Source organism: Pinus tabuliformis, chromosome 4_1, assembly GCF_031772625.1.
Source record: "Pinus tabuliformis cultivar Carrire ecotype Pingquan chromosome 4_1, CPIR1, whole genome shotgun sequence".
Classification (NCBI taxonomy): Eukaryota; Viridiplantae; Streptophyta; class Pinopsida; order Pinales; family Pinaceae; genus Pinus; species Pinus tabuliformis.
In genome coordinates this window covers 194,062,752-194,206,930 of record NC_142303.1, presented here as the reverse complement: position 1 = coordinate 194,206,930, position 144,179 = coordinate 194,062,752, and the positions used below count along the sequence as shown (strand labels likewise).

At 37.7% G+C, this 144,179-nt stretch overlaps 1 pseudogene; it reads right to left on the bottom strand.

Moving 5' to 3' along the window:
- Window positions 1-132,946: 132,946 nt before the first annotated feature.
- Window positions 132,947-133,798, bottom strand: LOC149174881 (antimicrobial ginkbilobin-2-like protein; annotated as a pseudogene).
- Window positions 133,799-144,179: the final 10,381 nt, after the last annotated feature.

Sequence of the window (144,179 nt, the reverse complement as noted above, 5' to 3'; positions counted from 1 at the left end):
ACTAAAATTCATGGTTAGACACATGATCAAGAACTTGATAGCCTCCAAGTTTGTCGCCCAAATTCATGCATCCATCTATAATTAACTTCTTCAACCATTTCATTGTCAATGTCAAAATTTCTATGCAACTGCACATTGTCCAATTCTTCCTGTGAACAAAGATCCTTTTTACAACTTCTATCTATAATGCCTCTTGGATGTCCTTATTGGTACTATTATTTCTTGTTGTAGTTGCAATTTAAGTCCAACATTAATGTGGAAATCTAACCTTCACTGAGAAGGCTAGGAAAAGAGGTCCAAGAGTTGAACCATCGAATGCTACTATTGTAATAGTAATACTAATTCATTCTACCATGCTTATGTATGTTGAATCCTTTATGCCTTGAACTAGTTAGTTGGTCAATTCAACTATTGTGCCCAAGTGTTAAGAATCCATTTCTTTAAGAATAGAATGATGGATTCCTTCTACACTTGAATGTATATATACATCATCATTGGATCAAGGCAAGGTCACCACCTTTGCCTTCAAACTTTCAAGTAACCTCCTACAACCCAATATTAAAACTTCTTCATTGAACTTCGCACATTTTCTTGGTGCACTTATGCTCCATTAAAAGGAAAATTCTAAGCATTCATACATATCTCAAAGTGTAGAAACCTTGACAAATCTGATTGATTCTTAGAATTCCAACCATAAAAACTTTGGCAATATTCTTGTAAAAATATTCAAATTTCCATGGATTTTATATATAGTTTTTAGATTTTTTTTGTGATTTTAGAGTAAGATACTTTTATCGTAGAAAATTTGAGTGAATAATTTTAATAAAAAATGGATCTTGATGATTTTTTTTTGAGAGAACCATTTCAAATTAGGCCATGGGTGAAATTTACCCATTTCTTATGATATTCATGTTCACACCAAAACTTCAACCACCTTCAAATTGAAAACTCATGATATCTATGTCATTCTAGCAATCATTCTCAAACTTCCCAATGAGCAATTTTTCTCGTCTAAGATCCCCATATATGAAGGTGGGTGAGAATATTCCTTTTCAACAAAGTTTTATTTTATGTCTAAACTATCCATGTTGAATGTATATATTTCCTAGTCAAGTCCTTCACTATCTTCATCCATCCACTTAGAATTGGACTACACTCCTCCAAGTAAATTTCCATTCTTTAGGAACTACAACTGCATAAAGAAAAGGTCTCCACCCCTTACTTAAATCTTTCAACTCAACAAATTTTCCAAGGAAACCATATAATAATGCTTTTCAAGGAACCCATATGCTAGTGCCTCCTTTCTCATTATTCTACTTCTTGGATAGCAAATTTCCTAAACTAGAACCAATGTGGAAAAGGGAATGACTTATTTTCATCATAATTTTCATCATTTTGACATAATGGTTCCTCTTATGTCGTCATTTCACTAAATTTGGAACATTTATAGGAACCATAGATTCTATTGCATACTTCTAGGTAGTGAGCCACATGTGGCTTTGATTAATGAACAAAATATGGTAGGTGGTTACTAAATCCACCTCTAACAACAACAAGAAATGCTTTTCCCAAGCTTAAATATGGGACATGCCTTAGAAAACTATTGTCCTTGACTTTTTATCCTCATATTATCTAAACCTATTGTTTAGGCACTCAAAACTTATAATTTTTTCTTTGAATTTTACTGTACCTAGGTTCCTCCCAATGTTACTATCTTTACCTTCAAAATTACTTGCACTTAGACTTCTCCCAAGTCTTCCAACTTATTCTTCAAAGGACAATCAATGAAAAATTGATTACGGTAATAGAGGAAATAAAATACTTCCTTAACTTTAGACTTAAATAATTTAAGTTCCTTCCTTGCTTTCACAAATTATTCTTTTGCACTACCGATGCTACACATGGGCATGGCTAAAGAATCCACTCTAAGTTTCAAAGATTCAATTATGTCTCGTTGCCTCAAGCTTGATTTTTTTCATCTAATCAAGATATCACTGAACCTCACTGCCCCATTCCAAGTCACAGTGAGGAGTGCCTAAGGTCTTCAATGTCTGTGTGGATATATTGTCTTGGTTTCTTGCTACACCAAGGCACTAAGTTTTTGTTTTCTAGTTTTCAATTCACTTTTGTTGCTACATGCTAGTTCATCTGAAATATTGAGAATGTTCATCAAATTTGATTTAATGTGATGAAGAGGGCTTTGAAATCACTTGCCATGTAGGTGATAGTGGTGAAGAATACAAAAAACATATTTTAATAAACTTTGGAACCACCTTTCCTATAGAAAGTGGTGAAGAGTATAGTTTGTTACCGCTAGTTATAGACTTATAGTTTGCTTGAATTTTTCCTTACAAAATTGAGGTTTTCAGAAGTTTTTTTTAGCACTTTAATATCTTACTTTGGCTTAAGTGTGTTTGGTCAAACCTACAACTATTATTACCAAATTATGCCTTATTTTTAAGGCCTTCCCACAACTTCACCTAAAGTGATGGGGCCAACCCACGTAATGCACCTCCAACGTATTTCAGTGCGGGAGTACAGTTGCAATTAATAAGGAACAATAGATTTTTATATACAAATCGATTCGCCAGCGTTTGAATTTAATGATAGGGGCTGTGATTGGTACACTTGTCTTTGGTCGTTTAACAACTGTCCCTCCTTGGGATTCCTCGAGCCTGCTTCGGTATGGGTGTTTTCAAACTTTCACCCAAGTCACTCACTGTTTCATTCTCCCGGTTCTGTGAGTTATGTGCTCTCGACGGTTCTTCGCGATTTTGATATGGAACTCTGTGGTTGCGTCCCCCTCGTTCGGGGCTTCGACCTGGAAATCTCTCCCGCTTGTCCAGCAAGGGTTATATCAACCTGGTAGGTTCAGTTCTTATCCAGTTTGTGCTAAGTCTTGACTGTTCGTTATGTGGTGGTAACTAGTTGTTGCGTCTCTGCGTTCCTTTTTCTTGGTATACAGTTATGGTGCCTGTGCCTCCCATAGTTGTAGCGGCCATTTGCTGGTTGGGCTACTTCTGGTGACAGATCTCTGGTTCCAAGTCGACCTTCCATGGGTCTGGCAGAATACAGTGTCAAACTTCTTCAGTTTCTCTGTCATTCACAGGGTAAGTCCACCTATTCCATGTTATCAATACCTATTCCTTTTCCCTCAGTTACCTAATGTTTCAGCTCCTCGTGAGCAGGAGAACCTGATGGAAGTGTTACGGCTGCGGCTTGCCTTCATCAGGTAAACAAAAAAACTGAGATTTATTTGCTTTGTTATTTTGCGGGTCCTCTTTTCTTTGTACTGTCGGCACTTATTTCTTTTGCTGTTTGTTGTTGCAGGTATGGCCGCTCGAGGGTTTCAGCGTCTGGCAATTTGGCTGCTCCAACTGGATACGAGTAGTGTTGTTCTTTGTTTTCTGGTTACTTCTGTTCGGCCTTAGGCTATGACTGTTAGGGTCTGTGTAATTATGATTTACTAGTCACTGTTTGTACACAGTTTCGTTGTAGATTGACACTGGGCTCCTTCTTTGTCTGGTTACCATAATGGGTCGAGGTTTCTAACCCCATGCTGTGTTCAAAATCCCCGCTTGGTCATAGGCATGGACAATGTATTTGTGGAATGGGTCCTCGTCTCTTTTGTTTCGAACAGGATATATATATATATATGTATAAATGAACCAGAATTCTAGTTTCTCGACTGTATTAAATTAAGTATGGAACTGTTATTGGTTATTCATTCGCATACCTGGCAATGTTGGAATTTAGTTGCTTGTTTGGGCTTGCTAGTTCCGCCTCTTTGATGTTCAATTGTGTATGTGGTCTTGAGGACTGTATGTTTGGCTCCCACTTCACGTTCCTTGGATTTGTTTGCAACCTGTGTGCTTACATTCAATTTCTAAATTCGTTATGACTCCAGTCGCGTCATAAGCCTGTGAGGAAAATCACCAACAAACTATACTGTATATAAACGAATGCAATTTCATACAACATAGACGGTCTTTGGGACGTTGGATAGGAAATGTGCCCAGAAATTATGATTCTTCTCTTCTTTTTCTTTATTTCTCTGACAACCGAACCTTACATTGTGTTCTGTTTCTCTCTTAAAAACACTGTTAGGAAACTGTTACTAACTGCTGTTAGTTATGTCCGATCAGTTACATCAGTTATTTTTTGTACAGAACTTTTCATTGTCATTCAACATTATTACAAAGGTGAAATTAACTGTTTAAAACATTGACTCTAACTAATCCTACTGTTCCTAATTACTGTTCACTAATTTAACTTCAACAACTTAATGAAATAAAAGTAAAAGATAAAAGATGCAAGCATGTTATCCATTCAGTAAGTTTACTCCCCCGACCCCTTCAGAGACCAAACCGCCTTCATTTTGTCTTTGTCCTGTCAGCCATATGCTCCTACATCAAGCTCCCGGGGTAAGAAAATATCTGGCTCCGTTCCATGAGCTCCTCCGCAAAATAACCAGCCTTCTGTATCTGTGCCACGTCGAGCCACGAACTGTTCTCAATTGGACGATTCTTCCACTTGATGAGGTATCGTAGATACTCCTTATTGCAAGTTTTCCTGGCTACCTGGGTATCAAGAATCCTCTCGATCTCATGGGGCTGAACCGAAGGCATGTGCCTCATCCAAGAACTGTCTCCAATTTGGGTGTCCCGTTCTGGCCATACCACACTGTCTTCCTCTGCGTTGGCAGTATATGGGAACAGGTCTGCCACATTGAAAATAGGTGATATGCCTATATCAGGTGGCAGCTGGATTTCATAAGCGTTGGCTGAGAACTTATGCAAAATCTTGCAGGGACCAATCTTTTTAAATTTTAGCTTATTATATGCGCCCTTAGGAAATCGTTCTTTGTGCAAGTGTGCAAGGACCTCGTCTCCAACATTAAATTGGACTTCTCTCCGCTTTGAATCTGCTTGCTGCTTATATTTCTGTACGCTGTCCTGCAACTTTAATTTTACCCATTCGTGTAGTTCACTCATCGCTTCAGCAAAATCTTCTCCGTCTGCACTTCTCCGCTCCAACTTTCCCAAATCTCGCAGTTCATGTATCCCCCGAGGATGCATGCCGTACAAGATTTGAAATGGACTATGTCCGATGCTGTGATTTGGCGAATCATTATAAGCGAATTCTGCCTGAGCGAGAGAACGATCCCATAATCGTGAATTTTCCCCAGTCAAACTCCGTAACAAATTTCCCAAACTCCTGTTCACCACTTACGTTGTCCATCAGTCTGCGGATGATATGCAGAACTGAAGTTCAACTGTGTGTCCAACTTTTTCCACAGGGTGCGCGAAAAGTGTCCTATGAATTTTATGTCCCTGTCAGAAACAATAGATCTGGGTAGGTCGTGTAATCTAACAATATCTGTGAAAAACAGGTGAGTTACATGAGTGGCATCACTAGTTTTTCGACAAGGGATAAAATGCGCCATTTTTGAAAATCGGTCCACCACCACCATCACTGAATCATATCCTCACTGCGTTCTAGGCAAACCCAAGACAAAGTCAATGCTAAATGAGTCCCATGGTCTGCTTGGAACAGGTAGTGGTGTGTAAAGTCCAGTATTTTGACTATGTCCCTTTGCTAGCTGGCATACTCTACACCTGTTCACATACCGTTGTACATCCATGCGCATTTTGGGCCAGTAATAAAAGTGTCTGAGCTGCTCCAAAGTTTTGTCTATGCTGAAATGACCGGCTAGTTTCTCCTGTATAATATTTTCCCTCATCGAACAGCCCGGGATACATAACTATCCACCTATGAATAATAGTCCTTCCTGCAAATTGTAGTCCAACCATGGACTTGTATTTCTCAGCATGGAATTTTGGCAAGATTCAAAGGCTTCCTTGAAGTCTGTGTCGGTCTGGTACAAATCCTTTAAGTGTTTGAATCCCATCACCTGTATTGTACTTTCCTGTAAGAGCAAAGTTCTTCTGGTCAATGTGTCTGCCACTTTATTGGCTTGCCCACTGATGTGTTTTAGCACGAAGGTGAAACTCTGCAGATACTCTACCCATTTGGCGTGCTTATGGTTCAATTTGTGTTGTTTCATTACATATTGTAGCATTGAATTATCAAAAAATAATACAAACTCGTTGCCCAACAGGTAGTGTCTCCAATGCTTTAAATCTTGGACCACGACATAAAATTCCTTGTCATACGAGGAATATTTCTGCCTGCTCTCGTTCAATTTCCCACTAAAGAATGCCATAGATCTATCTTCCTGACTTAGCACATCGCCAATAGCTATCCCTCTTGCATCGCATCGAACCTGGAAAATCTTGTTAAAATCTGGTAGCCTTAAAATCGGCCTCTCTGTAATCTTCCGCTTCAAAAGCTAAAAGCTATTCTCTGCTGCTCTGGTCCAACAAAAAGGTTGATTGGCCTTTTTGATGGTGTCTAGCATCAGCACGCAGATTTCACTGAAATTCCTGATAAACTTACGGTAAAAACTCGCCAACCCGTGAAAGCTATGTACCTCAAACAAGCTCTTTGGTGATGGCCAATTGATGATTGCTGCGATCTTTTCTGGATCCATCTTCAATTCATTTTCTGTGACTACAAAACCCAAATAAACTAGTTCCTTCTGCAAGAAAGTACATTTCTTCAAGTTTATCAGCAGTTTGTTCTGCTGTAACTTCTCTAGCACTCTTCGAACATGTTGAAGGTGCTCTTCTTTCGTTCTGCTGAAAATCAAAATATCATCAACATATAATATCACAAACTTACCGATAAATTCCTTTAACATCTCATTCATCAACCTCATAAAAGTACTAGGAGCGTTACTCAAACTGAACGACATGACTAGCCACTTGTACAGCCCTTCATTAGTTTTGAAGTTTGTCTTCCACTGGTCTCCTTCTCTGATCCTGATCTAATGATAACCACTCTTCAGATCAATCTTTGTAAAATAAGCTGCGCCATTGAGACAATCCATCATATTATCCATTCTGGGTAAGGGAAATCTGTATCGAATAGTGATTTTATTGATAGCTCACGAATCCGTACACATCCGCCATTCTCCACCCTTATTAGGCGTGAGTACTATTGGTACCGCACAAGGGCTCAAGCTTTCTCTGATCAGCCCCTTGTCCAGCAGCTCTTGCACCAGTTTGTGAATCTCTTCATTATCTTTCGGGCTCATTCGATACGCTACTTTATTTGGTAGGCTTGCTCTGGGTATGAAATCGATATGATGGCTGATGCTCCTCTTGGGAGGCAACTTGTCCGGTAAGTCATCAACTACAATGTCCTTAAATTCTTCTAACATCTCCTGAATCTCTGCAGGCAATTCAGACATTTCTGTGTTCAGCAACACAGTCTTAGTTCTCCTCACGACCGCATGTTGTGCCCTACAACAACCCCCCATTTCATAACATTTTTATCACAAACAATTAACATATGAAATGGGTCCCTTTTAAAAATTTTAATTGGCATTAATGAATTTGTTCGAAAAAGGTATGATAATCAAATGAATTTGTTAACAAAAGCCTTTTTGAACAAATAATAAGCAATTTTTGGTTAAGTCCGAAAAAGCAATCGCAAGACCATTTGCTACCTTGGTTCTTTCCGATGCGATATCGCTATCGGCCATCGGCGATAGCCAATGCACACACAGAAAAAGGCACACATCTTTTCCCCGATGCGATATCGCTATCGGTAGTCGGCAGAATCCCATACATCTTCATAAGACGTTCAGATCTTTTTCCCGATGCGATGTGATATCGCTATCGGTAGTCGGTAAATCAATTGATATGCATTTAGGGATTATGTCCGTGCGCTAATATGATACAATGTCGCAATCGGCATTCGCCAAGATCTCTCCCAAATGATAATGTCACTCACACTCCCGATGCGATGCGATGACGCTTAATGATGACCAGAACTCCAAAAAAAAGGGTGATTATTACAAAGCATTAAAGTTATATTTAAATCCGATTTGACAAAAGCACAAATTTCAAAATGCCGTTAAGTAAAGGGATAAGGTAATGCATGCGTATTTAAAGCTTTGCCCCTTCGAATTAACGAGCAATTACGATTAGACCTTTGAAGAAATCTATTGCACGCTTTAAGGGGTCATTCGGTTTAATAACTTAAGTAATGGTCATTTATGGAGCTGTAGGCCGTAAAATCACCATCATTGCATCTGCGGTGCCCTCTCAAATCATTAGATCCGTAGCCACTTTTAGAATTAATCTCACCACGCTTCAAGTTATATATCTATCCCGTTATGGATCGTCATTGTTATTTCTTTGTTACGATTTCTCTTGCATTTGTGTAGAATTCAACCGAGAGAAGTCTGAATATGATGGGAAAGAGGTTCAAAAAGGTGGCAGGTTCTACTCCGACACCTGTCTCAGGCCAAGCTGCTATGGTTTCAAAGAAAGGCTTAATCTCAGATACTACATGCACTGGTCTTACTGGTACTACATGGCAAGGTACATACAATTTGCTAGAAGCAGAACAACCAGAAAAGACAGTAACGGAGGCTAGTGTGGATGAACTAAGAAAGTCTGAGGCAACTCTTAAAGATTTGGCTGACTCCTTTCTGCACAGAATAGCAGCCAGAGAACAAGTCTTGCCTTATACTGATGTGGTACGTTGGGCAATTGAAGAAATTACTCTCACTGATAGAACCTTCCATACTAAGGATGGAAGGATTTTCGGTTCCTTCAAGCCTGATGACTTGAGACGGATGTATCATTTGCCTCAACCCGAGCTAGTCTATAATAGAGCCTTTTTGGAGAAATTCGCGAAGGAGAATGAATCGCCATCCGAACCTCTCCGAGAGTGGAGGCAGAATCCAACTAAACACAAGCATGATATGTCGGGTAAGTACTCCAATGCTTCTTTGGCTTCACCTTATTGCTACGCCGGGATTATGATGTGTAGATTGTGGGGATTTCATGACTCTGCAAATATTCATATTGATATGGTTCCTTTAATGGAAGCGGCCGTCAATAGTATAATCATGGATTGGGCCACTATTTTGTCTAATAAATTGGTCATAGCTATTCGTGAGTTTAGGGCCAAAACCAGAGTCACTGAGAGAAAAATCCCACCCTTCTATTACTCTGCTTACATTATGGATACCCTTTGTTATAATTCTGAGTTTCCTGTCCTTGGTTGGAGATGGACAACCCATGACCCAACACCCATTCACTTGTACCATCGGAAATTGTGGAAACCCTCCCACAAAGACCATCTGTATCAAATTTGCAATGGTTTTATGGTTCCCGTTCACTATTCTATTTTTGACAGACCTATCCCTAGAATTTCCTATGAAGCTTCTTTTGATCTCCCAGCTGTAGCCCATTGGTTCGGCGAAGAGCATTTTACCTATATTAGAGTTTTTGGAAGCAAGGCTAGGCCACATGTCCTCCCCCTGTACGTCCCAGATAAACTGTTAGCTCGGGAAATCTCCTACCAGATTATGTCTGAGAGTGTCACACAAACTCTCAAGGAGGAGAAGAAGAGAGGATGGCCCTCTTTTCCTTTAAGAATTGGAGTTTATACGCTGCTGAATTATAAACATGCAGAAAAGGAAGCAGCAAAACTCCAATTGATATCCCTGGCTTCTATTCCAAACAGACTTTATGATCCAAAAAAGACTGCTTTCATTGCCTTGGAACAGGCCAAGCTGTCAAAGGTTGTTCATCAAGAAGACCAGTTTGACGACCTGTTCATGAGTGCCGATTCAATAAGCCAAGTCAGACAACTCGCTTCACTAAGATATGAAGATGTAGAGTTAACTGAATTTAATAAACTTAGAAAGCAAAGGTTGCAAACTTTGCCTCTAGATTTATTATCTACAACCCCAACATCTTCCTCAAGCGAGTCTGGTCAGCAGCAAATACACCTATCTCCTGTTACAACTAAAGAATATGATAGACAACAAGAGGAAAGGCAGCAAAAAGCACAAATTGAACAAGAGCAAAGAAAGCAAAAGGAGTTAGAAGAACAGAGGAAAAGAGAAGAAGAAGAGAAAGCAAAGAAAGAACTGGAAGATAGGCAGAAAAGGGAATTGGAGGAACAGCAGCAAAGAGCACAGGAGGAGCAACAGCGGAAGGCATTGGAGGAACAGCAGAGGATTGAACGGGAGAAAGAACAAAGTAAAGCTCAAACAGAACAAAGTGAGCAAGTCTCTACTGATCCTGAATTAATTAAAGAATGGAACCAATTTGATTCCATCATAAGTGGTAAGGAAGCCTCCAAAGACTCAGACGTCTCTAAGACTCCCAATATTACTTCTTCTCCGGTTCTAGAGGGAACCAGCGGCTCACCCATGGTACAGAATGTAGAGGTAATCACTCAAGACCCATCCGATCAAATTGATCTTCAGGTGGAGGAAATTCCTCCTCTAGACATTTTCTACAGCCCAAAGCATAGAGCCGTTGTAAGGCGCTCGAGGAAAAGGCGAAGGCTTGATCAACCTTCTATTTTGCCTGAGCAAACAATCACGGGCAATGTGGTCTGGAAGGGAGAATTGGATCCCTCTGAAGATCTGACAAAGCTATCGCAATTTGCGGGAGCTTATTCAGCGGCAACTATTGACAAAGCATCCGAAGTAAGTCTTCTTTTGAAGACTAAAGAGCATGAGATATACGCATTACAAGCAGAAGTGATAGAGGCAAGGAATAAGGCAGCACAGGCAGAGGAACAATTGCTGGTCCAACAACAAGAGAATCATTTGTTAACCCAGCAAATTGAACAACTGAGGATAGACCAAAGTGACATTCAGAAAGCAAAAGAATTGTCAGAGGCATTATCCCAGTTGAAGGCATCGAATGAGCTGATGATACAAGCTAAAGACGAGCAAATAATTCAGCTATCAGCTCAACTTGAAGGTATTAAGGGCGCCAAGAGTATCAATGATTTCAGAGCAGAGGCAACTCGAATAAACAACGCACTGATATCTCAAATCCGGATCTTATGCCAACAACTTGTTGAAGCTGAATCACTGTGTGAAACATCTACAGCAGTGTGTGAACAAATCGAGAAAGCCAGAAGTAAGTTGGATCAGGCTGAAGACGATATAACAGAGTATATTGAATGGCAAGACACTCCAGAAGGGCAAGCCGCAAATTTCTCCCGAATCTGTGTAACATACAAGGACATACTCTTCATGGAATGGAACACACAGATGATGAAAGCAGAAAGAGCAGCCTCCAGATGCAAAATGATTGCCAGTAACATGATCAATCTAGTCAATGATACATTGTATCTGGCAAACATGATTTCACAATGCACACCTGGAAACATAACAACGGCAAATATGCTGGAGCTCAGGAATTACCCTGATCTGGAGAAACAAGGGCGGTTAATTACTGGAGTAAATACCTTGACCGCCGATGCATACTGGCTTTTCCTGATTAAACCACATTCTCAAAGGTCGGCTCTTAATTGTCTAACAGATGCTCTCCGATACCTGATTGCTGATATTCGAGATGCCACATATGATGCACAGCTGACTTCACGCCTCAATACTCCACCAAAAGTAGAGCCAATGCTGGCGATATGTCAGCAAAGGAGTAAAGGCAAAGAGACCTCTGACTGAAACATCGCCGCCAACTGCCGAATCCCCAAAATACAAAATGATATTTGTTAATGCTGATTTAGTTGTTTTTCAGTTTTAGATATTTAGATATTTTAGATTAGCATAGTATTTATAGACCCTTTCATTGTTTTGGAGAGGGTCGTAAAATTTTGTAAAAGACTTAAAGGCTGAAGTTTGCACTATTGTGCTTCAGTCTATATTCTTTTTGAAACTTGACCACTGGTTCTTAATTTTACTTGGAAGGCTGTTTTAAGTAAATTGTGCACTATTGTCGTTTGCTTGGAATGCTTTATGGTCTGAAGGAAGAACCGCGACATAGCGATTAATATATTGGATTGATCAAACAGCTTGCATGGTACTATTATCTGTATCTGTTCTCTTTTCTATTATATGAATTGCTGTGTTATTACTTTTGCTATTGTTGATTACATGTATGCAATATAACAGCAAGTCTGCATTTCATATCACTATTGAATGTTTTGTGATTTGTTATCTCTTTTAATCATGCGCGTAACAATGATATAAATGACTGAGTACAGTAATTCGCTATTATCGCTCTGCATAACTACTTATGCAGAGCAATCTTAAATGATTTAAACATTTATGCTTATTGTTAGTGTCATCTATATGCCTGCCAGTAAGCCTAAATTATCAAACGCTGTATTCAAATGAATCGATAAGTCCCGGGATTAGCTTATAGTTATTATATTTCTTTTGTAGTTTAGTTATTTATTTATTATCACCTTACATCGTAAATCATTCATCCATCCCGTTTACTTATAATCTTTGGGAAACTGGTCCCATTATCCCCAGTCGGAGCCACTATTCCAAACGGAAAAGGAGCTGCACTAAGTTCCGGACCGGGTGGTTTCCCCGATGTTGTTGCAACGAATTTCGGGGCATCAACACCGCATAATTCACTTCGTCTTCCTCAATCTGTTTAACAAACTGTTTTCCTCCTACCAATAATGCTTTTGTTCCACTTTCTTCTGCTATATCCTCTTCTTTGATGGGTACAAGCGTATGCTTGACTCCATCTTTCACAAATTTGTAACAATTCGTCTTCCCATCATGCATCACCTTCCAACCATACTGCCACGGTCTCCCCAGCAGTATATGGCACACATCCATTGGGATGATATCGCATACAACCTTGTCCTAGTACTTGCCAATGTGAAATTTAACCTCGCATTATTCATCAACTTATAGCTGGTGGCCTTTCTGCAGCCACGACACCTTGTAAGGTGTGGGATGCTTAAGTCGCTTCAATCCCAGCTTCTCCACCATCTTGGTGGCAACCAAATTGTTTGTACTCCGACTGTCTATGATCAATTTACAACACTTTCCATGTGATTTGAAAACTGTTCGGAACAGTGCCTTCCGTTGGGTCTGCTCAGTCGTCTCCTTGGCTGGCTTCAATAGTACTTTATTTAAAACCAAAGCCTCTCCTGTTTCTGCCACATTTTCCACCTCCTGGGGAGATGCCTCAACTTCCTCAGGCTGTGCAACAAATGTTCCCCTCTGGCCAACGTGCTCTGCTTCCTGGCATTCGAAGGATCTGTGCCCCCACTTGTGAAACCTGTAGCACTGGACATTAGCTCCCCTTCCTCGGCCATTCCCTCTTCCTCGCTGATATGGCCGACCTCCTCTCGTGCTATCTCCCTTCTTTGTTGTTCCTGAAACCTTGGAGCTGCTGCCCTCTTCGCTGTTAGTGGAAATTCTCCCTCTGCCATAGCATTGTACTCGTCCTCTGACATTTCCTCGTCCTCTCCTGTTATTATGTTTTCTATTAATCTTTTCCTCAGCCTTTACAGCACTCTGAAAGGCTTCTTCTATATTTCGCGGAGAGAGAATACTGATCTCATCCAATATTTCTACCCTCAAACCGTTCACATATCTCACTGTCTTCTTTGGGGTATCATCAATATAAGCAACCCTCAAGTTCACACGATAAAACTCTTCTGTGTATTCCTTTACAGTCATACCCTTCTGTCTTAAATTCTATACCCGTCGGTAAAGCTCAACCTGATAATCTTTAGGCAGGAATCTGCCTTTCAGCTTTGCCACCATCCTTGGCCACTTCATTATCGGTGGCTTGTTCATTCTCCTTCTATCTGCCTGGACACTGTCCCACCATAAGGTGGTGTGTCCCTTTAACTTGGTTGCAGCAAATATGACTCTTTTATCCTCACTGATCTCTTCATTTTCAAAATACTTATCTAACTCACTTATCCAGTCCAGCAGAACATCTGCGGACAGACTGCCATCATAGTTAGGAATCTCCAGTTTGGGTTTGATGCTGGCTAGCGATATCGATCTCAATAGTTTTAACTATGGGGATTCTTCATCTGATCCGTCTGTAGCTGTTACTGCCTCCTCCTCACTGTCATCCCCAAGTTCTGGGTCTCTTCTCCTTCCTGCCTCCACTGCTTCTAAGCGAGCAGTAAGGGCCCTTAATTCTTCCCTCAAGCCCTCATCTGCTCCTCTACGCACACCTCTTCCACGTCTTCGTCTTTGAACCTCCATATCCCGATTCCTTCAACTCCTTGCTTTGATACCACTTGATGGGGCCAACACACGTAATGCACCTCCAACGTATTTCGGTGTGGGAGTACAGTTGCAATTAATAAGGAACAATAGACTTTTATATACAAATCGATTTGCTGGCATTTGAATTTAATGATAGGGGCTGTGGTTGGTACACTTGTCTCTAGTCGTTTGACAACTATCCCTCCTTGGGATTCCTCGACCCTGCTTTGGTATGGGTGTTTTCAAACTCACGCCCAAGTCACTCACTCTTTCATTCTCCTAGTTCTGTGAGTTATGCGCTCTTGGTGGTTCTTCGCGGTTTCGATATGGAACTTTGTGGTTGCGTCCCCCTGGTTCAGGGCTTCAACCTGAAAATCTCTCCCGCTCGTCTGGCAAGTGTTGTATCAACCTGGTAGGTTCAGTTCTTATCTAGTTTGTGCTAAGTCTTGACTGTTCGTTATGTGGTGGTAACTAGCTGTTGCATCTTTGTGTACCTTTTTCTTGGTATACAGTTCTGGTGCCTGTGCCTCCCACAGTTGTAGTAGTCGTTTGCTGGTTGGGCTGCTTCTGGTGATAGACCTCTAGTTCCGAGTCGACCTTCCACGGGTCTGGCAGAATACAGTGTCAAAATTCTTCGATTTCTCTGTCACTCACAGGGTAGGTCCGCCTGTTCCATGTTATCAATACCTGTTCCTTTTCCCTCAATTACCTAATGTTTCAGCTCCTCATGAGCAGGAGAACCTAGTGGAACTGTTACGGTTGCGGCTTGCCTTCGTCAGGTAAAAAAAAACCGAGATTTATTTGCTTTGTTATGTTGCGGGTCCTCTTTTCTTTGAACTGTCGACACTTATTTCGTCTGCTGTTTGTTGTTGCAGGTATGGCTGCTCGAGGGTTTCAGCGTCTAGCAATTTGGCTGCTCCAACTGGACACGGGTAGTGTCGTTCTCTGTTTTCTGGTTGCTTCTGTTCAGCCTTAGGCTATGACTGTTAGGGTCTGTGTAATTATGATTTACTAGTCACTGTTTGTACACAGTTTCGTTGTAGATTGACACTGGGCTCCTTCTCTGTCTGGTTACCGTAATGGGTCGAGGGTTCTAACCCCGTGCCGTGTTCAAAATCCCCGCTTGGTCATAGGCATGGACAATGTATTTGTGGAATGGGTCCTCGTCTCTTTCGTTTCGAACAGGATATATATATATATATATATATATATATATATATATATATATATATATATATATATATATATATATATATATATATATATATATATATATATATATATATATATATCCTATCTTCGGCTTCGGCGGCTTCCTATCTTACCAGATCTGCGGCTTCGTCTCTTCAGATCTGCGGCTTGAGCTGCGTATATGAAAGGGTTTCCTTGCTCGAATCTGGCAGTGATTACAACCGCTTCTCTCAAGTTGCTATCAGGTTCTTATTGCTGCGGTTGAGTGGGACGTTCGTATCTCTTCAGATCTGCGGCTTGAGCTGCGTATCTCTTCAGATCTGCGGTTTGGCTTTCGTAAAATATGGCTCCGAGCTTCGCAAAAATAACTGGTGGCTCATCCGCCTCTGGAGGGCAATCTCCTGCCCATATCGTGAGTGAAGCCCCAGCTCCCACTATCCAAGTGGTCTAGGACTCACTCGATGAAGCTTCGAAGTTCTCCGAAAGTGCCCTAATTTGCCGGTTCAATGGTTTTTGGCCGCGGCTGATAGCACTCCACAATTGGATCTCGGAGGTATGGAAGCCTATCATTTCTGATGAAATTAATATCTACCCCTGTGCTAGAGGTTTCTTTATAGTAGACTTTGAAAATCCTGAAAGCAGACAATGTATTCTAGATTCCGGCCCTTGGTTTTGGGAAAAATCAGGCCTATTCATGAAGCCATGGAACCCATCATTCGATCCCTCTACAGCAGTGATAACCTCAGCACCAGTTTGGGTGAGATTGCCAAGCCTACCCTTGCATCTCTGGAATCTCTCCTCGCTAAAAGCCATCGGAAATGCAATTGGGAAATTTTACTGCAGGTGCCCAGAAACAGAGGAATATGCCAAAACCACCTATGCACGCATCTATGTGGAAATGGATTTCAGTGCCGGATTCCCAGCTGAAATAAACCTAACAAGTAAAGACTATGTGTGGAACCTCTTCAGATGTCGATCGTGCTTTGAGACGGGGCATCTAGCCAAAAATTGCCCAAAAGCCTCTGAGAAAAATTTTGCTAGAAAAAACCACCACAGATCTACATGGTGGGAAGGAGCACAAAAAGAACACTACACTGTCATCAAAGAAGAATATTCTAGAGAAAACTCTGAGTCACAAGAAATCAAGGAAGAAGGAAACAACTCTCAAAGCAAGCAAGGAGAAAGCCCGCCCCAACAAATCAACAGTTATGAGGATTTGAATACCGCAGAAAATAAATCTTCATTTAACAGCAAAGTAGATCTCCTAAACCAAACTTCTTCTCCGACTATAGATCGCGAAGCTAAGACACCAATGTCCCAAGAACTAGAAGAGATGAAGGAGATGCAAGACAAAGGAAGTTGGAAGACCGTAGAGAAAAGAAAGAAAGCTACAACACCAATCTCGCCAAGAAAGACGAGGAGCCAGACAAGTAAAAATTAAAAAAATTGTAGGTCCGATAGACCAATTTGGTCTCAGTGGACGTTAACCACCACCACCATCATCATCATCATCATCATATATATATATATATATATCTGTGTGTGTGTGTGTATAAATGAACCAGAATTCTAGTTTCTCGACTGTATTAAATTAAGTATGGAACTGTTATTGGTTATTCATTCGCATACCTGGCAATCTTGGAATTTAGTTGCTTGTTTGGGCTTGCTAGTTCCACCTCTTTGATGTTCAATTGTGTACGTGGTCTTGAGGACTGTATGATTGGCTCCCACTGCACGTTCCTTGGATTTGTTCGCAACCTGTGTGCTTACATTCAATTTCTAAATTCGTTATGACTCCAGTCGCGTCATAAGCCTGTGAGGAAAATCACCAACAAACTATACTGTATATAAACGAATGCAATTTCATACAACATAGACGGTCTTTGGGACGTTGGATAGGAAATGTGCCCAAAAAACATGATTCTTCTTTTCTTTTTCTTTATTTCTCTGACAACTAAACGTTACATTGTGTTTTGTTTCTCTCTTAAAAACACTGTTAGGAAACTGTTACTAACTACTATTAGTTATGTCTGATCAGTTACATCAGTTATTTTTTGTACAAAACTTTTCATTGTCGTTCAGCATTATTACAAAGGTGAAATTAACTGTTTAAAACATTGACTCTAACTAATCCTACTATTCCTAATTATTGTTCACTAATTTAACTTCAACAGCTTAATGAAATAAAAGTAAAAGATAAAAGATGCAAGCATGTTATCCATTCAGTAAGTTTACTCCTCCGTCCCCTTCAGAGACCAAACCGCCTTCATTTTGTCTTTGTCCTGTCAGCCAGATTCTCCTGCATCATAAAGTTACAAGTTGTTATACACAATTACAATCCTACTCAACTAAGTTTGATGAATAATAGGCACATGTGGACACATGTCGTATTGAAACCTTTAAAACATCCAAGTACTACTTTAACACTTAGCCAATAGTTTAATAATTATACAACATAAAGAAAAAAAATAAAAATAGAATCCAATACATAAAGAGTCTATAAGACACATGTATAGATTGCATCCAAGGAAAATGCCTTAATTTATTTATGAAGAATGTTAGAGATATACAAAAAGGGAGTAGAAGCCTCCAACTTTCAACTCTATTCCATATATTTAATGAGTATAAGGCAAGATTTCCTTTTACCTATTTCCAAACCCTATGTTTCAGCCTTTGTTATAGATTGGGAGAAACAATAGACAAAAACAAAGTTGTTGTTGTGAATGCCCGTAAAGGACAATATTATTCATCACATAGGAGATTGCAAGACATCCAAAAAAACATGGGCTCAAGGGTTTGTATGAAACAACAAATACAAACCGGATCTTACTTTTGAAGACTAAGCTTTATCTCTAAAAATGGAAGCAAATGAAAATATAAGCAATTTCATGGTTCGTGTGAAATATTTAAGCAATAAGTTAGGATATATTGGTGAAAAAGTGTCTAGTAATGACTTTATCACCATCACATTAAATAGCTTAGTGCAAGATTATCAAATTTTTGTTTCAATACTTTCAGCTAGAGAGGAGCCCCCTACATTTGATGAATTGACAGGAATTATTTTGCAAGAGGAATATAGGATGAAGAGCTTTAATTTAGGCTCTAATAGTTCAGATTTTGCGTTGATAGCCAAGGGTAAACATCCATATAGAGGCAAGTTGTGGGAAAAGAATGTAGGAGGCAATTTTAAAGCAAAACAAAAAGGTATGGCACAATCTAAATTTCCAACTCATGGTAAGAGAAATGATGATTGTTATTATTGTGGCAAACCTGGGCATCACTCTAAAGATTTCTATAAAAGAAAATATAATGATTCTAAACAAAGAAACATAAAGCATAATGGAAATTTTGTGGAAAAATACACCTCAACCAGTGATGGATTTAAACATCTTAAATTGTTTGTTTCTGATGTTGCAATCTCTGCAAAAACTGATGATGTGAATGCTCAATTCATTGATTCTGGTACATCACTCCATATGACTTGTAACAAGGATTGGTTTTATGAATAATATGAGAACACTGATGGAGAATATGTTTATATAGGAGATAACATATCACTTATAGTTCAAGGTTATGGAGTAATAAGTGTGTATTTGCCTAATGGGCAAGAAAGACAGATCCATAATGTGATGTATGTTCCTGGTATCAAAAAGAATTTAATTTATATTTCTACTATTGCTGACCAATATTTGAAGGTGAAATTTGTTGAAACACAGTGTGTTGTTAAAGACATCATTACAAGGTTATCACCATGGGCACCAGATTTGGAGGGTTGTATAAGTTGCATGTGACTAGGACAAGTCATTAAGTGTTGGCATCTACATGAGTTAACATAACGATCATGATTAAGGGGAAGTGTCAAAATAATTGAAATCTATTCATGTGACGGTGAAAACTGTTTTATAATTGACAATAAACTATTGGCCAGCGATGTAAGTAGGAAATAATGATAGTTAACCAGATTTAGTGTTGAATTTCCAACTCACTTTATGTATAAATTGCAGTGTGTGAAATGCAATCATCAAACAAGATAAAAAGAAACAAAGAACAATAATAAGATGAATGTTTAACCTTGGCTTTTTAAATCTAAAACGGAAGTAAATCTAAATATCTTTAGATTTACAGTTCAAATTTTGAAATTAAAATTAGTTCCTTTTAAATCTCTTTACTACCTATTAAAAACCCGATTTCAGAACGTTTTTTGCCTAAACACGATGACTGTCATGACCTACATATTTATTGTGTTGTAGCTGTGATGATTAATTATAGTCATATTTCTAGTGGCTGTGACGATTCATCATTTATTTTAAGATACATTCTAGAGTGCCATACAGTAGCTTTACGCTCAGAGCCCCGGTTTTGAAAACTGGATGGTTATGCATGACGTCGTCAATAACCAGTAATATGTACGAGATAATATCAACTATGTGCAATAATTTGAAATATGGCAGCCTTCAGTAGACTTCTCCCAGGTGTAAACTTTAGGCCTTCAGCAGAGTGTGGTCAAAGGGCAGTGGAATTATAGAAAGGATAAATCTCATAATGCACTATGCAGCTTTGACTCCAGTACTGAACTCGTGCATATTGAGGATAAGATGCCAATATTTTATTGGTCGAGAATGACACACATGTTGTGCAGTCATCGATAGATAGATCTTTGTTACACTGGCCAAACCGTAAATCGTCTGAGACAGTGAGTCTAGAGCTGTACCTAGAGCAGAACTTTTTGTATTACTTGCTGCTTCAGTTGACAATTTCTTTCAGGGATTCTCCAAAAACACAAAATATAAAACAAATAGATTATAGCCATCTTTATATTGATGGCAGACTCTAAAAATACCATTAAATCTAAAAATTAGAAAAAAAATCAAACAACTAATTTTTTTTTGTTAAATTGAGGCTTATGTGATCCATATCGTTTATGAGAGATTTTTCGGCGTAAATCACATGATATTTCATTTGACAACGCATTTTGAACCAACCAGTGTGGTTCATCGTCAGGACAAGTAAAATGATTTATTGCTTGACACACAAGTAAAAAGCATTAGGAGATAAAAATACCCTTTGTAATACGTCCTACTCATGAGCTGCAACAATATCGATCTATCTTCAAATCACTTAACATCAACTAAGAATACAAAAGTGCAATTTCGGTAGTAGATGTTAAACTCAAATAGAAAATAAATCTCGTTCCATTGATTTTATCAAAACCTCCTCAGTGGGGGGCAAAATGCACATTCTGAAGAATTTTTTTGATAAAACTTTGGACCCCTCTCTAAATGCATGAGAGGGGTTTAAATACTAATCTATGAAGAATAAATATTACAAAAATAGATAAGGAGGTTTAAACGACCTACCTCATTTTAAGCAAAAATAAACAAGAACAAAAATAAAATGTATCTATGACTAGTCCTGCATCTGATTCTTTAGATCGCAAATATCTAGCATTGGTTTTAAGAGTGTTGGTTGGCCGACTTCAGCTTTTAACTATCTTGCAAGTACGGTGTTAGTGAGAGATGGAACTATCTTCTCGAAAAAAGTCATTAGGCACTTCAGGTCATCCATTGGCTATGTGGTTTCACCAGGTACTCCCAGTATGCTTCCCAGTTTAATCTGTTTACCTATTTAATTGCCTCTGCCCTTTCTTCCGCTGCTTCTTTCCATGCCACTTGAAGCTGTTGTGCTTTTGGAAGAAAGCCAGGGGTAGTTTCTGCTACCAAATTAGTCTTGTGTAGATTTTCATTTACGCATTCGATGACATTGTTCGCTGCTGCCGCCGCATCTTCCATTGCCTATTTTGCTTCCTTAGCCGAGAATCCGACTTCGCAAATAAAATTTCTTTGTGCGATTTAGCAATTATAGCTATTGGAGGTTCTGCTTTGACTATTTAAGATGCAATCTAGATTTGATTTTTCAACTTGTCCTGACAATAAACCACACTGATTGGTTCGAAACGTGTCGACAAATGAAATGTCATATGATTTAAGCCAAAAAAATCTCTCATAAACTAACTTCTTTCCTTAAGAATCAAATTCTCAAATATTAACCAAATCTATAATTCACAAAAGCTCGGGACCGAGGATTTTTTCCAAGATTCATGTATTACGTATTGTGTATATTCACCTTATAGTGCACTTTTTCTTGCGAATCACAGCCGTCTTTCGCGACTTTGGTTCACTAATACGCTTCACTGTAGTATTGTGGGTTGTGTTGACCTTAGCTTTTGATTTCGACTTTGATTTTTTCCTATGATTGTGGGATGTCTATTCAAAGTATCCTTGTCGCCTGGCTTTTGACTTTGACTTTGATATTGTGGAGCTATGTGTCTCCTTGTGAGATGTATATGCACTTTATCCTTGTCTTTTTCTGTAAATCACAGCTAAAGTAAAACGCTCCACTATCCTTAAGTGCATATTTAGGAAAAAGATTTATACTTTCCACATGTGCAACAATTTGAAATGCAGAACAATGACCTTGTTAAATTATAATGGAGGTAATATTGGGTACCACGTATGAAAACAAGATTTTTTTTAAAATTGATTTATGAGAAGAAAATAAAATATTTTATCTTGATTTGCACTAATTTGTTATTAGGGAATCTCCAATTTTAAGTTTTTCAAAATTAAATATCAGAATTTAAAATATATCAAAATGCATTTAAACTTCCTTCTTAAATCTTGGTCTAATTAGTTTCACAAATGTGTGAATAAGTAGAAATTTTGATGTAAAAAAAAAAAAAACACAAAGACATGTTTGTGGAGACCAATCAAAGAGGATCATTTTAATGGACTCTTTGCCTTTGCTGGGTGAGTGACTTAGTTTACCGATAAGGTTGAGTTGATCTACTATTCTCTACAAACATTGATCTAGAGATTTTATGGATAATTGGATCTCATCCAACACCTGAAGAATACCCCCCTTAACTTCATTATGGTCCAACAAAACTTTTTCCACCAACGTCTTTGTCTAACAATAAAGGTCAAGTATTTGAATGTATTAATTATGTCTGCCATGGGTATGACTAGTTTTAGCGACCCCACTACTTCACCTGTAATGTTTGTATCTGATAAGAAACCTTGTTCTTCTCTAATACTTCTCCCCACCTTGACTATCTCAACATGAATCATAGGTAGCATTTGGGAATGACATAGGCTAGTCAATGCTTCTACCCACCAACTAACTTGCAGGCTTGTTCAAGCTTTGTAATATGCAACACCTCTATAATAGCTAGCCCTCTATCTTGGCATGATGAGCGCCCTGGGCCTCAAAATGGACTGCATAAACAATGAGGGGGTAGTAAGGGTGGCCAAGTCATGGTGAGAAAAGTTGGCTACAGTGTAACAAAGGGAGTGGAGAATGAAAATTGCACAATTATGGCTTTCGTCAACGACAGGATATTGTCTCAATAACTCTTGCAAATGTGGATGGGGAATAGGAGGAAAGGCACTAGCAAAGAGGAGTGGTTGCAAGTCCTCTAACAACATCAACAAGTTACCAAGGGAATAAATGAGAAAACAACCAGGCCAAATGGTAATCCAAGCAATCGAAATTAGGGGTCTCATTGTTGAGGAAGACCATTCAAACAACAAAACCATTACACAATAGAGAATTTGGAGTCAAAAAATCCAAGGAAAATCATGGAAATTGGTGAGGGAGGGGTTGGAGTTATACCATAGCATGATGATTACAATGATTGCACATGAGACAACTAACCTTCATAATGAAATACCTTGGTTGTTTCGTTGCCACTCAGTGTCATTAAACAGTTATGGGGAGGGGGGGAGGGGTTAGACAAGGGGGTTGTCTCACACGTCTTCACACATTAGTGTTAGGTGGTATGACCAACATGCCTCTCCCATGTGCCGTGTCTCCTCCCACCCCATATGAGGAATTGGCAATTCGGCTATCCACATACTTGAGTGATATGAGATTATTTCCAACTTCTACCACTATAACTCCAAGATGAAGTGCACCACTCATTACTTTATTTTATATTTTCATGAGTGTCAAGTGAACTCTTCCCACACACATATAAACAAACTCATTTACAAATGAAAATGTTTATAATTATGGTTTTATAAATTAAAATTGTATTTCATTTTATAAGATAGGTAATCTTAAAAGAAATGGTGTAAAATAAGCCTTTTAAAAACGAATGATATTCTTTTTCAATCTATTTTGTATCATAAATTTTTTTATTTATAAATCTGTAAAAAACGAAAACTAAAACCTACTACAAAAAAAATCTTCTTTTGAAATATTAAACATCTTCTTTTTAAATGTTAACCGTTTTATTGTGAAATATTGAACTTTTTCAAAATATTTAGGTGATTTATATTTTTTTAATCCAAAATATTTAAAATAATTAAAAGAAAATTCATTAAAGAATTATTTATATTATTATAAATAATATATTGAATCAAAATAAATATTTTACTTTTAAAAATTTAATAAAACAAAATAAATCTGCTTATAAAATTGTAAAATACTAAACTTTTCCAAAATATTTAGGTGAGTTATAATTTGTTAATCCAAAATGTTTAAAATACTAAAAAAAAAATCATTAAAGAATTATTTTACTATTATAAATAATATATTGAATCAAAATAATTAATTTATTTTAAAAAAATTAATAAAACAAAATAAATCTAATTATAAAATACATTAAATAATTATTATAAATAATATATCGAATCAAAATAGCTAATTTATTTTTAAAATTTAATAAAACAAAATAAATCTAATTATATGGGGTTATGGCAGATTATGTAAGGGATGGGTGGGCATGGCTTAAGTGAGCAAAACTTTGAGCATAGGGGGTAAGCCCGGAGCCAGCGAAAAAGATTGTCTTTGTAGCCACCCCTTATAATAATCGTATTTGGATGATGAAATAACTTTAAAATTGGAAAAAAATTCCACATTGGTATATGGATGATGACGTGGCTTTAAAATGGAAAAGAAATTGAAGAGCATAACATTTCTCTCATGGTTCAAAATAAGAGAAAATTTATATGATTGGAAAGTTATTGACGAGTAGAAGACGATAGTCGTATTGAAATTGTGATTTGAGGTGATAGAAGAATGAGTATTTTTAGATAACTTATCTTCATAATGTACTTTGAAAGTTGGGTCTAATACACCCCACAACACTAATATAGCATTAGGGGGTTGGGTGGGTCACAAAGTGGTATCAAGCTAAGGTTTACTACTTGGGATAAATGGGTTCAAGAGGAGTGGAATTTTTAGAAATAAAATTAGAGCTTAAAGTTTAGCATTTGGACTAAAAAAAGTTGAAGTAGAAAGAGCGTTGAATTTTGAATAATTTCTTTTACGAACCTTATGAATTTAATTCTTATTAATTTATTTAGTTCATATTTGAATATGTAAAATAGTAGTTCCAGACCATGATGATCTAATGATAGCATACCCCGAGATAACTTAGCGCGTTTGTTGTTATTTATGTTTAATTTAAACTAACAATTGTGTTTGTGCTTCCATCACATGTAAGAAGACACATTTCACATAGAAAATAAAAAGATTGTGCATCATAAAGGTTCAATAAAATATGGATGGTACTTCTTGTAATAGAGAAGAGGAGTCTGATGAGAGGAGGCAAGTAGAGACACTTCTTGACTAGATGGAAGCCCTCTAAATCATGAGGGTTGAACTCATGAGTTGTAAGGATGAAAATGAGAAGATTATTAGGGCCCAAGAGATGTAGGAAGAAGTAAGTGTTGTATTATTGTAAATGTTATGAAACCTACACTGTAAAAAATAACTTGAAATAAATTCCACTCATTTAGACTGGCATAGGTCCAAAGGAGTCCATAGTTCCCCCAAAATTTAGATCTATGGAACAACAACCAACATGGATGAAGGAAGCATCGAAAGAAGGAAGCATGGGTTTGCAATCAAGGATATAGCCAATGAAGATACCTCAATGGAAACTTCTAAAGGTGGAACTGAAAGTTCTAAGAAGCTATCCAACATATCAATTAAACCAAGGTTGCATAAGAAGAAAAGGGATGAGAAGAGTGTATTACATAAAGAAATTAAAAAGGAAAAACCTCTTACATTTGATTGACACGTTAAGAAGAGTGAAGAAGTTGAAGCATGGATTATAGGCCTACAATTCAAGGTGCATAATTATTGTATTAGCATGAAGGCACAAGTGACCATATTCAACCTAAGAGTGTAGGAAAATATATCATGGGAATACTTCAAGAATGTTAATAGCCTTCGAGAGAAAAATCTAACATGGAGCATGTTTGGGGGTACTTCAGAGAGAAATGCTTGTCTGAAACGTATTATGATGGTAATATCATGGAATTCCATGAACATAAGATGGGATAACTTATGATGGAAACTTATATCAACATATTTATACAACTATTGAAGTATGTGCCTTATATTAAAGATGAAAAATATAAATATCCAACCCTTCCTCAATCGGTTTCCACAGTCCTAATAGGACATAATAGAATTTGATGAACCTAAGATGTTGGAGGACACCATCCAAAAGGTGAAATACTCTTATGAATAGTCTAAGCATAAGGTTAGATGCTAGACGAAGTGGAAGGAGAAAGAAAAGACTAATTTCAGAAGAAAGGAAGTAGGATTCACACACTACAAGCAAACTAAGAAAATTGTTAACTTCAGTGTACTTACAAAAGTGAGTTCCAGTATAAATTTCCCATTCCAAGTGGGAATAAGTCAAAATTTCCAACAAAGGTAGAGGCCAAGGAATCAAGGAAGATACCATTAAAGTATTGGGGTTGCAGGGAAGAGAACTTGTTAAAGGATTGCCCACACCAATAGAAAGACAATATAAGGTTATACAATGTCCAAGAAGCTACTACAGTTAATGATGTGGCTCGAAGTGTACCCTGTATTTATGTAGCCATGGAAAACAAGCAAGCAGATCACTAAGCCTTAGTAGTGGAAATGGAAGGTGTACTTTCCAACCATCTTGCTTCAATTCTAATTAATCATTTTTCTAACCTCATTTATATTTCTACACAAGTCATGGAATCTTGTGTTTTACAAAGGAAACAACATCCTAAATCATGGTTGATTCAGTTAGCCACCAAAATAAAAAAGAAAGTGATTGATTATGTTGAATCATGCCAATTTGAAATGTGTTTTCTTCATACCAAATCCATTTTAAATATCCCCCCAGGGTTGTATGACCAATTGATCATCATAGATTGGCTAGCAACACACAGGGAAAAATTAAACTACTATGATAAGACATTGTAATGCATAGATGATGAAGGAGAACAAAGGTTGTTGCAAGGAGTCCAAAAGCCTATGTCTATAAGAATTTTTTTAGCTATGCAATTAAATAAATGTTGCAAGAAGGGATGTCCCTTATATTCCATACAAGTGACAAGTTCACCCCCCTTATATATATGATTTATTTTTATGTTACTAATGTGATTGAAATAATATATAAGAAGGGATGTCACTTATATTCCATACAAGTGACAAGTTCACCCCCCTTATATATATGATTTATTTTTATGTTACTAATGTGATTGAAATAATATATGCATTGAGGTGTTTCAATTAGATAAGATTGAATTTTATATGGATTACACACACCAACACCCCCGTCCCCCTACCCCTCCCCGCCTCTGCCTCACTCTTATAACCATATTTCCAACAATTGGTATACAAGTCGGTTCCTTCGTGATCAATTTTACAACTAGAGGGAAGATTGCAAGGGACCATGGTTGAAAATTTTGGATATGCACTAAATGAAGCACCATTATTGTGTGGATTAAATAATGAAATATGGAAGGTAAGAATGGTATATAATTTATTGGCCCTTGACTTTGATGTATGGAAATCTGTAGTAGATGGAAAGAAAAATAATAAGTATAATATAGAAGCCATGAAGGAAATCTTGAGTGCATTGTAAAAATCAAATTCTTATAAGGTAATTCATTGTAAAACCTTGAAAGAGACATGGGATGAGATATAGGACATATACACAAGAGGTAATAGTGAGGAAACAAAATATAAGGAGAAGAATAATATGAGGAAGAAAAAGAATAAGTCATATTAGAAAGAAGTACTCAAAAAATCAAAGAAGATCGATAATCATGATTGCCCAAGTGATGAACAAGATGATGAAGAAGAGTCTTTAGCTATTAAATCCCAAACTATTGATAATTAAAAGAATAAATTATCTTCAGAAATTGTAGCTAAAGTAGAAGAAGATGTAAAAGTGGCACAATCCATCTCAAAATTAGCAAACTAAATAAAACCAAATGGAAAAGTTGTATTCACAAGAAGGAATTGAAGATAAGTTAGATATTTAAGGTGAGTTCAATATGTTGGAAATAATGAGGGGGGGTGAATCAGTATTTCTTACTATTTATTTATATATTTTTTAATTGTTCTAGTGATTGCAAATAATATATATAGATATGTGTATGTATACACAAAACACAGAAATCAACAGCTGTAATTAATGCTTTTATTAAAACTCAAAACAGTGCAATGAAATAAATACAATATAAGTATAAATCTGATTGTGAATAGTTTCCAAGCTCCAACTTGGACTTCAGTGAGGCTCCAACCTCCAGAGCAGCAACTCTATTTTGCAGTGGTCTTGCACTTAGGAGCACCTACCCCAATGACTTCTGTCCAGTTCAGTTCTGAGGCTCCAACCTCTTGGGCTCCAACCCAACCTTGGTATAAACAGGTATGCTGCTGCACACTATTCAGCTGAGATTGTCTCACTCTTGCTCTCCTGCCTCTGCTGCTTCTACTGCCTCTACAACCTCTGCTGCTTCTACTACCTCACACTCTGGTTCTTCACCACACCAACAGCAACAACAGTTCTCTGTTTTTACTGTTTTATACATTCTCATACCTTTGTCCATTCATTTCCGCTTACTCAATGGCTCTTTGGCTTCCTCCTCGCTCGCTTGAGCTTCGGCTTCCTCAACACTCGCTCGACCTTCCGGCTTCCCTCCTCCATTTGCTTTATCTTCCTCATGATTACCTTCGATTGATGGTGTCACGAAAATATAATGTCATCGCGGAGGTGTTTCAGCAACGCGGAAATATAATGTCGTCGCGGAGGTGTTTCAGCAACGCCGAAACTGGTGTTTCAGCAATGCTGAAACTGGTGTGTCAACAACGCTGAAACTGGTGTATCGGCAAATTTTTGACAAGTGTCAGTGTTTCAGCAATGAAGAAATTGGTGTTTCAACAACTTTTCTCCAGGTGTTTCAACAGTGTTCAACAGCTACAGTAGCCTTCACCAGTGTTCACCAACAACTTAAGTGTTGGTGTTTCAGCAACGGAGAAATTGGTGTTTCAGCAAATTTTCTCCAAGTGTTTCAATAGTGTTCAACAGCTGCAGCAGCCTTCACCAGTGTTCACCAGCAACTTCATACAACACTTAACTACCTCTACTCCTCTTGGCTCCTCTTGGCTCCTCTTGGCTCTGTGTGCTCCTCTTCTTTGGCTCTGTCTCCTTCCTTGAATATTGCCATATTGACATCAATGACAATCTGTGTCCAACAATCTCCCCCTTTGTTATTGATGGCAATATTCTTCTGCTCTCTCTCTCCCCCTTTGACATCAATGGCAAAGGAATGCATACAGACTCCCCCTGTCAACCTGCTCCCCCTGTCCTACTACATCTTTATGAATGAACTTGAGTGATGATAAAGAAATAACCCCCATATTTTGATGCAGATGTTCGAATGCTTCTCGAGGAAGAGGTTTTGTGAAAACATCAGCTATCTGCTCCTTAGTAGTGATATATTCCAGGACAATGTTTTGTTCAGCTACTTGCTCACAGAGGAAATGATACTTGATTGGAATGTGTTTGGTTCTTGAGTGCATCACTGGATTTTTGTTGAGATTGATTGCACTTGTGTTGTCACAATAGACGGTAATTGGTTGATCTGTACATATGTCGAGATCTTTTAGAGCTTCCTTCATCCATAGTATCTGAGTACAACAGTCTGCTGCAACAATATACTCGGCTTCGGCTGTGGATAATGATATGGATGACTATTTTTTGCTGAGCCAGGATACCAAACAGTCTCCTAGGAAGAATGCATTTCCACTAGTACTTTTCCGATCATCTATACTTCCAGCCCAATCAGCATCTGTGTATGCAGTTACAGTCAGTGTTGAGTTCTTTGGGTACCAAAGACCGAAATCAGAAGTTCCCTTTAGATATCTGAGAATTCTTTTTACAGCTAATAAATGGGATTGTTTGGGAGCAGATTGAAATCTTCCCACCATTCCTACTGCTTGCATTATGTCTGGTCGTGTAGCTGTTAAGTAAAGAAGGGCTCCGATCATTGACCTGTAATGAGTTTCATCCACTAGAGGGGAGCCATCATCTTTGCTGAGTTTGCAGTTGGTGGTCATAGGTGTGCTCATGGGTGCACAGTCCTCCATCCCATAATTTTTTAGCATGTCTTTTAGATATTTGGTTTGAGATATACACAATCCTGCTCTGGTTTGAGATATTTGAAGTCCAAGGAAGTGGGATAGCTCTCCTATCATTGACATCTCAAACTCTTTTTACATGTTTTGAGAAAATTCATGGCTCATTTCATCATTATTACTAGCAAAAATCAGATCATCGACATAAACAAGAGCAGCTAGTAACTTACCTTGATCTGTCTTTATGTATAGATTACTTCCAGCCACTCCGTTTTTTAAGCCTTGTTGTTGTAGGTAGTGATCCAATCTTGCATACCAAGCTCTAGGAGCTTGTTTCAATCCATATAAAGCCTTTTTCAACTTATAGACTAGGTCCTTTCCTGCTGTCAAATCAAAACCTTCTGGCTACTCCATGTCGACTTCCTCTTTGAGTTCCCCATTTAGAAATGTTGATTTCACGTCCATTTGATAGATTTTGAATCCTTTTGAGCAAGGAAATGCTAAGAACATCCTGATAGCTTCCATACGGGCCACTGGTGCAAATGTCTCTTCAAAGTCAATTCCTTCAATTTGTGAATAGCCTTTGCAGACAAGTCTTGCCTTGTTTCTGATAACCTGTCCTTCCTCATTCATTTTATTTTTGAACACCCATTTGGTTCCTATTATGTTTTTTTCCTTTGGACGAGGTACTAGCTCCCATGTCTTTTTCTTCTCAATTTTGGACATTTCTTCTTCCATTGCTTTTACCCAATGAGGATCCTTAATTGCTTCTGCAAATGTTTCTGGTTCTATCATAGATAGGAGGGCAATGACTTTTATCTTGGGTGAGGTTGTTATCCTTCTTCGGGTTTGCACACCTTCATCTCTATCGCCAATGATCTGTTCTTCTGGATGGTATCTTTCAACATACTTCATCTTTGAAGGGGTATGAGGTGGTTCTCTTTTCTCTTCTTCTTCTTCATCATCTATCTCTTCTTCTTCTTCATCATCTATCTCTTCTTCTTTAGGTTCTTCTTCTTCAAGGAGAAAGTCATATTCATGTTCTTCAATTTACTTTACTGGAAGTTCTTCATCAACCTTTACATCAATGATTTCCATATTTTCTTCAGTCGATAATTGTAGCACTTGTAAGCCTTGCTCCGTTTAGAGTATCCAAGGAATATCCCTTCATCAACCCTAGAATCAAACTTTCCGAGTGAGCCATCATTTATTTTTATGAAACACTTGCTTCCAAATATCTTGAAGTACTTCACCGAAGTAGGTCTTCCTTTCCATAGCTCATAAGGAGTTTTATCACAATTTGGTCTTAATTGAGTTCGATTCAGTGTATAGACAGCTGTCCCTACTGCTTCTCTCTAGAATTTAGGTTGTAGGTCTGCTGCTAATAGCATGGTTCTTGCCATCTATTGGACTGTTCGGTTTCGTCTTTCAACTACCCCATTTTGCTGAGGTGTTCTGGCAATCGAGAATTCCCTTTTAATTCCATGAATATTACAGAACTCACTAAACTCGTTTGATGTGAATTCTCCTCCTCTGTCTGTTCTGGGGCACTTAATTTTTGAATCTTTTTCATTTTCTACAAGGGCTTTTAAATTCTTAAAACACTCAAAAGTTTCAGATTTATACTTTATGAAATATATCCACATCATTCTAGTATAATCATCAACAAATAACACAAAGTACCTTTCTCCTTGGAGTGCTTGATTTCTAGTTGGCCCACACACATCAGCATGGATGATCTCCAAGGGCTTCGATGTATAGTGTTCCTTTGTCTTGTGGCTGGTTCTGGTATGCTTTCCATGTTGACATGGACCACACACTGCTTGATTTGGTTTGAACAGCCTTGGGATGTCTTGTACAGCTTTGATCTTGCTGATATTGATCATATTTTCGAAACTTGTATGTCCAAGTCGCTTGTGCCACAGCTAACTCTCATCTGTCTGACTCAAGTAGCATTTATTTTCCTGAATCTTGTTCAGAATGTAAATGTTGTCTGGTGTTCTCACCCCTTTTGCCACAAGTTTCCCTGAGGTAGAGTTCCTTATTTCACAGTATTTTGTGCTGAAAACAACCTTATGTCCTTGATCACAGATTTGGCTGACACTCAGGAGGTTGTGTTTGAGTTCGTCAACCAGCAGAGCATCTTGAGATTTTCCTTTTCCATTTATCAGAGTAACTATTCCTTTTCCTGCAATTCTGCCAGATCCGCTTCCAAAAGACACATTCCCTTCCTTTTTTCTCAGTGAGACAAACTTCCCTCTATCTCCTGTCATGTGTCTGGAGCACCCACTATCTACAAACCACTGGTTTCCATTATTTTGAGCATATAGAGCTAGGCCGCATTTGTCCATGCTGTAATTCTTGCTACTTGTCTTTCTTCCTTTGAGTGGGCAATCTTGTTCATAGTGTCCAATGTTGTAGCATAAAGAGAAAATCATATCAAATTTGGTTAAGGGATCAAATGAATTGAAGGTTTTGATTTGTCCCTGCCTTTTGGGGGCGTATGAGTTGATTATTCGGTCCTTTAGCTCTCCCTTTTCATTTCTGAGAGCCATACAATGTCTGGCTTGATGACCGAAATTTTTACAGTGAAAGCAATGTCCAAGAAAGATGGTTTTATACTTGTTGAAGCAACCATGGTTTGAGTCGATTTCCTTCCTGGGAATTACTTCTCCCTCGTTCTTTGGATTTTTGATGGGCCCTTGGTGGAGTACAGGTTTGTATTTGTTGTAGTGTCCATGATTCGACTCCACATTCTTCTTTGGAGTAATTCTTTCTTCATTCTTGGAATATGGGATGCACTTTTGATAACATACTTTTTCATCTTTTGGATTGCAGGAAAGTGCATCGGCATAGATTTTCGCACTATTCTTAGTGCTTGAGGATTCTCCTTTGAAACCTATTCCAGACTTGTCATGTTGAGGTTTTTGATTTTTCAGAATAGTCTCAAGTATTTGGGAGCTTTTATAGCCCTTTTTAATTTGCTCCAACTCCTTTCTCAAAGATACTATTTCGGCCTCGCGTTCTTCACAAGTCTCTTCTTTTTCATTAAGCTTTGCTTCCAAGAGATCTTCTCTCCTTCTTATTTCTTCGTTTTCCACTTTGAGAGAAATGATTTTGTTCCGTAGTTTCTCATTTTCTTCAATGGCGCTTATTAACAGTTCATCTACATTTCCCTCTAGCCCTGAGTCATCATCATCTGTGAGTGCCATGAATAATGCTTCTTGGCTTTCATCATCATCACTTTCCTCATCTGATTTCTTTTTGATGACCATAAACTCATCCTCATCAGACCCATCTTGCTTGGAGAAGAAGTTTTCCTTATTGAACCCTTTCTTTTTATGTGCCATTCTTTTAGAATTTCCTTCATCATCATTGTCATGTTTATGAGGACATTTTGCTGCATAATGACCTATTTTACCACATTTAAAACAGATAAGAGGATACTTGCCTTTAAGCTTAGATCCTCTCTTAAGCTTTCGTACAAATTGAGCCAATTCGGATTCCACATCAGACTCATCACTACAGTCATTACTTTGTTTCCCCTTCTTTGACTTTGAGGCCTTGAATGATGCATCTTTGGAACTTGGGCCACCTTTCCTCATTTCATAGGCAGTGAGAATTCCATGGAGTTCATCCATTTTGAGGGTATCTAGATCCTTTTCTTCTTCTATAGCGCTTATTTTGGAGTCAAATCTGTCTGGAAGAGATCTTAATACCTTTTGAACAATGGTACTTTCTTCAACTTTTTCGTCCAATCCTTTCAGGGAATTTACCACTTTAGCTACTCAGAGGAGGTATGCTGCAATGTGTTCTTCATCTTCCATCCTCAAAATTTCAAATTGTCTTCGGTGAGTTTCAAGCTTTGCCTTTTTTACTTTTGAGTCTCCATCATACAAGCCAACTAGCTTCTCCCACATTTCTTTGGCAGATGTACAGTGCATGATTTTTGTAAACTCAGAATCAGTGATTCCACTAGTGATGGAGTTCATGGCCTTTGCATTTGCGATGTAGGCTTTCCTCTCGTCTTGGTCCGTTGGAAGAGTGGTAGTCGTTTTGTATTCATTTTGAACAAAATGCCATACTTCAGGTCCAAGGGACATTAAGTAGTAGGTCATTATTTTCTTCAAGAAACCAAATTTAGTGCCATCGAACAAAGGAGGTCTTCCTGATGCTTCGTAATTTCTCATCATGGCTGCAGATCCTTCTTCAAGATGTTAGGCTAGTATGAAGAAGCCTGCTTTGATACCAATTGTTGGAAATACTGAGAGGGGGGTGAATCAATATTTCTTACTATTTATTTATATATTTTTTAATTGTTCTAGTGATTGCCAATAATATATATAGATATGTGTATGTATATGCAGAACAACAGCTGTAATTAATACTTTTATTAAAACTCAAAACGGTGCAATGAAATAAATACAATATAAGTATAAATCTGATTGTGAATAGTTGCCAAGCTCCAACTTGGACTTCAGTGAGGCTCCAACCTCCAGAGCACCAACTCTGTTTTGCAGTGGTCTTGCACTTAGGAGCACGTACCCCTAATGACTTTTGTCCAGTTCAGTTCTGAGGCTCCAACCTCTTGGGCTCCAACCCAACCTTGGTATAAACAGGTATGCTGCTGCACACTATTCAGCTGAGATTGTCTCACTCTTGCTCTCCTGCCTCTTCTGCTTCTACTGCCTCTACAGCCTCTGTTGCTTCTACTACCTCACACTCTGGTTCTTCACCACACCAACAACAACAACAATTCTCTGTTTTTACTATTTTATACATTCTCATGCCTTTGTCCATTCGTTTCCGCTTACTCAATGGCTCTTTGGCTTCCTCCTCGCTCGCTTGAGCTTCGGCTTCCTCAACACTCGCTCGACCTTCCGGCTTCCCTCCATTTTCTTTATCTTCCTCATGATTACCTTCGATTGATGGTGTCACGAAAATATAATGTCGTCGTGGAGGTGTTTCAGCAACACGGAAATATAATGTCGAAACTGGTGTGTCAGCAACGCTAAAACTGGTGTATCGGAAAATTTTTGACAAGTGTCGGTGTTTCAGCAATGGAGAAATTGGTGTTTCAGCAACTTTTCTCCAGGTGTTTCAACAGTGTTCAACAGCTGCAGCAGCCTTCACCAGTGTTCACCAGCAACTTAAGTGTTGGTGTTTCAGCAATGGAGAAATTGGTGTTTCAACATCTTTTCTCCAAGTGTTTCAACAGTGTTCAACTGCTGCAGCAGCCTTCACCAGTGTTCACCAGCAACTTCGTACAACGCTTAACTATCTCTACTCCTCTTGGCTCCTCTTGACTCCTCTTGGCTCTGTGTGCTCCTCTTCTTTGGCTCTGTCTCCTTCCTTGAATATTGCCATATTGACATCAATGACAATCTGTGTCCAAGACATTATTTCCTAAAAGAAATAAAGAGACTCATAAAGTAGAAGGAACTATTGTAGGGACCTAAATAAAAATAACATGAAACAAATAAAATAGTCATCATCCCTAAAACTCAATTGGGAGAAACAAAAAAAATGACAGAAGTGATCACCAACTAATTGAAAGAAAGAGAAGGTCACTATGAGGATCTATATGCTAAGATTGTTTCTTTCCGAAATGAGCAAGAAGAAGCCAATGATGATTTGAAGAAGTATGAAATGAAAGTGCATGAGTTTAATAACTCATCAATAATTCTTCTAAAAACTAAATTAGAAGAAGCTAAGAGGATTGATGAAATACTTCTAGGATAATTGAAAGAAAGTCAAAGGAATTTTAAAACTAGAAGAGAAAATTGTTTCTACAAAGAAGCATTTAGAGGACGCAATAATAATTTGAAGCTGGATAAAGGAACTAAAATTATGGAAAAAATTCTCATGAAATAGAGATCTATCCTTATTAATACAAGAGTTGGATATAAGGAAGATCACAATACATCCAAAGGAGAATCAAGTTCAACAACTGGGAAGGAAAAAACTGGGAGTTATGTTAAAGTACTTAGTAAGCCAATCCAAGAAGGAAACTATATAAAAGAAAGTGAGAACCAAAAGGAAAATTATTAGATCAACCCCATAGGTAGACATAGAATAAGAATGTAGCAAAAATCTGAACCTCAAGGAAGCAGTCAGAGCAAGCTAGCTCCCTCAAAAGTATCAACTCCTCCAAGAAGATTCTCCACAACAAGGTACTCAAACTTATTTAATGGATATTATTTTATATTCCATAATTTTGGCCACAAATTAGTTGATTATAGATTCATGTAATAAATTAATATATAAGAAGAAAATCCTTCAAAGCTATCATGAACAACTATGTAAGAAGAAAACTTACAAGTATGTACGAAAGTGGCATTAGTAAAAGTAATTCTTTTGATCCCTTGTTGGATTGCATTGAATGTTACAAATGTAATAGCCTTGGGTGAAAATCTCAAGACTGTCGAATAGGTACATTGAGGCCTCTAATCCTAAGTATAAAAAAATTTGTTGTTAGAAATAGAAAAAATATAGCAAAGATGATATGGAAAAGGAAGAAAGAACAACAAGAGGAATGTAATCTAGCTTTATGTGTTCAAAATAAATATAATTATTGGTATATAGACAATCAATGTTCTCAACATATGATGGGAGATAAAAGAAAATTTTTGTCTCTAAAGGAGATCAAGGGTGACAATGTCACTATTGGAGATAATGCATCAACCAAAATAACGGGCCAAGGAATTGTTAACCTTGGTAATGAGAGAGTCAAAGTTGAAGATGTCTTGTTTGTTGAAGATTTGAAGCACAATATTCTAAGTGGAAGTCAAATGGTTGATAAATGACATGAAGAGTTGAAGATATCTTGTTTGTTGAAGATTTAAAGCACAATATTCTAAGTGTAAGTCAAATGGTTGATAAAGGACATCGAGTCACAAAACAAAGTTCTGAATTTAACAATAACTGTACCAAGTTCTCATTTTTTTAGAGGTTGCAAAAAATCATCCAATTTTGAAAAGTGTTGATGCAACATCAACCTTTTCTTGTTTGGAGCATATTTTTGACACTTTAAATTTTCTTATATATTAAGTATGGATGTTTTTTTTTAAATGTTAGTGATTTTCATGCTTATTTTGAAAAGTGTTGATGCGACATCAACTTATTTTTTTGGTGGGGCTTGTTGTCGACACTACAAATTTTCTTATGTATTTAGTATGGATATATATATTTTTTAAATGTTGGTTATTTAACAATTTTTAATGTATTCTTCTTCTTATTATTACCTTAGATGTTTTTCTTTGTAAGTGTTTTTCAAGTTTTTATTTTTTGTTTTTATTTTCAATTTTTTTGTAATGAAATCCTCGTTTTTTTCCTAGTTAAAAAAAAAGTTCAAGATATTTTAAAGCTGATATTTTCTATATATTTATTATCATTAATTAATATTTCAACGTACATCAAATAATTGTCACTAAAAAGTAATAATTTTAAACATTTGACAAAAAAAAACACATTTTGAATATAGATATAATAAGAAACATATTTTAGGGCCTTTTTGCTAAAAATGACAAGTCAAATAAATTATTTTTATGGGAAATTTTCAACAAGAAAAAAAATGTTTAAAAATAGCATTTTTTGTGAATTTTATATAAAAATAATATTTTTTTTTCAAAAAATAATAATTACATAATAATTACAGTTAAAATCGGATAATAAAATTATTAAACATATAACAATAGTAATTGAATAATTGAGTTTCATTTTCAAGCATAACTTAAATTTCACAGCAATATCATATAATCCATGTTCATCGTCTTCTAGAGCTCCATTATTGTCTTCTTTCATAGTATTTTGTGCTTCAGTTTCGCCATTTTCCTCTCTTGTTGGATCTTTTATGCCTGCAAATCTCATGAAATATCCCTTTCTAATATTTCCATATGACTGTGGCTAAGGTTCCTTTGCTTTTCTTGCCATATGTGAGATTAAATCCCCTTTCCCGAAATAAACTTCTAGCATTTAATTTGAAAGAACATTAATACATTAATTATTTATTGAATAAAACTGTGTTGTAGTGAGCCTTTTTCAATGGCTATGCAATTTCTTCCTTTTTGTTGACAACATGCTAGTTTTGTACCTAATCATCAAGTATAAAAGAAATAACCAAGTAAATTAATTTAAACACATAAAAAGAAAAAATAAAAGATTGAAGTTTTAAAAGAACATAAAAAATATTTGTATCAGGCATCAAATATATATCTCGTACCTTGCTAACTACTTCATAATTTCTACCATATCGAAGCTCAACACAATATAGAAATATTTATCCCCCTTTGTTGCTTCATCTACATTTAATATACCATGAACAGTCCATTTCATTTTCATTTGGTGCCATCTTCCATTCTCTAACATCCTTCACTGATTTTGAGGGGTTAGTTGTTTGACTTTTACCTTAGGGGTTAGTTTGGTTATGTTGAGTAGCATTCATTGAGGGTCCAATTGCAAATTTAGATGTTATAATTGTTTCCATTGACCCAGAAACATTCAAAGATACATTATTTAATCCTGTTTTCCTAAATTAAGAAAATATATATAAGTTTTTATTTTATTATCATTGGAAATTATACTCATATTATATAAAAAAAAAATACACTTGGAATTTAAGCAAAGTTATATATTTTAATATTTTTTTTTTTTGTAAATTGAAAATATCTATTAATTCTCGAAAATGTTACATTATTGGAATATTTTCAAAAATATACCATCAACCTTATTCCTACCGGACTTGTTGGTCGGGTGGTAAAGGAAAAAAACATTTAACCAAAAAATAAAAAACTCTTATTCTGCAAGTTGATTGTCCAACTTTCCCACAAGAGAACTCATATATGAATACAACCCACTAGCATGATAAACCTACATTGTTTCTTGGATACTATTCTAATGGATCATTTCCATGTTGCTGGTAGAATGTTATGTACACGAGCCTCTTTGTGTTCGACTCTCCCTTCGATATGATCTAGTCTCTTCTAGAGGCACTTCTATCCACGTCAAAGGGAGGCCATTTGATCTAGAATTTTCCATTGGTTGTGCTAGATATTATTCATGAACACTATTGTTTCATTATTGTCATCATGACGATCTTGAGCCAACTGTTCTACTAGAACTATCACTTGGTGAATGTGAGCTTCTAGTGAATCAAATGGTTGAGGCAATTCCAATCTTCTTGGAGATAACCCACGTTGTTGCTCAAATGCATCTCCAAGACCAATCTGTTCTCCATGTCCTACTCCTTAGCCTTAGGGTCCCACTCCCCTCCTTGGATGGCCCCTCTATCACTACATGGTTTTGAGGCTAGGAAACTTGATTGTATACTACCACAATTTCCTTGTAGGCATGCTATTCAAACTTGCCTAGTCACAATACTCCACATCCATAACCAAAGTTGTCGGGAATGTGGCATACCACTTGTATAGCTTTCCACTGCCAAAAAATAAGGTGTGGAATTTTTACCCTTCACTATTACTATTGTTCCACTTCTTTATAGATACAATGATGAGACATACACAATACCTATTGTCCCTGACACTCTGAAACTTCTTCCTCACCACCAAGTCATCAACTAAACCTCTTTGTAATGATAATTTGGACTCCACCAAACCCTCTTTGGAATTCTTGGTCGTGGACCATAAACCAAGAAATTGTTGAGTTGATCTCTTGAGCTAACTTGTCATCGCCATGAATGTATCTTTTGTAACATGTTTATGGCCCTTATTTCTTATTTAAAAATTGGTTGCGGTTTGTGCAAGCCATTTTACGCAGACCACGAGGAAAAAGGAGTCCGATGGAGGATTTTATAAGCTCGACCGAGATGGAGGAACTCAACCCAGTTTCCCAATGACACCACCAACAACCCAGAGGCTCAAGCCATGGTAGGGTTCCTATCTTTTTCGTCTCTTTTATTTATTTTTTCTTGAAAAATAAAATAAAATAATTTGAAATAAAAACCCACCATACAAAAACCACAAAAAATAACCATGAAAACCATAGAAAACCACTAATAAAAACTTTGAAAACCAAAAAAAACAACCTAGAAAACCACCAAGAAAACCCTTGAAAACCACAAAAAAACTATAATTTAGGTTTAATTTTTTAATTTTTTTTTCATTTCATTGTGTAATTTTTCTATAATGGTAACATGCTTATTATGGATTTTTTCTATCGTAAAAAATTATCTTTTAATTATTTTAGGTTTCAATTTTTGTTCTTAGGAGTTTAGTGAAAAAAATTAAAACAAAAATGAATTTTTTGTTATTTCAAATGCATTTTAAATTTCGAATAAATTTGACCATAAATATGCCCAAAAAAACTCCAAAACAGAAAACAACCAAACTATAACCAATAAATAAATTAGGAGCTTGATATTGACATAATGAATATGTTTGCTCATGGTTAACCTCTATTTGTCAAATATGAAAAATTATTTCATTTTTTATTTTAAATTTAAATTAATTTATATTTTTATATTTTTCATAATAAGTATAGTAATTTATTTCATTAATGTAATTTAGAGGGAGTTATTACTAACTTAATGATATGGCGAATCTTTTGAATTTGAGAGAAGGGGAGATTCTTGAAAAATCAAGCTATGGATTACCGAATTGAAGGCCCAAGTTTATTTCATGAGAGAAAAAAATCTATATTTATAAATTTATACAAATTTAATTGTATAAGATAATTTGTAACTAGAAAAACCATAAAATACATAAATACACACTCCATGATACAAGAAGGAAGTTATTCAACTAGTTGTTAAGTATGTAAATATGTGAAAGCCTACTATAGAAGATCAAATTAGTTGGAATTATTTTTCTTCATTAGAAGCACCATATCATTTAGCATTTTAAAACGTGTAACTAAAATTACCATAAAACAATAGTAAGAAGAACTTTCTTAAAGGAAGAACTTATCATAACTAAAAAAAATTCACAATTCCAAGCAGTAAGTGGAAGAAATGTGGGATGACAAGTAAGAGAAGACCAATGAAATTTTTTATAAGGAAACAAAATGAAATCAAGAGATATAGGTTTTAGTGGATTTAGAGAACAAGGAATATGCTTCAAGGTCTTATCAACAATGGATGTACATTGTTACCATTTGTGGTGAATAAGGGCACAAGTGATTTGAGAGTTTTTATTTCGTTGGAGAATATGCAGGGAAAATTTAGCACAAAAATCATGTAGGGCACAAGGAGGGGTTAGAGGATTTAAAAACAACATATTTCTATAAGGAACCTTTCTACGCATGTGCAAAGATGGATATCCAATGTATTTTACATTTTCAATTATTTTCATCAAATCTTGACAAAGTTTAAAGTAAGGTTCCTCTTTTTTACTTTTGAACCATACTTTGGAATGTATTTCATGATTACATGTTGAGAAACAACTAGATGGATTTAACTAACATTACATTTCCACAATCTAAGAATACTAACATTGTAAATATTTCTAGCATATCATCAATACGAGAATGCTAATTTATTTCTTTTGCATTTATTATTTATGAATTAATATTGATTAATCACATGAGCCTTCCATGGAGAATTATAGTGATATGAAATAATACACTCTTTTTTGTGCAAGCATGAATCTACACTACACTTTCTATGTCTTTAAAAACCATGCACTCTTTAAAAATTCTCATAACCTTCATGTGAGGATTGGAAGAAGAAACTTGTGGGGTTTTCAAAGGTAGGTATCATCATTAGGATTCAAAGAAACATTAAATGTTATATATGATGATGGATGTCACGAGTATTTAATGTTTCTATATGTTTAACAAAGAATACCTTCTCAACATGCAAAAATGGAAGGAGGGATACTCTTGCTCCTTCTAGATCTTGACACATTTTTTTTTTTTTTTAACTTGTGCAAGGATACCAAGCACCAATCAAACTATTATTTATAGGTTTTGAAGCACATATGCGACAACCATATTTTCCAATCCATCTTGTAAATAAATTTCTTGTGTAAATAATATATGGAAATGTAACAATTTTATTTGGTTAAATCACATCCTTAGTTTTTGTGGATTATCCTAAACCATTACAATTCAAAGGTGGTTCATAATTTGTTGAAAATGGCAACAAGAAATGCTAAAAATAGAAATGCTACAAATAGCATTGCTATAAATAGCATCTCAGGTACCAGTGTTGGATATAGCAACAAGGAATGAAAAACTAGAAATGCTAAAAATAACATTGCTATAAATAGTGTTTCGGGATAGATACCAATTTTAGTTAGTCCCTGAACTAAAATTGAGAAGTAAAATTTGAATTTGATCTTAGCAGCTGTTTGATTAATAATTAATTAATTCACCTTGAGCTAATTAGTTGGAGAAAATCAAACATGAAGTCTATGTGAGGACATGCAATAGTTATCCCATTGATTGAGGAATTTATCCCTTAGTTAAAGAGATAAGTATGAGTTGTAATTTGAGTTGTAATTAGTTAGCTCAGTTAACTGAGTTAAGTCTAGTTAGATTAGTTCAAATAGTTCGTTGAACCAATTGTGAGTTCAGTTAGTTAATGCATGCATGCATGTAACTGCTGCACTTCAGATAACTGAATATTCTCTCATAAATAACTCATGCATGTTAGTTCAGACAGAGACCCAGCTGAGATTAGATGATGGGACAGTGTACTATCAGTCGCAAGAATATTCCATGGAGGATATCTCTTGCATGCAGAAAGAATTCATTCCTTGGAGATTGCGCAGTTACTTTTGGGTTTAGTGAGTGTGTGATGAGGCCAATTCACACAGGTGGCAGTATTGGACCCCAAGGAAAACTGCGCAAGGAAATGGGAGGCTTGGAGGGCTAAGGGAAGACATATCTTGTGTCTATTTAGTCTATGAGCTGTATTGTTTGATTGTACAAAGAGCATGATAGCTTGTGAGTTGATTCTTTCTGTAACCAGAACATATTTCCACCTGTATGATAATACAGAGATTGGGGATTTAGGCTGAGGCTTTCCCCGGGTTATTCTTCTGTGTTCATGTGTGATTGATTTCTCTTCATCTGTTATATGTGTTCTATTTGATCTTGCTCATACTCGATTAAGCTTCCGAAGTTTGTTGTAGAAGTAGATCTTGTATTTTGATTTAGTATATTGCATAATCTGTTGATCTACATTGGAAATTTCTACATGGTATTAGAGCAAAGGTGACCAAAGCAAAGAACAATATACAAGAAGGGAGAAGTTCGAAGTTTGAGGTTCCTGAATATAGAAATCGAGTTCTTATCACATCTCAATTTCACCAATGGAATTCAGCAGTTTCAGACTCGAGTATGCCCTTGATGGCAACTCGAATTATATATCCTATAAGGATCGCATGGAAGAAGTATTAGAGGACAATGGTCTAAAGGACTTCATTGATCAAGAAGTCCCCAAGTTGGCAGCAGTTAATGCTACAAAATCGGTAGAATGGAAGAAATGTGTGGCTAGAGCAAGGACAATCCTCCTGGAGGGAGTTCGAGACCACATTGTCTCAAGCCTCCATGGGAAGGAGACACCATTTTTGATGTGGAAAACATTGAAAGATCTATATTAGAACAGCAATGATCAAAGGAAGTTGGCGCTGAAAAGGGTGACACGATCTCTACATATTTGAACAAGCTCACCACCTGTAGGGATGAGCTTGGAAGTGTAGGGATTACAACAACCGATGATGACATGGTGAGTCTTTCTCTCCTTGGTCTTCCTAAGAGCTGGCATAGATACCAAGACTCGATAAATGGAAGAGAGAAACTACCAAATTGGGAACGACTTTGGTTGGATCTGATGTAGGAGGAGATAAGAAGAAGCACCAGAGATGGTTCTTCATCCAAGGAGGATGAAGAAAACTGTGCCTTAGCGAGTAATGAAAAAAAAGGGAAGGAGAAGGATTCTCATCCCAAATCGAGTTCTTCCTATGATGGGAAGAAGTTTGAAAAATCGAAAGTACGATGCTTTCATTGTCATGAGGTGGGCCATTTTGCTACAAATTGTCCACTGAAGAAATCCAAGAAGGGATCCAAGGAAGGATCTGAAGGTGAGGCATTGGCCTCACAGTTTGAGTTGGATTTCACCCTGTTCATATGCATGGCTTCATCCATGGTGGGATGTGGTTGGTTTCATGACAGTGGAGCTTCATTCCACATGACTGGTGATAAGAGTTTGTTCAGCACCTTGGAGGAGAAATATCTCCAGATACTCATAGTGATGGGTAATGATGAAAAGTATAGTGTCTTAGGCGTAGGCACAGTTGTTTTTCAGAGGGAGAATGGAGCTCGCATTACCCTGACTGATGTAAAGTATGTACCGGGTCTGAAGAAGAATCTTGTGTTCGTCGCTATGCTAGAAGACAAAGGCTATCATGTAGTCTTCAGTAAGGGAAAGGTTTTCCTTAGACATGTCACCACGAGATAGGTGAAGCAGATTGGTTCATGAGTCAAGAACCTGTATGCTCTTGAGGTTCAAGATGCATGCAAAGCCTTGAAGAGCAAGACAACTGTTGTAGACTTGGTGGTTGAGAGGGAGAGTACATTACCTCTCAACATGCAGCACCAAAAGAAGTCTTAGAAAATTGTGGAGGAGCCACAATTGGTGAAGCAACTTCAAGAGGTTGTGGAGCAGCCACAATTGGAGAAGTTGAGAGAAGATTGAGTGGAGGCATCCACTCATGCAGAGACCTCCAGTAGGGGGAAATTTCAATCGAAGTGGGTAGAGGGATCACATGCATCCATACTTCCAGGTCGGAGGTGGGGAGATGTGGAGTGACAGTCCCAAGAAGGTTGGAATAGAGGTAGGATCATTGAGGTACCCAACCTCTTTGAATAGACCTTGCTATGGGAGCCCCGATAAGGAGTAGTAGGATTGGCTGAGTGGGTAGAGATAGATGCGGATGGAGCAGCCGAGAGAGCTATAGTGTAGGACAATACTAGCGGTGATCATTTGTATGACAAAAAGCTTAGAGTTCATATATCTTTTCCTCCGCTTGTTTTACCCCTGCTGGTTGCTTGCACATTGTAAATGATCCTTTTTTGAACTCCCCTTTCAAAAAAGTTTCCCCTTGATTACTCAAAAATGGTCGAATGAGCTTAATTATTTAGCTACAGCAGTTTCGTAGTGCGCTACGAAACTGCTGTGCATTATGCGTCACCTACAGCAGTTTCGTAGCGCGCTACGAAAGTACTGTGTAATCACAAAACAAAGTTTTAATACCAAAATCTGATCGTCTTGAGCCTCTTTTGTATTGGAATTTCCCTTTCAACTGCCTTGAAGCTATTCAAAACTGAGTGGAGATGCATCATTCTTCAAGAAAAACTGCAACAAGGTAAATCATCAAAATTTGGAATATAACCTTACTTGTTGTGTGATTTCCTTAAGGAAATATTTCCCGCTGGCTTAGCTGCATCTTCAAATCTTCAATTTGTCTCTTCATAACCCTGATCCCAACTCTGAGTTTCGTATTAACTCTTCTGATGAATTTTGCTTCTTTTATTGCGGGAACTGACCATGTGTAGTATTGAGCATGACAGTCGACCACCTCGGGTATTTGAATTGTTTTGTCTTCCCACAGAGCTTCCATTTTGTTGAAATGAGCTTCCTTGATTGCATGTTTCCTTGAGGCTTTCTTCAGTTTAGCAATTTCCAAGTTTGATAATTTCAACTTCTTTTTTAACTCTTCAACACTATATTCTTCTTGAGGGATAACTGCCTTACCTTTATCTTTTCCTTCATGATACTGTGCTATCTCCTCTATTTCACTTGCTTTGAGCAGTGTCTCTTATACCTGTCTTGAATGCCTCGTCACTGGTCTTCTTGGCTTAAAGACAAATTTAGCAACTGGATCATCGATCTTGATCTTTTTCGAGGCTTTGATCTTTTTGGCCTTGTCCTCTCCTGATTTTATCAAATCTGCTTGAACCAAAGGAGATTCTTCAATATCAATAGCTTGCAGTAAGTCATTAAGACTTCCCTTTGAAACTGGGCTTTCCTCAGTAACCACTGTCTTGCCTTTTTCCTTAGCTAACTGGCTCCTTGTCATTCTTCTCTGGACTACTTCACCTGTAGATGATTCATGTACACCCTCTCCGATCTGAGTTTTCTCTTTCTGGGATTGTTGGGGTGTGTCTTGGATTATCAGTGGTTTGGTAGGTTCCTTTACCTGCTTCCTAGCCTTCAATTTTACAAATCTCCTGGATCTTGTTTCTGCATGATGGCCAGTTGCTGTTGGAGAATCTTTTGCAGCTTGAGGACTGAGACCAGTCTCGTTCTTGAAACCGGACATGAACATGAATGTGGGCCAGCCCCTACCTACTTTCTGGAGCTCATGCAACACGATTAATTTAACTAAGTCGTGATGAAACAGTGAGGTCTCACAGGATTCCTTCTTTAGCTGAACCTTGTCACACATTTTGCCTAGGCTACGAAACAAGTAGAAAGGTAAATCAAGAGATATCTTTCCTGTGAAATGCAGCAGAAGCTTGAAGTGATATGAATACACTTTATGATACCTCCCCTCGCAGGTAGAGTACCTCTGTATGTAGGTAAGTAAATAGGCATATGTGTCCTTGACAAAATTCCTGGGCACGGAATTATTTAAATCTGAATTAATAAACTCCGACTTCAGAAATTCTTTGCATGGGGTCATATCAAATTTGAAATTTTTAAACCATCTTTCTTCTCCCCTTGGGATTTTAGTAACTGTGGATATGGCCTTTGGAGTGACTAGCAATTCAAGCACCCCAACTTTTGAATTCATTCTTGTGAAATTCAAAGAAAACTCCTTGGTGATTTGCATATGGCCTCCTTGAAGCTTTTCACAAAAATTCCAACAGCCAACCTGCTTGAATGCACGTTCAACTTCTTTGTTCTTTAAGATAATGTCTAAACCTTCAGGTTCGCTCCTCAAGCACCTGCCTGACCTGTGCTCCTTTCTTTCTGTATCCCTCTCCATGGGATTCCAACAGGGTGACAATTTGAAAGACTGGCACTGTTTCAATTTTCGATCGTTGCCTCTCTTGAGAGCTGCCTCGCTTGAAAGCTGGCTCGCCTGAAAGCTGGCTCGTCTGATTTCCAAGAAATTCAAATTGAATGCTTGACAATTTATTCCTTACGCATGAATCCAACCACAAATCATGACTGTGAGTGCTTGGCTTTTCTTGAAACTTGAAATCTGAGCGTACCAAGGTACCTAACGACTCTAATGATGAAGATAAGCGGTTGGACATGATAGGCGAAGTGTATAAACTGAAAATTGATGATGTAAACATAACGGATCTTGATAGATATGACAGTTGAGCAAGATTTGCTACGGATCCGCACGAATCCCCGATTTCGTAGCGCAGCCAGTGCAAAATCTGGGTTTTGCGGTATGAAAACACCTAAACTTCTTTGTAACACATAAAAACCTTAAAGCAAACTTGATACAAGGAATCTATGCAGGTTGTGGGACCAGTGATGAATGAGAATGGATTATTGACCTTTATTTAACCATACCACCAAGATTCCTAAGACCTAGACACTACATTGAACATGGAGAAACTGAACTTGGACTAACACCTAACCTTCACAATCAAACTAATGTGAACAATTTAGTAATCGCTTCTTAAGTGATAACATCACCAATGACTCATACATACATCAATCTCCCAACCAAGTGGGGATATACCAATTATTTATACATGACTGAAATATAGCAATTATTACATCATCCTTCCCATGCATAGTTGGGGTACAAATTACATCATATGACCAAAAGCACTCATTAAAAGACTACGACAGAGAGAGACATATTATTACATCATGGGGCTTTATATAAACTTTACATTGAATGATATACATGACATTTATAACAGAGACCAAAGATCTAAACAAGACCATGATAGTCATCAACAACTATCATACACCATATATGATCTGCACCATAAGCATATGTTAACAACATCGAGACCAACAACCTGTATATGTCCATCATTAGTTCCCAAGATATGACAATGTAATTATCATCAACTTGTGACAAAGTATGTTGCACATATATATCAACTCTTCCTCTTGATCTCATCAAGATCAACTTGCTCTGTTTCCTTAGTAGAAAGAGCCTTACATAACCTTCCATGAGTCAAATAAGCATATGTCATATCTCCAAGCACTAATACAAAATAATTCACATCATATCATATGTATGTGAAAATACCGTAGTAATCATCTATGATCATAGCATCATCATCAAGAATTGCATGATATTTCCACAAGAACCCTCAATATATCAACCATGTATCATCACTAGGAAACACCCCACATCTGATAAGCATCAACTACGATAATCAACATATGTGAGTATCAAACCTATAATCATAAAGTAAGAAGTCATCAAAGCCATGTCTCCAAATAGATATGTCTTCATGAAAACTACAATATCACCATTCTCTTGGCCAACCAACAATATTTACCAATATTCCACTTAAGTAATCATCATAATATGTATCCATCATAGAGATAGCAATATGTATCTAGCTTTTCACCAATGTGAAAAGAAAACCATGCGCTCACAATTATTTGTCAAATGTTCTTGATACCATTAAGAGAAATGATCGTCAACCAATATACCATGTGAGAGCCAAAAACTATGGGAATCCTCATCCATAACTACAGCATATGAATTTTATGCATGATGACAGTAGCATAAAAGAAATGAGTGACTCTTATCATCATGAAGTTGTGTACTCAAGCTTTGTTCTTCTCCTTGTCCTTATAAAGGTCACTATGTAAGAAACATACCATATGTACTATATGTATCATCAAAATAGTCATCCACAATCATCCATAATTCTGATATGAATAACAACTATGTAATATCATTTGAGACTTTATCATAGAAACTCATAACTACAACATAGCATGATGTATCATTTAAACAATTCAGCCACATAAGCATCATCACCATTGATAAGAATCATTAGGTACCAAAGACTTCTAAGCATAATACCAATAATGCACTATTGGAAGCATAGCATATTCTCCCCCTGAACCCATTCCACCTATTCACTGTCAGATCTGATCACTGCATATATCAGTAAGAATTATCAAGGCATCATCATCAATCAGATATACATCAAGTCATCAACAACTTATGAGGATCAAAATCACTTCCAAATAACACCCACAGACTATAGTCATCAATCATCAATACATAAAAGATCATTGATAATTGTCTGAACCATATTAGATCATTTTTCTGAGTTTGTCCCACTGCATCTTCATCAAACCACCATATACGTGACTGTGTAGCTTCGAACTCACGTATATACGCGACTTGTCTTCATGATAACTATGTAAGATAATTAGAACACTGAAATTGCATACTTTTAGTTCCTCCTAAGTCTGTTTTGTCTACATATTGAGCTGTGTCACATATTTCTGGTTGTACTTCTTCTTCCATACCTTGGAGTGCAATGATGTTTGCTCCTTTTGGTATGTTGGCTGAAATTTTCTCCTGCATTCTTTTGCTATATGCCCAAACTTGTTACAAGCATAACATCTTATATGTTTCATATTCCCTCTATAGCAGTTAATGGCTTTGTGACCAAACATATTGCAAGAAAAAAAATATCCCTTAAAGTACCTAGAAGTTGATGATATTTCTGTGTGACGATTATTAGCTTGAACCATTCTACTTCTACAGCTGGCTACAACATATACAAAATTATGACATACAAAACATTCAACATTATTCATCAGAGGAAGTAAGCGATTATCACTTCCATATTTAGGAGTAAATGATTTTCTATGAAGTGTTTCTTTCATTGGTTGTTGATGGGGTTGACCTCTTATCTCCTTGTTGAGCATTTCAGATTTTGCATTAGAGCGCCTTGCCTCATCTTGTGAGCTAGTTTCACATTCAACATTTTCATGAAAACCAAGACCAGATTTGATGATACTAGAGCTTTGACTACTAAGAATATCATCCAAAATCTTATTATTATCTTCAATTCTCAAAAGTTTATCCTCTTCTTCTAAATTACCTTTTAGGATATTTACCTGCACCTGATATTTCTCTCCCTTTTCAAGATAATGCTTCTTCATGATTTCTTCATCTTCTCTTCCTTCTACCACTTGTTGCCTTAATTTGAGAACTTCATTTTATTGTTCTTCAAATTCTTGGAGTAGTTCTTCATTCTGCTTATTTGAATTTTTGAGATCTTATTTTAGAGAAACGACCACAGCTTCAAGACCTTCATAGTAGCTAGTTCTTTCTATAAGTTCCTTGGTTGTTGTGTCCTTTTTATTCACTTCATTTCTCAATGATGTCACTTCATCCTGTAGCCTTTGACTTTGATCTTCATTTTCTTTGTATTTCTTCTTTATTTTTTTCCTTCCTCCAACTGGGCTTTTAACCTTGTTATAGACATTTTTGTGCCTTGCAGCACCAAGCATGAAATGTCCATAAACCAAGGGCTCCTAAGTCCCTAAAAGTGTTGTTCCAACCCCTAAAGGAACAAGGTCAACAAATTACAGCTTCTCCCAGAAGTTCTCCACCAGAAACTGCTCAAAATCAGTCAAATCAGGATCATTTCAGCTGCTCCACTGGCTAGCTGCGTTGCATAGCACCTAAATACACTAGCTAGGTGCGTTGCAACGCACCTAAATGCACTATCAGGGTGCGTTGAGCGGGAAATGACAAATGGCAGTGCCATTCTGCGAGGTGGAAAGACAATGGAAGCTTCCAGAATCTTCTCCAATGACACTTGCCTCACTGAATTCGACCGAGGATGAGTAAGAGGCTCTCAGTCTCCAAGTGGAAGCAAGAACTGACAGAGAGAAGACACTAGTCAAATCATAAGCTGAATCATCCTCCTTGCATACATCTATATATGGATCCCTCATCCCAGAGATCCAGAGGCTGGAATTTTGTACATTGCAAAGAATTGCTGTTGGTTTTGAGATAGATATCAGAATATTGGGTGATTTATGCTTTGTTGGAGGTGAAGAAGGGGCTTCTTTGCTGGATCAGGAATCATCGGTTGTAACTCCTCCTGGATCTTCTTGTTATATCAATAAAACTATTTGAGTTTCTCCTACATGCTTGTGTATCATTGATGCTTGTTACATTTGTATGTTTAGCTTAAATCTGATCCTAAGCTTTTTATGAATATAGATCCATGTCTTTGTGTAGTTTTCTTCTTCTGTGATCTTACAGGAACTTGGTGAAGCTGGGCAAGTAAGGGAGCAGGTAGCTGGAAGCTGTCAAAGAAGAGAGGGATTGGATCAAAGGACTAGCGCAAGACACAGGTCGGTTCTTTCTATCCCCTTCTATCTTTAATTCATAAAGGAAATACAAAAGTAGTTTTCTCTGTTTGTTTCTAAGGCAGCTGTCACACCTTAGTGGGATAGAGCAGTTCTAAATAGACACTTTTCCCGATAACAAAATGGCGACTCCGCTGGGGAAGATTGTCTAATTAGTTTGTTTGTGTATCTTTTGTTGTTTGTTTCATAAACTTATAAGTAGCATTCGAATTGCATTTGCCATAACAAATGCAAAGTAGACATCTGCTACTTCAATCCATTCACTGGATCTATTTATGATTTGAACAGCTGATTCACAAATGATCTAATTTCCCTTTGTGATAGCTCTTAGACCCTCCTTAGATCTACCCTCTGATTGTGCATTACTGATTTCTTTTACTCGGCCAAAAACCAAAGACTAAACTGCAAACCGTGACCCAGAACCCAGACAGAATTCTCGTTTCTACCCCAGCGCAGGTACTGTGAAGAGATCCTGCATTTCAACGCAGTTCCCGAAAGGGCAACCTGCGCTGCAATCCAGTTTCTTTATGTTACAGGTGCACTGATCAGAATAGCCTTGTGCAGCTGAGGTTCTTGTGCTTCATTCTTTCCAGTTTTGTCTCTGATTTTTGCAGCCTGTGATCAGTGTATGTGTCTGTTTAAAAACCCCTTTTCCTTGCTGTAATTCCGCCTCCTTTGTACAAAAGAACTGTAGATGTTTTTATGTGTTTGTTGAGTCATTTACAGTTTTCCATTGCAATAGTAGAATAGTCGTACTGTCGTCCTTTGATTTAGATCTGTTGCAAGTGTCGATTTCGATCAAAGGAGAAAGTTTGATTGCTGTTGATAGTTGACTATACTTTTACTTTTGCCTTTGGTTTGAATTTGTGATTTTCTAGTGTCAAAAACAAGTATTTATTTCAAAATCGTAAAGCGTCGTAATCGTCTTTATCTTTTGATTTTGAAAAGAAGCTTGTTTGTGTTTGTCGCTTGAAAGCAAATTCAGATTTGTACATCAACTTTCTTTTTAGCATCAATATTAAGAAAGTCGAAAACAAATACATGCACATGTGCATTTGCATATTGACAGTCTGTTTGGCTTGATTTAGGAAAGTGCATTTACAGTGTGCTCTTTGCTCTTTGTGAAAAGATTGTGTCTTTCTTTTCCCCTAGTAGCTAGGATTTTCATTGCTGAAAAGAGATAAAAGTTTGCTTATCATCTTTAGATTTCATTTTAGGAATTACATCTACATCTCGTGGTGAACCCAAAAGGCAAACTTCATAAGAAAGATCAACTTAAAATAAATTCAATGAATCTAACAACGCTTTGGAACTTAATGCACAACATTTAGAGGTCTAGGCTAGAGACGTATTCCGGCGTCGTAAAGCCTGGTAACTGTTGTCCTCACTGATGGTTGGGTGATTCCTCCACTTTGAGACGATAAGTGCCAGTACGGACTTGTGCTCCCACGTACCGTCGAGTATATATTGGGAGACCCCTATAGGCTTAAATCCTTTATCCATAGGAAGTCGTGTCTGCCGCCCCATCGATCGCAATGCACTGAACACAACATTCGAGAAGATTGACTGTCGTACCGTAAAAAGTATTCTGCAGTTTTGCGATTGGTTTGGTACTCCCTCTACCTAGATCTCTAGAGCAGTCCCTTTCGTTCCTTTTCAGACTCCTTAACGGAAAAGGTCCATCTGAGCACTTGTCACTTCAGGCTCATTAAAAATCGAAGGAGACTAGAGTCATCTTTTGTTTTTTCTCGACTCTTAAAAACTGAAAAAACAAGTTGTGTCAAAAGCGTCTAAAATTCATTTAATTTGGAAACACAATTCCCCTTTTTATTTTAGTTGATCGAGCAATCCGCAATCGTGGAAGAAAGTCAATTGAAACCCCGTCGTTCGCGGAGGCTTACGAGTCAACCGTCTTTGTCTCCGGAATCGAAACCAGTACGGACAAAGCGAACTCGTTTAACCAGTTCCAAATCTCCTATTAAAGTTAGAACAAGTGTTCCAACGACATCAGAGACTCTGGTTACTCCAAACATTTATGGAATCCCTGCCTCTACAGAAGAAGTTCAATAGCCACAGAGGGACAGTGATACTGATCCTAGTCTGAGAGTAAACACTTGTGTTACCAAACCAGTTCCATCTATAACCGGTTTGGAGAGTCTTGCTCTTCAAACATCTGTCGCTGTCGATTCCATACCTTCTTCGGCACCAGAAATATTTTACAGACCTGACGGTCTTCCCCTTCCACCTGGTCTGATTGCAATTGAAGAAATTGTAGAAGATCCTCAAACAAGTACTCCAACGCACTTTGGAGTCGGGATCACTCTATATCCTTCTTCATCACAAGTCAGTCTACCACCGGCGGAAGCTCCTGTAGAATCGCTAGGTAATCTTTTGGATAGACTACAAATGTCTGAGCAACCGTCAACATCTAGGACTGTGTCATCTGACACAGCGATGGCAGAACTCCCTGCTATCACTCCTGCAATGTTCGCCGGCATACCATCTGTCCCGACTAGCTCTCAGCCGCTAGAAGGAGCCCATTCAGGGGCTATTACGACAATATGGTCCTTTCCTGTTTGTTCATCTGGAATAATATCCGGAAACTCTTATGTTGAATCTCAACAAATTGATCCATTTGGAGGTCAATTTGGGCAGTCCGGTCCCCAAGGGCAAACAATTCCCTTGAGTTCCAGATTACCACCGTATGGGGGGCAGTATGCCTTTTCATTTTCCCTCCTGTAGAACAACCATATGGGAGTTTACAACAAAGTTCAGGTCAAAATGGAATTACATCCAGCGGTTGGGTGCCAATACTGCCTCAACAACCAAGGGTTGTATATTCAATGCAACCAGTCCACCCTGTGTCGAATATTCCCACTATACCTGTTATGGTGACTGCGTCGCAAGTACAAGCGCTACCTGTTCTATGTCAACCCCAAGTTTCTCAGGTTGCAATACAATAGCCTCTTGTCTCAACGACTCAATCACAACCTCAGGTCAGTGCCTCCTTATCTGGAGCGACTCAGGCTCAAACAAGTACTATGACTTCTCATCTTGGTCAATCATCCAGTATTGGGCAACAACAAATGGTCCAACAACCAGAGCTGGTTCAATCTCAACAACCGCAATTCCAGCAATCATATCGAGGACCTGAGCAACAAGTCTTTGTAAGTAATGGGCAAATGCATTTCCAAAGCGGTTATCAACAACCATACTATAATGGTTATGCCCATCAACCTTGTCAAGGTTGCCAGCATCAAATACATTATGCTGGTATGCAAAGACCCACTGCTCAGGCAATTCCATCTTATCCTGGGTATGCTTCGCCTAACCTGAATCAACAGTTGCCCTTTGTAGCAACTCTAGAATTACCAGATCTAAACCGGTTGACGAATGATCCAATTTCTTATTCCCCTTGGTGGCCAGCGATTCCGCATAAACTTCCATCAGATATTCCTAAATTTAATGGAAATCTGGGTGAAGATCCATCGAATCACGTGATGACCTTTCATCTATGGTGTTCATCAAACACCCTGAATGATGATTCGATAAGACTTCGCCTCTTTCAGAGGAAGTTAACGGGTCCGGCGGCAAAATGGTACATTGAATTTCCTAGAGCTTCGTTTGACAACTTCAGTACCTTAGCCACAACCTTTTTAACCCATTTTCAATTACCAATAAGGTACGAAACGGGAACAAAACTTCTTACCAACTTCAAATAGAAAACGGCCACTCACATATCTGATCATATACATGAGTGGCGACGTCGTCGTAGGATGGTAAAAACGTACGTCCTCGATCAGCTATTAGCTGAATGGTTTATCAAGTCATTACTACCTTCCATCACGGAAGATGTGGCAAAGGGGGGAGTCGTAACATAAGAGCAAGTTATCGCTCGTGCACAATATCTAGACTTGATTTACACTCAGTCCAGCACGCTCTATGACAAAATACCTGACGCTCCCAAACTAGAATTTTTCGTTCCTCCTCCTCCTCCTAAATCAAACAATGACTCTCATGCCGGCGATGGCGTGATTGGCGCAACAGACACGAAATCGACAAAGGCTACATCTAAAAAGGCCCATAAGATTTCCAGTCAAAATGCAAATGAGGAACTTCTTGCCTCGGAAGTAAATGCCGTGTCGACCGACAACGGCAAAAAACTAAAGCAACCAGGGGGCAAGAAGAAAAAGAAAGGGAGAAAAAAGAAGCAGGATGAGTCATCTCCTGAAAAACCTTCTACAAACCCTTCTGGGCAAAGGAAACCCCCTGCGGGGTGTCATATATGCGATGAGGATCATTGGACGAGAGATTTTCCACATAAAGCTGAAGTTAAGAAACTCTTTAAGAGTTCAAAAACCTCAGCAGTATTGACTGATCCGTTTCCAAACCCGGGAACCAAACTAGTTGCTAATCAAAATGCTTCCCGATCCCAAGTGCTTATGTTGTCTATCTCAGAGCAACAAAATGATGCTTTGACAAGGAATAAAGATTACGGGAATCCACATCTGTCGAATAACAAGGCTAATGAACAACCTAGTAGTTCGACAACAACTTTGACCGAAGTTGTGCCACACATCATTCCTGAGCCAATGATAAAGTCGCCAAAGGGAGTAGTACACAAATCGACATTTAATCCTCGTGCAAAAGTAGCACAGAATTATAATATAGTAGAGGACCTGGCCCAATCGCCGTCCGCTATGTCGACACTTGAGGTACTGCAAAATTACCCCTCCCAAAAGCAAGCTTTATTATCAGCAATAGGTGGGATTGACCCAATGGATTCCAATATTGTGGCCTTTGATCATAAAGGATATGACCCTCAATTACCGGCTCAACTAGCTTTCCTTATTCAAGTGAAAGCCCTCAACAAAACTGTTCATCGAACAATTATTGATGAGGGGGCATCTACATGTATTATGTCGATGAGTTGCTGGAAAAATTTAGGGTCACCGCCCTTGTCGAGATCATCAACGACATTAAAAGCATTTGATGGACGATCATACACTCCATACGGGATTTTAAGTAACTTGCAAGTTGAACTAGGGGGCAAAACAGTAGAAATTGATGTTGAAGTAATCGACGGAAACCTCGATTACAACATCCTACTGGGAAGGCCCTGGATATATTCCATGGCTACAGTTGTGTCGACCTACTTCAGGAAGATTGCATTTCCCTTTCAAGGAGGAATTACAATCGTCGAACAACAAACATTTCTCCCCAACAGTTCACAAGTTACGGGAAGCATTCCAAATATCCATGGAAGCAATCATTCGCTTCAAAATATTGGAGTAGGTCTCCTAAAAGACCCTGCCTTAATGGGTACTTTTGCCCTACCGCCTTCGAATAATCTGATGGAAGTGGCCACAATGGAAACCTGCAATATGAAATCTTCTATATCTAATGGGTTCGGAAGATTCCTAAACATTTTGTCAGCATGGATCATCACCATTTTAGAAATATTGTAGTAATCAATTTTCTTGGCTTGGGGGCAAACCCAAATCAACGCTCATCGAGTGTTTGGATAGATAGGTCTAAGGAATATGGTACCTCTTCGGATCCTTGGTCGCATGTACATTCTACAGACGAAGGAATCATTCAAACAATGATGATACGAGAGGCACCATCGGAAGATTACCACCATCGCTCCCATCTTCCAGATTACAACAAAGATCATTCCAATAACTTTAATCATCCTTCAGTTTTTGATTTTCTATCAAATACTGTAAACACGGTGGATTATGAGGATAGTTCTTTTACTGTGTCAACCTCATTAAAAAATGAAACAAATCCCCTTTCCAAATCTCAAAGGTAAACCTTCATTCCAACCACCGAGTTGAATGCAATGAAGCTTGGGGGGCATGCACCTCGATTTGCGTTATTATGATGGGGGCATGCAAACTTATCTCGAGCAGTGTTTACCGCGAGGTTCAAGCTCGTTAAAAAATAAACCCGGACCGAGCAAATGTTTCCACCCGCGTTTTAGCTCGTTAAAAAATAAACTATTCCCCGGTAAATAACCACCGTGAATGTAGTACTTCAGCCATTAAAGCCTTGGTCGTGTTTGCACCGTCACCTCCACTTTTCCATTGGCCGATCATTCACCTCCATTTGATTGTTTACCCATTTTGAGGAACAGCTGTGAAGAGTGATTTCACTAGCCATCCTTGTGACACTGCCGTGATTGGAAAATTCCAAACCTTACCTGGAATCAGCTGCTACCCATTTTATCACTCGTTCCTCAAAAGACGAGTCTCCTTTAAGCTCTTTTCAACTGACTCGTAAAATATGAAAATATTGCCGAGTCCTTGGCCTTCCAGCTCGTTAAAGGGACAGGAAGTGCTATCCCTCCTCTAGATTTTAATCTTTTTGGACCTGAGGGATTATTGCACAAAAAGATCGAGCGCTTGTTTTCTTCGGCTCGTTAAAACTATCGAAAATTCATCCCTTCTGTATTGTTTTATACTTTTTCGGACTTAAGGGATTAGATGACGAAAAAGGAATTTTGGAGTTACCTTTACGTACCTTTTCAGACTCTCTAAAAATGAAAAGAACCGAGTTATCTTTGTCGTTAAACTCGTTAAAAAGGTTAATAGCGACAAACTTGTATTTAGACGAGAACGAGTTTCACTATCGCTAGGCTCGTTAAAACATAGCGATGGGTTTGCCCGAAGGGAAAATTATAGAGCAAGCATATGTTATCCTCCTCAAGCTTGACAAAAATAAAGAGGTACTGGTCAGCAATGACTGGGGAAAAATTGGGAAGAAAACTCAAAGAATCTTTATTGGTAGCAAGTCGCTCTTGAACATGACACTTCCACTCCGTGTCCGAGTCGGGTTGGGTTGTTTCATTCACCGGTCACATCACCATGGTCACACCATACCATCCACATTTGGGGTAAATGCTACCAATCCATCACATAAGTGTCACCGACATGTTCAAGAGAAGTCATCCAGAGAAGTCACCTGTGTCCCATCCACTACCATACATTAAACTTCATTCTTTCATGACTGCCATCCTGAACCGTATATCATCAGATTGTTTTCACCTCCATCAAAATCATTTGCTTCGTTCCGTGTCATTGATGTGGGATTCATTAAGGCCCTCCTTTGACGGATCGCTTCTTGTCGACATCAGCTCATTATCCAAGAAGTTGATCTAGGAACACCCCATTCAGTACTTTGAAGCTTGCATGCCTTAATGGCAAGTTTCTCACTTCCGGCGACAGGTTTACATCAATGGCCTTCGACCGAAAGATTTTGCGTGGTGTTCGACGCCAAGTCCTTTATTCACACCACGTGAATTGTACTGTAGTACCTTGAGGGTCATTATCATTATCGGTGATTCCTCTCGCGCTTGTTAACAATTTACATCATTGACTGGTAATCAAGCGATGTCTTTCCATGTTCGACTTCAGAACATTTCTCACATGGATCGACTTGTACTTCGAGTGAAGATCGGACGAGACTGAAGACCCCGGATCTAGTTTCATCCATCCAGGCTGCGATATATATTCAGGAAAATAAAGACATTAAATGTACAACATTGCAGCACAGATAATCATCCTACCAAAAGGATGATGGCTCTATCAGAATCATCAGTCTACACTCAGACGATTGTCTGTCCTATGTACATGAAAATGAATTTATAAAGCTGAGCATGGGAATGCCCGCCTCAGCTAGATCATGAAAAACAGTATGAAGATAATGTATTGTATTGTATCTTATTACAGGTCTCCTCCCAGCATTGAAAGAACTTTGGATCCTCATAATAAAGCATTTCACCTGATTAACGGCCTCATACTTTAGGGGGCAACTGTTATAGACATTTTTGTGCCTTACAGCACCAAGCATGAAATGTCCATAAACCAAGGGCTCCTAAGTCCCTAAAAGTGTTGTTCCAACCCCTAAAGGAACAAGGTTAACAAATTACAGCTTCTCCAAGAAGTTCTCCACCAGAAACTGCTCAGAATCAGTCAAATCAGGATCATTTCAGCTGCTCCACTGGCTAGCTGCGTTGCATAGCACCTAAATACACTATCTAGGTGCGTTGCAACGCACCTAAATGCACTATCAGGGTGCGTTGAGCGGGAAATGACAAATGGCAGTGCCATTCCGCGAGGTGGAAAGACAATGGAAGCTTCCAGAATCTTCTCCAATGACACTTGCCTCACTGAATTCGACCAAGGATGAGTAAGAGGCTCTCAGTCTCCAAGTGGAAGCAAGAACTGACAGAGAGAAGAAACTAGTCAAATCATAAGCTGACTCATCTTCCTTGCATACATCTATATATGGATCCCTCATCCCAGAGATCCAGAGGCTGGAATTTTGTACATTGCAAAGAATTGCTGTTGGTTTTGAGATAGATATCAGAATATTGGGTGATTTATGCTTTGTTGGAGGTGAAGAAGGGGCTTCTTTGCTGGGAGGTTGATGCTGGATCAGGAATCATCGATTGTAACTCCTCCTGGATCTTCTTGTTATATCAATAAAACTATTTGAGTTTCTCCTACATGCTTGTGTATCATTGATGCTTGTTACATTTGTATGTTTAGCTTAAATCTGATCCTAAGCTTTTTATGAATATAGATCCATGTCTTTGTGTAGTTTTCTTCTTCTGTGATCTTACAGGAACTTGGTGAAGCTGGGCAAGTAAGGGAGCAGGTAGCTGGAAGCTGTCAAAGAAGAGAGGGATTGGATCAAAGGACTAGTGCAAGACACAGGTCGGTTCTTTCTATCCCCTTCTATCTTTAATTCATAAAGGAAATACAAAAGTAGTTTTATCTGTTTGTTTCTAAGGCAGCTGTCACACCTTAGTGGGATAGAGCAGTTCTAAATAGACACTTTTCCCGGTAACAAACCTGGTAATTTCTTCTTTGTAGGCACATTCCCTTTTACCAATTAGATCTTTTTGATCTCTAATTGTGTCTGTGATATTTTTATATTCTGCCTCTATTTGATTTCTTTCTCTTTCACCCATAAGAGAAAATTCAGTTGTTTCCCTTCCACTTTCATTATCCTCAAATGAATAGAGAAATGTATCACCAAAAGACAACAAATTCGTACCTGATAGCTTTTTTGCTTGTTCATCTTCATTCTGAGGTGATTCTGAATCTGAAGAGTTGCTTCCACATAATGGCCAATCGTCTCTCCCACTGTCACTGTTCCCTTGAGATGTCTTCTTCTTTTGAGGTGCTTTCTTCATTTTGTTCTTTCCCATTGATACTATGGATCTCCTTCAAGCGATCAAGCTCCTGCTAAAGGAACTACTCTGATACCAATTGTTTGAAATAATACTGAGAGGGGGGGGGGAGGTGAATCAATATTTACAAATCAATAACTTTTTCATTTCCATAATCAGATTTATATACACTACTTTAGTGAAGGGAACTCGCTTGTGCACACAATTATTCTTAAGGAAACCAACGTATATCTAGTGAACTTATGATTAAGTTAATTCATCATATGTTGATCTTTAATTAGTGCATCAGTACTTTATTAAACATTAAATAGTGACCATGTGTAGTAATAACAGAATAAACCATCACACATAAGCAACACACATGAACAACACGATTTAAGGTGGAAACCCAATGTGGGAGAAAAACCACCTGCTGTTGTTGTCTCTGTCTTCTTTTAATATAGGGAATGATATATTTACAATCTTCTACTGGTGTAGACTCATACTGGTATGTAGGCACCCACCTGCAGAAGCATACAGCCTTCTCTCGTTCTCCAACTTCTACTGGAAGGGAGCTACAACCCCCTAGCTCTTGTACTATCTGATATCTTTACTATTACATAGGCGCCAACCTACAGAAGGCTTCAACCTGTACTCGTTCTCTAGCTGCTACTGGACGGGAGCTCCAACCCCCTGAGCTAATCACTAGCCACTACTGGTAGGAAGCTTTGACTTCCTCACTGAAAGCTCCAACCCTGAGTATCCTCGAGGGACCACGTTTCGTAAATTTTCATACTGGATACTCTCGGTACACAACAACACAATAAGCAGGCCACGTTTTATCAAATTTTCACACTAGACCCATTAGTAACATTGAAGCTCAAAATCAATCACCACTGCAATACAACTATCAAATACATTTGCATCAACCAATCACTAAAACTCAATCATCAATCTCTAACATAACTAAAACCAAATCATCAATCTCTGAATCAACCATAACTGAATCACTAAAAGCTTTGACATACTGAATCAAACAATCATTGAACCTCTGACACAACTAAATCAACCATTAATTCAAACTTAATCAAATTCAACCAATCGACTGGAACAAACAGATCACCATAACTAGTATACAGATCTGAACCCAGATCACTGCATCAACAACTAGAACTAACTATAACCTCAAAAGACATGTGTCAGAATGTATACGCTCCTTCAATGAAGCCAACTTGCGTGTACACGCTAGTTCCTTTAGCCCAACCTGCGTATACCTCTAAAGATATTGAATCATAAAACCTCTGAACCACAAAGTGTACCAATCAATGACTTTCTGAAGATCTACTATCATATTACAGAGTTCTAAATAGATAGCAACAAGGATCACCCTTCTTTCTCAATCAATCAATCAACCAACTTCAATCTCCTTATACAATCAACTTTATTTTCAGATCTAATGAAGACATCATTGACAAATATAAGTAAAACAATAGCACTGATCTAATAGATCAGTCATCCCTGAACATCAAGCTTTTCTTTTGCATATGCTACTTGGAAGAGCCAAACCAACGTGTATACGCACCTTCATCAAAGTGAACCAGTGTATAGATCTGAAAATACTTACTTATATCCTTGCTGCATTTCCAAACTTTAGACATACCTAGATCATCACATATAAAGGATAAAATGTGTGTTAGCAATTAGATCTATCCTATACATTATCAAATCACATAATGATAAGTCATTATGATCTCGATTCATCATTAGATCTCATCCATCATCAAAGACTCTGGTGCATACTTAGTTAAGATCAAGAAAAGCATCAGAAACCCATAACATGCATATTTTCTTTTGATCTAACAGTTCATACTATATTCATTACTTATGCACTTATCCCTTTGATTTTCTCCTCCTTATATAGTTTTAGCCTTTCTCAATACCTCAGACCAAAACCTCAGAACAAAACCTCAGACCAATACCTCAGACCAAAACCTTGATTTTCCATCCCATATGCGCTTTTCCTATTGTGAAAGTGGGTGCATATGTATATGTTGAGATTTTTTGTTTCAAAAAATAGGCAAAAATCTCTAATGTGTGACAACAATAGGAATTTGTTGCTAGATTAGCTCCAGGTTGTTGGGAGAGAGTTAATGCATCCTATATTTGATGTGAGAGGATTTATGAGGCAGTTAGATTCTCCTAGCTATAAAACAGGTATCCATACGGATTGTTTTTTGGGTGAGAGTTTGTGAGGAAAGTATTATTTTTTAATCTCCTGTTTGATAATAAAGAATTGCCGATGCCTATGTTTGGTGGACGTAGCCCAGATTGGTTGGGTGAACCATGTTAATCTGTTGTCTTCTGTGCATGATTTATTTGCTGTGTATATTGTTTATTTATCTGTTGCACACCTTTGCCTGTAACAAATGGTATCAGAGCATGTTGGAGGCATTGTGTGAGCCTGCAGAAGCTTGCGTGGAGGTGGAGCACATACTCCCTTACCTGCTGGTGCGCAGTTGATTGCTGGTGGTGTGTTGCTAGAGCGCTGGTGCGTGGAGGTATTACGCTGGGCAAATCAAATCAGTATACACTGGTGCGTATGTTCAATTGATTGCTGTGATTGTTGGTGCGTTGGGCGTAAACCAACTGCGGATGCGTGGAGGCCAACAAACCAGACAACCTGCGTGGAGTTGATTGCTGGTGGTGCGGTGGTATTGCGTGCTAGCCATGTCCCTTTGCTGCGTGGAGTCCCGGAGTACTGGTGCATTGAATGGTGCAGTGGAAGGTATTTTCTAAACCTGCGTGGAGACCTGTGTGGACCTGCGTGTGCGTGAGGGTTGGTTTATTCATTGTGTGCTGGTGTTGCTGAATTGCTGGTTTATTCATTGCATGCTGGTGCTGTCGTGTGATAACTGGTGCGCATGATTGCGTGTGATAACTGGTGCGTATGATAACTAGTGCACCTCAAATTTGTGCTGATGCGTAATTAAGAACGTGCAAATGAAATTTCAACGCGGCTCGCGTGTGAATCTTATCCAAGTAACCTAACCAGCACTTGCGAGCAGAGACGGCTCTATTCCCATAAATTAATGTGTTATTGGATTGTTAAATTCACTCGTTAGTTTAAGTCTGAGGCTCAAGGTGTTGAAGAGAAATGTGGCCGCCTCCTTAAGCCAGTGATTTTCTCTGCCAATTTTTTTTGTTTGCCCTGATATTTCATTCCATGAGGCAGCTTCTTTTGACAGCGTACAGAGGCCACGGGACTGTGATGATTGATTATTTTTTATTTCATACTCTGAGAGAGTAAGGCATAGGAATTTTTTTATATTAATTGATGGTATTTAACAGTTGGTGTTTTGGAGATTATTGTTTTTTGGTTGATACAAGATGGCGAAAACTCAAAGTGCCCTCTTTGAAATTGAGAAGTTTAATGGCAAAAATAACTTCGATATCTGGAAGGTGAAGATGTACGATTTGCTTGTCCAACATGGTGTGGCAAAGGCGTTGTTGGGCAAATCCAAACAGCCTTACAACATCACAGATAATGAGTGGGCCGAGATGGATGAAAGAGCAATAAGTGCTATTCGCCTGTGTCTGGTGGATGATGTCCTGTTTAGTATCGTGTCGGAGACAACAACTGTTGGTTTGTGGACGAAACTGGAGAAACTGTACATGACCAAATCCTTAACTAATAGGATTCTCCTGAAGCGACAGTTGTACAGTTTGCGAATGAAGGAAGGTACATCGATTGCTGATCATTTAAATGCTTTTAATACTCTTCTAGTGCAATTACAAAGTATAGAAGTAAAAATTCAATCCGAGGATAAAGCTATTACTTTATTGTGCTCGTTGCCCGAATTATGGGATCATTTTGTTACTTCTATAAGTCTTAGTTCATCAGAAACTATTGAGTTTGATGATGTAGTTGCATATTTATTATCGGAAGAAACAAGGAGAAGGTCGCATTGAGAAACCTCTACATCAGAAGCTATGATGGTTAGAGGTCGTTCGAAAGAAAGAAACTCCAGTAGGCCGAGCGACTCACGTTCAAAGTCGAAAGGGAAGAAGAGTAAGGAAAAGTGTTGGTTTTGTGGCAAATTAGGACATTTAAAGAAGGACTGCTGGAAGCGACAACAGCAAAATTCTAAAGGAGATTCTTCGACAGAGAAGAAGGAGGCAAATACGACAGATACAGGTTTGACATCTGGTTCAGGTATGAATGATGAAGTATTATCAGTTAATGTGTCAAATCATGGGAAACATTGGTTGTTAGATTCTTGTGCATCAAACCACATGTGTATTCAAAAAGACTGGTTTAAGACATATAAATCAATTGATGATGGTGTTGTGTACATGGGTAATGATGTAACATGTAATATTGTGGGAATTGGGAGTATACAACTGCAAATGTTTGATGGGACAACTAAAATGTTAACTGATGTGAGGCATGTACTAGATTTAAGGAAAAATTTAATTTCATTAGGAGCACTTGATTCAAATGGATATAAAACTGTAATTCAAGGTGGAGTAATGAAAATCTACAAAGGTATTTTACTAGTTATGAAAGCTAAGAAGGTAGGAAATATATTTCAGTTAGAAGGAAGTACAGGGTCAGATCATGTGTCTACGGTGTCTGAACATGACAGTAGTTCCATTCACTTATGGCATCAAAGATTGGGGCATATGAGTGAAAGAGGGTTAAAATTTTTGGCTGATTGCAAGTTACTTCCAAATCTAAAGTCTGGAAAGTTAGATTTCTGTAAGCATTGTCTGTTTGGAAAACAAATTAAACAAAAGTTTAAAACAGGCAAACATACTAGTAAAGGAATACTTGACTATATCCATTCAGATGTCTAGGGTCCAACCCCTACAACCTCATATGGTGGCTCGTCATATTTTGTATCGTTTATTGATGACTTTTCTAGGAAAGTGTGGGTCTACATGTTGAAAAGGAAGTCTGAAGTTTTTTCAGTTTTCAAGCGGTTTAGAGCATTGGTAGAAAACAAAACTAGTAGAACAATAAAATGTTTAAGAACTGACAATGGTGGTGAGTTTACTTCCAAGGAGTTTGACAGCTATTGCAAGGATGCAGGGATCGAGAGATATAAGACCATGGTTTATACTCCTCAGCAAAATGGAGTTGTTGAACGCATGAATAGGACTCTTCTAGAGAGAGCAAGGAGTATGCTGAGTAACGCTGGGTTGCAAAAGGAGTTGTGGACGGAAGTGGTGGAAACAGCTTGTTATGTGATAAACCGATCTCCATCGACGGCGATAGGCTACAAGATTCCTCAAGAGGTATGGAAAGGTCACCCTTGTGACTATTCTAAACTCAAAGTGTTTGGTTGTGATGCATATGCTCTAGTGCCTAAACATCAACGAACTAAATTAGATCCAAAGTCAAAAAGGTATATCTTTGTTGGGTATGGTGTTGGAACAAAGGGATATAGATTGTGGGATCCTACTACACGCAAAATCATCATCAACAGAGATGTAAAGTTTAATGAATCCTCTCTTGTACAGTTAGATGTAGATAGTAGATTGAAACAGGATGATGTATCTGAATTTCAGCACATTCAGTTTGATAGCATTTCTAATGATAGTCATGATGACCATAGTTCGGATACTTGTCATGAACAGGTTTCAGAATCAGAACATGAACATGGTTCAGGTATAGATCATGAACAGGTCTCAGATACTGATCATCAAGAAGTTCCTATAGATGGTAGTCAGCCAATCGAGGAAGCACCAGAAACAACCTTAAGGAGGCCGACAAGAATCAAACGGCCACTGAGAAGGTATGATGATTATGTTACTTTAGTTGCATTTACTGCTAATGACGATGAACCTCTGTGCTATCAGGAAGCAATAGAAGGTTCGAAAAGTGACAAGTGGAAAGCAGCCATGAAGGACGAAATGATGGCCTTAGGTAAGAATGGCACATGGGATCTGGTTGAGCTTCCGAAAGACAGGAAAACTGTGGGGTGTAAATGGGTTTTCAAGCTGAAACGGGGTGTGAATGATACGGAAGACAGGTACAAAGCGAGGCTAGTTGCAAAAGGGTTTTCTCAGAAAGCCGACATTGACTTTCATGAGATTTTTTCACCAGTGGTTAAAATTGTTTCAATTAGAATTGTGTTAGCATTAGTGGCTTTTCTTGATTTAGAGTTGCAGCAATTAGATGTTAAGACTGCATTTCTACATGGAGACTTAGATGAGGAAATTTATATGGAACAACCGGAAGGGTTTGTTCAGCATCGCAATGAGAAATTTGTCTGCAGGCTCAAGAAGTCATTATATGGCCTGAAGCAGTCGCCTCGGCAGTGGTATAAGAAGTTTGATTCTTTCATGTTGAGTCAGAAATATGTTAGAAGTGAATATGATCATTGTGTTTATTTTAAGCAATTTAAAAATGGCATATTCATTATCTTAGTATTGTATGTTGACGATATGCTTTTAGCAAGCAAAAGCATAGAAGAAATCAACAGGTTGAAGGCTTAGATGGAAAGGACATTTGATATGAAAGATCTAGGAGTAGCAAGACAGATTTTGGGCATGGATATTTTCAGAGACATGAGCAATGGTAAGCTATGGCTATCACAACAAAAGTATATTGAGAAAATACTATTGAGGTGTGGTATGAATAATGTGAAGCCTGTGTCAGTCCCTTTCGCTTCCCATTTCAAGCTTTCTTCGAGTTTATTTCCTAATTCAGAAGAAAAAAAGGAATTTATGTCTCGAATTCCATATGCTAATGTAGTAGGGTGTTTAATGTATGCGATGGTGTGTACGCGACCAGATATTTCACATGCAGTTGGGGTTGTCAGCAAGTATATGGCAAATCCAAGTAAAGAACACTGGTTAGCAGTGAAATGGGTGCTTCGGTATTTGAGAGGCACAAGTAGTTATTGTATCAATTACAATAAGAGTAGTGAATTTGTTTGCGGGTATGTTGATTCTGATTTTGCAGGTGATTTGGATAAGAGAAGGTCAACATCAGGGTATGTCTTTACTCTTGCAGGTGGAGCAATTAGTTGGATGTCTAAATTGCAGAACATTGTTGCTTTATCCACCACTGAAGCGGAATACATTGCTGCTTCTCATGCTTGCAAAGAAGCGGTTTGGTTGAAAGGTTTGTTTGGTGAGTTCGGTAAGCTGCAGGACAACATCAAGTTATTTTGTGACAGTCAAAGTGCAATACATTTGGCTAAGAATCTGGCCTATCATAGTAAATCAAAGCATATACCGATCAAGTACCATTTTGTAAGACGGGTTATCACTGAAAGGGGAGTCTCTCTTGAAAAGGTGCATACAAAGGAGAATTGTGCAGACATGTTCACGAAACCAGTTTTGTTAGAGAAGCTACGTTGGTGTTTGGCTTCTCTTGGCTTGTAGAAGAGATAAAAATAATAAACAAACAGGGTATTAGGCTAATTGTTGTCAAGGTGGAGATTGTTGAGATTTTCTGTTTCACAAAATAGGCAAAAATCTCTAATGTGTGACAACAATAGGAATTGTTGCTAGATTAGATCTAGGTTGTTGGGAGAGAGTTAATGCATCCTATATTTGATGTGAGAGGATTTATGAGGCAGTTAGATTCTCCTAGCTATAAAACAGGTATCCATACGGATTGTTTTTTGGGTGAGAGTTTGCGAGGAAAATATTATTTTGTAATCTCCTGTTTGATAATAAAGAATTACCGATGCCTATGTTTGGTGGACGTAGCCCAGATTGGTTGGGTGAACCACGTTAATCTGCTGTCTTTTGTGCATGATTTATTTGTTGTGTATATTGTTTATTTATCTGCTTCACACCTTTGCCTGTAACAGTATACACTTCTTATATTCCGTGAGCCCGCATGTATACACTACTTGGACAAGGTGAACCAGCATATACTTCTTAAACCATTATCTTTCTTCAATTTATTGATTCTAATATGTAGTCCTTTGTTCCTTCATCCTATTCTTTTGTACCATTACTTTGTTCCCTCTGAATAGACCTGTTATAATGTAATTTTCCATATTACTTATGAAATGATTCGTTTGAACTGCCCTACATTTTTTCACATTTGTAAACACAACTTCCATGCATTCTATCACATCTCATATCTCTCTTGTAGATTCATCTAGTTACCATATACAAGTGAGTTGTTCTGCTACAAGTGGGTTGCCATTAAGTAGAACACATGCATCATAATGCCAACATGTGTATTGTACATGCTTACATGATCATTATTATGTGTGGTGTTGTCTTCCGGAGTCATCGCATACAAATTTTTGGAATTGACGTTTCGAACCATCGTCCGTGGTTCATCATCGGGATAGATCCACGAGTGAAGAAGTCAGGACTCAATAGTGTAAATAAATAAAGGTGAGGGTTCAAAACCAATTAATCATCAATTTATTTTAAGATACATTATAGAGTGCCATACTATAGCTTTGCGCTCAAACCCTCGGCTAATAATATTATCTATGTGCAATACTTTGAAATATGGCAACCTTCAGTAGATTTCTCCCAGTTGCAAACTTTATAGGTTAAATTTATTATTTGAATAGGTTAAATTTATGATTTTAATAAAGAATTACTAAACTTAATAACCTTAAAATATTCATTAAAAAGTTAAAAATAAAAAATTTACAATACAACATATTGTGTCTATAGTCTTGTTTATTTTGGAATAAGGCTTTCAAAATTATAATTTAATTATCAATATTATTAGGTTGATGATACAAATTTAACCTCCATGGAATATTCTATAATATTCATAGCAGTATACACAAATTAATGGTTGAGATTTATCTCCAAAGTAGTTATGCTCTTTTTACCCGTTAATTAAATTGATTAATTGAAAAATTGTCATATGAACAAGTGATATGGAATGAGTTATGAATTTTTTGGCATATGGTATTGATAACTCATAGTATTGACCTATAGTATTATAAACATATTGATCTCTTTGATAAAATGGAGTTAAATCTCCTTAATCTTGTTCCATTTTTTTTAAATGTATATATATTTAACTTTTTACTAATCATTTTTATAACTAGTAATAATAATAATAATTTAAATAAATTTATAATTTAGTTAGATTAGTATGAATTTTTTAAATTTTAGCAAGTAAAGTGTATCATAAAATAAGTTTTTTGATATATATTATATTACATATACAATTTTGATTTAGTTTTATTAATTAAAAACAAATATATTATACTTTTAAAATTTTGTTAGTTATAATTTTTGGTTTAACTTACCTAAAATTTAACAACAATTTATTGCAATTACAAATTTAAACTCTTCGCAATCTAAATATTCCAAAAAAAATCACTAAAATATAGCCTAAAACTCCACACCATATAAAGTCCAAAATCTATTAAACTCCAAAAACATATAAAATCCAAAATTTAGGTTACACAAAGCCAATTTTATTTTGGGAAGATGTCTATGTTAGTGGGATGCATGTGGACCAATGTGAACCACCGCTGCGTTAAATCCGATTTTAACTTTGTAAAGCTGTATTGTTTCAGTGGATTGTATATTCACCTTATCGTTTCTACTGCGAATCACATGGTGTCTATAACTCCAACTTGATTTGGTCAATGTGGGATATATATTCACCTGCTCTTTCTTTCGGTAAATCAGATTGTGCCTTCATTCTGATTTTGATTTTGTCAAGATGCATGTAGTTCGTCAAATGTATATTCACTCAATCGCTTTTTCTGCGAATCACGGGCTGCCATGATTGCCATATTTATTTTGTCCAGATGTATGTGTTCAACGAGACATATAATCACAAACGACATGTATAATCACATTAGCCCTTTTTTCCTTGTGAATCTTGATTCTTATTTTGATTTTGTCAAGACGATTGGGTTAAGTGGGATGTAAATTCATTCATTCTTTTCTTTTATAAATGATGGTTAAACGAGATGTATAATCACATTGTATAAATCATGGTTAAGCGAGTTGTATAATCACATTAGCTCTTCTTTCCTGTGAATCTTGATTCTTATTTTGATTTTGTCAAAGATGATTGGGTTAAGTGGCATGCACGGTCATTCATTCTTTTCTTGTATAAATCATGGTTAAAAGAAATGTATAATCACATTAGCCTTCTTTCCTGTGAATCTTCATTCTTATTTTGATTTTGTTAAGATGATTGGGTTAAGTGGCATGTACATTCAGGGTATAAATCATAGTTTTTTGTTTTTTTGTTTTTTTATTTATTTATTAGTTTTTTAGGTGATTTTTGGAAAAAATTAGGTTTATTTTCTGATCTAATTTGTTTAGAATAATAGGAATTTATTCGTTGTTTTTAGTGTGATTTTTTGGAAGTTTTTCCAATGGGTTTTTTGGTCTAATTTCTCTAAAATCAGGCAATAATTTATTGAATTCACTAGTTTGATGGGTAATGCCTACACAATCGAAGTGCCATAGGGGTTTATCAGGGTGTTGAATCCATATATACAGTCAAAAAACTAGTTTAAATAACACAAATCAAGATTTCACCTCAAATTTTTCCGCTGGTTTCCGGCACTGGGAAGTTCAAGAAGTCTCACTAATGACAACTTGTTTATAGAAATCACAAGATTGAAAGGTCAAATTTTCACAATTAAAATGCCCAGGAGTTTGAGGGTGTTAAACCCATATATACAATAACACGAATCAAAATTTGACCACAAATTTTTCACCAGAAATAACACTTAAAAACTACATTTTCATTTCATCAAGATGCACATGGGGTACATTGTGGCTTCTTCTGTGGACCACAGCCTCCATTGAGTCCACATTTGATTGTGAGAAGATTCATATATTCTGTGGGGCATATGTTCACCTTGTAGTGGGGTTTTCCTGCAAATAAGAGTTGCCTTTTGTGACTTTGGTTCACTAATAGGCTCCACTGCAGTACTGTTAGTCGTGTATTGACCTTATCATATTCTTGGTTCACTAATAAGCTTCACTACAGTACTGTGGGCCGTGTGTTGACCTTATCATTTTCTCATTTATGCAATTTGGCCTGTGTAATGCACCAGCTATGTTTATGAGATTAATGAATGATGTACTGTGCCCTTTTATACATTCATTTGTTATTGTCTATTTGGATGATATATTGGTATATAGAGCTACCTAAGAGGATCATATTTCACATTTGAAGCAAGTGTTGGAAACATTGAAGAAGCACCAACTGCTAGAAAATCTCAAGAAGTGCGAGTTTCGCAACAGTATTTGAGGTATCCGGGGTATGTGATCAATGGAGGAAAACTGAAGATAGATACGTCCAAGATGGAGGCCATTATGAAATGTCTAGTGCCTACTAATGTTTCTAAGGTTAGGAGTTTCATTGGGGTAGCACAGTACCTAAGGAAATTCATAGCCTTGTTTTCAGCAGTAGTAGCACCGCTCCATGCCATAACAACAAGTGGCAAGAGTTTCTAGTGGGGAAAAGGTTAGCAAAAGGCTTTCGAGGAGCTAAAAAAGAAGATCAGTCAAGCACCAATTCTGGCATTACAAAACTTGCAACAACCCTTTGAATTGGAGATAGATGTGAATGGGTATGTTGTGGGAGTTTGTCTTGATGCAGGTAGGAAAGCATGTATGCTACCCGTCTAAAGTATTTAATGGGGAAGTTCTCAATTACCCTACCTATGATAAGGAGCTCTATGCCATGGTGCAAGCTGTGAATAAGTGGAAGCACTATTTGACGAGAAAGGAGACTGTAATCTGCACAGATCACCAATCATTACAATACTTGTAGGCCCAAAGTAACCTAGAACAGACTAGGTATTACAAGTGGATGGGGTGTTACAACATTTTCATTTCATGATTAAGTATAAAAAGGGCATAGGGGATTCACTCAATGAACCTCTAACATATTACATGCGTTCATGGCATACTAAAAAATACCCCTAATTTGACTACATACTGGAAAATTCCTTTTAAAATTGCATTATTTAAACCCTACTAATACGAACCCAATACACGCTCGCAATTTAAAAATCTCCTAGTTTTACTAAATATTGTAGGTATCCATTTTTTCATTAACATTTTTATACCCATTTATATTTTTTAATTGACTTTGACCTCCATTTTTTTACCTACCAGTATAAAAACCCTTTACCCCCTAATATATGCTCAATATATTGTGTTGCTTTTTACTCAATATTTATCCCCCAATATGAATGCACGTGGTATGGTATTTCTCCCCTAGTGAAGCCCCCGTGAAGAAGGGAAACACAAACAAGTTTGCCAACATGCTTTCAAGGCCACCCACATCAAAGATTACAACTTTGGGGACTCTCATGCACATGGATCCATTCACCCATGATGCATACAAAGAGGTGTATTCATAGGATTAGGACTTCAAGGAGTTGTATCAACAGTTGCAGAGTTAGAGTCATGTGCATGATGGCAACAACATTGTTTACTACTACATGTTGGATAAGCTATGTGTTCCTAAAGGTGAACGATTGCAACTGATAAGAGAGGCTCACAGCTCCAAGGTTGTAGGGAAATTTTGTGTAGGGAAGACTGTGGCTAACTTATAGAGGTATGTGTATTGGCTCAAGATGCAAGAGAAAGTAGCTATGTTCATAAGAGGATGCATGCTTTGTTGTACTAGAAATCCTAGAAATGAGAAACAAGGTCTATATATCATCCCTTACCTATACCTACTTGTCCTCAGGAAATCATTTCCATGTACTTTGTGGGAGGTTTACCAACAACCAGGAAGGGACATGACTACCTATTCGTGGTAGTTGGCAGGTTCAACAAGATGTGTGTTCTGATGCCCTATAGAAAGACCATCAACAGGAAAGAAGCAACAAACTTGTTCTTTGGACAGGTCTTCATGCACTTTGGGATACCAATAAGCATTGTTTTAGACAAGGATACAATATTTGTTAATGCATTTTGGACTACATTTTGGGGGAAGATGAACAAAAAGTTGAAGAGATATACAACATTCCATACAAAGATAGATAAGCAAACAAAAGTAATCAACAAGACTTTGGTGCATATTTTGAGAAGATGCAACCAGAAGAATATGAAGACTTGGGACAAAAATATGGTATATACAAAATTCTTACAATAGAGCAATTCACACTTCTACAGGGAAGTCCCCATTTGAGACTTATTTTGGATATTTTCCACCTTTGCCTTTGGATATTGCATATGGGAAACAAGGAGGAGTGAGGGGATATCTAACTGGAGATTCTTTGAGGGTTGAAAATTTTGTAGAGAAGTTTAGGTATATCCATCTACAGGTACAATAAATACTACATAAGTCAGAGGAGAAGTATAAGGCCATTCATGATCAACATAGAACAAAGAAAGCGTTCAAGGTGGGAGACAAAGTATGGCTATAGTTGAATAAGGAGAGGTTGTAAGGGCCAGGTAAGAAAATCAAGGCTCTGAGATATGATCCCTTTGAGATACTAGAAAAAGTGGGTGATAATTCCTATCGACTTATGCTACCATCATATATGCGCATTTACTCAGTTGTGAATGTAGAGAGTTTTAAAATCTATGACTCTTTTATTAGACCAGGAAGAGGAACATGCCATACCTTTTATGGAGGACTTGGCACCTAATGCTCAGACAAAGTTGATAGAAGATATAGTTTTGCAGAAGAGGTCCAGAACTATAAGATAGGGGAAGCATGACCTTTGGCAGATTGGGTTGAAGGGACAACGTCCAAACAAAGCTAAATGGTACACCAGAGAGAAGGTGGAGGAAAAATTTCCTCACCTCATTTAATAAAATATATTTGGGACCAAAAGCCTCCCAAAAATGTGAAGGTGTGATATATATTGGATAATTATATTATTTTTCATCCATCTCGGGGAATTTATAGTGGAAAAAGTGGAAGAATCAACTCAAGGGATCATTTTTACCGTCGGGACCCAGTTTGTCAAAATGGGGTTTGAAACCTTATGAGAGCATTTTGAGGCATCAAATGAAGTTCTTTTGGGGGGTAAAACTTTACCTATTTGGATCTACACTTTTTCGTTCTATTCTACACACAAAGACCTTTCTAACAGTGCAATAAGCACGTTAATCAAAGTTTGTATGCAAAAGTTATGCCACTCAGACTTTGACCTTCTTGTTTTCACACCTATAGTTCGAGAGGATTCTGTATCATCCCCCATTATTCATGGAAAAGAGGATAGACACATGTCTGTGATGTAAAATACTATATAAGAGTCTATTTTAAAACTCTAGTTAAGAGTTGATGTAGTCGAGCTTAACCACTAGTAGGCTATCAGGTTATGTTATAACCAAGCCACTAGGAGGAAGAGGCATTCCATTATTTTTAGAGAATTTTGTTCCATAACTGAGCAAAGATAGCCAGGAGAGATAGGAGGTAGAGCACAAAGATATGACTTTTGCACTATAGTAACACATAGGCCACAAACATTACTTCTTTGTACATGCAGCCTTAGTTTCGAGATAGAGAAAGAGAGAGAAGTGACTTCACCTTCCAGCTAGGTTTTCTCCTGAAAAGGTTTCCTAGAACATATTTTATGTCTTATGTGTGTGCGTGATATTATTTTTTCTTTCTCCACTTTTCTGCGTAATTTCCATTTGCATGTATGTACTAATTACAGTCAAATATACAAATCTAGAATTTAAATAAAATTGTAATAATGTAGAATTTCAAATTTTTAATATAATATTGTCAGATATATTGTGACGAACTATATAGTGGAATATCAACGGTAGTTTATGGATCACACGAGAGTGTATGAGAAACCTGTTGAGCACTTTCTTAAGGTTTTGTATTAGATGGTCTTTGAGGAAGAAGCTCCTTGCATGTCCCATGAAGCAATGAAGGCAGTGGAAGAAGTAGCAGATTCGTTTGTCTCACTTGACGGCACATACCTCAAGGTATTTGTTTCTCAAAAGCCTCCCCATATTTTACCGAGGTATGTAACATATAAGGTGGTCATGCAAGATGTTTTCTATCATCTTAGCATAGGTGTTTCTCAGCTACTGCAGAAGAAGAAGAAGGCACCTTGGCCTTCCTTCCCTCTACAAGTGGGATCCTATGAGCTCAAGAGCTTAAAAGTCGTAGAAGAATTAGAACCACTCAAAAGCCTTAAGTTTGGTAAGATATGCTTTCACATGTATGATCCCAGAGGAGTATGCAGGAGGCACTATGTTAATTTAGATTTTTCTTGGGATTATTAATCTTATTCCAAATCAGAGGAAGAGAAGATGAAGAATTGGTATAATGCTTCATGACCGCATGCACCAGGGAAAGAGGCAGGCCCTTCTAGTGTAGTACCTGAGTGAACTATTACCCACGAAGGAAAGCAGTAAGAAGTGCACGCTCTAGTGACCATAAATTATTATAGGAAAGTTATGCATACTCCATAAGAAGAGTGAAGCAACAAGTTCAAACCAAATCCTATTATCCCGAGAGTAACCATTGCAGTAGAGAAGAGGAGAAAGAAATCCAAAGAACTAAAAAGTAGTAGGAAGTAAAGAAGAGGCAGGAGAAGGATCCAAAGCAAGAGGAAGAATGTATATGTAAGGAAGAGCAAGAAAGGAAAGAAAGGGAAGACATACAAACAAAAGAAGAATTGGGAAAGAACTAGGAAGAAGAAGAGAAACAAAAATAACTTGAGGAAGAACAACAGAAACAATTAGAAGAAAAAGAAGAAAATAAGAAAAATTAGGATGAGGAGTTTGCATGAGAAATTGAGGAGAAATTACAAGCCCCATATATGGTTGTTGAGCAGGGGGAGGGGAACCAAGAGGCCGAAATTGTTTCCATTGTAGAAAAATCCAACAATTAGCCCTCACATCCTCTTATAGGTGGCCACACAACATTCGGCAAAAATGTGAATATCTCCTCTAAATGATTATAAGGTCATGCATATTTACAACTTGAATTTTGATTAGTTGAAGAACAAAATAGTACAAGAAAGGTGGAAATGTTTTCCTAATGACCTGGTTCATATTGCTAAAAATGATACAGAGCATGAGATTGTGATTGATACCAGGAGGAATCCAAGGACAATCGTGAAAAAAAATATAACCTTTGCAGGAGCTATAAGAGTAAATACAAATTTCTTGATGGAGAAAAAAAACAATTGGCAAAGGACATAGCTGATGCAAGACAATAAATTGATCATCTCCAAGTTGAAAACCAAAAATTGCTTCTATTGATTCTCACTTAAAGGAGTTATTGGAAACGATATATGATGAAATCCAATCACTAGGAGGCATCATTACACAACTTTAAGAAGAGATGATCAATGTTCACAGGGAGATAGTGCAATTAAATGGAATGCAAAATATATTGTTGAAGAATGTGAAAGTCCTGAAGGTGATTCACACAGTCATTAGTGTGATCCATGAATGGGGCACAAAGTACAAGAATGCATCACTAGATTTTCCCATAGGAACAAGACAGGAAGGAAAATTGGAAAAGGTCAAGGTTAGAATTCTTATGCAAAGAAAAAAGCAACTCAGTACCTATGTGGCCAACATTATAACCACCTATGCAAAACTTTATAATGGTTTGGAATCCTTGGTTAGAGTGCACAAGGTTCCTTCTATTGGAGCATTTTCAAAGACAGAGGGAAAAAATGCTATCAGATAGGAAATCCAAGAATACTTGAAAAATTTGAAGCAGGTTACTACTAAAGAGGATTTAGAGATCACCAGGAAAAAAATGAAATTGTATGTAGTCAGACCTGCCAAAGTAAACATGAAGTTGTTATTATTATGGAATGAAGCTCAAACTGGCTCCAAAACTATTTATCCAGATGTTATGGAGACAAGAGTTAGATATAAGCCAGATCTTCCTTCAATGTTCGAGGACAGAGGAGCACAGTATAAAGCTTGGTACCAATATGTTACAATAGAGCTACAGGTGAAAGTTGTCGAGCTAGAGTTTCCTCAAACTCAAGCATAATGTACAAAGTTTTGTCTTATTAGGTGCTAGGCATTTTTGTATTATGTGTATAGTTTTGTCTTATTGTATTTGGAAAATAAAAAAAGTGTAAATGTAAATGGAATTCCAAAAGTCAAGCGTGGAATGTGAAGAGTCATTAGTTAGAGTAAAAAAAAAATAAGTCGAAGAGTCACGAGGGAAACTCAAAGGTCATAAGGGGAGATGAAAGGTCATCTCATTCGTTATAAATAAGTCCTCATAAATCAAGAAAAGGGTTTGGAATGTGGGATTTGTAGCCTTCTCTTCTCTAGTGTAGCATAGGAGTCAGTATCATTCTTTGGAGAAGAAAGTGGTGGCTTCATGTTCCACTATTTGGGCTAGTGTCATATTGTTGTAATTGTATACTTGGAGCTTTCACTTAATGTTCAAAAGATCTCAGAGCCAACACAATTTCATGCATGTATCATGTATGTTGCGATATTATTATTTAATTGTTTACATTATATGTTACTTCATTCATGCTTATGTCAATGATTTACTTCAATAACTTTAGTATGTTTCTTGTTGTATGAAATTACATGACTGTTATTATCTTGTGAACTATTTTGTAGATTGCTAACAATTTTTTCATATGTTCATGTGTCTCTTTTAGGATGGTACTATTAATTTTCTTCTTGAGGCTCACTTTCTTCTCCTTCGCATGAAAGAAGTTCTTATTCATTGCAATTGATATCTCACAAAGTTCACACACTTGATCTCACCAAAGCTATGTTCATATCATCTTATGTGTTTATTGCATCAAGGCACATCTTTGAGATCATTGCTATGGAAACCAACCATATTTCTGGTTGGGGCTCCTACTCGAAATAGTGTGGGTTCTAATTGGGACTTCATATGAGGGAGATCCCCTTCCTGGTTGTCGACATCCAACATTGTCAAAAATATTTTGATGCTAGGAGAGTCAGATGACAAGATGATGTAGAAAATCTTGTAGATTCACAAGCTAATGCAGTTTTCTAAAGCAAGAGACAAGAATCTACTTCTACTCTTTACAGCCGAAGCCCATAAACATCGAGCAAAAATTAATCAATAGAGGAAGAGAATCAAAGGCACATAACACAATAAATATCCGAGGAAAGCCACAACTCAAAACCCCACTATATGTTTTGTATTAATCTGGAAAATCATGATGAATTTACAATGCTTGTTCTCTCTAGAACAATCCCAACACTCAACAAATTCAATCTTCAACTCATAAGAAATCTCAAGTCCAAATCTTAGCCGATTCACAAGCTCTCCAAGTCTCTATTCCAATGTATAATTCCTATGAAGCATAGCTTGTATTTAAAGGGAAATAAAATCTCTAAAAATAGTGCAATCCCTCAAGGATCAATACCTGAATGCATGCACTATCAGTGCAACTTAGAAAAATCTAAAACAAATAGTACATTGTCCTTGCACTCTAGTCTCAACTGGGTCTTTCTCAGAATCGACATGCATGAGTTTCTGATGAGTAAATATTCAGTTAAATAGAGTAGCACTGGTGGAGTTCATTAGTGTAACCACTGACTGGTAACTCACTATTAGTTCTCTCAGTCAGTTTGAGAACTAATTTAACTGAACTAACTCATGAAACTAAGTCTTCTATTTTAAAACTCACAATTAACTTACACTTGACTCCTACAAAGTAGGGAGAACATATACATGACTTCCAAAAGACTTCCAACTCAAATTTCCTAAGTTAAGTAAGTTTAATAAACTTAATTTAACTATTTTAAGTTGCTATGAGAATAGAATTCGAATTTAATTCACAGTTTAATTCAAGGACAAATTAAACTGGAATTTCTTATTGCGATTTATCAACACTCCCTCTCAATAAGAAAGGGATTATCAACTACCCCGTTCCTATATCTGTGAAACTCGAATTTGCATGCTGACAATGCCTTTGTCAAGATGTCAGCATATTGCTCCTCCATGGGAATGTAATCTAATAACATGATCTGCCTCAATACACAATCTCTGAGATGATGATACCAAATATCAATATTCTTGGACCAATCGTGAAGGACATGATTTTCAAAGAGTTTGATACAACTCTGGTTATCACAATAAACCACTGTCGGATCCATCTGCTGACCAGACAAACCAACCAAAATCTTCCTCATCAAGATAGCCTCACATGTTGCCTGACTTGTAGCCATGTACTCTGCCTCTGTCGAACTGAGTGCAACCGATCTTTGTTTCCTCTTGTACCAAGAAAATGTCGTTGACCCAATACTAAAGATCCCTCCTAATGTGCTCTTCCTATCGGATGGACCCCCTACCAAATCTGCATCAGTGAAGCCTTGAAGCTCCACTCCCTCTATCCGTTTGTACCATAACCCAAACTGAGTAGTGCCTCTGAGGTATCTCAATACATTATTTTTTGCCTTCCAATACAGCTTGATAGGCCAAACCATCGCTTAACTAAGTTGATTAACTACATAGAACATATTCAGTCATGTGTTCACCAAGTAAATGAGTGAACCTATAAGCTATGTGTAAACAATAGCTTCTACTACTTCCCCTAAAGTAGGATCCTCCTTCCTCCAGTTACCAACTAGAGGAGTCTCCATGGGTTTGCTTCTCTCTATGCACAATCTCTTAAGTATCTCATTGACATACTTGCCCTGAGATACAAACAACCCCACATCTCCCTGCCATACCTCCATGCCAAGAAAGTAATGCATGAGCCCCATGTCCTTCATCTCAAACTCTCTTGCAAGGTCCTCCTTGCAAGATTTGATGAGATTCTCATCACATGTCAGTATAAGATCATCTACATAAAGTACAATGATCAACAAATTTCCTTCCACCACTATGCATTATAGGTTCACATCCGATTCACTCTTCTTGAAGCCCAACCCAGTGAAGTAACTATCTATCCTGGTGTACCAAGCATGGGGTGCTTGCTTCAGCTCATACAACACTCTCTTGAGTTGGCACATGTGCGACTCACGGTCCAAGGTTTAAACATCTTTGGGCTGCTCTATGTACACCTCTTCCTCTATCATGCCATTGAGGAAGGTAGTATTCACATACATCTGATGGATCTTCCAACCCATCTATGCTTATAGTGCCAAAATAGATTTGATTGATGAGTACCTTGCAAAAAGAGAAAAGGTCTCATCATAGTCAATCCCCTCTACCTATGAAAATCCACGGGCCACAAATCTGGCCTTATGCTTCTCCACACTACCATTTTCATCCTGCTTTGCCTTGGAAAGCGAATGGGAGCTCACAACTAACTTTTCCTCCGGTCTCGAGACCACATCCCAAACACTGTTTGGAACTATGGAATCATACTCCTCCACCATCGCATCAACACAAACCGACTGCTGCACTGCTTCGAGAAAGGAAGATGGCTTTGTCAAAACACATGCACCCATAAGTGCCAAGTATCCAGTGTACCTTGCTGGTGACCTCCTCTGTCTGCGCTAAGAAGAGGGTGCTCCCACATTCTGTCGTGCATCATCCAACAATTTGTCAGCCTCTCTAGTGTGATTTCTTCCCTCTCTTGAAGACTCTGCCTGAGTGGACATCTCCACTCTCTAAACTTCTGCATTTGGCTTCTCCACATCAATCTGAGGTCCCTCAACCTTAGGAGCTAAAATATACTCATTTGAATGTAGCTGAAGATCCCTCTCAAGGGATACTCGCATTGCCTTCTCCTCATTGAACCTGATATCCTTGCAAACCACTATCATCCAACTAGTCGGCATGTACACCCGATAGTTCTGGGGTGCATCAGTGTACCTCAAAAATATCCCCAGCTCTATTGTTGGCTCAAGCTTCTTCCATGACTCTTTGGTCACATGGAAATAAACCGATGACCTAAGAAGCTTGAAGTGACCAACATCTCACCTCTTACCAAAATAAGCCTCCTCTGGTATCTTCATCTCAAGTATCCGATGTGGGCTACAGTTTTGAACACAAACCATTGTGTTGCATGCCTCATCCCACAAGTGTAGTGGCAGGACCTGATTATGCAACATCGCCCATGATACCCCTACTATGATCTTGTTCTTCCTCTCGGAAACCCCATTCTATTGAGGGTTGTGGGCTATCGTCAACTCTCGTTTAATCCCTTCCACTACATGAAATTTTTTAAACTCATTGGAGACATACTCACGACCGTTATCAGTCCTTCTAGGTTTAACTTTCTTGCCAAACTCTTTCTCTACCAATGCTTTGAACTCATAAAAAAATTATGAAATTTTGATCCTTTTTCTGCATAAAGAGCACCCAACATTTATGAGAATATTCATCAACAAATATAACATAATACCTGTGTTTGGCCCTGGCTACTGTTGAGAATGGTCCACACACATCTGAATGGACTCTCTCTAGAATAGACTCTGCTCGAATGTCTCTTTCTCCAAAGGAAGACTTGGTGTATTTTCCCAAAGTACAACCCTTACATGTATCAATTTGCTCAAGCGTACCTTTGGGAAGACCAGTAGAGATTTGTTGCAATATCTTCAAAGCCCCATGATGCAAGTGGCCTAATCACCTGTGCCACAACTCGCCGACGTTTCAGCTCAACATCTTTTCTGCTTTTGAACTCAAGGCAACACAATCCTCTACCTTTAACTTATAGAGATTCTGAACTTGAATCCCTATCTTCTTTACTTGACCCATGGCTATGTGTCGAAGGAATGCCTTTCCTGTCGAAAAGATCACATCATAGCCTCTATCCTCAAGCATGGAAACGGATACCAAGTTCTTCGTCAGTCTGGGTACATGCATAACATTCTTCAAGGTGAGTGGAGTCACATGCTCCCTTTGAAAAGTAATAATGCCCGCACCACTAACATTATACTTACTGTCATCATCCATCTCAACATCCATCTTGAGATATTTCTCCTCCAGCTCATTGAATAACACTTTGTTTCCAGTCATGTGGAAAGAAGCTCCATTGTCTAAGTACCATACACTTCCCTTTATTGAAGAAACAATGCATGCAATGAGGGAAAATTCCAATTTGAATTAGGAGGCCAAAGACTCACCCACTGCTTCGAGACTTCTCCTTCAACTTCCTCGATGGAAAATTTCTAGCAAACTGGCCCATATTGTGACAATGAAAGCATTTAAATTTCATCATGTCCTTCTTCTTACGTCCATGAAAAGAAGTTGATTTGGAATGGGAAATTTTACCTTTCCCCTTCCTTGCCTTAATCGCTAAGGCACAGTTATCTTCATCATCAGTCTTTGATGAAGATCCATCCCTAGTGTTCTTCTTGATCTCATGCTGCATCAAATCTGACCATAATGGTTGCCAATCTGGAAGCTTCTCCTGACAATTGATAGAGCCTGTTGGCCCTCAGTTTTGGTCTATTTTTGCTTAGGGAAACCTACTTAATCGTTATATTTTCCATCCATTTTCCATCACATCCATCTCATTTTGATGTATTTTATGCATATTCAGGTGTTTAATTTTAATTTTGCAATTTCTAGAAGTTTTTATGAAAATTGAGTTTCAAGTGCAATTTTGGACTGAATCAGAAATTCCCATAATATCTATGCGGATGACATGTTTGCAGGACACTTGGGCTCGAGTTTGATGCATGGATGGATATATTAGGAACTAGGACTAAGATAACTCCACTTGGTTCGACCAGAACAAGATTTATTAGGCCCGGTCAAGGCTGGTCAAACATGACTAGTCACCAGAAAATCCCTAGGAAATAGGGCAGTTTTGAGATTTTATGGGATTGACCATATTTCTTGGGATGAATTGGATGAGTTTGACTTAGGTAGGTGGATATGAGTAGATATGAGTGTTAAAGATAATATAGATCAATTTGTTTCATTAAACCTCTATTTAAAGCCAAGACTTTGATGGCTTTTGTAATGATTTTATATGTAACTTTTGTATAATTGGAGTTGGCAACTAATTTGAAGAACCTGTTTCATTCCAATTTGTTGTTCATGCTTGGTTGATTTACTGAAGTTGTTGTAGCTGAGATTTCTTCAAGTGTGCAAGGCAAGGGTGGAGGGCCCCCACACCAAGCTATGTACACTTCTTGGTTCAATTTTCATAGTTTTCATAGATTAGTTCTTGTTTCAAATGTATTTAGATATGTGATGATTGTTGAATGAATATTGGTTCAATTCTAATCTACATATGAAGGAACACACAGGAATTTAAGTTAAATTCCCCTTCTATTTGATCTTTAACTAAAATTGAATTTCATTCTCCTTTTCTTATTTGAAGTTACTTATGCATTTCCGGTTTGAAGCAATGGTGATTGTGATATAGTAGGATTATGACGAAGGACAATTTGGACCTCCTTAGTTAGGAGCCTCTTCTTTTACATATTCTGCATCATAAACCATTGTTAATTAGTGCTCTTAGATTTATCTTCATGAAAGTAGTATTGTAGGGAAGGACAACCTGGTTCTCCTAAGTTAGGAGCCTCTTCCCTCATGTATTACATAAATGAATTAGAAATTGTTAAAATAGGTCTATATTTGTAATATGTACTTCCTTAATTCTTCAAATTTTATCTTCTAAACTTGATTACATCTGATGTCCATATACAGTGGATTTGCCTCCAACTTTTACAAACCTGGATTGATAATTAAATACTTGTGTTAATTTAGTCAATAAATTAGCTCAACATTTTGGCGTCGTTGCCGGGGAGGCAATTATCAGCATAGTCAAATAGAAGATAAACAAAAACACTAAAAATTTAGTTAAGATACATTTCTCTTAGTTATAGTTCTTTATGCTTAGAAATAGAGATCCTAAAATTAGGTTTCCAAAACAAAACCCCCCAACAAAAACATAAAATCAAAAAAAATAACTACAAAATCCATTTTCAACGACAAGATCTAAAAGATGATGTTAAAGAATAGGCTACAACACTACTCCATTCTTCAACATTCTTTCTCATCAAATCTTTATGATCAAATAAATTTTCATGTCCAAACATTCATTAAAGTATATTTTTCAAATTTGGATATGAGTTTACTTATGATCTTATTACGAAAATGGATGCACTGGAAATTCTCTTATACCGGAGAGAATGAATTATTTTTTTAAAATCGAATAGGATAGAATAGAATAAATAAACAAGTATAATGAATTCACAATAAAACTTCCATAATAAATTTGTTTCAAACAATTTCTTCAAATCACGGTTCAATATTCATTTGAAGGACTACATGTCAAAATGCAGTAAGGAAAGCCTATTTTGGGTAGTCATATAGGATCATTTTGAAATCATGGTTTATTTTACATATCTCTTGAAATCTAGTTTTGGAATTGTTATAGACATTTTTGGGCCCTACAACCCCAAGCATGAAATTTCCATAAACCAAGGGCTCCTAAGTCCCTAAAAGTGTTGTTCTTACCCCTAAAGGAACAAGGTCAATTGATTACAGCTTCTCCCATAAGTTCTCCATGAAAAACTACTCAGAACTGGTCAAAACTGGATCATTTCACTTGCTCCATGGCCAGGGTGCGATGCATTGCACCTTGTACACACGGGAAGTGCGTTTCATTTCAAAAATCCCTTCTATGGGGTGCGATGGACGGGAAAAGACAAGTGGCGGAGACAGTTTGCGAGGTGGATGATCATGGAATCTTCCAGAAACTTCTCCTGGGACACTTGCCTCTTAGAATCACCCAAGGATGAGTAAGAGATCAATGAGATCTCCAAGTGGCATCAAGAAATATCAGAGAGAAGACACTAATCAAAAACCCAGAGCTGACTCACACCTCTGCAAATATCTATATAAAAATCTCTCATCCCAAAGATCCAGAGGTTGGAGGTTGGAATTTTGCATATTGTAAGGAATTGCTGTTGGTTTCTTGAGACAAACATCAGATTGTTGGGTGATCTAAGCTTTGTTTGAGGTGAAGAGGGGCTTCTTTGCTGGGAGGTTGATGCTGGGTCGGAACAACTGGTTGTAACTCCTCCTGGCTCTTTTCTTGTTTATCAATAAAAGCTATTTGAGTTTTCCTCCATGCTTTTGTATCATTGATGCTTGTTACATTTGTATGGTCAATTTACATCTGATCCTAGATTGTTTATGATTATAGATCCATGTCTTTGTATAGTGCTATGCTTCTGTGATATTATAGGTACTTTGTGAAGCTGGGCGTGCAAGGGAGCAGGTAGCTGTGGACTATCAAAGAAGAGAGGGATCAAATCAAGAGATTAGCGCAAGACAGAGGTTGGTCTTTCTGTTCCTCTCTATCTATAATTCATAAAGGAAAAACAAAAGTAGCTTTTCTCTGTTTGTTTCTAAGGCAGCTGTCACACCTTAGTGGGATAGAGCAGTTCTAAATAAACACTTTTCCCTGTAACAAAATGGCGACTCCACTGGGAACATAATTAGTCGATTTGTTTATCATTCTTTGTTGTCTATTTCATAAACTTACAGGTAGCATTCAAACTGCATTTTCCATAACAAATGCAAAGTAGATAACTGCTACTTCAATCCATCTACTCGATCTGTTTATGATTTAAACAACTGATTCACAAACTATCTGATTGCCCTTGTGATAGCTCTTAGATCCTCCTTAGATCTACCCCTGATTGTTGCATTACTGATTGCTTTTTGCTCGGCCAAAACCCAAGAACTGAACTGCAAACTGTGACCCGGAACCCGAACAGAGTCTCGTTTCTGGCCCAGCGCAGGTACTGTTCAGAGATTCTGAATTTCAGCGCACTTCCCGAGTGGACAACCTGCATTGCATTTCAGATTCTCTGTGTTACAGGTGCGCTGATCAGACTAGCTCTGTGCAGTTGTGGCTTCTGTGGTTCATTCTTTCCAGTTCTATTCCTGAATTTTGCTGCCTGTGATCAGTATATGTCTGTTTGAAACCCCTTTTCCTTACTGTTATTCTGCCTCCTTTGTACAAAAGAACTGTAGATGTTTTTGTGTGTTTGTTGAGTCATTTACAGTTCTCCTTTGCAAAAGTAGCGTAATCGTACTGTCGTCCTTTGATTTGAAACTGTCGCAAGTGTCAATTTCAATCGTAGGAAAGAGTTTGATTGCTATTGATGGTCGATTATCCTGTTATTATTGCTTTTGGTCTGAATTTGTAATTTTCTAGAGTAAAAAATGAGTATTCATTTCAAAATCGTAAGGTGTTGTAATCGTCTCCATTTTTGATTTCGAAAAGAAACTTGTTGATATTTGTTGCTTGAAAAGAAATTCAGATTTGTGCATCAACTTTCTTTTTAGCATTCATATACTAAGAAAGTCGAAAAACAAATACATGCATGTGCATTTGCATATAGACAGTCTGATTGGCTTGATTTAGGAAAGTGCATTTAGAGTGTGCTCTTTGCTCTTTGTGAAAGTGCATTTAGAGTGTGCTCTTTGCTCTTTGTGAAAAGATTCTGTCTTTATTTTCCCTAGTAGCTAGGATTTTCATTGCATAAAAGAGATAAAAAGTTTGTTTATCATCTTAGATTGCAGTTTAGGAATTACATCTACATCTCGTGGTGAACCCAAAAGGCAAAATTCATAAACAAGATCAACTTAAAATAAATTCAATGAATCTAAAAGCGCTTTGGAACTTAACGCACAACATTTATAAGTCTAGGCTAGAGACGTATTCGGGCGTCGTAAAGCCTGGTAACTGTTGTTCTCACTGATGGTTGGGTGATTCCTCCACTTTGAGATGATAAGTGCCAGTACGGACTTGTGCTCCCACGTACCGTCGAGTATATTTTGGGAGACCCCAATAGGCTTAATCCTTTATCCATAGGAAGCCGTGTCTGCCGCCCTATCAATCGCAATGCACTAAACACAACATTCGGGAAGATTGACTGCCGTACCGTAAAAAGTATTCTGCAGTTTTGCGATTGGTTTGGTAATCCTTCTACCTAGATTTCCAGAGCAGTCCCTTTCGTTCCTTTTCACAATCCTTAACAGAAAAGGTCCATCTGAGCACTTGTCACTTCAGGCTCATTAAAAATCGAAGGAGACTAGAGTCATATTTTGTCTTTTCTCGACTCTTAAAAATTGAAAAAACAAGTGTTGAATATTCCCACTATACCTGCTATGGTGACTGCGTCGCAAGTACAAGCGCTACCTGTTGTATGTCAACCCCAAGTTTCTCAGGTTGCAATACAATAGCCTCTTGTCTAAACGACTCAATCACAACCTCAGGTTAGTGCTTCCCTATCTGGAGCGACTTAGGCTCAAACAAGTACTATGACTTCTCATCTTGGTCAATCATCCAGTACTGGGAAACAACCAATGGTCCAACAACCATGGCTGATTCAATCTCAACAACCGCCATTCCAGCAATCATATCAAGGACCTGAGCAACAAGTTTTTGTAAGTAATGGGCAACCGCATTTCCAAAGCGATTATCAACAACCATATTATAATGGTTATGCCCATCAACCTTGTCAAAGTTGCCAGCATCAAATACATTATGCTGGTATGCAAAGACCCACTGCTCAGGCAATTCCATCTTATCCTGGGTATGCTTTGCCTAACCTGAATCAACAGTTGCCCTTTGTAGCAACTCTAGAATTACCAGATCTAAACCAGCTGATGAATGATCTGATTGCTTATGCCCCTTGGTGGCCAGCGATTCCGCATAAACTTCCGTCAGATATTCCTAAATTTAATGGAAATCTGGGTGAAGACCCATCGAATCATGTGATGACATTTCATCTGTGGTGTTCATCAAACACCCTAAACGATGATTCGATTAGGCTTCGCCTTTTCCAGAGGACGTTAACTGGTCCAGCAGTAAAATGGTATATCGAGTTACCCAGAGCTTCGTTTGACAACTTCAGTACCCTAGCCACAACCTGTTTAAACCATTTTCAGTTACCGATAAGGTACGAAACGGGAACAGAACTCCTTACCAATTTCAAGCAAACAACGGCCACTCACATATCCGATCATATACATGAGTGGCGATGTCGTCGTAGAATGGTAAAAACGTATGTTCCTGATTAGCTTTTAGCTGAATGGTTTATTAAGTCATTATTGCCTTCCATCACGGAAGATGTGGAAAAAGGGGGAGTCGTCACCGAAGAGCAAGTTATCGCTCGTGCACAATATTTAGACTTGATTTACACTCAGTCTCGCACGCTCTACGATAAAATACCTGATGCTCCTAGACCGGATTTTTCAGTCCCTCCTCCTCCTAAATCAAACAATGACTCTCATGTCGGTGATGGTGTGATTGGTGCAACAGACATGAGATCGACGAAGGCTACATCTAAAAAGGCCCGTAAGATTTCTAGTCAAAATGCAAATGAGGAACTTCTTGCCTCCGAAGTAAATGCCGTGTCGACTGACAAGGGCAAACAACTGAAGCAACCAGGGGGCAAGAAGAAAAAGAAAGGGAGAAAAAGGAAGCAGGATGAGTCATCTCCTGAAAAACCTTCTGCAAACCTTTCTGGGCAAAGGAAACCCCCTGCGGGGTGTCACATATGCGATGAGGATCATCGGACGAGAGATTGTCCACATAAAGCTGAAGTTAAGAAACTTTTTAAGAGTTCAAAAACCTCAGCGGTATTGACTGATCCGTTTCCAAACCCGGGAACCAAACTGGTTGCTAATCAAAATTCTTCCCGATCCCAAGTGCTTATGTTGTCTATCTCAAAGCAGCAAAATGATGCTTTGACAAGGAATAAAGATTACGGGAATCCACAGCTATCAAATAACAAGGCTAATGAACAACCTAGTAGTTCAACAACAACTTTGACCGAAGTTGTGCCACCCATCATTCCTGAACCAATGATAAATCCGCCAAAGGGAGTAGTACACAAATCGACATTTAATCCTCGTGCCAAAGTAGCACAGAATTATAATATAGTAGAGGACCTAGCCCAATCGCCGTCCGATATGTCGACACTGGAGGTACCGCAAAATTGCCCCTCCCAAGAGTAAGCTTTATTATCAGCAATAGGTGGGATTGACCCAATGGATTCCAATCTTGTATCCTTTAATCACAAAGGATATGACCCTGAGTTACTAGCTCAACTAGCTTTCCTTATTCAAGTGAAAGCCCTCAACAAAACTATTCATCGAACAATTATTGATGAAGGGGCATCTACATGTATTACGTCGATGAGTTGCTGGAAAAATTTAGGCTCACCACCCTTGCCGCGATCGTCAACAATGTTAAACGCATTTGATGGACGATCATACACACCATACGGAATTTTAAGTAACTTGCAAGTTGAACTAGGGGGCAAAACATTAGAAATTGATGTTGAAGTAATCGACGGAAACCTCGATTACAACATCCTACTGGGAAGGCCCTGGATATATGCCATGGCCGCAGTTGTGTCGACCTACTTCAGGAAGATTGCATTTCCCTTCCGAGGAGGAATTACAATTGTCGACCAACAAACATTTCTCCCCAATAGTTCACAAGTTACGGGAAGCATTCCAATGGTCCATGGAAGCAATCATTCACTTCAAAATATCAGAGTAGGTCTCCTGAAAGACCCTGCCTGAATGGGTACTTTTTCCCTACCGCCTCCAAGTAACCTGGCGGAAGTGGCCACAGTGGAAACCTACAATATGAAATCTTCTATATCTAATGGATTCAGAAGATTCCTAAACATTTTGTCAGCATGGATCATCGCCATTTTAGAAATATTGTAGCAATCAATTTTCTTGGCCTCGGGGGCAACCCCAAATCAACACTCATCGAGTGTTTGGATAGATAGGTATAAGGAATATGGCACCTCTTCAGATCCTTGGTCGCATGTACATTCTACAGACAAAGGAATCATTCAATCGATGATGATAGGAGAGGCACCATGGGAAGATTACCACCATCGTTCCCATCTTCCAGATTACCATGAAGATTATTCCAGCAACCTTAATCATCCATCAGTTTTTGATTTTCTATCAAATACTGTAAATATGGTGGATTTCGAGGATGGTTCTTATCTCGTGTCGACCTCGTTAAAAAATGAAACAAGGAGTCATGAGGATAGTTCTTTTACTGTGTCAACCTCATTAAAAAATGAAACAAATCCCCTTTCCAAATCTCAAAGGTAAACCTTCATTCCAACCACCGAGTTGAATGCAATGAAGCTTGGGGGGCATGCACCTCGATTTGCGTTATTATGTTGGGGGCATGCAAACTTATCACGAGTAGTGTTACTGCAGGGTTCAAGCTTGTTAAAAAATAAACCTGCCTCGAGCAATGTTACCGCAAGGTTCAAGCTCGTTAAAAAATAAACCCGCATCGAGCAGTTTTAGCACATAGTTCAAGCTCGTTAAAAAATAAACATAAGCCATGAGCAAATTTTTCCCCCCGCGTTTAAGCTCGTTAAAAAATGAACTATTCCCCGGTAAATAACCATCGTGAATGTAGTACTTCAGCCATTAAAGCCTTGGTCGTGTTTGCACCATCACCTCCACTTTTGCATTGGCCCATCATTCACCTCCATTTGATTGTTTACCCATTTTGAGGAACAGCTGCGAAGAGTGATTTCACTAGCCATCCTTGTGACACTGCCGTAATTGGAAAATTCCAAACCTTACTTGGAATTAGCTGCTACCCATTTTATCACTCGTTCCTCAAAAGACGAGTCTCCTTTAAGCTCTTTTCAACTGACTCGTAAAATATGAAAAGATTGCCAAGCCATTGGCCTCTCCAGCTCGTTAAAGGGACAGGAAGTGCTATCCCTCCTCTAGATTTTAATCTTTTTGGACCTGAGGGATTATTACACAAAAAGATCGAGTGCTTGTTTTGTTCGGCTCGTTAAAAGTATCGAAAATTCATCCCTTCTGTATTGTTTTATAATTTTTCGGACTTAAGGGATTAGATGACGAAAAAGGAATTTTGGAGTTACCTTTACGTTCCTTTTCAGACTCTCTAAAATTGAAAAGGACCGAGTTATCTTTGTCGTTAAACTCGTTAAAAAGATTAATAGCGACAAACTTGTCTATAGACGAGAACGAGTTTCACTATCGCTAGGCTCGTTAAAACATAGCGATGGGTTTGCCCGAAGGGCAAATTATAGAACAAGCATATGTTATCCTCCTCAAGCTTGACAAAAATAAAGAGGTACTCGTCAGCAATGACTGGGGAAAATTGGGAAGAAAACTCGAAGAAAATTTGTTGGTAGCAAGTCGCTCTTGAACATGACACTTCCACTCCGTGTCTGAGTCGGGTTGGGTTGTTTCATTCACCGGTCACATCACCATGGTCACGCCATACCATCCACATTTGGGGTTAATGCTACCGATCCATCACATCAGTGTCGCCGATATGTTCAAGAGAAGTCATTCAGAGAATTCACATGTGTCCCACCCACTACCATAAATTATACTCCATTCTTTCATGACCGCCACCCTGAACCTTATATCACCAAATCGTTTTCACCTCCATTAAAATCATTTGCTCCGTTCCGTGTCATTGATGTGGGATTCATTAAGGCCCTCCTGTGATGGATCACTTCTTGTCGACATCAGCTCATTATCCAAGAAGTTGATCTAGGAACACCCCATTCAGTACTTTGAAGCTTGCATACCTCAATGGCAAGTTTCTCACTTCGGGCGACAGCTTTACATCAATGGCCTTCGACCGAAAGATTTTGCGTGGTGTTCGACGCCAAGTCCTTTATTCACACCACGTGAATTGTACTGCAGTACCTTGAGGGTCATTATCATTATCGGTGATTCATCTCGCGCTTGTTAACAGTTTACATCATTGACTGGTAATCAAGCGATGTCTTTCCATGTTCGACTTCAGAACATTTCTCACATGGATCGACTTGTACTTTGAGTGAAGATCGGACGAGATTGAAGACCCCGGATCTAGTTTCATCCATTCGGACTGCGATATATATTTAGGGAAATAAAGACATTAAATGTACATCATTTCTGCGCAGATAATCATCCACTCAAAAGGATGATGGCTCTATCAGAATCATCAGTCTACACTCAGACGATTGTCTGTCCTATGTACATGAAAATGAATTTATAAAGCTGAGCATGGGAATGCCCGCCTCAGCTAGATCATGAAGATATTATGAATATAATGTATTGTATTATATCTTATTACAGGTCTCCTCTCAGCATTGAAAGAACTTCGGATCCTCATAATAAAGCATTTCACCCGACATCAAAAGATTAACGACCTCACACTTTAGGGGGCAACTGTTATAGACATTTTTGGGCCCTACAACACCAAGCATGAAATGTCCATAAACCAAGGGCTCCTAAGTCCCTAAAAGTGTTGTTCTTACCCCTAAAGGAACAAGGTCAACTGATTACAGCTTCTCCCAGAAGTTCTCCATGAAAAACTACTCAGAACTGGTCAAAACTGGATCATTTCACTTGCTCCATGGCCAAGGTGCGATGCATTGCACCTTGTACACACGGGAAGTGCGTTGCATTTCAAAAATCCCTTCTATGGGGTGCAATGGACGGGAAAAGACAAGTGGCGGAGATAGTTTGCGAGGTGGATGATCATGGAATCTTCCAGAAACTTCTCCTGGGACACTTGCCTCTCAGAATCGCCCAAGGATGAGTAAGAGATCAATGAGATCTCCAAGTGGCATCAAGAACTATCAGAGAGAAGACACTAATCAAAAACCCAGAGCTGACTCACACCTCTGCAAATATCTATATATAGATCTCTCATCCCAGAGATCCAGAGGTTGGAGGTTGGAATTTTGCATATTGTAAGGAATTGCTGTTGGTTTCTTGAGACAAACATCAGATTGTTGGGTGATCTAAGCTTTGTTTGAGGTGAAGAGGGGCTTCTTTGCTGGGAGGTTGATGTTGGGTCGAAGCAACTGGTTGTAACTCCTCCTGGCTCTTTTCTTGTTTATCAATAAAAGCTATTTGAGTTTTCCTCCATGCTTTTGTATCATTGATGCTTGTTACATTTGTATCGTCAATTTACATCTGATCCTAGATTGTTTATGATTATAGATCCATGTCTTTGTATAGTGCTATGATTCTTTGATCTTACAGGTACTTTGTGAAGCTGGGCGTGCAAGGGAGCAGGTAGTTGCGGACTATCAAAGAAGAGAGGGATCAAATCAAGAGATTAGAGCAAGACAGGGGTTGGTCTTTCTGTTCCTCTCTATCTATAATTCATAAAGGAAAAACAAAAGTAGCTTTTCTCTGTTTGTTTCTAAGGTAGCTGTCACACCTTAGTGGGATAGAGCAGTTCTAAATAGACACTTTTCCCTGTAACAGGAATTCATTTTGAAGTTTTCATTTTATATCACAAATAAAAATGTGATCAAAATCAAAACTAGGTCTTAAGTGAAATGTTGAGGACAGAGTTAGAATAGCCTATATTTGAAGTGTCTAATGGAAACATTTTTATCTGAAATTCATAGGGAAGATATCCCTTGGAATCTAGTTTCCAAATCAATTTGAATCACTTCAATCTGGTATCATATGAAAAAGTTATTCTTGAAATATTAACTGCTTGTCGAAAAATTTGCATGGTGACAATTCTAGGTCTTGACTGTTCATTGGCATATTTGAAATACCAAATCATCTTCTTTTCAAAACCTGTTTATATGGGAGATATATATTCAAGCCTAGTTTAAAACACAATTTTAATCATCGCATTTGGAGGTGAAATGAAAAAGTTATGCCACATTTAGTGACTGCATGTCTTCAAAACAGTATAGTAAAACTCTGCCTCCTAGGTCTGTTCATCACCAATTTTGTGATATCAAGCCTAAGAATTTTTAAAACCTGTTTCTACTGGAAATACAAAAATGAATCTACTTTAATCTCCAAGTGAAATTACATTGATCCGTTCTTTATTAAAGAAGTTACACTTCAAATAGTGACTGTTGGTTTAGTTAAAAATTAACAAGCAAGTCTATCAAACATGACACTCCTTATAATTTTTACCATATCATTTTAAACCATTTTGAAAACCTGTTTATGTTGGTGGTAGCCATATGAATTCACTTCAACTTGGCTTTGGAATCACTCTAATAGGATATCAAACAAATATTTTGTAAACAAAATACCGCTAGGAGGTCTAGGCTAGCCACCATTCCTCAAAAGGGTAAATAAATGCATTATGATTGTCTATCATATTTGGACTTGTTTTCTAAGAAATTCTTGTAATGATTTACATATATATTGGAAGAAGAGAGACTGTACACCTCTCTTCCTCCATCATCTAATGTTGTATTGCAGGCAAGTGCTATGTTTTTGCAGATCATAGGAAGAATGAAGGAGTGAATACCATGGATGAAGTGATTTTCAAAGTCAAATTCATATTCCAGAATATGAATACAAATGTTCAATTCAAAGCAAAGTGAAAATTCACCTGATTTTGAGTTCATTCAATGAAACTCAAACTCTTGAAGCTTGCTCTTAGATGTTGACCAACAACACCAACAAACCCTACAACATGATCGAGATCAAGGCAAAAAGACATGAAGCTAATCATTAGAAGAAGCAATCAAGTTCAGTACCATGTCAAGTCACATCAATCTTCAAAGAAGGCTTTCATATTGAATTCATATTTTTCATGATTTGTTCATCATCATTTGTTCATGATTTGAATTCATATTGTTCATCATCCATACTGTATGTTAAGCTCCACGACCATGCATGTTGAAGTCCAGACTTATTATCCATCCATTTACTACTACATCATGACTTCAATATAACCTATTTTAATAAGTTTTCATACTTCCCTACTCCATTACACCCCACCTCCATTCAGAAAAAAAATAGAAAAAGGTCAAAAATAATAAAGGAGTTTGGTTGTGAAAATCCACGAAAGTGGCACAATACAAACTCGAATTCATATTGGAAAACCAACTTTCTTGGCCAATATGAATTCTCTATTTTGTTTTACCATTTCTTCAGTTTAAATTTGCAGGAATCATCCTCCAAAATAAATAAGACTTGAGGACAAGTCTTCCCATCAGCAAGGGGGAAGGTTCGCAAAAATAAACTTAGTTGTGCGGCTAAATTGACGATGGAACTTGTATTGTTAGCAGTTGGGACCTGAAATATTTTTGAAATAAATTGCAGAGGGACCTGAAATGTTAGTAAAAACATGTATATATTGCATAAAAATGTACATGACAAAAGGGACCTGAGTTATTATGAATCAATCGTAGAGGGACCTGAACGAAATCAAGAATCAATGGACCAGAATCAATGAAGGATGCTAGAACAGAAGGCTTAAATAAGCTCTATCTATCTACAATATTTGATCACGACAACTTCATCCAATATTGTTAAAGAACAACAACATTCATCCAATACTACAGGGAAGTACAAGAATAGTAAGTGCATAATTTTGCTCTTGTAAATTCAAATTTTTGTAGAAATTTTTAGACTTTGTTAAAATTGAGTTAATACCTGAATGCATATTTTAGACATTTTCCTCATCCTATACTCATTATCTTAGACCTAATCCTATATTCTATTCATTCCATAACCTTAAAAACATTCTACATTTACCTGTGTGCATCCTACATTCCCTTCATATATTCCATATTCATTTCATAACCCTAACCCTAAGTATTTTTCCATAAAGCAAAAGGGATCAAACAAGGACAACATGTTGAAACCTGCACATACAATTCAAATATTAGATATGGAAATAATTTTAAATATGACCAAGGTGGTCATTTTAAAATTATAAGTATTTCAAAAGACCATACATGTGAATCTAGATGTGCATATAAATTTATATCTAATGCAATATGGAAATACTTGCATATAACTTTATATGATGCGCAATATGGAAATAATTTTAATACATATGCAATATGGGAAGTGCAATATGGAAAGACAATAAGGGAGGCATACGAAACTGCATGCAAAAGGCAATATCTTATGAGGCAAAAGTTTCAACAGTTTTATAAAGAATTGCGCGCTAATACCATTTGCATATATGCGCTATAGTCCACGGAAGGCACATCATTTAACATGGATTTGCATGATAAGAAGGGAAGGTAATATTTCATAAGGAAATATATGCGCAAAAGGCAATGAAACATTTGCATACAACAAAGACATGTCTTAAACATTATATGCGCATTTTGAAATGTATTAAACACAATATTTTTGCGCATAACCAAAGTGGCCAACAAGGAAATGATTTCATATAATTATAAAACAGGCTTGCAACAATATGATTTCATAGTATGGCGCTGATAGCAGGGTTCAAAGACTGATGAATATAAACAGCCGTGGGTAGTGGCAAATGTGCAACACAAAACCATGGTTCATGCAGCCACGATGGAAGCAATCGACATAGCAACAAAGAAATATATATGACAGTCAAAGGATAAGCCACGATGGTATTGTAGGTTGGTTGCAGGACACCCACAATGGATTGAAGGACAGCCATGAACCATATGGACAACTCCATTCAGCAGTTCAATGGTTATGCACGGCATACCAGTCAAAAGTAAATGGCCAAAACGTTTTTAAAAAACCAGAGAAATAAGCCACGTTCTATTTTGGTCAAGAGGACAACAACCAAACAGTAAAATGGTAAAAACGTTTTGAAACAAGCAGAAATAAATCCTGTACGTTCAGCAAAGAAGAACTCTGCCATTGTTGCAGCTCAGAATCATGAATTTTTTTTTTTTTTGCCAGAGAATAGCAGCCGGAGGATTAAGAGCGTTAAAAACGTTTTGACAGAGGAGGTAAGGAAAAATAGTTGAGTCCGTGGGTAAATAGCGCCAGTTGGTTGCCCAGAATCTCGTGGAAACTTCAAATAAGACTAGATTTGATTTGCTTCAGATCGCAGAGGTAAAGTCGGGATCATGATTGCCGAACTTTTTGTTAAGAACTATCTGTCATTTATTTAAAATTCATTTATGCCACCAGCCAGCACGCTAAGGCGTTGAAGCGAAGATTGAGGAGATATGGGTAATGTGGCGTGCCATTAAACAATCCTCAGGGTTCGCCAGTCGCCAGGTAAACGCCGAAACTACACCTTGATTCCAGAAGACAATAAATATAAGGATTAGATAACAGCAGTGTATTAATGAAGTTGTGATAATGAAACAAGATTCGGTGTAGTTGCATAAATCAAGGCGTTGAGTAAGGCACGAAAATTATGTAAAACAGTGCGGCAATCCAACCATATTTTGCATGCAAAACACGTCATTCAAATATCTTTGGGATCATATGCGTATTTTGCAAAGTCGAAATAGAGCTTTTGTATAAAAATGACCTTGTATAGCAGAGGAGACAGAGTGTTATTATTTAGAGCCGAGGATGTGTTTTTTGAGTGTTGTTTCATGACATAGGATTTGCATGGCCGATACGTTTTTTTTCCCATTGTTACACACGGATATATATTGCATGATTTTGATTAAAAGGGGACTGTAATGTGTAACAAAAACATATATTGTGAATTTTGGTTGCTGCAGGGGATTGGTCGTATATTGTGCATTGTATAGCAGAGGTTGTCAAAGGGCCGAGTCATTTGAGTTTTTGTAGGAAATGTGCTGATTGTTTGAAGAGCTATTAACGATGAAAATCCTTTAGTTTTTTAAACAGTGCAGGGGTTGATACAAACCATTGAACAATGAGTAGCAAGTTTCTTTATGATGATTAGCATAGTGCTGAAGATTAGTTATTGAATCTTGGCTTGCATGGTGAATTATACAAGGAGCAGAAGAACAATATCTTGAGATTACATTAAGATATTTTTCTTATGTATTTCCATTTCAAAGCAGAGCTCAGTTATTTTACAAGAGGTGTTTGTTTTTTTTCTACAAAGGGTAATGATTTTAAAAAAACAGTGACTTATTGTTGTCATGAGACAGAAATCAAACAAGCTTGCAATTCAATTGTTTTAAAAAGAGCATCAGAAACGAGGTAAGCAGGATACTAGAGAAAAAATTTGAAGAGAAAAAAATTGATTGCAAATTGAATGATCATTCAATCTCAGGAATGCATTTCAATTTTGAGAAGCTACTATTTTTCATTGCTTTTTCTGGGCAAATGAAAATGAAATTTGAAAAACGAAAACATGGGTTTTCTTCAGAACGAGCCTAATTAGACTCCATGCGAATAATTTTCTCAAATTCATTTCTGTTTGAGATATTTTTATGGTTCTTTTGACCCATATTTTGCAGATTGCATGGGTAAACCAGTGGCTAAATTGAAAGTGAATGCCTAGACATAAAACTTGCTTCTTTTAATGAGATGTAAGGGCAACTGGATATTGGATCCTTTGAGTAAAATTGTTGATTTGAGAGGGACATGAATCCTGTGTTGGAATGTATTGCAAAATTCAAGTTTTATTTGTTGTCTGAAGCTACTCATCCAGAATGATATATTGGTAAAGAATGTCATCCACAAGAAAAGAGAAGAAGTACATGAAAGCATAGATATCCTTTTACAAGTAGCTCAAGAGAAAGCTTCATCTTCAAGGGACAAAGCCATTGGTAGAACAGCAAGGGAGGTCAGCATACAGAGGCAGAATATCAATGAGACAAAGATAAGCATGAGGACATGCTTGAAGATCAGCAAGGGGGAGATGATGGCCCTCAGTTTTGGTCTATTTTTGCTTAGGGAAACCTACTTAATCGTTATATTTTCCATCCATTTTCCGTCACATCCATCTCATTTTGATGTATTTTATGCATATTCAGGTGTTTAATTTTAATTTTTCAATTTCTAGAAGTTTTTATGAAAATTGAGTTTCAAGTGCAATTTTGGACTGAATCAGAAATTCCCGTAATAGCTATGTGGATGACATGTTTGCAGGACACTTGGGCTCGATTTTTATGCATGGATAGACAGCTCGGGAACTAGGACTAAGCTAACACCACTTGGTTCGGCCAAAACAAGCTTTATTAGGCCCGGTCAAGGCTGGTCAAAGATGACTAGTCACCAGAAAATCCCTAGGAAATAGGGCAGTTTTGAGATTTTATGGGATTGACCATATTTCTTGGGATGAATTGGATGAGTTTGAATTAGATAGGTGGATATGAGTAGATATGAGTGTTAGAGATAATATAGATCAGTTTGTTTCATTAAACCTCTATTTAAAGCCAAGACTTTGATGGCTTTTGTAATGATTTTATATGTAACTTTTGTATAATTGAAGTTGGGAGCTAATTTGAAGAACTTGTTTCATTCCAATTTCTTGTTCATGCTTGGTTGATTTACTAAATTTGTTGTAGCTGAGATTTCTTCAAGTGTGCAAGGCAAGGGTGGAGGGCCCCCACACCAAGCTAAGTACACTTCTTGGTTCAATTTTCATAGTTTTCATAGATTAGTTCTTGTTTCAAATGTATTTAGATGTGTGATGATTGTTGAATGAATATTGGTTTAATTCTAATCTACATATGAAGGAACACACAAGAATTTATGTTAAATTCCCCTTCTATTTGATCTTGAACTAAAACTGAATTTCATTCTCCTTTTCTTATTTGAAGTTATTTATGCATTTTTGGTTTGAAGCAATGGTGATTGTGATATAGTAGGATTATGAAGAAGGACAATCTGGACCTCCTTAGTTAGGAGCCTCTTCTTTTACATCTTCTGCATCATAAACCATTGTTAATTAGTGCTCTTAGATTTATCTTCATGAAAGTAGTATTGTAGGGAAGGACAACCTAGTTCTCCTAAGTTAGGAGCCTCTTCCCTCATGTATTACATAAATGAGTTAGAAATTGTTAAAATAGGTTTATATTTGTAATATATACTTCCTTAATTCTTCAAATTTTATCTTCTAAACTTGATTACATCTGTTGTCCATATACAGTGGATTTGCCTTCAAGTTTTACAAACCCGGATTGATAATTAAATACTTGTGTTAATTTAGTCAATAAATTAGCTCAACAGAGCCCTGATAACTATGCCAACTCTTTAGGAGTTCAAGAAGAGCAAGTCTCACCATATCCTCCTTGGCCACCATGATTCCAACACTTCCAAGTTCATCCCGACATTGAGTGAACTTGGTCAAGTACTTTGGAATCATCTCGCCTTTCTCCATCTTGATTTTATGAAGTTAATCCTTCAGTGCCAACTTCCTTTTATCACAACTATTTTGATATGAGTCTATCATTTTTTTCCACATAGCATGTGGAGTTTCCTTTCCATGGAGACTTGAGACAATGTGGTCTCAAACCCCCTCAGGGATTATCCGCCTTACCTTCGCCACACACTTCTTCCATTCGGCCAAGTTCTGTGCATCCATAGCTGCTTGCTTGGGGACTTCTTGATCAATGAATTCCTTCAAGCCATTATCTTCTAGAAAAACCTCCATCTTGTCCCTCCAGGCTATAAAAATCAAGCTTCCTTGCAAGGGATACTCAAGCCTCAACCCGTGGAATGCCATATGTGGATCCTGAAGTATGTATGAAAATTTGACTTTCACTTATAACCCAGAAACTCAAAACTTCAAAATCTCCTCTAGAGAGCTGATTTTAAATCAATGATATCTCCCTCATCCGAAGTCTGATTCGACCGATTTTTTTGAATTTGGGTATCTTTTCCCAAGGAATCCAGATATGCAATTTGTTTCTAAAAATTTTTCACTAAAATTCTCAGATCTGCTATGCAAACTCTCGGCCCAAAAAACACACTTTCTCAGATACCATGTAGAAAATCTTGTAGATTCACAAGCTAATGAAATTTGCTAAAGCAAGAGACAAGAATATACTTCTACTCTTCATAGCGAAAGCCCATAAACATCGAGCAAACAATAATCAATAGAGGAAGAGAATTAGAGGCACATAACACAATAAATGTCTGGGAAAATCCATAGCTCAAAACCCCACTATATGTTTTGTATTAATTTAGAAAATCAAGATGAAATTATAGTGCTTTTTCTCTCTAGAAAAAACCCAACACTCAGCAAATTCAATCTCCAACTCATAAGCAAGCTCAAGTCCAAAGCTTAGCCAATTCACTACTCTCCAAGTCTCTATTCCGATGTGTAATTCCTTTGAAGGATAGCATGTATTTAAAGGGAAATAAATCCTCTAAAAATAGCACAATCCATCAAGGATCAGTTCCTGAATGCATGCACCATAAGTGCAACTCAGAAAAATTTAAAACAAATAGTACACTGTCCTTGCACTGTAGTCTCAACTAGGTCTTTTTCAAAATCGACATGCATGAGTTTCTGATGAGTAAATATTCAATTAACTAAAGTATCACTGGTGGAGTTCATTAGTGTCACCATTGGTTGTTAGCTCACTATTAGTTCTCTCAGTCAGTTTGGGAACTAATTTAATTGAATTGACTCATGAAACTGAGTCTTCTATTTTACAACTCACAATTAAATCATACTGGACTCCTACAGAGTAGGGAGAACATATACATGACTTGCAAAAGACATCCAACTCGAATTTCCTACGTTAAGTAAGTATAATAAACTTAGTTTAACTATTTTAAGCTTCTATGAGAATAGAATTCAAATTTAATTCACAGTTTAATTCAAGGACAAATTAAACTGGAATTTCTTGTTACCATTTCTCAACATTCCCTCTCAACAAGAAATGGATTATCAACTACCGTGATCCTGTCTCTGTGAAACTTGAATTTACATCTTGACAATTCCTTTATCAAGATGTCAGCATCTTGCGCATCTGTGGGAATGTAATCTAACAACATGATCCACCTCAATACACAATCTATGAGATGATCATGATATCAGATATCAATATGCTTGGACCAATGATGAATTACTGGATTTTTAGAGAATTTGATACAACTCTAATTATCACAATCAATCACTACTAGATCCATCTACTGACCAAATAAACCGATTAGGATGTTCCTCATCCAGATAGCCTCACATGTTGCCTAACTTGGAGCCATGTACTCCACCTCTACTTAACTGAGTGTAACTGATCTCTATTTCCTACTGTACCAAGAAACTTTCGCTCACACAATGCTAAAGATCCCTCCTTATGTGCTCTTCATACCGGGTGGACCCCCTACCCAATCTGCATCAGTGAAGCCTTGAATATTCACTCCCTCTGTTCATCTCTACCATAACTGAAATTGATTAGTGCCTCTGATGTATCGCAATACATTCCATGGCGCCTTCCAATATAGCTTCGTAGGCCTAACCATCGCTTGACTAAGTTGGTTAACTACATAACACATATCCGGTCATGTTTTCACCAAGTACATGAGTGAAACCACAAGCTTCCTGTAAACAATATCTTCTACTAATTCCCCTGAATTATCATCCTCCTTCCTCCAGTTACCAGCTAGAGGAGTCTCCATGGGTTTGCTTCTCTCCATGCAAAATCTCCTAAGCATCTCATTGGCATACTTTCCCTGAGATACAAACAACTCCCCGTCTTCTTTCCATACCTCCATGCTAAGAAATTAATGCATGAGCCCCATGTCCTTCATATCAGACTCTCTTGCAAGGTCCTCCTTGCAAGATTTGATGAGATTCTCATCACCTGTTAGTATAAGATCACCTATGTAAAGTACAATGATCAACAACTTACCTTCCACCACTGTGTGATACAGGTTCTCATCTGCTTCACTCTTTGTGAAGCCCAACCCAGTGTGGTAGCTATCTATCCTGGTGTACCAAGTGCTAGGTGCTTAATTCAGCCCATACAATGCTCTCTTGAGTCAGCCCACATGCAACTCACAGCCTAAGGTTTCAAAATCTTTGGGTTGCTATATGTACACCTCTTCCTCAATCATGCCATTGAGGAAGGTAGTCTTCACATCCATCTGATGGATCTTCCAACCCATATGTTCTGATAGTGCCAAAATAGATTTAATTGATTAGTACCTTGCAACAAGAGAAAAGGTCTCATCATAGTCAATAGCTTCTACCTCTGAAAATCCACAGGCCACCAATCTGGCCTTATGCTTCTCCACACTACCATCTGTAGCCTACTTTACCTTGTATAGTCAATGGGAGCTCACAAATGACTTGTCCTCTAGTCTTAGGACCACATCCCAAACATTGTTTCAAACTATGGAGTCATACTCCTCCACCATCGCATCAACCCAAATCGGATTTTGCACTACTTCGTAAAAGGAAGATGGCTCTGTCACAACACATGCACCCATAAGTGCCAAGTATCTAGTGTACCTCTCTGGTCACCTCCTTTGGCTATGTTGAGAAGACGGTTCTCCCACATTCTCCCGTGCATCATCCAACAATCTGTCAGCCTCTCTAGCATGCTTTCTTCCCTATCTAGAAGACCCTACTTGAGTGGATGTCCCCTCTCTCTAAACCTTTGCATGTGGCTGCTCCACATCAATCTGAGGCCCCTCAACCTTAGGAGATAACATCTCCTCATCCACATGTAGCTCAAGCTCCCTCTCAAGGGATACTCACATGGACTTCTCCTCATCGAACATGATATCCCTGCAAATCACTTTCATTCGAATGGTTGGCATGTACACCTGATAGTTGTGGGGTGTATCCATGTACCCCACAAATATCCCCAACTCTGCTATTTGCTCAAGCTTCTTCCATGCATCTTTGGTACCATGGAAATAAACTGATGACCCAAAAATCCTGAAGTGGCCAACATTTAGCCTCTTACAGAAATAAGCCTCCTCTGGTGTCTTCATCTCAAGTATCCGATGTGGGCTATAGTTCTGAACATAAACCGATATGTTGCATGCCTCATCCCACAAGTGTAGTGGTTGGCCCTGATCATGCAACATATCCCTTGTTGTCCCTACTATGCTCCTGTTCTTCCTCTCGGCTTGAAGCTTACGGGCTATCGTCAACTTTCGTTTAATCCCTTCCGTTGCACAGAAGTTCTTAAAATCATTGGAGACATACTCACCACCATTATCATTCCATAGAGATTTAACCTTCTTGCAAAATTCTTTCTTTACCAATGCTTTGAACTCACAAAACTTTGTGAAAGTTTGATCCTTTTTCTGCATAAAAAATACTCAACATTTACGATAATAGTCATCAACAAATATAACATAATACCTGTGTTTGGCCCTAGATGTTGTCGAGAATGGTCCACACACATCTAAATCGACTCTCTCCAGAATATACTCTGCCCAACTGTCTCTGTCTCCAAAGGAAGACTTCATGTATTTTCCCAAAGTACAATCCTTACATGTATCAACTTTCTCAAGTATACCTTTGGGAAGACCGATAGATATTTTTTGTAATATCTTCAAAGCCCCATGATGCTAGTGGTCCAATCGCCTACGCCACAACTTGTCAACATCTCGGCTCAACATATTTTCCGCTTTTGAACTCAAAGCAGCACAATCCTTTACCTCTATCTTATAGAGATTCTGAACTCAAATCCATATCTTCTTTACTTGACCCATGGCTATGTGTCGAAGGAGCGCCTTTCCTTTCGAAAAGATCACATCATAACCTCTATCCTCAAGCATGGAAATAGATACCAAGTTCTTCATCCGTCCGGGTACATGCATAACATTCTTCAAGGTGAGTGGAACTGCATGCTCCCTCTGAAAAGCAATAGTGCCCACACCAATAATACTATACTTACCGTCATCACCCATCTCGATATGAATCTCGAGCACTTTCTCCTCCAATTCACTAAATAACTCTTTGTTGTTAGTCATGTGGAAGTAAGCTCCACTGTCTAAGTACCAAACACTTCCATCATTGAAGGCACCATGCATGCAATGAGGGAAAAGTCCAATTCAAATTGGGAGGCCAAAGCCTCACCCACTGCTCCTCCTGAGGTCTTCTCCTTAGACTTCTTCACTGGAATATCTATGGAAAAGTGATCCATCTTGTGACAATAAAGCATTTAACTTTTGTCATGTCCTTCTTCTTACCTCCATGATAAGAATCTTATTTGGAATGGGAAATTTTACCTTTCCCCTTCCTCACCTTAATCACTAAGGCACAATTCTCTTGATCCTCAGTCTTTGATGAAGAGCCATCCTCTGTGTTCCTCCTGATGTCATCCTACATCAAATCCGACCATAGTTGTTCCCAATCTGGCAGCTTCTCCTGACCATTGACAAAGTTATGATAATTATGCCAACTCTTTGGGAGTCCAAGAAGAGCAAGGCTCACCATATCCTCCTCAGCCACTGTGATTCCAACACTTCAAGTTCATCCCCACATTGAGTTAACTTTGTCAAGTACTTTGGAATTGTCTCTCCTTTCTCCATCTTGATTTTACGAAGCTTATCCTTCAGTGCCAACTTCCTTTGATCACTGATCTTCTGATACAAGTCTGTCAATGCTTTCCACATAGCATGCGGAGTTTCCTTGCCATGGAGACTTGAGACAATGTGGTCTAAAAATCCCTCAAGGATTATCCACCTTGCCTTCACCACACAGTTCTTCTATTCTGCCAAGTTTTGTGCATCTGTAGCTACTAGCTTGGGGACTTCTTGATCAATGAATTCCTTCAAGCCATTATCTTCTAGCACAACCTCCATCATGTTTCTCTAGGCTATAAAATTCGAGCTTCCTTCCAAGGAATACTCAAGCCTCAATCCATGGAACGCCATCTGCCGATCCTGAAGTATATATGCAAATTTGACTTTCACCTGTAACCCAGAAACTCAAAACTTCGAAATCTCCTCTAGAGAGATGATTTTAAATCAGCGATATCTCCCTCATCCGAACTCCGATTCGGCTAATTTTTTTTTTTAATTTGGTTATATTTTCCCAAAGAATCTAGATCTGCAATTTTCTTTTGAAAATTTTGCACATAAATTCTCATATCTTCTCTGCAAACTCTTGGCCCAAAAAAACAATATTTCTCGGATACCATGTGGAAAATCCTGTAGATTCACAAGCTAATACAATTTCTAAAGAAAGAGACAATAATCTGCTTCTACTCTTTACATTGGAAGCCCATAAACATCAAGAAAACAATAATCAATAGAGGAAGAGAATCAAAGGCACGTAACACAATAAATATCGGAGGAAAGCAACAACTCAAAACCCCATTATCTATTGTTTATTAATCTGGGAAATAAAAATGAAATTACAATTCTTGTTCTCTCTAGAACAATTCGAGCACTCAGAAAATTCAATCTCCAACTCATAAGCAAGCTCAAGGCCAAATCTTAGCCAATTCACTAGATCTCCAAGTCTCTATTCCAATGTGTAATTCCTATGAAGGATAACTTGTATTTAAAGGGAAATAAAGCCTCTAAAAATAGCGCAATCCCTCAAGGATCAGTTCCTGAATGCATGCACTATCAGTGCAACTCAGAAAATTCTAAAATATATAGTACACTATCCTTGCACTCTAGTCTCAACTGGGCCTTTCTCAGAATCGACATATATGAGTTTCTGATGAGTAAATATTCAATTAACTAGAGTAGCACTGGTGGAGTTCATTAGTATCACCACTGATTGTTAACTCACTATTAGTTCTCTCAATCAGTTTGAGAACTAATTTAACTAAACTGACTCATGAAACCGAGTCTTCTATTTTACAACTCACAATTAACTCACACTAGACATCTACAAATTAGGGAGAACATATACATGACTTCCAAAAGAATTCCAACTCAAATTTCCTAAATTAAGTAAGTTTAATAAAATTAATTTAACTATTCTAATTTGTTATGAGAATAGTATTCGAATTTAAGTCACAATTTAGTTCAAGGACAAACTAAACTAGAATTTCTTGTTGCCATTTCTCAATAGCTAATCCCATGAATTTTGGTTTTGAATCTTTCATCTTGAATGGCTTCTTCCCATATCATAACCCCAAGATGTTTTTATAGAGTCACAAATCTGTATTTTCCTGTGTTTATTATCCATAACTTTTTTAATCTAAAAATTAATGGTGAGGGTGAAACAACTATTTTTTAGCACACCCTTTGCTTTCTTTAATTTTTTATTCTTATGTATTTACCTGTGAAGATGTTTCTTGCAGGTTTCTTATTCTCACACTTGAAGGCCATGTGAAACAATGGTGTTATATATTGTTGATTGCTTCTATTCACTCTTTTAAACAACTTTTCATGGAGCTTCACCAAGATTTTGATAGGGATTGTGATGCAGGAAAGTGTTCCCTCTACGGACAGAGGCAACCCCTCTAGCCCTAGAGTGGGTCTAGTCACAAACAAGGACAGATCAACAATAGCTTTCTTTAAACAGTCATAGTTGGAGGCCTACCTCAACCAGTGGTTGATGGAGTTCCATTGCGTTGCTCCAGCTTCCGCTTCCTTCTCCTAATGAGTGATCAACTTGAAACAATGCAAAGGAAATACAACAAAGCACGTAACTAGAACAACAATGATCTATTTACTCACAAAGTCAAGAAGTCATGAGCTATCAAGTACATTGCATACAAGACATAGGAAAACATCATTGATTGCATTAATTATGAAATAAGAGTATGCTTACAACCAAAGTCTTAACATCACAAGCTTGCTCAGAGGGATCCAGCCAGCATGTTCCTCAAGAATTCACTCTTTGAAGATGGATCTCCCAACATACAAGTCTCTCTCACTCACAAGTTTTAGACAAGAATACTCAAGCTATCAACAATCCCACACTTGTCACACTCACACCAGCTATCTAGCAAACTCACAAACACTAATAGCACTCAACAACCATTCCCAAGACTAAGAACTAGCCACATAGCAATGGTGGGAGTTTAAATAGGAGAAGGAGTCTGCATGAAAGGTGGAAGAGTGAGCTTATCTCCAAGGAGGGTAGCACAAATGACAAAATAACCATGCCAGAGAAAGGAGGGTGACATAAACTAGGCCAACAACTAGGTCTGGAGTCATCTGGAAGGCCGACTGTTGGAACAAATTTGCCTAGTCTGGATCATCATGGGCACATAACTGGTCTTCCGCGCTGACATCACTATTGAATAACGTAGCTAGTTGGGTCATTGCTTAAGATTACAAGAAACAGTCGTGCTGGCACATAAAATCGGACCATCATGGGAATTAGGTGTACTTCCGCGATGGCAGTGCTTCTGGACTATTTTGGAGCACCTTTCAGCCCATTTATTTAGCCAACAGACACGATGAGGCGGAAACCTTTGGAAAAGTGGGTCATTTGGCAACATCAGAGAGCACTTGTCTAACATGAGCATGTATGACTTGGACACATGACACAGTAGGAAGACTGGAGTGAAGACAGTGAAAAATTATAGTGTAACAGATGCCCCCTAAAGTATGAAGCCCGAGAGAGAGGGAGGGGTGAAATGCTTTACGAAACTGACTGAACTGGAATACCATCTGTAAGAACCTGCACGCAAGTACAACTGATATCTCTAATAATGAAGTACATGCAGTCTAGGCATAGGCACAACCATCCAAAAGACATATGAAATAGGTCTGTGGTATGGACGCAACCATCCAGCTAATGAGACCATGATGATGATAAAGGTATGGTCACAACCATCCATGAAGACTCAGGTATGGTCGCAGCCATCCATCAATGATTCATGTAATCATAAACCAATCCATGTAACCTGAACATGTGTAATCTGAGTTCAGGGTCTTGAACCCATCCGATCATAGTACAAATCCTAACATGCAAATAGATGTGCTGAGGTCGAGCATGATAGAAAATTGCTTGATTACCAGTCAATGATGAAAACCGTTAACAAGCATGAGAGAAACCACCAATAATGCCAATGGTTCTCAAGGTGGGTCATTTGGCAACATCAGAGAGCACTTGTCTAACATGAGCATGTATGACTTGGACACATGACATAGTAGGAAGACTTGAGTGAAGACAGTGACAAATTACTGTGTAACAAATGCCCCCTAAAGTATGAAGCCCAAGAGAGAGGGAGGGGTGAAATGCTTTACGAAACTGACTGAACTGGAACACCATCTGGAAGAACCTGCACGCAAGTACAACTGATATCTCTGATAATGAAGTACATGTAGTCTAGGCATGGGCACAACCATCCAAAAGACATACAAAATAGGTCTGTGGTATGGACGCAGCCATCCAGCTAATGAGACCATGATGATGATAAAGGTATGGTCACAACCATCCATGAAGACTAAGGTATGGTCGCAGCCATCCATCAATGAGTCATGTAATCATAAACCAATCCACACAGCCCGAACATGTGTAATCTGAGTTCGGGGTCTTGAACCCATCCGATCATAGTACAAATCCTAACATGCGAATAGATGTGCTGAGGTCGAGCATGATAGAAAATCGCTTGATTACCGGTCAATGATGAAAAATGTTAACAAGCGCGAGAGAAACCACCAATAATGCCAATGGTTCTCAAGGTACTAGCTAGCACAATCCACGAAGTGTGAAGAAGGAGCTGAAGTTGAACACTCGTGGAATCACCCAATCAACGACCAATGATGAAAGTCGACCGTCAGGTGTGAAGAACTTTCCATTGAGGCATGCAAGCTCTAAGGTACCAAAGGGGATCTCTAGATCAATCTCTTGGATAATGAGCTGATGTCGACAGGAGACGACCCATCGCAGGAGGGCCATAATGTTTCCCCCATCAATGACACGAGATAAGGAACAAGTGGTAGATGGTGAAACAGAGTATCAGAGGAAAAGACGAGGGTGTAAACTGCAGAAGGATTATACTCTGGAACATGTTGGCGACACGACTCCGGAGGGTGGGGTTGGCAGCATTCAGGCACCAAGGGATCAGAGGCATAATGGAGACGGCATGAATCAGATGGAATGAGGCTAAATGACAACCCAAACCCGCGGAAGGCCAAATGACAATGTGTGGATGTCCCAACCCGACAAGAAGCAAAAGTGTCGATGTTCAAGAGTGACTAGCTGCCATAGACAATCAATGATAAACATGTTGTTGAGTCCAACCTAGTAATAATTTAACGAGCCCTGGGAAGGAGAAGCTCGAGTCTCGACATGGTGACGAGTCCAATGTTGTCAAGGTTTAACGAGTCTGACATAGGTAAAACTTGGAGTCTTTTTCATGTTTAGAGAGTTTGAAAAAGACATGAAAAAGAAAACTCCAGGGGGGTCCTTTTTCATAAATTTGTGTCTCTCAAGCCTGAAAAGGTATAAAACGATACTCGAAAGAACCACCCAACCATTACAATCAAGGAGTACTTTTCGTAACTAGTGACTTTGACCCAAAAAAGTAGAAAAGCGGTCGAAAGCATGTCGTTTCGTAACCGATAACGAGCTTGAAACGACAAAAGCCCGACAACCTTTTTGTGTTTAAACAGTCGAAAAAGAGCTTAAAGGCGACTGCCTCTCCTTTCCTTTAATGAGTCAAGAGGAAAACTTGGCCATCTTTTCATTTTTCAAGTCAAAAAAGCGCTGAAAGTAGACCTCCATTTTTATTCTCTTTAACGAGTCAAAAAGAGAAAAATACTCGGCAATCTTTTCATCTTTTATGAGTCAGAAAAGAGCTTAAAAGAGACTCGTCCTAGAGGAACGAGTGGTATAAAGGGTAGCAACTGGTTCCGGCAATGGTGGAACTGCTCAAAACATGTAATGGTCAAGAGGATGGCTAATAAAACCACTCATCGCTGCAGTTCCTCAGGAAAGGAAAAACAACCAAGTGAAAGCATATGATCGGCCAAAGAGACGGTGGCAATGGAATGAAACAACCAAGGCTCATCTAGCAGAATTTAGCGGATAAAAACGGCAATCACTAGATGTAAATCGGGTATAGGTTCATTTTTACACAAGCTTGAACCATGGAGAATTTTTCTTGGATTTGGTTTCATGTTTACACAAGCTTGAAACGAAAAACTATGCTTGTTATAAGTTTGCATGCCCCCAGAATAATGACGCAAATCGAGGTACATGCCCCCAAGCTTCATTTCATTCAACGAGGTGGATGGAATTAAGGTTCACATTCGAGATCTTGGAAAGACTCGAGTTGGATTTTACGAGATCTTAAACAAAGACTCGATTTGGAAAGGGAGTTGTTTCATTTCTTAATGAGGTTGACACAGTAAAAGAACTATCGTCATAACCCTTGTTTCATTTTTTAACGAGCTTGACACAAGATCAGGAACTATGCTTGATACTCCTTGTTTCATTTTTTAATGAGGTTGAGATAGGAACAAACTATCCTCGTGCACCTTGTTTCATTTTTTTAACGAGGTCGACACAAGATCAGAACTATCCTTGGGCACCTTGTTTCATTTTTTACCGAGGTCAACACAAGAAAAGAACTATACTCGACACTCCTTGTTTCGTTTTTTAATGAGGTTGACACAGGAACAAACTATCCTCTGGAATCCTTTTCATGGGCCATCTGAGAATGTGACTCCCAAGAGGTCTTCACGGGATGGAAGAAACGCACTCTGGGAGGAACACATGGTAGGATGCACCAATGACATACCAGGTTCCAATGCCCCCAGTACATCGTGTACCAAACCATCTGCATGATCATCAGCAGAGGCGGAGATGGAACGGGTAGCCACATAATTGACCTGTGGCAAGGAAGGTACTGCTTGTGAGCAAGAACCGAGAGGGGTTGATGGCTACGCAGGAGGCATTGGGGGACTAAAGAATGATAATTGATCTATGGTCACCATCCTTCCATCGTGTGGAAAACAAGCCACAAGAAAAAGTGAAGAGACGAGGGCCCCCATAGAATAAACATAGTCACGGCCAAGGAGAAGACTGAAATTCGCACCTTGGACAACCATGACGTCTATATAGACAGTTTTTCCCCCCAAAGTAATAGGAAACTTTGGGAGGATCCCAACAGGTTGGCAGGGTTCTCCGTCGAATGCCAACGGATTCTGTGTAACTGGCACAAGCTGTGGGGAGCCCAAAGCTTTCCAAGTAGTAGAAGGCATAAGACTGGAAAACGCACCCTCATCCAAGACAGTGCCAGGTATGGCCTTATTGTAGGCGTGTAATGTAATTTCGAAAGGCACATAGGATGGAAGGCGGAAAGAAGTCAAGTGACTCCAGTCGAAAGTAACAGCCAAACTACTTGGTGGGGTAATCGTATCACTGCCCCCATGCCCTACAGGAACCGAAGAAGGACTCTCTGGATCAGTTGGGATAGGAGGGTCATTCTCAGACTCAGGAGAATCTGATGAGACGAGAAGAATATGAGCATGACACTCTACCGAAACAGAGTGATCAACAGGTGTTGAACTTAAGTTGACACTCTCCCCGACCAATGGTTGGTCTGGAACAGGCTTAGCACAGCCAGGATCGGAAGGAGGAGGACAGACAAGAGAAGAACCTAAGTCAATCTCTTTGTCAATTGGGAGAGGGTTTGAAGAGAGCCTCTAATAACCAATGGGAACTTGGGGTGAAGAAGCTGTAATACTTTCCAAAACGGCAGAAGCTTTATCCATGAGTGGACAAAGGTGAAGGGGATGGTTGCCTTCACATAGCCTATAGGGGAATCAAATCTTCCCTTTCTTCTTACCATTGGCAGTTGATAGGGTAGCATCACCATGAGCTTCAGAGGACGATGAGGGATGAACCGGATCGTGAGACCATACTTCTAAGATCCTAGGAATGATAGGAAAATCACAAAGAAGATGGTCACCCTTGCACAATTTACAAGGAAACTTAACCTTCTGTGGAGGAGCAGAAGGTGTTCCGACTTGAGATGTACTCGAAGCAGTAGCTGCACAGGTGGCGTCATATTTATTGGACTTCTTCTTCTTCTTCATCTTCTTCTTCTTCTTCTTAGTCTCCTGGTTACTAGATGTGAAACTTTCACCAAGCGAAGGAGGAGAGGAGGAGGAAGAAACAGGGGAAGAAGGTGTAGGCTCAACCTTGGAATCAACATGTCGTGGTTCGGATGAAGGAGACGGTGGAACAAGAGTCATGACACTCGGGACCACCGAGGTTGAAAACAACCACACGGGCAAACCGATGGTTAACCCAGGCAAAGACAATGTTGCCATATACAGAGCACCAGCATTTCCAAATGAAGGAAACTGACTAGGATTTCTATCTGGGGGAAAACCTTCGCCGGTAGACTCAGGGAATGTTGCCATTGAGAACGAGCCTGAAAAACACTCTTATCACAACCAAGAACGCAAACTTTTACCAGGAATATTTCGTGGGCAGTAAATTTTATGATGCAGGAACAAAACTTGACCTTTTCATCTTTAAAGAGTCGAGAAAAGGACGAAAAGGTGACTCTATCTCTTTCAAGGTTTAATGAGCCTGAAAGGACAAGTGCTCAGATGGACCTTTTCTTTTAAGGAGTTCGAAAAGGAACGAAAGTGACTACTCTGGAGAACTAGGCAAAAGGTTTACCAAACAACCCGTAAAACTACATATACATGTTGGCAGTCATATGAAAACCAAGGACTTTCCGTACGGCAGTCAATCTTCCCAAATGTTGTGTTCGGTGCGTTACGGTTTGCAAGGCGGGAGACACGGCTTCCTAGGGATAAAGGATGATAACATAGTGGGGTCTCCCAACATATACTCGACGGTACATGGGAGCACAATTCCGTGCTAGACCACTGTTGAGTCACAAAAGGAGGAATCACCCAACCTTGAGTGGAAACAAAAGTGACTAGGTTTAACAACGCCGAAGCATGTCTCTAGCCTAGACCTCTAAATGTGTGCATTATGTTCCAATGCGTTGTTAGATTTATTCAGTTCATTTTAGCATTGATCTTGAATTATGTTTCAGTTTTCAGGCCTCACCATATGTATATAACAAATCCTAGGATGCAGCTAGAATGAATGAAATATCCTTTTACTTCAATGAACACTTACCTACGGGAGGGTAGAGAGATCATTCCCAAACCAAGACAAGCGAATGCAAACACTAAGAAACACAATGCATCAATACACTAATCTCATGATGCATCGATACTACTAATGAAAGATTTAAAATTTGCTTTCCAATTTCTCAAACATGAAAATTCATAACGCAAATGTACTTTCACTTTCGTATGGTAAATGAATGCAAACTTTTTATTTTTCCTTTTCTTTTTGTGAATTCAAAGAGAAAAATAAGCAAGTGTGAACTGATCGATCCAAACAATTGTGATCTATGCTTGGTAGTGAAGAAATCGAATCAACATAAAAAATTGGTTCAATAATCGACACTAAAAATCAACCAGCAAGAAAACAAGCAGTGAAAAAGCCTCAAGCAAATCAATAAGACGGTTGTGGATGAACCTTGAATAGACAAGTAACCCAAGCAAATGGTTTCTCGACGAAACTTCTAAAGGGCTAGGTCACATGGTCTAAAAAACAAAAGACTCACTCAAATGAAATCAAAGAGACAGTACCCTAACCAAAAGCATTTAAAACAAGCTAATGAGAGACAAGAAACAACAGGGCATAAACAAGATTGATGAATTCAGGAGGTAAATTCATAAAAACAACTTTTCAGGAATGAATGCAAGTTGTACATTGACAACTAGAGATGTCATTGCTAGTTTAGATACCATCGCTAATGATGGACAGACAACTAGATATGTCAACGCAAATTTTACACAGACAACCCAAGAGGATCGCAGAAAAACACCTATTTTCCGCGATGATGCAATTTCAAGAGTGGTCGCATGTATTAAGCTAGCAACCCAAGATCATCGCGGGTAAAAAGCTACAAAGTTGCGATGACATCGCGACTGTTAGGCTTTTTTCTGTGATGATGCAAAAAACAATGACAAATGAACAAAAACTCCCAAACAAGAACTAGTCAATCTAATAGACAACAGAGGGATTTCCCAGATCTATCTAGGTAACCCAAAAGACTGATAATTAATCCCCAAAATTTCAAAAGAGACCAAATCAAAAAATAAGACAAGAGTGAACAAGAAAAGAACAAAGGCCAAACCTCCCCAGCGGAGTCGCCAATTTGTGATGCAGGAAAGTGTTCCCTCTGTGGATAGAGGAAACCCCTCTAGCCCTAGAGTGGGTCTAGTTACAAACAAGGACATATCAACAATAGCTTTCCTTAGACAGACATAGTTGGAGGCCTACCTCAACCGGTATTTGATGGAGTTCCGTTGCACTGCTCCAGCTTCTGCTTCCTTCTCCTAATGAGTGATCAACCTAAAACAATGCAAAGGAAATACAACAAAGCACATAACCGGAACAACAATGATCTATTTACTCACAAAGTCAAGAATTCATGAGCTATCAAGTACATTGCATACAAGACATAGAAAAACATCATTGATTGCATTAATTATGAAATAAGAGTAAGCTTATAACCAAAGTCTTGACGTCACAAGCCTGCTCAGAGGGATCCAACCAGCATGTTCCTCAAGCATTCACTCTTTGAAGATGGATCTCCCAACATACAAGTCTCTCTCACTCACAAGTTTTACACAAGAATAAGGGCACTTCACAACCTTCCTCGAGCTATCAACAATCCCACACTTGTCACACTCACACCAGCTATCTAGCAAACTCACAAACACTAAGAGCACTCAGCAACCATTCCCAAGACTAAGAACTAGCCACATAGCAATGGTGGGAGTTTAAATAGGAGAAGGAGTCTTCATGAAAGGTGGAAGAGTGAGCTTATCTCCAAGGAGGGTAGCACAAATGATGGAACAACCACGCTAGAGAAAGGAGGGCGACATAAACTAGGCCAACAACCAGGTTTGCAGTCATCTGGAAGGTCGACTGTTGGAACAAATTCACCCAATCTGGATCATCGCGGGCACATAACTGGTCTTCCGCACTGACATCGCTATTCAATAACATAGCTAGTTGGGTCATCGCTTAAGATTACAAGCAACAGTCACGCTGGCACATAAAATCGGACCATCGCAGGAATCAGGTGTACTTCCGCGATGGCAGCACTTCTAGACTATTTTGGAGCACCTTTCAGCGCGTTTATTTAGCCAACAAATGCGATGAGGTTGAAACCTATGGAAAAGTGGGTCATTTGGCAACATCAGAGAGCACTTGTCTAACATGAGCATGTATGACTTGGACACATGACACAGTAGGAAGACTGGAGTGAAGACAGTGACAAATTACTATGTAATAGGGATGATTATCAAAGTGTATATAAGAAAATTATTTGTCTTAGAATGAAATCTGATGAACCCTTGGAAGATTTTCTTGATCTGTTTCTTCACTTTGTAATGAGTTTTCTAAGGAAGCCTTACATTGGGATTTTGTGAAAGAGAATTTTCAGTATCTTATACATATTTTCTTGAATTCTATTGAATATGAATGCTTACAAGTCTCCCAATTTTTCTAGTTCATGGAGACCTTAAGGTTTCAAAGGAAGCAATTAATCTTTCTTGTGATTGTTCACCTTCTTGCATTTCTTTATCAAATGAAGTAGTCCAATCTTCCAATGTTGAGCTTGGAAAACTTGAGGATCATATTTTTGACCCAATCCCATGTCCACCTTCCCCTCATAATCTGTTAGTTGAAAACCAAAACAAACTGGAGCACTGACATGCAACATACCTGTGTGACTCTGTGCGAAGATTGTGCAATTTTCACCAGGAGGCTGGGAGACTGACTGCCAAAACTATGCAAGGCACATTCTAGGGTATTAGAAGGTTGACTGACTGTTGGAACTACAAAATTGACAGTCCAACCTGGCCTTTTGAGGACTAAAATTGTGCAATGTGCAGTTTCAGTCATCAATGACATGAAAACCAGCAAGCTACATTGCACAATTTCTAGGGCCAGCATGGCACTACCTCCCAGATTTGCGCAATGCAAGCCTGGAGGTTAGTGTTGGGCCAAGTTTGCTCAATTTTTAGAGGGAAGGTAGAGCCTTCACTTCTAGAAATGCGCATTTCCTAGCCAGGCAAGGAAGGGTCTGGGCCAAGGTAGCCCAGACCCACCGACGTGCGACTGGAAACATGAGAAGTCTAAATGCATGGCGAAGCTGAGTGCAAACAAGAGTGAAGGATCATGCATCAAAATAGTGATTCCAGGATTCAGAAAATGGGAAAGCACGTATGCATGTGAAGCGAGTCATCTGACGGTGGCCATCAATGCGTAAAAAGTGTCACGCATGCGACAACTGTGAGATGCAAATAAAAACCGAAACGATGCTTCTACTAACTAACATGCATCAAAATGACAACAAGTGTTCATTGAAATCAAGCAGATAACACTTACACAAAGAGAAATACAAAAAGTGACAGAAACATAACAAGAGACATGAGAAGTAGACTTACCTTGAAAATGTTGAGTTGAATGTGCCGAAGACTCTTAGATGCGATGTGGGATGTTAGAGTTGCAAAATCATTGTGAGGAATGAGCTCTGTAGTGCCCAACAAATGAGTTATGATAAGATCGAGGTTATGACTTGTACGCCGCTGCTAAAATAGATCCCTAAAATCTAGGGATGTTTTTTTTTTTTTTTTTTTTTTTTTTTTTTCAGGAAAAGCAGGCCATGCAAATCAGACTTGCTCAGTCTTCAAGGGAACCAATCAACCTGACAACACATGCAACATATTTCAAGCTTGGGGATGAGATTTCCATAATTTCTAGGCTGAGCAAGATTGGTTGTCCCTCATGCACTGTGCAATTTATAGACTGAAGCCTTAGCAGTCAATCCGAATTGTGCAATTCCTGAGCTGAAGCCCGGTGTTAGGTTGCACTATGCAATTTTCAAGGGGAAGGCTGCCTGGTTGAACTGCGCATTTCTGGAGCCCGGCAAGATTGCGCAATTTCTGGAGGGAAGGCTGCTTTCCCTCCAGAATTGCGCAATTTTCAGGGGGAGCATCTCAACCAAAAAATTGTCTATGTCTAGAATGACAGCCTGTGGGTGGGAGACAAACAAGTTGAAATGCATAGGCTGGTAGGCCACTGAAACTCAGCTAAAGCCTATGTACTTGACAGTGCAAGACATGCTTCTAAGGATGGTTAGTAGGGAGGCTCCAAAATGAAGCTAAGGAAAAATTTTGGAGGTGGTTGTAGGCGCTACAACATATTTGTAATTGTTAACGTCCTTTCTTTCTTTCAAAGACTATACTTGATGTTGAACAACATTGTTATATTTGTATCATGCAATCTTTAGAGAGCCTTGACCTCAAATTATGTCACATTTATGTGTTTTTCATAAAATCATCAATGAACTTGTTAGCATCATTTTCCTTCAAGGTCTTGATAGTTCCCTCCTAATCTTGATTCCTTTATGTACCTACAATTTTCATCAACTAGTAAAACCAAGAAAAATGCACAAAGACAATATCATCATGTCATTTATGATGACCTAGGGTTTATGTGGTTTTATCAAAGGGTATACTCTTGGGGTTCTTAAATAAAAATCTTAAAGTACTTTATCTTTCCCTTAAAAATATCATCCCTAGTGTTTTGATGTCATATCCTAGGGTTTATCCAATTCAACCCATGCTAGGATTTTCCATATACCCTAGGTTCATTTTTCAAACCCTAGATATCAAGAGTCGGGGTTTCTATGAGGGAACAAACATATTAGGATAACGATTTTTCACTTAATTAGGGATTTCTATTCCCAGACCCTAGGGTTTACAATCCCTATATATCAAAAACCTTCAATAAAGTGAAGTCTACAAACCCTGGAGAAAACCTAATGCATTCCATTATGTAGAACCCTTAGCAAGGCCTTACAAATGAAAATGTAATTCATAGAGATCATACATACATATCTGCAACCTTACCTCATACTTTCTTGCAAAGAGATTGATTTCCAAGGACATAGTCTTGATCTCATAGTTGAAGTTATACGTCTAGTTAGGGTACACTATAGATTCTACTACAAATTCTCAAACCATACTCTTATTACAACTCCATGCGTCAAACAAGCCTTGAATGGGATACAACGGTCCTTCCTTACTTCGATAGATATGGAATCAAACATATATTATCATTTTATGTCTTCGACCCTCTAGTTAGGGCTTATCATAGCCACTACAAAGACATTGAGATTAAACTTAAAATGCCTCTCGAACCTATGGTCTAGAATCCTTTTCAAGGTGTCTTCCTTCACTGGCTTGAATGGTTGCTACTAGTCCACAAATATTTGTAATTTTAGGTTTCATTTTTACTTGTACATATGCATAGACCCTAGACCTAGAATAGGTCTCTCTTTTGAGCTCAATCACAAATATGGACTCTTTGAAACTTGGCCTAATTCATAGGCATAAACTGTAGTATTTTCTTCCTCCAAGTCTTCACTCTACCACGGGGATATACCTCTCTCCAATCCACTCTCAACTGGTTCCAAGTGACCCTCTAGTAGCCTTGTTTCAGCGCTTTAGGCCTAGAATGAATTTTGGTGACGTTATCTTACAAAAATATGTCATTTTTCGACTACTTTTTATGAAATACTTTATCTGCCTCCTCCTCATCTTTACTTGAGTCATTATATTTTAGATCAGATTTGGCTTGTTTTTAATCCTACTCGGCCCTCAAGGAGATCATAAATAGTCCCTACTTCTTATCTTGGAAGCAACAATGATCATCCAAATGCCTATAACTTTGACCTTGGCTTTGATATCATGTTTGAAAATTAATATGGATGGAAATTATGGTTTTGATTCCTCTTTTCTTGATAATTACTTAAGTGATTATGTGTTTTCCTTTAATTATTTATTATTTCTTCTTTCATCAAACAATTTCCTATTCAAAAATTGTTTGAAGATTACAAGAACAAAAGACACAAGATATAGGCTCTCATCTAGGGAAAGACCCCACTCTTAGGGGAAAAAGTTGTCAAAATATTCTCTATATAGAACCAAGTCAAGAATGAGACATCCAAGACCCAAAAACAAGAGCAATAACTTCCACCAAGCACCAACTCATCCCTCTAAAGTATCTCCTCCACAAGAGTCAAAGTATATCCAAAGAAAATTAAAGTCAAATTGTCTTTCTTCTGCAACTTTTGAGGTCTCCGCCTATGACTTCATTCCTGCAACCCTCAACCTACAATTTTTATTTGTAGCAACAATAGAAACCCTAGAAAAATATCACATTTGTCAGTTGAATTATATCAAAATAAATCTTTCTCTCCTTTGCTTGGATTCTCTTCCTTCCTTCTTGGCTTTGCTTGTCTTTTCTTTTATTGTTTGTGGGTGGAGATTGAAATTTATTTTTTATTGATGACCAAATAGGTCGAAGTCTCTTCCTATTTATAACTTATTCAATGGTCAAATAAGATTATTTTGGGTTGACTTCACTAGTAGGACCAACTTGGTCTTGGGAGTCCAAAAAATAATACTTTAAAATCAAATTTAATATTTCTTTCTTGACAAAATGTGCCCATAAGTGTCTTGTACATATGAGAAGGACCATATTGAATCAATAAACCCTAGAGCATGAAGAACATGCTTGACCTAATTGACAAAATAAAATAGAGCATGAAACCCATGCTCTCAAAATTATATTTTTCTCTTTTTGTTTTGTTTTTACAATAAATATATAATCATATAAACAAAATATCAATTATGAAGAATGAGCATACTATACATTTCTGAAAAAAGGTGGCGTTTCCAACTCCTTGCACTAAAGAAAATCCTTCATTTGATTTATCTGATCATGAAGAGCCCCTAGAATCAGATGTGGAATGTGATCCATCTAGTGGATTTCTCAATGTATTCATTGATACATCTGGTGATGATTTTTCACTTTCATCTTTTCACCTTTCCGAGCCACCAATGTTTGATAATTCATCGTTTGAAAGTTTGGAAACTTTACAAGAAGTTGAGGCACTTGAACCATTGCTGATGGTTATGTTAGGATCTCGCAATCTTGGTGAATGTTACAAATATGATTATATGAATACTTCATCAGGGGAAAACCTTAATAAATTTATTGGACATGTTGAAAATGAATCTACCTCTCGATTTTTAGGTTCTTCACATCGTTTTCATGATGTGATCATCGAATGGTTAGAAAGCTCCTACTTGGAAACCCTGTTTGCTAGTAACAAGCTTGAGCCTTTCTTGATGTTTTCTAAGATTGAAAGTTTGAATGAATGCAATTTTGTGAGAGTCTGTCAAGATATGTATGACCATCAACACACAGTGGTATATTATTTAACACAAGCTTTCTAATCATACTTTTCTTCTAATGTTTTAGGCCTTTGAGTCTTGGGGCATTTTATATTGGTCCATATTTCTCTTTGCGTACTTTGCTTGATGATTTTTCCTATTGCTCATTTTCTCGTCCTTATAGGTTAGAAAATGATTTTTTGGTTGCATTATAAATTTCATTTCATGTGAGCCTGACCTCTCCTTGGTTAGTTTGGGAGTAGGTTTAGTTAAGCCTTCTTTATTTTGATTATTTTTTTTTTTGTTTTTTTTTTTTTTTTTCATTTTTCCCTTTTCTTTTTTGTTTTTTTGTAATAATCCTTGTATGAAAGTTATGTGTTTTGGTTATACAAGTATGGAAAAGTTCAAGAGGACATTGGGTAAATATTATTACTTGGTTAACTTTCAACCTCCTTCTTTACATGGGCCTTGCATCTTTTTTGTCCAGGATGCTTAAACAGAAAATATGTTTCTTTCTTAGAGAAGACCTTAGCAAATCTATGGTTCTTGTATCTTTAATCAGATATTCTTCCTTAATTCAACCTCTTATGTATTCAGTTGGTTTTAACATGTCAACTTGATCAAGTAGAGAGTGGAAGCAAGGGAACTTAAGTGTTAAAACTTTCTTCAAAGGTATATAACGGTCTCTGAAGGAACAACCTCTATTTCTTTCAAGAAGATGAGATCCATCTTACACCTTGGAAATATAAACACTGATACATGCTAATGAGCATAAAGTTAACAAAAAAAAATATTAGGTGAGAGAAGAGAAAGGCTTCCTTCGTAGAGGGGTCAAGCAAGCAACTTCACCAAGGTAATTAACAAGAACGTTGGTAGTGAAGCAATGCTTGTGTTCCTATAGTGACCCCACCGAGGTACTAAACAAACTCATTGGCAGTGGATAAAAAGTAGAGATGATAATAAAATTTTGACATCTTACACTTGCATTCTTGTATAATCCTAAACCCTAATCAAAACAACTGAGGTGTGACTTGCTCTTGGAATTTTTTGACAATGAAAGGAATAAAATAACTATATATTTAATCGAGCTAAGTAAGGAAACTATGGTGATCGATGGGATGCAACAATACTTATTGAAGGCCAATACAGAGAAATTGGAGTTCTACCAGTGTGTTACCAAGTATTGTAGCTGCTACAATTCCCTCCAAATTTTTTCTTATGTTTTGATAGTTGAGCCTACTTTTGATCATCAGAATTGTTATTTTAACTGATGTCAAGTGTTCTCCTTATTTATTAAGTATCGCAGTGACTTATTGTTTCATGTTAAGATTTTGATGCATTAATTGTTTTTTGATGATGACAATTGGGCCTTGTCGATGAGATTTGTATAACTTTTGAAGACAAGAAAACACTTCTCAAACACAAGCTAAGTCTTGCCTTGATCAAGAATTGATTATATGCCTTTTCCTAAGGAACTATGCAATCCTCTGTCATAGATAACTGTGCAACTCCCTATAATACTAAATTGTGAAATCCTTTGAGGCATGCAGTTATTGTGAAAGAAAACTATGCAATCATCTTGTGAGAGAAAACTATGCAATTCACTAAGCAACATAACTGCACAGTCTCTTGTCATAGGGAATTGTGTAGTCCCTTCAGCTGGTGAACTACACAGTCCCTGGGATTAATCAACTGTTCACTCCTAGAAAATTGGAGGTTCACATTCTCATCCAACAATGTGACACAAGTTCCTATTTTTGACTTTTCAACATGTGTCAGTTAACTAACAATCCCTCCTTGATTTTAGGCATGCATGTCAGAATCCCTAACCCTAATATCGCGAGCACAAATATATATAAAAGAGGATTATTCTCACACTTTCCATTGGAGCTCTAGCCATTCTTGTGAGTTCAAGGACCTTCAGATTCCATTTGTGCTACTTTTTTTGGTAAACTTCTCAAGTGTTACTTTTTGTCGCTTTTTTTTATACTTTTATCACTTTTGTGTTTGCAAGTGTCATTTTGCCTCATTATTCTTGTAACATGTGGAATTTTTATTATTATTAACTTATATAAGTTTCATTTTAGTCTTTTGAGCTTATTTTCATGATTCATATCACATTCCTTATCTTTTCGCTTACTAACAATTATTGTTGTTGCGTGTATTTATGCATGCATGTCCTTCTCTTTTCGTTATCTTGTTTGCTTGATGTTAATTAATGATTTGATTGATTCTTAGGACAATCCACATCCTTCCCCTCTTCTGTCACAGATCTAGACTCTGCCATTCTCCCAACATAAATTGTGCAATCCTTGAGCCTTGTTGCCCTCCTCAACTACGCATTGTCCAATCACAAGAAATAGAGGCCCTTCCTTTCCAGTTGCAAATGAACACTACGACATCAATTTCCTTCCCCAAATGTACATTATGAAATCACAGGAAACATCGAGGCCACTCTACAGGTTGCAACTACACATTGTGGAATCCAGGCTTCCTCTTCCCAACAGAAATTGTGCATTGAATAGATCTAGTGCACAATCAAATCCCCTGTAATCCAAAACTATGAAATCTTCCCCCAAAAGATGCACAGTGTACATTTCCAATGCTTAGTCTACCCCTCTTAAGCCCAACATTTTTCGATCCCTTTCCCTAGTGACTATTTATGCTAGTAAGTTTTTTGTTAAGTCGATATCTTGAACTAACTTGTCATAGCTAGAGCATATTTTGCAATAGGTACTGCAGATATTGAACACACCAGTCTCTCATTATAAAGTAGCACCATGCCTCCTAAGAAAGAAACATGAAAGGAGGTCATAGTGAGAAATGTTGAAGAGGCCATTGATAGTACCATGACAGGAGTTCCTATCTTTTAGATACACAATGTTATATCGAAAAGCATTTTACTGTCACATGGATCACTATTAAATATTATGTATTTTCTTCTACAAATTTCAAAGAAGATATGGCAGATAGGGAATTTTATGTGAACATTCAAAAATCATGGTTCCATAAGGTTGCTTACAAATATCCAGTACTACCATGTGCAGATGTTATCAAGTGGATATTGTAGGGTTTAGACACCAAGAGCATGGAATTAAATAATGTCAATGGGCAACAAATCGCCTCCTATTAGCCACATGATTTTCACTTGATTCACAACTTTCCCAAGGCTGAGTACCATTTGGATTCTCAATTTTAAGTTGCTTGGAGTTATCTGAATACTAAAGAAGTGATCAAGTCATGGTGGAAGGAACTGACCAAATTTTTCTAAAAGCCTAATAGTAATTACAAAACCAATTCTCTCATAAAAGTGTACCAATACTTGATGGCTATGTTTTACCGAGTCTACGGATAGAGGAATATTGAATCCTTCCTCGAAGGGTTAATCTACATGTTGTATCTAATCGTTAAAGAACAAAAGATATTCAATTGGTCCCATTTATTGTCTTAGAAACTACAGATCAATTTGAATAGGGAGAAAATAACACCGCAAGGAATGCACCTGCAATTTTACATGTTTTCCTACTTGCTAGATGGAATATGTGCTCCCCATCATTTCCTAGGTCTAGATTGGAGGTGGACCCCTAGAGAACCCCCTATCCATATTAATTGCATTTTTTTGTGAGAATTTAGTTATAGGGTAGTGTATGAGAAACTTGTTGAGCACTTCTTCAAGGTTTTGTATCAGATGATATTTGAGGAAGAAGCTCATTGCATGTCACATGAAGAAATGAAGGCAGTGGAAGAAGTAGTAGATTGGTTTTCCTCACCTGATGGCACATACCTCATGGCATTTGGTTCTCAAAAGCCTCCTCATCTTTTGCCGATGTATGTAATAGATGAGGTGGCATGAAATATATTTCCTATCATCTTAGCATAGGTGTTTCTCAGCTACCCCAGAAGAAGAAGAAGGCACCTTGGCCTTCCTTATCTCTACAAGTGGGATCCTATGAACTCAAGTAGAACCACTCAAAAGCCTTAAGTTTGGTAAGATGAGCTTTCACATGTATGATCCCAGAGGAGTATGAAAGAGACCCTATGCTACTTTTTTCCTGGGATTATCAATCATATTACAGATCAGAGGAAGAGAAGATGAAGAATTGGTATTGTTGTACTTGTTTCCCATAGGTAGTCCTTGGCTACAAAAACTATGCCAGGAAACCAACTCAACCAGCCCTTAGGTTCAAGCTGGCCCTCGAACCAGAGGGGGCTCCCTCAGGTGTTATGAGGCTTTGTTTGACGATGTTCACCTATCACTGAACAATATCCTTTTAAGAACAATGGCCAGATTTATTGTTTTAATTAGGGGTGGTTGATGATCAATGACAATCCCTATCCATGATTTAAGGCCTCTCTCACAGGGTCCCTTTAGAACGTGTCAGCTTCCAGCCTGACAAAATGACTTAGATTTTCAAGGATTATGATAGAAGAATGTAAGGAGATTCATAATAATTAAGCAATCAATCAGACTTCTTAACAACTAGGGAAATTTGGATGCGTGTAGAAGATTTCTACAGCCCAACAAAATATTTTCAAAGGAAATTGAAGGCCAAATTGAAACTAATTCTAAGAGCAGCTATTTCGGACAGATAGTCCAATAAGCTAATATCTTTTAATGGATATCAGAAGGCATAAAGCAAAAACCAGTCAAAGAGGAATTATCTTTGACAAACAATCCAATAAGCTAATCTATTTTTAAAGATTATGATTTTATAGGGGATTTAGAGAGATTGAGGCTTAATCTACACTTACACACAACTTCATATAAATGCCTTGAACATGTGTAGAAATAAGATATGAAACACTAGAAAACACAAAATTATGTCAAACTGGAGCCGGAAGGATTTCATTAGAAATAATATAATAGAATTTATTACAAAGTGAATAGCCTTGGTATAAAAATCCCACACATATTACTTCAATTGATGAAGCATTTATACAATTTCCTCACAAAATATCTTGATAAAAATATCAAGAGCTATTACAAATATCTGAAAATTGTATTACAAAAATAGAACACAAATAAAGGTAACTAAAACTATTTGAAGATTTTTGGTACTATCCTTGAGGATTTATGTTGATAAAGAATAGAAATTCAAATTTGATTGCAACTCATATTTGATGAGGTGGTCTCCAACTCACTAATTGTCTTTGAGCTTTTTCCTCCCGAAATTATGAAAAATAGGGTCCTTTAATACCTTTGTATCTACCAAAACATAACAACTGTTAGAAAACTGAGAGAGTTTTCGTCAATGATGATGTTGGAAACAAAAACCTCTTTCAGTTTTTGAAAATTAATTTCCACCTGCTCAGACGCCGCATTTGAAAACACTGACTAAAAACAGGAAAATTTGGGAAAACATGCCTGCAAAGATTCATCTGAATCTCCCAAACCATAACCAATGTTACAAAACGGAGAGAGGTTTTTGTATATTAGAGTCTTAGGAACAAAAACCTCCTCCGTTTTACCACAATTAATTTCTTATTATCCACAATATTCTCTACAGAAAGGTGACTCAAACAGGAAATTTCTAGAAAATATGCCTTTAAAGAATCATTAGCATATCCCAAACCATAAGAACTGTTAGAAAACTGAGAGTGGTTTTCATGCAAGAGAATGTTAGCAACAAAAACCTCTTTCAGTTTCTGAAAATCCATTCTCATTCATTTGTAAGAAATGTTTGACATTATTGTGCTCTATAGGGAGAAAACATAGTTTTAGCTGACCATGAGACAAGCATAAGACGTGGAGGTAAGATATGATGTGGAGGCACATTGTTGATGGTAAGGAAGTGGGGAATAATGTGGAGATAGAATAGGAGTGGAGGAGGAGAAGGGATGTGGTGGAGAAGATGATGTGATCGGGGGTAAATAGACATTGGCAGGAAGTGATGTGTGAACGTTAGGGAGATAAGTGGATTTTGGAGGGGGGAGGGGGGGTAAGTTGTTTTGAATGGAGGGGGTACAAAATGATGGGAGGCTGCCACGTTTGGGGGGGTGGTGGGGGGCAGCGGCCATGAAACCGCTTTTTGGACCTCCCCTGCCTTGCGTTAACGCATTTCGGCAGGGGGGATCCGAAATGTCCTCCCCGCTGTTGATTTGGGCGGGGAAGATCTTAACCGTGCAAAAGTGCCTGAACTTTTGTGAAAGCGACAAGATGTCTTTTCAATCCTCGATCATAGGTAAAAAAATCCAATTTAGACTTTATTACATCATTTAATCATGTTTAAATGCATGATTAACTAAATCAAAACTTAAATTTACATTTTTGAGGGTGCATTTACTCTTGCAGACCCATTTATTATTTTTAAACTACTAAAACCTATTATATTAGCTAATTTCAATGAAAATTGACTGATAATTTAATTTATTCCCAAATCTAAATACATAGATTTTAAAATTGTTTGATCGTGCATTTTAATCAAAACTAATCATATTACAATAGGTATAATGCTTCCTGATAGCATGCACCAGGAAAAGAGGCAAGCCCTTCCAGTGTAGTAAATGGGGAAGAGTATTAACCAAGAAGGAAAGAAGTAGGAACTGCACACTCTAGTGAGCATCAAGTATAAGAGGAAAATTGTGTATAATCCAAAAGTAGAGTGGAGCCACAAGGTCAAAGAAAATCCTATTATCCCAACAGTGGCCATTGTGGTAGAGAATAGGATAAAGCAATCAAAAGAACTGAAAAGAAAGCAGTAGGAAGCATAGAACATGTGGGAGGAGGAATGAAAGAAAGAGGAAGAATGGAAACAAAAAAAAGAGTATGAAAGGAAAGAAAGGGAAGAAATAAAAACACGACAGTTTAAGGGTCACTCTTTTTGGTTGGTGCAAGTAAATCAAAGTAATAATAGGTTGGTTCAATCAAGATCATTCAATAATAAAAGAAGATTCTTCTATATGTATATGGTGTATTTTTTATGTTACTGATGTGATTGACATAATATTTGCATTGAATTGTTTTAATTGGTTAAGATTGAATATTATATTGGTTCACCCCACCCTCAGTATAATCATATTCCCAACACAACTTCCCCTAAAGCTACAAGTTGTCAAATGCAACCTTTAAAAGATTTTAGTAATAATTAAAAATTTACCCAATATTTTAGTAATTATCTAAAAAAAAAGAAAAAAAATAAGGAACCAATAACATCCAATACATAAAGAGCATACAACACAAATATATAGGCTACACCCAAAGAAATTTCCTTAATTTATTATATGAGGAATGTTATAGATATAAAACAAGGGAGTTATAGCCTTCTACTTGCAACTCTATTACAAATCTTTAATGAGTCTAAGGCAAAATTTCCTTTTTCCTATTGCCCAACAACTCACACAATTCGACCCTTAAAGCAACCTCAAGCATGCATCTTGCAATTTTTGTTTTCTTCTTCTTCTCATTTAGTGAATGCAATTCACCCTAGTATTCCAACCCCAAATTTAACATAAACCATAGAATTCATTTACACTCCTTGTGAATAGTAATGAATTATCCATTGATGTCTTAACACCTTTGAGGTGTCCATTAATTATGTGATGCTTTTATTGCACTTGCAAGGCCCTTTGAGCCTAATTAGACCCAAGTGCCCACATTGCTAAATTTGAAGATGCCTCATGATGGATCTACCTTCCTCATGACTTATTAGTGGACCACCCAACATCTAATGGTATTGTGTCAAAAGTGTCAAAAACCCAATAAGTGTGCCTAAGAGCACCTAGCAAGGATGCACCCAACAAGTGAGTCCAACAAATGTGTGCCTAATAAGGGTGTCCCACAATTTCACTTACATATACTTGTGCCTAAAAACATTTATGTTATCCATTGCAACCCCAAGTGTGGATCATACAACTTCCAAGGTTTACATGTAGCCAAAGTACCAAGTCTATAAAAGCCAATCAAGTTCTCTATGTCAATCTTGCTCACCATGGGGTTATAAACCCCACTTGACTTTTCCTTGCCAAGTTCTCTTCTAACTTCTCTTGGTGTGTCCAACTAATGAAATTTATTAGACTAATGCAATTTATTAGATTTGGGGTAAGTCCAGTTTTAATAATGACACCCAACAGATCCATAATGCACCTTGAAATCATGTAGAGCCACTCACCACTCTTTTAACCGTCAAACTTTCCTCATGTGTATATACAATAAAGTTGTGGTGCTTAAACACATTCAAGATTGGGAGACCTTAGACACAAGTTACTTCCATTATGATACTAGAATTCTTTTGTCTATCTAGCAAGCTTAATTTGTTTGAATGTATGTAGGTGCATGCGAGATGCTAACTAATTATCTTGACTGGCCAAGTATGTTTAGAACGTTAATGTGTTTTTAGCAATATATATAATAAAACTAAAGTCAATCAGTGAAGAGGATTTTTATCAGAGCTATTATTGGATAGTAATACTCTAGTCCCTCTGAGCAAGAGAGGTTCACTAGGTTCACTTCGTTTTGGGTGTTGAATTTGAGTAATCTCAAATTTAATTGAGAATATCTTTTTCCTCTTCAGAAAAGTTAAGGATACTTTCTCACAACTATTTCTTTGTCATTCGGATTAGTTCACTGAGATAATCGGTATGAAAATTTTGTAAGGTATTTAATTTCAGTGGTTCTCTTATATAATTGTGTTGATTTTCGAGCAGATAGTTTGGCAGATTCCGAGCATTAAAATAAATAAGCAATAATTGTAAGATAAATATTGAACTTTGACTTTGTTGTTTGAATATGCAATCCACATAATCTCAGGATCTGTAATCTAACAATCAATTTTAAAAAACCTTATGTTATTTGTTTTCAAACTAGCAATCTTGCTCTAATAGTTGATACTAAAAGATTTTTAAAATATTTTCTTCTTACTTCTTTACCACCAAATCATATAATGTCCCAGGCGCGATTAGTAAAATTGTAAAAAAACAATAACTTTGTATACGGTAAAATCCTCTTTTGGAAGTAATGGAGAAAGCTAAACTTAGATTATTGTTACGATCATGATAGGATTGAGACTCTAATCTTAGACCTCAGATCCTAATATCTAGGGAGTGGTTGAAACCATTATGTTAGTGTGAAAGCCTACATATTTAAGGCTCGTCTAACTTGATGTAATAGGGCTTGTATGAGTGTTTGTACACTCTCTAGGTATCTCACCTGGAGAACCATTTAATATATGGTTTATATATTCAGTTTTCATCATGGTATCAGAGCTACAGAGCTATTAATCCTGTACGCTGAGTGAAGGTCGCGCCTGAGGCGAAATCGTTGCAAGTTTTGGGTGCATAATCACGTTGAGCCCACCGTAAAGCTTCCATCAGCTTTCATTTCATCGATCATCACAGATATGTGGTGTACAGTCGCAAAGATCTTCATGAGTCTATGTTGCTAACAAGCGCTGACCCTGTCAGGAACAAAGTTGCATGTATTTGTTTTGAAACCCTACGAGTAGTGGCAGCTGAGGCATGGTTAAAGGTGCACGTTTCTTTTTTTGGCTACGTGAAGGCCAAGGTTGGTGCAGAGAAAGCTGGGAGAAGGTTGTGTGAAAAAGACCAATTAAAGAAGACCGAGGTTGCTGCACCGTGCCGCTGGGTTTGTGGAGCAAAGATCGTAGACTATGGATAGTGATTGCATGCCAGGGTCATGGAAAACCCATGTGAAGACCTGTTTTGAATACATTGTTGTAGTAGATCACTGTTCTTGAAGCAAGCATGTGGCTACGTTTGTGCAACTTTGGAAGAGCCACAAATCAATGGAGAGGTCTGAGATGATAACTTGGTGGAGCCAAGTCTTTGTGGCATTATCCATGGTATAGCTCGTGTCTCGGTGGAGTTTCCTTGTGAGAAAGAAACTATTGATTATGTGGATATGAGTGACCCAAGGGCATGTGAAGTTCATGTGAGTGAGCTTGGGGTGTGTGGAGCCAATTCCCAGTGAAGTCGGTGGATCGATTGTTCCCGATATTGATAGATCGAGGTGCTGATCACTCAAATCTGCTGGAGTGGTGGATTTCCAATCTCGATTGATGACGTGGAGGTTGGAGCGCTACCTCAATTTAAATTGGTGCGGCATTCTGGTCAAGTTTCTATGCATGTAGTGTGGTGAAGCAATGGAGGTTTAGATTGCCTCGTGAGTCGTGGGCAACGTTTGTTGACTTAAGAGCTGAGCAGTGGATCTGGGTTGGCTGCAGTGAATCTGTGACATTGCACTCCAGAGATTCATTGCATGCATTGGTAGCACTAAGCGTAAGACAATTCTCTGTTTACAAAAGTGCATGGTAAAGAGAGGGGTGCCATCAGGATGTGGAGGCCGTGGCTGCCTGACGAGAAGTGATCTGAAGGTTGTGGTTGCCTGATAAGAAGTGATCTAGAGGTCGTGGTCTGACTCAAGCCCGTGTGCTGGTTGCCTCTGCGTAAGGAGGCCGTGGTGCGATCCCATCTACGATCAGGCGGCCCTGCTGCAAGAGGATGCCATCTGCTATTGAGGAACTTCATGTGAAGTGATCTGTGTGAGGATTTGTTGTTGAGGAACTGCCTGTGAAGTGATTTGTGTGAGGATCTGTTGTTGACAAAGCAGTTGTGGATGCTGTTGAGGAATTAACGTTGTGGGAGCCGTGAGCATGGAGCTGTCTTGGACGCTTCTGTGAATCTTTTTTTAACTAGGCAATTGTTGAAGTGTGACATAGCGTGGCAAGGCCCGTGGAGCCCGTGGAAACTATTTGTGCCTAGAAGCCCCGTAAATTGGAGCTGGTGGCATTGATGTTGTGGGAGTTGATTGGTGCGGATCGATAAACGTTGTGGTGTGTTACTTGGCAACGACTGAACTGGAGGCCGATTTAGTTGGCTGGAGGCCGAATTGACTATGTGGTGAGCGACTGATTAGATAATGCCTTAAGGAGTAGGAAGACAAAAGCAAATATGGTCATCTTTATAAATCTGACATTGTTTTTTGTGCAGATATTGGGATACAAGAAGAAGCAATTGAATAATCCCAAGAACCTGCAACATCAAATACAAAGAATGTTAGTATATACTCGAAGAGGAGGATAAGAGTTCATGTGTTCTTCTGTTGGAGGAGAAAACATAAAAAAGAGGCGAAGCTCCATCATTTTCTTATGGCAAAGAAAGTGAAGATGAAGCTTCATCCACAAATGAACAAGTATGGACTTTGCTGCAAGAAGACTAAAATGAAAACTTTGTTACCAAGTTTTTCATGTTTTAATTGTAAGCCTCGCTGAGACTAGACCAGCGGGCATATGTTATTGTTTGGGCATATGTTATTGTTCAATACCCTTTCTCCATTAAGGAGGAGTGTTGGAAGTAATGGAGAAAGCTAAACTTAGATTATTGTTATGATGATGATAGGATTGAGACTCTATTATTAGACCTCAGATCCTAATATCTAGACAGTGGTTGAAACCATCCCGTTAGTGTGAAAACCTATATATTTGAGGCTCATCTAACTCAATGTAATAGGTCTTGTATGAGTGTTTGTACACTCTCCAAATATCTCATTTAAAGAGCCATTTAATATATAGTTTATATATTCCGTCTTTATCATCCTCCATTTCAGAGCTTGTTATCATCATGAAGGTTTTCTGTGAAAGTTACATGTGTTTCTGCGCTCACTTCAGTATCTCGGTTATAATTGATGAGTGCGGCTTGCGCTACTTGCCCATAATCTATATTAATAAAATATCCTGTGATTAAAAGACATATATAAGTAAAAATTAAAGATCGAAATAAACTTTCAGATTTGTGCAGTTCAAAATTTGAAAATAAAATAAATTACTTTTAAATCTCCTTACTATTTATAAAAACCAAGTTCTAAAACGTACTTTTCATTAGTATTCTAATGAAGTAGACTGTCACAACGTACATATTTATTGTGTTGTAGCTGTGATGATTCATCATACTCATATTTCTAGTGGCTGTGACGATTTATCATCAATTTATATTAAGATACATTATAGAGCGCCATAGTATAGCTTTGCGCTCATACCCCTGGCTAATAATATTATCTATGTGCAGTACTTTCAAATGGCAGCCTTCAGTAGACTTCTCAAACTTTATCCCTTCAACAAAGTGTGCTCAAAGGCTAGCGAAATTAGAGAAAGGATATACCTCATAACGCACTATGCAGCTTTGAATCCAGTACTGAACTCCTGCATATTCAGGATAAGATGTGAATATTTTATTGGTCGAGAATGACAGACATGTTGTGCAGTCATCACTAGATAAATCTCTGGTGCACTGGGCCAGACCATAAATAGTTTGAGACAACGAGTCTAGAGATGTACCCAGAGCAGATCGTTTTGTATTACCTGCTGCTTCAGCAGACAATTTCTTCAAGAGATTTTTAATAGACGAGTGTAAGTCAGTCGGGACAAAGATACCCATGTCTCCACGGAAGTCGTCCCCGTAAATGGACCCCAAATCTGTGTCCAGTTGTCTAATGAAATTATAGCTTTCATAACGTAAAAAGCAGTGAACAGACCATGTACTACCGCCCACAACATTCCCACAATTTTGTTGAATTGTACTGATTACATATTGTGAACAAGTGTAGCATTGGTCGACTGTCAGGTCTTCCCTGCATTGGAGGCGGCCATATACTATGTCAGGACATTGGCCATATACAGAGATGTTAAACCCACTTTTCTTAGTGCCCTGAAGCAGACTATCAAAGATTTTATTCAGATTGCTCTCAAACTCACTTCCTTCTTTATAAAAGGTGCTGTTGTTGTAATTAGTTGTCGGTGTCTACGACAATGTTGCATTGCAAAGCTCTCCATGAAGAGTAAAGATCAAGGCCACAACAAGAGAAATTAAGTACATGAGCTTAATGGTTTGGCCGATTAGGAGAGAGCATGCAGAATCCCTTCCATGGAGCTTCACATTTACTAGCACTCTGACCGCCACCGGACAATGGAAAGACTGCATTGCATAGAAATTCCAACAATGCTCCTAAATTATGTTATATTATGCACGCATATATAATATGAACGAGATATGGTAGATTATCAATGGTTGGCGTGTGCTTTGAGACATCATTATACACCGACAAGCATAATTAGAATAATTCAACGTAATAATTAGAACCATCAATAAATGATGGAGATATTAGAAAAACAGAGAGATGTACAAGAATGAAATCAAATTTCATTGATCAAACTGCTTGGATAACCAGTACATTATATAGGCACACATAGACAACTTCTAGGACAATCTAGATCCAAATAATTTATATCACCAACTCACACTACAAACTATGAAGACAGCACTCATGACAGATAAACTCAAACAATAACTATGAGAATACAACTCGTCAACTCTATCTGGATATATCATTTCTATATTATTCCAACATTCCCCCTTAATGGAGAAATGGATTTTCAACAATGCTTAGTTGTTGTCTACATATTTCAAAGTTTATCTTTCCAAGAGGCTTGGTAAAGATGTCATCTACATTCTCACTTGTATTACAATAGACTAAATGAATCTCATTTGAGTGTATCTTTTCTCTTACAAAATGTTGTTGGACTTCAATATGTTTAGTTCTTGCATGATAAATTTGATTATTTGCCAGCTTCATGAAACTTTAGTTGTCACATTTGATGCTTGTTGGTCCTCTTTGTTTTCCTCCAACATCTTCAAGAATCCTCCTTAACCAAATAGCTTCACAAGTTGCATTGATCATGGCTTTGTATTCAACTTTTGTGGATGACAAAGAAATAGTTGGTTGTTTCTTACTGCTCCATGATACGACCCCCTATCCTAAATTGAATGCATATCCAGAGGTTGATCTTCTATCATAAGGATTTCCAACACAATTTGAATCAGAAAGACCTACCAACTCAACATCAGATCCATCAGTATACAAAATACCAAAATAAAGTGTTCCCTTTAGATATCGAAGGAATTTCTTTGCTTCTTTCCAACGGCTTTCACAAGGCTTAGCCATAAACTGACTAAGGATGCTGACAGAATATGTTATATCTGGCCTGGTAGTGGTGAAGTATTTGAAACTTCCCACCACTTGATGATACAAAGTTCCATTCACTTCTTTCGATCCATCATCATTGTACAACTTGGAATTGTTTTCCAAAGGAGTAGACATTGGTTTGCATTCAAACTATGAAATCTTTCAAGGAATGTCTTTGCATATTTGCTTTGTGTGATGATTGTATTACCAGATTCCCTCCAAATTTCAAGACCCAAACAATAATGCAATTTACCAAGATCCTTCATTTCAAATGCCCATGACAACTGAATTTTAATTTCTTCAATCAGCCTAAGTGCATTGCCTGTTATGATAAGATCATCAACATACAAAGATATTAAGGAAATATTCCCATCTTCATCTCTCTTGATGTACAAGTTAGGATCACTTTTGATTCTCACAAAACCTTTGTCATAAAAGAATGAATTAATTTTCACATACCAAGACCTTGATGCTTGTTTCAAACCATACAAGGCTTTCTTTAACCTGCAAACAAGATACTCTTGTCTCTACTTTACAAACCCTTCAGGTTGAACCAAATAAACTTTTTCTTTTAATTCACCATTCAAGAAAGAAGATTTGGCATTTAACTGATGCATTTTCCAATTTTGTTTTGTAGGTAATGCAATCATGATTCTAATTGTATTGAGTTTAGCTACAGGTGCAAAAGTATCTTCATAATCAATTCCTTTTTTTTGTGAATAGCCTTTTACCAATCTAGCTTTGTACTTATTAATACTACCATCAACATTAAACTTTGGTTTGAACAAACATTTGCATCCTATGGGAACTTTATCTTTAGACAACTTTGCTAATTCCCATGTGTCATTCTTCATTATAGAGTTATATTCCTTAGTCATTGCATCTCTCCATTACTTATATTCTTTCGCTTCTTCATAACTTGAGGGTTCTATGACATTCATTACATGAGAAATTAATGCATAATCTTTATACCTTATAGGTGGATGAATTTAACATGATTACCTCCTTAAAGTTTTAATGCTTTCATCCTTCTTCCTGCTTTGTGGAGTCTCTTGTTCTCTTCTTGGAGTGTCATGATTGCTCGGTGATTTCTACTCTTGAACTTGTACCTATTCCTGTACCTGTTTTTGTACCTGTTCATGTTCCTATTCAAAACTTGCTTTTATTTTGACATAATCATCAATATCATTCCATACACCCGTGTTATTCATTTTATCACTTTCATCTACATTTTCATGAAACACCACATCCCTACTTGCAAGCAATCTATGTGAACTAAGATAAAAAAACTTGTATGCCTTTTCATCACCACAATACCCTGAATGTGCACTTCATTAATTTTGCATCACATTTTCTTCTTTCATCTTTTGGAATATGTGCAAATGCCTTGCATCCAAAAACTCTTAAATGATTCACTTTTGGGTTATATCCATAAAATGCTTCAAAAGGTGGTTTTAGATCTAAAATTTTGGTTAGACTCCTATTTTTCAAATAAACAGCTTTATTAATTGCTTCATCACAAAAACCATTAGAGATATTTTTACCTTGAAGCATGCTCCGTGCACATTCCACTAGTGTTCTATTTTTCCTCTGAGTAGCTACATTTTTCTTAGCTGTATGAGGCACTGTAAATTGTTGTATAATCCCATGACTTTTTCAATATTGATTAAAAGCTCTTGATTTGTATTCCCCCCCTATGATCAGATCTGAGAATTTTGATGTATTTCCCAGTTTTCTTTTCTACCATCTTTTTGAATTTCTTAAAGTATTAAAAAACATCACTTTTCTTTCTTATAAAATAGACCCAAGTGTATCTAGATCTATCATCAACAAAAATAAGAAAGTACAATGCTCCTCCAAGAGATCTAGTTTGCATAGGTCCACATACATCAGTATGAATTAATTCAAGTATTTCTCTTTGCCTTTTTTCTTCATGTATAGGAAATTCCTCTCTATGTTGCTTGCCAAGTGCACATGCTTCACATTCAACATGATTATTCTTCATAACAGGAAGACCTTCAACCATTGCTTTTCTTTGAAGTAACATTAAATCATTGTGATTTAAATGCCCATACCTTTGATGCCATAACTTTTATGTTGACATTGTTGTAGATGTCAATGCTTGATGCCCTGTCCTGGTCACATTCAACTTATACAAGCCTCCAACTCTAGTACCTGTGGCAATAACCTTGTAGTGATCCTAGATATCTTTAACAACACACTGTGATTTGACAAATTCCACTTTTAGATCTTGATCAACAATAGTAGAAACATAAATTAAATTCTTTTTTATACCAGGAACATACATCACATCATGGATCTGTCTCTCTTTTCCATTAGGCAACATCACACCTATTATTCCATAACCTTGAACTTGAAGGGATATGTTATCTCCTAGATAAACACATGTTCCATCAATGTTCTCATGATATTCATCAAACCAATCCTTATTACAATACATATGGAGTGATGCACCAGAATCAATGAACCAAGCATTCACATCATCAGTCCCGACAGACAATGCAGAATCATAAACAAACAATTTCAGATTTTTAAATCCATCATTGATTGAGGTGTCTTTGTCCACAAAATTCCCATTATGCCTTCTATTTCTCTGTTTAGACTCATTATATTTTCTTTTATAGCAATCTTTAGCATGATGTCTAGGTTTGCCACAATAATAACAATCATCATTTCTTTTATCATGAATTGGAAATTTAGATTGTGCCATACCTTTTTGCTTTTCTTGAAACTTTCCTCCTTTGCTTTTGTCCCATGGCTTGCCTTTGTATGGCTTCTTACCCTTGGCTACCAATGCCAAATCTAAATTGTTTGAGCCCAAATTGAAGTTCTTCATCCTCTCTTCCTCTTGTAGAAGAATACCTCTCAGTTCATCAAAAGTAGAAGACTTCTCTCTTGCTGAAAGACTTGAAACAAAAATTTGATAATCTTGCACTAAGCCATTTAATGTGATGGTGACCAAGTCAGTATTGGACACCCTTTCACCAATGTTTCCTAACTTATCACTTAGCGCTTTGAAACGGGAAATGAAATTGCTTATACTCTCATTGGTCTCCATTTTAATTGACAAAATCTTGGTCTTCAAGAACAAAATCCGGTTAGTATTAGATGTTTCATACAAGCTTTTGAGAACATCCCATGTTTCTTTGGATGTTTTACAATCCCTAATATGAGGAATGATGTTGTCCTTAACTGACATTCGTAGCAACACCTTTGCTTTTGTTTCCCTTTTTTCCCAATCTGGAATAGCTGCAACAACAGTGGGTTTGGGCTTCGCCCCACTCACTATGGGCCACAAATTATTTCCCTCTAAAACTGTTAATACCTTGAATTTCCAATTTGCATAATTTCCTCCATCAAGCCTTGTGGACTCATTCAAATAAGTTTCAACCAAAAAATTTGACATAATGACAAAAAAAATGTGTCCCCAATCAACAAAATGCACCCAAATCCACCAGATCTACACCCAAATTCACCAGATCTACATACAAATTCACCAAATCCAAAACCAAATGCACAGGATTTAAAAAAAAAAAAAAAAAAGACTTAATCTTGCTTCTAATAAAAAACAAGGCCAAAAATACTTCTTATTCTTCTTTTTTTACCAAACCTTGTTTCCAAAACTTTATTTCCCATTTTTTAATCAAATACACCTTTTTACCAACAATTTTTAACTTTCACCCAAAAAAAAGATATTTAACTCCTTATACCATGTAAATTCTTTTTCACCATGAAAATGGAATCCCATACAACTCTTTTAATGTATCACACTATACTTTTCATAAAAAAACAAATTCACTTAATGGATTGGAAAATAATTTTGGAAACATAGTAATCAAACAAACGACTCACCACCACTGTGGAGAGTATACAAGTTGAAGAAAAGATCCAAATACTTATCAGACCTTCTGCTACATATGCAGAGGTTTGCAAATAACTTCACAAATTTCAAGCTGCCCCTGATTCAACAAACAGATCAAAGTGTCCACAATTTTATGCCCCAATGAACCACCTAACACCAATGGACAACACCAATCTGATCTCTCTACGGTCTCAACCAACTAAGAGAAATGGAGAGCAGCTATGTAACAATAAGCTCTCACAACTGTTGATCTCACTGCCCTCACAAATCTGGGTCTTCTTGTTCTCAGATTTGAAACCTCACTATATCTCCCTCTCTGGCTCTGATACCATATTAGAAAAACAGAGCGATGCACAAGAATGAAATCAAATTTCATTGATCAAACTTCTTGGAAAACCAATACGTTATATAGGCACACATAGACAACTTCTAAGGAAATCTAGATCTAAATAATTTAGATCACCAACTCACAACACAAAGTACGAAGACACAACTCATGACAGATAGACTCAAAGACTAACTAGGAGAATACAACTCATCAACTCTATCTGGACATATCACTTCTACATTATTCCAACAGGAGAAAACGATTTGAATTGATTTTGTGCAAAAAATACAACTAATCAATTATCAAATTGAAACATATATGCCTATCACAAATTTCTAGAACCAAAATACAACCACTTAATTTTTTAAGTCAACCATCTCTAGTCAACATGGCAAGCAAAGTCGTGCAATAATGCACAACAATCCAGAACCTGTCAATTATTTATCCCCGGTAACATCCAAGTTTCGTCTATTTATAACCAAGTTTTTGATCCCAAAAATTCCCTAATAAATTAATGCCCAAAAACTCTCCAAAATATAAAACAAATAAAAACTCTCCAAAATATAAAACAATAAATTATAACCATTTTTATATTAATTGCAAATTCTCAAAATAAATTCCAAAAATATCTCGGAATCTTAAATTTGAGAAAGAAGTCAAAAAACTCACCTCTCTTCTAATATCCTAGAATCTAAAAGTTGAGATTGAAGTAAAACAACTCACCTCTCTTCTAAGATGTTTGCCAAAATCTATAGTTGACAAAAGCTCAAGACGAGGATTTTTCCAAGATTCATATATTAAGTAGTGTGTATATTCACCTTGTAGTGCGAATCATAGCCGTATTTTGCGACTTTGGTTCAGTAATAGGCTTCACTGTACTATTGTGGGCTGTGTTGACCTTATCACAGTCTGGCTTCTAACTTTGACTTTGATTTTGTCCTATAATTGTGGGAGGTATATTCAACTTATCCTTGTCGCCTGGCTTTTGACTTCCATTTTGATTTTGTGGAGCTGTGTCTCATTGTGAGATATATATGCACTTTATGCTTATCTTTTTTTGTGAATATTTTTTTTTTTAAGTAAAACGCTCCACTATCATTAGTGCATTGCTTTCAACATGTGCAACAATTTGAATGCAGAACGATGACCTTGTTAAATTATAATTAAGGTAATATTGGGTGTCACGTATGAAAATAGAATTTTTGTTGTTTCAAAAAGTTTGATTTATGAGAAGAAAATAAAATATATTATCTTTATTTGCACTAATTTGTTATTAGGAAAACTACAATCTTAAGTTTTTCAAAAATCAAATATTTCAATTTTAAAATATATCAAAAGTGTTTTTAAACTCTTAGCCTCACAATTAAAATGTGTGAATAAATAGAAATTCTAACATATTAAAACAAAGAAAAAGCACCCAATCATGTCCATGGTGACAATTCAAAGAGGGCCACTTTAATGGGATTTTTCCTTTGCTAGGAGAATGACTTGGTTTACTAGTGAGGTTGAGTTGATATTCCATTCTCTACATATATCGATCTAAAAATTCATGGACAAATGGATCTCATCCAACGCCCGAAGAATATACTCCTTAACTTCATTACCGTCCACCAAATTTTTTCCCACCAACGTCTTCGTCTAACAATAAAGGTCAAGTATTTGCATGTATTAATTGTGTTTACCATAGGTATGACTAGTGTTAGGGACCCTGGCTACCACTTCACCTATAATGTTTGTATCTGATAAGAAGCCTTGTTCTCCTCTAATACTTCTCTCCACCTTGACTATCTTAGTGTGAATAATACGTAGCATCTCAAAATGGCATAGGCTAGTTTAAGCTTTTTCCCACTAACAAGCTTGCAGGCTTGCTGAAGCTTCGTAATATGCAACACCCCTATAATGCCTAGCCCTCTATCTTAGCATGATGAGCGCCCCAGCCTCGAACTAGACTGCATAAATAATAATGGGCTAGCAAGGGTGGCCAAGTCATGGTGAGAAAAGTTGGCTAGAGTGTAACAAAGGGAGTGGGGAATACAAATTCCCCAATACTCACATTGCCAACTTTGACTCTAATTTGTGGTGCTTCTACCCCCTTCATGATATTTTGAGTGGATCACACACTGTCAAATGGTGTTGTGTCCAACGTGACCTAATAAGTGTTCCCAAGGCATTGGGTGCACTTGGAAAGAGTTCACCTAGTAGACATGTCAATAGATGTGTGTTGGATTGATGTGTACTCAATGTGTGTGTCCCACAATTGCTTTCATGGATACTTATGCCAAAAGGATATTTTTTTATCCATCAAAAGCCCTAGGTGTGGACCACCCAACTCATTGGGTTCACGTGTAGCGTAAGCACCTAAGTCTATAAAATCCAGTCAAGTTCTCTATGCCAATCTTGTTTTCCATGCATCATATTTGTATCAAATGGGGTCATATAGCATATCCCCCACTTTTCCTTCTCTTTTCAAGTTCTATTCCCAAATTTTCTTGGTGTATGCATCCAAATGTGAGTTTCCAAGGTCAATGGTGCACATAGTTTAAACAAAGGCATCGAACATATCCATAATACACCTTGGTACCATGTAAGGTACCCAAAATTGACTCTTCTACCCATTAAACTTCTATCATGTCCATTTGTGTCAATTAATGATCATTGTGGTGATCGTGTGGTGGAGGTGATAGAATCCATTCAAGTCTAAGGCTTTACATCCTCCCCCACTAAAATTCATGGTTGGAAACATGCTCAAGAACTTGATAGCTTCCAAATTTGTGGCCCAAATTCATGCATCCTCTATAATTAACTTCTTCAACCACTTCGTTGTCAATGTCAAAATTTCTATGCAACTAGCCATTGTCCAATTCTTCCTTTTAACAAAAATCCTTTTCGCAACTTCTATCTATAATGCCTCTTGGATGTCCATATTGGTACTATTGTCTCTTATTGTAGTTGCAATTTAAGTCCAACATTAATGTGGAAATCCAACCTTCACTAAGAAGGCTAGGAAAAAATGGTCCAAGTGTTGCACCATCCTTGGATCAAGACAAGGTCACCACCTTTTCCTCCAAACTTTTAAGTAACCTCCTACAACCCAACGTTAAAACTTCTTCATTGAACTTGACACATTTTCTTGGTGCACTTATGCTCCATTACGAGGAAAATTCTAAGCATTCATACATATCTCAAAGTGTAGAAACCTTGACAAATCTTATTGATTCTTAGAATTCCATCCATAAAAACTTTGGCAATATTCTTGTAAAAATATTCAAATTTCCATGGATTTTATATATAGTTTATATAATTTTTTTGTGATTTTAGAGTAAGATACTTTTATAATAGAAAATTTGGGTGAATAATTTTAATAAAAAATGGAATTTGATGATTTTTTTTTAGAGAAAACCATTTCAAACTAGGCCATGGGTGAAATTTACCCATTTATTAAGATATGCATGTTCACACCAATACTTCTACCAGCTTCAAATTGAAAACTCATGATATCTACGTCATTCTAGCAATCATCCTCAAACTTCCCAATGAGCAATTTTTCTCATCTTAGGTCCCCCACAACTATCTCTTTTAGTTTTTCAGTTTCCTAAATTGTAACACAGTTGACTATTTTTAGCAGTTTTTCGGGTCCTGAACTTCCGGAGCTGTTTTGAGGCCCTAAACGACGTTTTTTGGGACATATAGGGGCAACATGGGTCCATGGGCGAATGTTGCCCTTCCCAAAGTGGTAGTGCTCGGATAGATCTTTCTAACGAGCTATTGTATGCATCAAACGGAGATCGTATGCCAAAGTTATGACCCCGGGAAATTGATGTACCAATTTACCCAAACGGGGCCCACAATTTGGCATTTCATCTTCTAGGGTTAGGTTTTGGGATGTTAAGGGTTTTCCATTGTTTCTCAACAATAAATAGGACTTCGAGCCTCATTGTAACACAGTTAAGAGGCATGTAGCCGCCACATCTCTTCTCAGAGATAAGCTACTATTGCCCTAGCTGGTTTATTTCCATTTCTATTTGTAAGCATATTTAAGTATTTTACATTAATGAAATGAAGTATTGTTTCCGCTGCATATCTATGTTTATGGTTATCTCTGTAATTGGTTGCATTCCTGTTTAAATCTGGATCAATAAATAGGTGTTGATCTTGTAGAAGAGCTCCTACAAGTTGTTCACCTGTCCTTCCTTTCTCACAAAGTGTACCTCCAAGCACCCCAAATGCATGAAAATATCACTCTCACAACAATGACATAAGGGCAGAATCACTTTCTAAAAACCAACCTCTTACATATGGAAGGTTGTAAATATATAGAGGAGTAGGTTAAGTTGGGAGTTCTTATCCAATTACTAATATAAGGTTTTAGATCCACTCTTGATGGGTGAATGAGATCTAAGGATAAGGGATGGAAACTCTAAGGTAGGATAGGATAGGATTTGAATATTTTATCTGAGGTAAATGGTTACAACAGATCTGAGAAGCTTCTAAAAATGGAGGCTTTGGGATTCTCTCTCTTTTTCCTGAATTTCTAGAACCAGTGTAGGTGCAAAGGGGAGCAACCCGTAGGTGAGAAACAGAGGCCACAGTGGAGCAACCTATAGGTGAATATTATCCAGCAAGAGGCCAGGGTGCGTTAGTCCTAAAATTGGCTCAGATGATGCAGTTTAGGACAGAAACTCTAGGGAATGAGAGAGTCATGAATAGGGCTTTGTGCAATGATGATGTAAAGGGGAATATGATGTTGATTGATCCCATTAGGATGCCTATTGGTCAGATGTGAAAAAATGGCCTACAACACCAAAAAAATTTCTGCCATCACCATAACCCTGTCCATTTTAATATCTCCTAGTAGAACTAATGAGAACTTCAAGCACTTGGAGTACTTGACATAGTGAGGCTTCTTAATTGAACCAACTCGAATATAGATGGATATTTTACTAAAATGAACCTTTGAATATCTGGAGGGAAAACCCTGAGAGTGGATTGACCAAGCCGAAGGATAATTTCTATCAACCACAACTGGAATATTCGAACCAAACCCTAAAGGGTTTGGTAGTGTAAAATATTGACATCTGAGAGGGGTGATGGAACTTGATATTCGACACCCTGACAAAACCCTAGAGTA